Source organism: Pan troglodytes, chromosome 13 (genome assembly GCF_028858775.2).
Source record: "Pan troglodytes isolate AG18354 chromosome 13, NHGRI_mPanTro3-v2.0_pri, whole genome shotgun sequence".
Classification (NCBI taxonomy): domain Eukaryota; kingdom Metazoa; phylum Chordata; class Mammalia; order Primates; family Hominidae; genus Pan; species Pan troglodytes.
The window spans coordinates 132,952,430-133,096,608 of NC_072411.2; the positions used below are offsets into that span (position 1 = coordinate 132,952,430).

General features: G+C 42.5%; 2 protein-coding genes and 1 non-coding gene across 6 annotated transcripts; 2 read left to right on the forward strand and 1 right to left on the reverse strand.

The window, feature by feature from the left end:
* The first annotated feature begins 8,620 nt into the window (after window positions 1-8,620).
* CAB39 (calcium binding protein 39) lies at window positions 8,621-117,223 on the forward strand. Of its 4 annotated transcripts, XM_054680174.2 has the most exons (10): window positions 8,668-9,029; window positions 35,329-35,580; window positions 55,760-55,916; window positions 87,043-87,207; window positions 89,385-89,503; window positions 94,909-95,077; window positions 106,409-106,468; window positions 110,194-110,259; window positions 113,899-114,042; window positions 114,659-117,223. In XM_054680174.2, exons 3-10 carry the CDS (start codon window positions 55,803-55,805, stop codon window positions 114,845-114,847), a joined length of 1,026 nt encoding a protein of 341 aa, XP_054536149.1. In that variant the 5' UTR covers window positions 8,668-9,029; window positions 35,329-35,580; window positions 55,760-55,802; the 3' UTR covers window positions 114,848-117,223. The 4 variants fall into 4 exon arrangements, with proteins under 4 accessions (XP_016806167.1, XP_054536149.1, XP_054536150.1 ...); XM_016950678.4 differs by lacking the exon at window positions 35,329-35,580 and having other exon boundaries at window positions 8,621-9,029; XM_054680175.2 differs by lacking the exons at window positions 8,668-9,029; window positions 35,329-35,580 and adding an exon at window positions 9,044-9,059.
* Window positions 20,827-21,281, reverse strand: LOC107966250 (barrier-to-autointegration factor-like). Its single transcript, XM_054680177.2, has one exon. It carries the CDS (start codon window positions 21,208-21,210, stop codon window positions 20,941-20,943), a length of 270 nt encoding a protein of 89 aa, XP_054536152.1. The 5' UTR covers window positions 21,211-21,281; the 3' UTR covers window positions 20,827-20,940.
* On the forward strand, window positions 47,911-48,017 carry LOC112208554 (U6 spliceosomal RNA). The gene has a single exon (XR_002943014.1). It is a non-coding gene; the product is annotated as a U6 spliceosomal RNA (small nuclear RNA).
* Window positions 117,224-144,179: the final 26,956 nt, after the last annotated feature.

The window sequence follows — 144,179 nt, forward strand, 5'->3', positions numbered from 1 at the left end:
CATGTCTATATTAGGGGGCACCCCAAACCCAGCAATACTGCAACTCATGTAGACTCATAGAGGTACCGCCTTGGTGGTCTTGGATAAGAGCTGGAAGAATTATCTGATTACCAGGCAGAGAATCTTGTTCTCTTCCTTTTCTTTCTCTCTTTCTCCCTTTCTCTCTTTCTGTCTTTCTTCTTTTTTTTTTTTTTTTCCAGACAGAGTCTCACTCTGTTGCCCAGGCTGGAGTGCACCAGGTGCTATAATCTCTCGCTTGATTTTTGGTTCTCAGGAAGGTGCTTTTTTGTGGGGATAGTTGCTCAGTTTGGTGTTTATGCAGGGAGGACGATCACTGGAAGCTTCTTTTTTTTTTTTTTTTTTTGAGACAGAGTCTTGTTCTGTCTTCAGGCTGGAGTACAGTGGTGAGATCTCAGCTCACTGCAACATCCGCCTCCCGAGTTCAAGCGATTCTCCTGCCTCAGCTTCCCAAGTAGCTGGGACTACAGGCATGCGCCACCACGCCCAGCTAGTTTTTTTATTTTTCATAGGGATGGGGCTTTACCATGTTGGCCTGGATGGTCTCAATCTTCTGACCTCATGATTCGCCCGCCTCGGCCGCCCAAAGTGCTGGACTACAGGCATGAGCCACTGCGCCTGGCCTGGTTTTCCTTTTTTTCTTTCTTTATTTTTTTTAGACAGAGTTTCAATCTTGTTGCCCAGGCTGGAGTGCAACAGTGTGATCTCGGCTCACTGCAACCTCTGGCTCCTGGGTTCAAGTGATTCTCCTGCCTCAGCCTCCCAAGTAGCTGGGATTACAGGCACATGCCACCACACGTGGCTAATTTTGTATTTTTAGTAGAGAGGGGGTTTCACCATGTTGATCAGGCTGGTCTCAAACTCCTGACCTCAGGTGATCCACCTGCCTCAGCCTCCCAAAGTGCTGGGATTGCAGGCGTGAGCCACTGTGCCTGGCAAAGCCTGGTTTTCATCCTAGACTTTTTTTCTTTTTTTTTGAGAAGGAGTCTCACTCTGTTGCCCAGGCTGGAATGCAATGGCATGATCTTGGCTCACTGTAACCTCTGCCTCCCGGGTTCAACCAATTCTCCCGCCTCAGCCTCCCAAGTAGCTGGTATGACAGGCTCATGCCACCACACCCAGCAAATTTTTGTATTTTTAGTAGAGACGGGGTTTCACTACGTTGGTTGGCCATGTTGGTTGGCCATGTTGGGCTCGAACTCCTGACCTCACATCCTAGACTTCTACATCCATCAGAACACCAAGTAGTTACCTTCTAAATATTTTTTTTCTAATGGATTCACTTTTACCTATGCCCATTGCTGCAATCCTAGCTCAGGCCCTCATTACCCCTTCCCAGAATGAGAACAGCTCCCTGCTGGTCTCACGGCCTTCAATCTGGCCTTCCTCTCAGCCACAGCACACACCAGGATCAGAGTGGTGTTTCCAAATCTATAGTACACATTTGAGTGTGTCACTTAATGGCTTAAAGGTTCAATGCCCACCTACCTAACCCACCCCCACTATCTTCATGTTGAAATCCAATCTCCTTAATATGGATGATAGGGCTGTTCAAGACTGGCCCTTTGCTTATCGCTCCAACTTTATCGGTGCCAATTCCCTTCCTCAAACTCTAAGCTCTGTATAATTAACTACTCATATGAAGTTCCCTAAGTTCACCATGATTTTGGTGTTATTTGCATGATTTTCCTTGAACATTTAACCCCATCTTCACTTGACTAAATCTTATTCATGTTTCTTATCTCACTCTTTTGTAGTTGCCTATTTTCTTGTGTGTCTTTCCTGGACTATAAGCTCACTGAGAGCAAGGACCACACAGTGTTCAATGTCTCATTCTCACTGTTTGTGCTCAGTAATTTTTACTCTCAATAAGTATTTGTTGAATAAACAAAGTTTCATTGAGATTTACAGCAGGTTTGGTGAGTCTGAGGGTGTGGGTAGGGTGGAAGGATGGGAGGCGAAAGAGATAACTAGAGTTCATGCTTCAAAGGTAGAGTCCTTCTGGTGCAGTATCCAGGGTGGGGCTAAACAAGTGGTTTTTGAAGTGGAGTGGAATTGAAGGTCACTGGAGCAGAGAATACAAGGCAACTATGACCCCATAGATGGGATGAGTGGCACTTGTGTTGCCCAGGAGAAGTCAGGTCAGGCACCAGGTGGGGTGGGGAGGGAAGCTGTGAGTCAGGCTCCAAAGTCCTTTCATAGATGGTCTGATTAAGGCAGGGAGGTGCCTTCATCCTAATTCCAAGCTGCACGGGGAGAGGAAGGGAAATGAAAGTGATGGAAGATACACAGAGAGCCAGCAGTGACTCAACGAGAATCATGGCACTGCCTTATAACCCTGAGATCTGTGGGCCCTCATTAGAGAATGAAGGGCCTCTGTTCAAAAGGATTTCATGATGAACAGGTGGGAGAATTTTCTAGAAAGTGGTTGTGTCTACAGAGAAGCATTTTAATAGAAAGGTCTTCCCAGAGAGCCCAATAGAAGGGTTTAGAAGATGTCTCCCAGTGTACCTTCAAGTGGTCAAATGACATGATTTCTTCCAGTTTGGTTTCAGAATTTGTTACAAACCCCTGTATCAGAAATGTCTACTGTCTTACTGCTACAATTCTCAGCTGTTTCTCCCAGTTAAGACATTAATCTGGAATCTTACTCTGATCCTTAAAGCAAAGCAATTAAAACCCTGTATATGGGATTATCCACCCCTGTGCATTCTTTTTTTCTGTGGGAAATTGGGTCCACACTTGTTTTTGTGAAATGTCAGCACAATAAAAGCCTCTCTTTGGGACAACAGTTACAAAGAACTCTCATCTTAAAAAAAAAAAGTCCTAATGAACAAAGTTTCAAAATTCGACATCACTTGCAGTCTGACCTGTGAGGGCTGGTCACCTTCCTTCCACCCTTTCACGTTTAGCAAAGAGGAACCAAGGGACATCGGCAAACTTGCACCTCCTCACTTCCAGGGCTGCAGGATGTTTCCTCAGCTGATTTCTCTCTGAGTCCAGCCCCACAGCCCCTGTAGGCCTCCTTCTCGGCGTAACGGCTGGTTTTTTTAACAGCGTCCAATATGCTTGAGATGAACTGTGCTTGGTTGGGATGGACTTTAAACGTGCTGACATTTTCCTTACATTTCATATTTTGTAGTTAAGTTTTCCATCTATCTGCCTGTCTAGGTTCATGAGCAAGGTTAGTCTAGTTTTCTTTTTTGTGTGTTGCATTTATTGAGGTTTTGGTATCATGCCAATAATCAGAATAACATCAGTATCTGGCAGGATGCAGTGGCTCACGCCTGTAATCCCAGCACTTTGGGAGACCGAGGTGGGTGGATCACCTGAAGTCAGGAGTTCGAGATCAGCCTGGCCAACATGGTGAAGCCCCATCTCTACTAAAAATACAAAGATTAGCCTGGCGTGGTGGCAGGCGCCTGTAATTCCAGCTACTTGGGAGGCTGAGGGAGGACAATTGCTTGAACCTGACAGGCAGAGGTTGTAGTGAGCTGAGATCGCACCACTGCACTCCAGCCTGGGTGACACAGAGAGACTCCGTTTCAAACAAACAAACAAACAAAAAATCAGTATCTTCCTCCACCCCTTCCCATCTCGGCTTGTTTGAAATGCAGAATCAGAGGTCTACTCCAGACCACTAAAACCATTATCTACATTTCTTCAAGAGCCCCTGGAAATGCACATTATAAATTCACATAGTTTGAGAAGTTGCCCTAGGCCTTATCATTCCTGAAAACCACTCCTTCCATAATCTCGGGAGCAAGCGACCTGGCTCTCCAACCAGCACGTTCTTCCTTCCAGCTCACTCCCTTACCGTGCTGATTCCAACCATCCGTTGATCCTGCCACTTCTACATGGGCCTCTCTCCCCCCACTGCCCACAACCCTTCCTCATTCCCTCCTGGACAGGTGTGGATTTAACAGTCCACCATAATTATTACTTCCTTTCCCCTGTTTCCCTCCATGGAATTATCTAGCAAAAACAACCCTGGTGGAATAGATTCCCCACCTTCCCAGCAAAATGTGGCCGCTGAGAAACATGGAATAAGCCTGCCAACTGGTCCTTTACACCTGCTCCTCTTCCCTGGAACTTCCAACACCTCCTCCCTCTCTGCACTGAGCGAATGAATGACTGTTCTTCCTGTTTCCCTGAGGAAATCGAAGCCCTCAGAAGGGACTGTCCACAAGTTCCAGGAACCTCGTCTACCTGGCTCTCTGCCTCGTGCCCACATTCTACCTGCCCTCTTGGAACCGTGACCTCACCTGCCTTGCTCCTATTCAAGGCCAGACCTTCCAGTGCACTCTGCGTCTTTCCCTTCTCACTCAATCAGGGACAGCTCTCCAGAAAACACCCCCCAACCCTCATCATCACATTTTCCCTTACGACTGAATCATTCCCACCAGCATTTAAGCACATTGGAAGAGCTCCCAATCTAAAAACAAAACAAAATGAAATAAAACGAAACATTTGCTCGGACCCCACATTCCCCTCCAGCCATCACCCCATTTCTCTGCTCCTCATTAGAAACAAAACTTCATGAAAATGTTGTCTAAACCAATGGTTTCTTTCCAGGGCCCCCATTCTTTCTAGGGACTCCCCTCCCCGCCCCTTCCTTCTCCTCCTCTCCTGCTTTTGAGACGGAGTTTTGCTCTTGTTGCCCAGGCTGGAGTGCAATGCCGCGATCTCGGCTCACGGCAACCTCCACCTCCTGGGTTCAAGTGATTCTCCTGCCTCAGCCTTCCAAGTAGCTGGGATTACAGGCACATGCCACCATGCCCGGCTAATTTTGTATTTTTAGTAGAGATGGGGTTTCTCCATGTTGGTCAGGATGGTCTTGAACTCCCGACCTCAGGTGATCCACCCGCCTTGGCTTCTCAAAGTGCTGGGATTACAGGCGTGAGCCACCGTGCCCGGCTTTTTTTTTTTTTTTTTTTTTGAGACAGAGTCTCACTCTTGTTGCCCAGGCTGGAGTGCAATGGCACAATCTCGGCTCACTGCAACTTCCAACTCCCAGGTTCAAGCGATTCTCCTGCCTCAGCCTCCCAAGTAGCTGGGATTATAGGCATGTGCCACCACGCCTGGCTAATTTTTTGTATTTAGTAGAGATCACCTGAGTGGATCACCTGAGATCTTCTTTCCTTCTCTTTCTTTTTTTTTTTTCTTTTTTTTTTTTTTTAACATAGTCTCCCTCTGTCACCCAGGCTGGACGGCAGTGGTGTGATCTCAGCTCACTGAAACCTCCATCTCCTGGGTTCAAGCAATTCTCCTGCCTCACTCTCCGGAATAGCTGGGATTACAGCCATGCAACACCACGCCCTGCTAATTTTTGTATTTTTGGTAGAGATGGGGTTTCACCATGTTGGCCAGACTAGTTTCGACCTCCTGGCCTCAAGTGATCCGCCTGCCTCTGCCTCTCAAGGTGCCAGGATTATAGGCATGAGCCCCCTCACCTGGCCAGATTTTCCTGGATCTCTTCCTACCAAACTGGCTCCTCCCTCTCAGGGTTCTTTGCTGGTTCCTTACCATTCCCTGACCTGTCATTGTTGGGGGACTGGGCTTAGTAGTAACACTCACATCCTAAAGGATCTCACTGAATTCAGAGGTTTTACCTACTCTGAGAACCACCTAAATTCTGTCTCTGGCCCAGACTTCTCCTCTGAAGTCTTTTTTTTTTTTTTTTTTTTTTGAGCCGAGTCTCGCTCTGTCACCCAGACTGGAGTGCAGTGGCGCAATCTCAGCTCAATGCAACCTCTGCCTCCCAGGTTCAAGCAATTCTCCTGCTTCAGTCTCTGGAGTAGCTCGGACCACTGGCGCACGCCGCCACACCCGGCTAATTTTTGTATTTTTATTAGAGACGGGGTTTCACCATGTTAGTCAGGCTGGTCTCCAACTCCTGACCACAGGTGATCCGCCCGCCTCAGCCTCCCAAAGTGCTAGGATTACAGGCGTGAGCCACCGCGCCAGGACTTCTCCTCTGAACTCTTAAGTCCAACTTCCAACTTGGGTGTCCAACAGGCAGCTCAAACTTTGTATGTCCCTAAATAAATTTCCAAGTTCCTCCCTTCACATCTGTTTCTGCTTAAATTTTCCCCATATCACCAAATTGTATTTTCTAGTTGCTTGAGAAAAAAAAAATTAGAAATCAGGAAAATCCTTTTAGCTTCACCCTTTATTTATTTATTTTTTTTTTCTTGAGTCAGGGTCTCACTCTGTGGCCCAGGCTGGAGTGACAGTGGCACAGTCACAGCTCACCGTAGCCCCGACTCTCCAGGCTTAAGTGATCCTCCCACCTCAGCCTCTGGAGTAGCTGGGACTACGGGCACATGCTACCACGCCTGGCTAATTTTTTTTTTCTAGAGACAGGAGTCTCACTATGTTGCCCAGACTGGTCTCCAACTCCTGGCCTCAAGTGATCCTTCCTCCTCTGCCTCCCAAAGTGGTGGGATTACAAGCGTGAGCCACCTTATATTATTATTATTGAGACTGAGTACTGCTCTATTGCCCAGGCTGGAGTGCAGTGGCACAATCTTGGCTCATTGCAATCTCCCCTTACTGCAACCTTTGCCTCCCGGGTTAAGCGATTCTCCTGTCTCAGCCTCCCGAATAGCTGGGATTACAGGTGCCCGCCACCATGCCCAGCTAATTTTTGTGTTTTTAGTAGAGACAGGGTTTCACCATGTTGGGCATGGTGATCTCGAACTGACCTCAAATGATCCTCCCACCTTGGACTCGCAAAGTGTTGGGATTCCAGGCGTGAGCCACCTTTTAAACGTGTCTACAGGTGATCATTTTACTCTTCTACTGCCACCACCCTGGACAGAGCCTTATCTTTTTTTTTTTTTTTTTGAGATGGAGTCTCCCTCTATCGCCCAGGCTGGAGTGCAGTGGCGCGATTTCGGCTCACTGCAACCTCCGCCTCCCGGGTTCGAGCAATTCTCCAGCCTCAGCCTCCCAAGTAGCTGGGGTTATTTTTGTATTTGTAGTAGAGACGGGGTTTCAACATACTGGTCAGGCTGGTCTCGAACTCCTGACCTCAGGTGATCCCCCTGCTTCGGCCTTCCAAAGTGCTGGGGTTACAGGTGGGAGCCACCACGCCCGGCCGGACAGTCTTATCTTTTGGCTGGCTGATTTCAACAGGCTTCTCGCTGGTCCCCCGGCTGAAACCCTCAGGGCTTTCAGTCTGGTCCTCATACCACAGCCACAGGGATCCTCCTGAAATGTCATTCCACGTCCTTTCTCTGCTCACAACCCTTCAAATTGCTTCCCATCTCCTTGAGAGTAAAAACAGGAAGTCCTAACTTCGGTTGGTAGGGCCGCACTCCTTCCTCATCTCTTCCCCTATCTGGGGCCGCTTTCAAGCCAGCACATTCTCGCCTCAGGGCCTTGGTCCTGCTATTCCCTCTGCCTTTCCATACAGAAAGCTCCCAGGCTCTCTCTCTCCAGGAAGCTGCTCCCTGAATGAACACTGTAAATAACAACACCCTGCTTTCCCTCCCCTCCTCACCCAGTGGTGTTTTTAACTGTCCAGTATTTGTTTTTTTGTTGTTGTTTTTTGTTTGTTTTGTTTTTGTTTTTTTTGAGATAGTCTCGCTGCGTCGCCCAGGCTGGAGTGCAGTGGCCCGATCTCGGCTCACCGTAACCTCCGCCTCCCGGGTTCAAGCGATTCTCCTGCCTCAGCCTCCTAAGTACCTGGGAATACAGACGCCCGGCTAATTGTTTTTTGTATTTTTAGTAGAGATGGGGTTTCACGGTGTTGGCCAGGCTGGTCTTGAACTCCTGACCTCGTGATCCGCCCACCTCGGCCTCCCAAAGTGCTGGGATTACAGGCGTGAGCCACCGCGCCTGGCCCAATTGTCCAGTATTATACATACCTGTAGGTTTATTAGTCAATTATTTGTCAACTGTTTGTGCTAGGAGCATGGACTGTTTCGCTCACTGCCCCATCCCTGGCGTACAGGAGGTGCTTAAAAAGTAGTTCAGTTACACATTAAAAACAAAGAAACAAAAATACACACATATGGCATTTGTATGTGCCAGGCTCCGTTGTCAGAGCTTTGCAATGCACTGTCCCGTTCATCCTCAGAAGCCCGTGGCTGGTACCACTATATTATTACACACTTTTTTTTTTTTAATGTGTGAGGAAATCCAGGCACAGGGACGTGAAACAGCCCATAGATAGCAAATGGTGGAGCAGGATTTAAATCCAGGTTGCTGATTTAAATAGGAATATTCCCAGTAATCTGGAACGTTCTGGCACTTGTCCCCCTGGATGCTAAAATGAAGTGATCTGCTCCAAGAAAGTAAGAATCGGTCTGCACAAAGTGGGATCCCGGCCTCTCGCAGAATTAAGCTTGAAGAGTTGAGGAAGTGGTCGTTGAAAGTGGGCGTGCGATTCCCGCAGTAAGAGCGCTCAGGCGGAGGAGAAGGGGCTGAGCCCCGCCTTGGAAGCTGTGGCGGAGGAAGAGGAACTGCGGGGCTTGGCTTCTGCTTTTCTCTGCGGCCCCTCCCGCTCGGGCCTCGCGCCTACTTGCGGCGCCCTGAGTCCGCCGGCCGCTCGGGGGCGCCCGAGGCGGAAGGGGGCGTTGCGGCGCCGCCCGACGTCGCGTCCTCGGCGGCTGCGCAGTGCGCACGCCAAAGCCGGGCTCGGGCCGCAAGCGGGGCGCGGGGATCGGGGAGCGGCGCGGCCTGGGAGACACAGAGCCTTCAGGCGCCGGGGCGGGGGCACAGGCGAAGACTAAGGCGGCGCCGGGCCCCACAGCAGCAGCCGCAGCCCAAGCGAGCGCAGCAGCGCGGCGGCAGCCGCGGGAGCCCCTGGGCAGCCGTCCGCCCGCGCAGCCGCCGCCGCCGCGGGAGCCCGTCGCCGGGAGCAGGACCGGGCGGAAGACAACGGAGGGGCCGAGCGTCCGAGCCACTCCGCGGGGACCGAACGAGCAGCCCGAAGCGGCGGCGGCCGAGGACGGGGACAGCGACGACGCGGAGGCAGAGAAGGGAACGCCCGGCCCAGCCCCGTGAGTGACCCCCGGCCGGCCCTGCTCCTGGTGCGGACGCCTGCCCGGCTTCCGCCTGCCCCGCTGGGCCCTCACCGGCCCCGGGGCTGCCTCCATTTTCCTGGGTGGCGGCGGCCCCGGCCCAGCTTGTCCCCGGAGCCCCCGGGAGCAGCCGGGCCCAGCCTGCCCTCTCCGCCCGGCTCGGCTCCGGTCCCTCGCTGAGACGCTCCCTTTGCCTTCGCCGGCGTGGGGCGCCCGGGGGCCTGCAGTCCAGGCGCTCCTGCCTCTCCCTCCGTGGTTCTCTGGCGGGGCTGGCGGCGCGGGGTGGTCCGGGCCGGAGTCGGGAGGGCGGGGAAGTGCGGGCCGGGTCAACTGTCACCGGCTGCACCCGGGCTTCAGCGCCTCGCTCCCGCCCCTGGTAAACTTCCTGTTGTCGGGAGGCAGATACCAGCTTTGTGACCAATTCAGGAAAATGCCTAACTGATTTCTGGTTAGGAATTGGGCGGTCGGAGCGTTCTGGAGTTCAATGGAACCACCCCAAGCGCAGACTGCGTGCAGGCGCCGTAGTCGGCCCGCACCGGAGGGATTCAAAGGTGAAGCGGGCCCCGGTCCCCTCCCCCGAGGAGCTTAGGCTCTGGTGTGAGAGATAAGACGAGAACACAAATAACTGCGATACCGGGAAGGAGGTGATAAGTCCTGTGAAAGAACGACGGAGTGCTAGAAGGGCACCCGGAAAAACCGAACCGATCACTTCTGCCTAGCAGAAACCTGGAAGGCTTCCTGGGCGGGGGATGCTGAGCAGTCTTGAAGGCCTGATGGGATTTAGGAGAGGAGGATTGCAGAAGAGGTGTGTGGAAGGGGTAGCAAAAGCGAGAAGACAAAGCCTAGAAATCATGGATAATTCCGTTTGTTGGCGTGGTGCAGGGGGCGGGGGGTATTGGGCTAAAGAGGTATTTTGGGGCCAGATCCTTGAATGCTGTAGAGGAGCTATTTGAGCAGCATTCTAAGAGAAACTTAGAGCTCATTTCTCAGTGACTCATGAGCCCGGAAATGTAGGCTAGGGGATATTAAAGGCGCTCTTGTGAAAGGAGAGAGAAGGAGGCCCAGTCAGGAGTTGACATTCTGTGCCTTGAATATAATGCAGTTTCAGATCGATTTTGACAGCTTCCCAGATAATCAAATAAATCCATGCCCAGGCTAAGCAAAGTACCTTTGCAGAAAGCTTCATTAGATATCAAGCTCTTAAGAGGTAATGGAAAGGTGTCTATAAAATAAGCTCATCTGCACACAGAAGGTGTTTCTATTTGTGCGTTCGCTACAGTGCATAAAAACTTCTTGCACTTTGTATTAGGCGTATGTACTTTGGAATTACTAAGCTAAACCTACATTCTTTGAGGTGGCATTTGTGTAAAGTAACAAATTGATGATTTTTTAAAAATGCTTAGTAATATTCTGCTGTAGAAAGCCAGACGTAGACCTTTTACAGAAAGGTAAAACTTTGTTTTTATATTTTATTTTATTATGAAATCTTTATAGTAGAGCCAGAAGTGAAAGTGTTTAGCTTTATTTTGTAGTTTGTTCAAATCGTTAGGAAGTAATTAGCAGCTGTATTCGAAATCTAGAATATACGATCTGTGAAAGCAGCTTAGGGCCTAAGTTTTGTAAGCATGCACTTGTTTGCGTGTATGACAAGTGAATGCCACCTTTTTGCAGTTTAAAAATTTTCTCCTTTTCAAAATAATACATGATCTTTGTCAAAGCTTCCAAAATTCAGGGAGTGCTAGAAAATCTTTAAAACATTTTCTATAATCTTACCACTTAGATTTGGTTAATGTTAACATTTTTGCGTATTTTCTTTCCAGTCTTTTTCTGTGTATTTTTTCTCTGCATAATGAAATATATTGTATGCATATGTATACACACACACATCTCTTATTAAGCTTTTCTTGTCATTAAATATCTTCATATAAAAAACTTTTTACTCAACAATGGAAGTCTTCTAAGCATGTTATGTTTTCCTGACAAGGTTGTATTATTTACCTCAGATGAAATGCAGTAGTTAGGCTTAATAACTACTAGTGTGGACAGAACTTTTTCTGAAAGTTTCTTGTTTGAAGTATGTTTCTTTCTCTGTAAGACTTGGATCCTCTTGCTTGTTGAATAAAGTTTTTCTTGGCAGGATGTGTGTTGTCATGAGGTGTGGAAGAGGAAGAAAGCACACAGATCTCTGCTATAGGAGTGAATGGACTTTTAAAGGGATGTTGTCAAAAGATTACTGTCATGGCTGGTATACCATCCCCCACAGACGGCGATGCAGTGTCCCTTCCCACTCCCCACTTCGCTCCTGAAAAATAGTCTCTACACTAGGGCCATCCATATAGGTTAACTATGTTTTGAACATGACATCACGAAGACTCAGGCTGGATATAAGCATAGAATATTTCATGAAATGGTTTGCTACTATAACAAATGGGTGGTATTTGCTTTTTTGGTTTTGTTTTGTTTTTTGAGACAGGTTCTCACTCGGTCGCTCAGGCTGGAGTGCAGTGGTGCGAACATGGCTCACTGCAACCTCAACCTCCTGGGCTCAAGCCATTCTCTCACCTCAGCCTCCCGTAGACGGGACCACAGGCTCGTACCATCACATCCGGCTAATTTTTGTATTTTTATAGAGACAGGGTCTTGCCATGTTTCCCAGGCTGGTCTTGAACTGCTGGGCTCAAGTAATCTCGCCTTGTCCTCCCAAAGTGCAGGGATTACAGGCGTGAGCCACCACGCCTGCCTGGATATCTGTTTTTTTATTTCAAGGCAGCTTACTTCCCTTCATTAGCATTTTCTACTTCACGTTCTTGTACTAGGTCAGTTTTTTCCCATGTATTTTACATTCTAAGGTGTATTAATAAGATCTCTGTTTCTGTTTCATCACGTATGAAGTAAGATGCTGAGTAAGGCTGTGTACGTTTCCTAAAGTTAATGTAGAAGAACTGCTAAGAAAGTCCAGTATAAGTATGGGGTTTGGTAACTTGATTTTATTTGAATGTTTGTATATTGCAAATACGTATGCCACACAGGGTCTTTATTACCTTGGAATATTTACTAAAGTTTTCTGTTTTGATCAACTTTTGTGGGATTACAGATTTCTTTAGTTATTGCCATACTTTCCCAAGAGCTTTTTTTCCAGATTGATGACTAATCACTCACAGTTTAGCCATCTGCCATGAAAATACACAAATCCAACCTCCCCAACCCCCAAAAATAAAATTCAGTAGTAGGACGAATTTTGTTTCAGGTATTGTCTTTTGTTTACCTTTCTGGCATTGTTTCTATTCCAGCTCTATTTTATTTTTTAATTTAAAAAATGTTTTAATTAAAAGAGATGGTGTCTCATTCTGTTGCCCAGGCTGGTCTTGAACTCCTGGGCTTATGCCATCCTCCTGCCCCGGCCTCCCAAAGCACTGGGATTATAGGCCTGACCACACTGGCCTCCAGCCCTATTTTAAAAGGTCAGGCCGAGCGGGGTAGCTCACTCCTATAATCCCAGTGCTTTGGGAGGCCAAGGTGGGAGGATTGCTTGAGCCCAAGAGTTGGAGGCCGATCTGAGCAACATAGCAAGACCCTATATCCACAAAAATAAAAAATTAGCTGGGCATGGTGGTGTGTGTGTGCCTGTTGTCCTAGCTACTCAAGAGGCTGAGGCAGGAGGGATTGCCTGAGCCCAGGAATTTGCAGCCTCAGTGAATTTTGATCACTGCATTGCAGCCTGAGGTGACAGAGTGATACCCTATCTCAAAAAATGTATATATAAAATAAAAATAATAAAAATAAAAATTCATTTTCCTCTTTTTCATTGCTCCTTTTAATTGGGCATTTGATTTTATGAATGTCTTTACATGTTACAGAAATGGGACTGTGGAAGGTGGATTAATTTGGATAACAGAAAAACTGGTAAACATTTTTTTTTACACACTTTGATAAAATTGTGGGGAAAAATATCAAATCTGAATCTCTGGGTTAAATTACTTGTGACTTGTTATTACTGAGGTGTAAAGATCTGGCATTATTATGAAGTCAGGTAATCTAAATTTGCATAGCAATTTAGTCATCAGTATCTTTTGGCCATTGTAAGAAGACTTGTATTAGAGCCTTCTTTAATTACAGAAGGAATTGAGCTGTGTGAGAGTTCGTACGTTCTGTGCCCTTAGTGACTTTCTGACCGGATCCCAACCACTACTTTTTAAAAAATTCTCCTGCAAGGGTGTCTTGCAGTGAGAAAGAGAGACTGGACTCAACTCCCCTCATCTCTACAGTCCGGAATATGGGGGCAGAGCAAAGTGAAGCAAATATTTCTGCCGTCACCATTTGTAGAGTAGACCAGTCTGTGAATAAAATGATCAGTGTTCTGCCTCTGTTTCTCAGGCCCTCCGAGGATTATGAGAAGAGTTACTACAGGCCTAGGTGGCAGATCATAGACTGGTGGTGATGAAATCAGGTTAACAGCTAGTTGCCATCTGCATTTTTGGGGGGTGTTGTGCCATTTCTGTCTCACTGAGCTTCCCAGTCCCACTGTGCTTTTAACTTTTAAAACAGAAGGGGTGAGGGGACAGCAGAATTGTGGTTTATAGCAGCTGTGATGTTAAGCCTGCAGAGGAAGGCAGAATGGCATGCAGAGAATTGCAGGAGGTCATTCGGGTGTGAAGTGGCTCCAAAGGAGGGAGGTAAATCCTGCCTTGGCCCTTTATGTTGACCATATCCAGTGCATACCTATTTGTATGATCTTTAATGGCTTTTGTCTTGGTACTCAGAATATAGTGTTTAAGTTATAGATTGTGTTTGCTTGTTTATGTGTGTATTCATATGCATGTTTCAAAGACGGGGAAAATCTAGCCATTATTTAGTGGCAGTTTGTTTTTATATGGTAATTATTCTTTGGGAGCATTATCCAGCAAAAATTGTTGAGGACCACGGAAGTATGATACTGTTAAAAGATCACACACTTTATTTGGTAATACATTTGAGAAACAAAACATACATTGTGTATCTTGATCTTAATTAAGTTCCTACTTTGTGATCTTGTCTCATGAACTGTAACTTGCTCTTTACAGTGTACTGACTATTAACATGCTAGTCACTGTTGTCTCCCTCCACAGTAGATTATATATCAGCTGTATTGAGGCACTAGGAAGAAATACTTGGACAGGTTTCTGTTTACATGTCTGTAGTTAAGGCCCGCTCTTAGGTTTATAGAATTTGGAGAGGTAGTGTTAGCTAGTGGTTAAAAGCGCAGGTGCAGCCAGACTGCCTAGATTTTGAACCCTCATTCCTCTGCTGTGGGCTCTATAACCTTAAGTTCCTTCTGTCTAGCTTGAATTCCTTGGATGGTAATAATAGACCATATCTGAGAGGGTTGTAGGACGATTAAATGAGTTGCTACATCTGATGTGCTGCCGTGTATCAGATGCCTAGACATAAGTTTTGTGATGCTTGATGATAGGCTTTTCCAGGGGGGAGAAACTTTAGAACTTCAGAAACAACCTAGGCAGAATGGTTCTTTCTGCAGGTGGGAACACTGAGGCCCACCGTAACTAGAGCAGAGTTTAGTTCACTTTGAGCAGTAACAGGTGTAGCTTTCTGCAAAGTGAAGTCTCTTTTCTAGGGTTTTATGGCTTATTAGCCACAGGACTGAATCTGGAGCCTGGTTTTCTTCATTCTTTGTCCAGTTTACTTGAATTAAGTATCATACTTTATGCAGTAATGTCTTCTTTTGGACCTTTTCACTAACATTTACAAAGGTTGTATTCAAAATATATTAAATGTTCTTTGTCATATAATTCTTTTTTAAGGTTTAATATACTAATATTCATAATATTTGTGATGTAGCTGGCAAGTGATTTGGGAGGCGTGTATGAAGTTAGAAGTCGAAATAGACAAAGAATCAAGGAAAATTAACAAAAATTAGTTAGCTTGGGGGAACAAATTACCGTTTAGGTCCACTAAATGTTGGGCAAACCTCTTAGGTAGTATTGTCCCCAACATCATTGATGGGAAACCAAAGTGGAGGGTTTGTCCAGGATAACACAAACATTGCACAGTTGAGCCAGAATTTGAACTCAGGTCTGCCTTACTTCAAAATATGTGCTCCCTGAAATAGGGTATGACTCCCTCATGAAGTAATTTTATTTTCCTTGCTGAGCAGTTTTGAATTAGTATTTTAGAATGAAGGTTTATAAATAGATCCGAATTTGGATTTTAATAGGTTTCCAAGCAGTAACCACATTACAATCTAAAAGAGATGGTTTATTATAAATGCTTTAGTTGTATAGTCGTAATTTGATTAGTGGCTTATAGTTTAGTTAGGCCAGTAGATAGTATTTAATTTCTACATTATTCTTGTAGAGAAGATGGGAGGCCTGTGTTACAGTGGGAAACACAGAAGCCTGGGAATCGAAAGATCTGGGCTGGGTCCTGACTCCATGGCTAATTATGTTGTCACTCTGTACAAGTAACTCCATCTCTCTGGGCTTCAGTCATCCCATTATTATACCAAGGGCCCCAGATTGAAAACCCCTTAAATTCTCTTACCCTTATCTTCAATGATTTGTATGTAGGCTTCTGACTTGCCTTTTTCTCCTGCACTGGTTCCCTCCCCTTTTGCTGGTGGTCTTGCAGTCTGTCTGAGTACTTTATGGCATGTGACTGTGCTTTAACCTTTTCTCTCCCAGTTGGTCAGATGGTAGTGTTATTTCACAGTACTGAAGTTCTCTGCTTAGGGTAATGAGAATAACATCAAAATGTGTATTTTCAAATGTTCTACCTTTGTGCTTATGAATAAATAGTTAAGAACTAAATGTTTTATGGTTGTAAAGTACAAGCTTAGTAAGTCAGTCTATTTATTAACAAGTCCTCAAGCCTCACATCAGTTTCGTTGTCACAATTGTGTTGTAAAGTTGGGCGAGTTGTGTGTTTTAGGGGAAGGAAAAACATTAACAAAAGGCAATGAGAGTGGGAAAGAAAGAACCAAAAATGTAGAATTAAATTTGGGAATGTAAAGAACATGCTTTGGCTGTGGTTGGTATTAATCCCCTACCTATGTAAAGGTGGCATCCTGGCTTAGATCACAGGGTTCTTTGCAGCTCGGGATTCTGTCACTGGTAAGAGATAAGGGTGATATTCACCACCCATTAGCATTCATACATCCTCAAATGTCTATTATTAATTTGGTCCACAAGTTGTTTGTTTGTTTCTCAGGACGGAGTCTCCCTCTGTCGCCCAGGCTGGAGTGCAGTGGCGTGATCTCGGCTCACTGCAACCTCCGCCTCCCGGGTTCAAGCAATTCTCCCACCTCAGCTTCCCGAGTAGCTGGGATTACAGGTGCGCGCCACCATGCATGGCTAATTTTAGACGGGGTTTCACCATGTTGGCCAGGCTGGTCTTGAACTCCTGACCTTGTGATCCGCCCACCTCGGCCTCCCAAAGTGCTGGGGTTACAGGCGTGAGCCACCGCGCCAGGCTTAAGCAGTTTTTAATGCCCCTTATGCTAGGTACTAAAGGCCAGGCCTCAAGGAGCTCAGTAAACAAGTTTTTTCCTGCTTTGATGGCGTATCATCAGCCAGCCAGTTCATTTACTTTTAGATTCTATAGCAGGGAGACAGAAACTCAGGCCGTTAACATGACCCATGTAGATACTCTTTTGGCTCCCATCTCTCTAGTTACAGTATGGTTTCATCGCTGTTCAGCATTGGTGAGTTATAAGTTTTTCCTATGTATGTAAGTTTCGTGTCTCTAGATTGTAATTTATTTGGATAGAGGATTTTTGTTTTTTACCTTTTAAAATTTATCTTCCCTCCCCTCTTCCCCACCTCATGTTTTCAGAGTATAATAATACGTTCTTTCTATAAATATTAAATGATACAGCTGTGTGGTAGTATAAGAAAACTTTTGCAGCCAGCATGGTGGCTCGTGACTGTAATCCCAGCACTTTGGGAGACCAAGGTGGGCAGATCACTTAAGGTCAGGAGTTCAAGACCTGCCTGGCCAACATGGCGAAACCATGTCTCTACTAAAAATACAAAAATTAGCTGGGCATGGTGTCAGGTGCCTGTAATCCCAGCTACTTAGAAGGCCGAGGCAGGAGAATCGCTTGAGCCCTGGGGGTGGAGGTTGCAGTGAGCCAAGATCGTGCCACTGCACTCCAGCCTGGGCAACAGAGGGAAACTCCATCTCAAAAAAAAAAAAAGAAAAAAGAAAAAGCAAACTTGCTTAGCAGAGATGAAATACTTAACCAAAATACAATTTTTTCTGTTTATCTTTTTATCTCAGCTATATTTGTGCTTATTTGAAAGTGATTTACTTACCATGATAATTGAAGGTTATGAGGATCCCCTTTTGGCAGATAAGTTCCACGTAAAGCCGTGTTTCCCAAATTGTGTTTTGTAGACTGCCAGTCTTAGATTAGTTGTTTGTAGGAGAGGTTGCAGGGTGAGATTTCAACTTGGGAAAACACTGGGTTAAACATAGTTAAACAGAGTTTTATTTTTGATGGTGATTGTGTTACTGTTTTTCTGCAGAGCTTGTCAGAGTTTTTAGTAGTGTGTATTGGCAAATTGAGAAATACTGCGCATTATATTTCCTTCCTTCAAGTTTATTTGGTTAAAAGAACACACCCTCCCCCCCAGGAAATACACACAAACATCTTGAAGAAAGGTTCTACTGGAACACAGGTTAGGAAACCCTCTTATTTGCATACTTACTAGTATGGCATTCAAAGCATTTACTTACTAATTCGGATGATAATTTTTTGTCAGTTGGAATTCAACTAAGATTGTAGTGGCTTTCACCAAGCCTTTTTTTTTTTTTAATTTCAGCCTGCAGTGAGAAATTATATTTTTGACCAGTGACCCAACACATACACACACTCTCAAAACTGAAAAAGAAATTTCATGAAACAGTACTTAGGTCTTACTACATAGAATGCATTCTAATACTTTCTATTTTATTTCTTAATGCTTTTTATGAACTACTAAAATCAGCATGCAGTTTGAGAGACACTACAAGGTTACATGAATTTATAAACTTAGAGTGAGAATATACCATACAAACTTTCATTTTTCTATTTAAAAAATATTTTTTGTAGAGACGGGGTCTCACTATATTGCCCAGGCTGGCCTCAAACTCCTGGGCTCAAGCGATCCTCCTGCCTCAGCATCCCAGAATGCTGGGATTACAGGCTTGAGCCACCTTGCCCAGCTCCAAACTGTTTTATAAGTGAGAAAACTAAAGCTCAGTGTAGAGATGAGATGGGAGGGACTCTGGCCATAAATTCTGGATTGAAACCTTGGTTGTGTGTTGTTGGGCAGGGTGTTTAATGCCTCTTTTTCCTCAGCTTTCTCATTTGTAACATAGCAATAATAGAACCTATACATAAAGTAGTTGTGAGGATTCAGTAAGAATGCCATGCATAGCGTGTCTGATAGTGTGCTGTAAGTGTCCAATACATTTTAGCTTTTATGATGGTTGAAGTCTCAAATTCTTTCTGCTGTACTATACGTACTTTGAAAAATATTTTAAGACTTTAGAAGTGTTTAAGCAACCTCCAAGTAAAGCTAGACTCTTGATCTCTAGTTGGATGTATCATTTGTTGTGATCTCAGCCCTCTGAAATAGTAAGTTTTAAAAATAGCGAAAAGGAGCCACTTAAAGTTGTTTTGTCTCAGTTGCAAATTGACTCTCGGTTGCCGAGCTTTATGCTATATTATTATATAGTTTTAAAACTATTCCTTTTTAACTTTCTTAATTTTCAATTTTGTTAAAAGAATGAATACTTTAGCAGCTTTCAAGCCTTTTTAAAAAATCTTTATAAGCATGTAATTAAATACAAATATGTTCATACCTGTAACCTATTAATTTAGCTTTCTTGTAGTTTTAATTCATTAAAATAAAAAAAGTTACTGTTTCCTGTTTTATCCACGTTTCTGCAGGTTTGGTGAGTTTGCCCATCCTCAATATTTTATATTGCCATTGGGGGTTTAATTTTGTGTCCTGACCTAAGAAAAGGGACATTTACAGGGGATTTACGATAGTGGGAGCCTGATTTCCCATTATCTTTTTTTTTTCTTTCTGGTTTAAACACTTCATTTTAATTTCTCTGCTGTGGGCTTCCTGAACCCACCCCACTTAAATTTTAAGGTTGAACCTCCCCCAAACACAGGAAGACAAGCAAGTCTCTGATTCAACATTCTTGGGAGAGTAAGTTTTACTCTCCAAAGCCACATCAGAGAAATCTTGCTGCCCCTTCTGCAGTAGGTGTGTCTTCATCTCTACGTTCCTGCAGTGTGTTGCCTTTGAGCTGATCCTCCAGTTGTCTCACCTCCCAGACCCTTTTGCTCCTTTTAGTGCCCCACACTGTCCTTGAAGGACCATACTGTCACCATGGCACCCAGAACCCCCTGCCTGCTGGTTGGGCTTTGGTTGGGTTTAGCCCTGGCAGAAGATTAGAGAGGGTAGGAGGAGAAAGAACTCAGCGTATGTCTTGCCCTGCCCTCTCCATGCCCTGGTGCATTGTTTGGCCAAGGGTTCCCATTATCTCAAACATAGCTGGCTACTTCATATATTAATGTCACTACTGAGGCAATTTGAGGTGTTTCTCAGTTTGTTTCTTTTATTCCCCAGTTTGTCTTCAGTGTGACCTGAAGTTGCTGAAATAAGAGGTTTCAATCAGCATCACCGCCACATACCAATTCAGTATGCAAATAGCATAAAGAGGGTCTGGCGTGGTGGCTCGCACCTGTAATTCCAGCACTTTGGGAGGCTGAGGTTGGTGGATCCCTTGAGGCCTTTAGGAGTTTGAGACCAGCCTGGGCAACATGGTGAAACCCTGTCTCTGCTAAAAATACAAAAATTAGCTGAGTGTGGTGACGCACACCTGTAATGCTAGCTACTTGGGAGGCTGAGGCATAAGAATCGCTTGAACCCGGGAGGTGGAGGTTGCAGTGAGCCGAGATTGCGCCACTGCACTCCAGCCTGGGTGACAGACCAAGACTGTCTCAAAAAAAAAAAAAAAAAGAAGATAGCATAAAGGCATAAAGATTCTGTACTTGTGTGAACAGGAGGCATGTGGTAAAAAGTAAATAATTGCTAACATAGCACAGGTATGTTTTAGCACAGGTATGTTAGCTGCTGATACATTGTTTAAGACCTCTATGGGCTGGGCACGGTGGCTCGCCCCTGTAATCCCAGCACTTTGGGAGGCCGAGGTGGGCGGATCACCTGAGGTCAGGAGTTCGAGACCAGCCTGACCAACATGGAGAAATCCCACCTCCACTAAAAATACAAAATTAGCCAGGCATGGTGGCACATGCCTATAATCCCAGCTACTTGGGAGGCTGAGGCAGGAGAATCACTTGAACCCTGGAGGCGGAGGTTGCAGTGAGCCAAGATCGCGCCATTGCACTCCAGCCTGGGCAACAAAGAGTGAAACTCCATCTAAAAAAACACACACACACTCACCAAAAAAAAAAAAAAACCTCTATGAGTAGTTTACCTCGTTTAATCTTTTTTTTTTTTTGAAAGCCACTGACTTTATTGATCTAAAAAACTTTACAAGGACAGTGACTATTGTGCCAAAAAAGGAGCCAAATGGTATCAAACGGATTGAAAGTGAGGGTGGGGGTGAGGGATGGGGCCGGGAATCCATTCAGGAAAGCTGGTAACTGTCACCAGGGAACTGGCAAGGGAAAAAGGACGGGGGAGGCATGCAAGAGCGAGAATCCAAAAAAAAGTTGAAATGGTTAGGGGAGAAAACTCCCAAAAGACCCCGGAGTACGTCGGAGGTGAGTACAACAATAGCAATCTTTTCCTTCGTAGAGGACAGGGGAGGAGTCCCTACTCGGCTGCAAACTCTGGTTGAGGGCTGGGGATTGAGAGCTTCCCAGAGAGCATCACAAGAAGGCGTCGCACCACTCTCGAAGGCATCCGAAGCGGTCCCGGGACTGCTTGGCGCTGGCGCCACAAGTGTCTTTCAGCCATTCCCGGAAGAGGTCTTCATCTTTCTTTAGCACCAGAAACTGGCCAAGGACAACATAGGCCTTGTCAAAGCCCCTTTCCTCCAGCTTCTTGCCCAGGACTTCACCAATCCCAGCCAGGCTCCCCACTGGCTTCTCCCCCATGGGCTCTGCCACGAAGTCTCGGTGCTTTTGGGAGGTTGTCATCTTGATCAGGCTTAATCCGCAACTTCAGTTCCCGTAACGGTTCCTCCCGCCACCCGGCCGCTCCTGCGGATACCTCCCGTTTAATCTTTTAACAGCCCTTTTTAATATCAAATTTTGTCCTCATATTTTTAGGTAAGTAATGGAGAAAACCAAGCAAATTGTGTAATTGGCCCGAAGTTATACATGTAGAAAGGGGTCCTAGATTTGAAACCCAGGTCACAGAGCTTGAACTTGCAACCTACCATGCTGCCTCTACCACAGGATACTGGAATGTAGAATCATCCTGGAACATAGGACATTTCTGATACAGAAACAGATGAGGTCAAGTCTCCTGGTCAGGATGTTTGATGTCTCAGGACACAGAGAACTTTCATTTCTCTTTACTGAGTTGCTGTCAGTGATCTTTGAGGAGCTGTGATGAAATGGAGCCATGCAAGAAAATTAGGAAAGTTAAAAGTACAGTTTTTCCATAAAAGGAAAAGATGGAATCTACAAATCATCAGACTGCACTTGATGTTGATTGCCAGAATACCTAGCTAAGTGTTGATTTCTAGAAGCTACATCCATTTATTTATTAACTATTTCCTTTTTTAGTAGGATTCTATTAAATGTCTGAGATAAGGATGGGGCAGGATAGGATTGCTGAAAGAATGCATAGTTCTTCCATATTTGAGATTATCTGAAAATATTAAATTGCACAATTTAAATTGGAATATTTTCTAGGACTTGAAAGTCATTTTTATGTTTTTGCTTTTTAATTTAATTAATTTTTTTTTTTAGACGGAGTCTCTCTCTGTTACCTAGGCTGGAGTGCAGTGGCATGATCTCGGCTCACTGCAACCTCTGCCTCCTGGATTCAAGCAATTCTCGTGCCTTAGCCTCCTGAGTAGCTGGGATTACAGGTGCATGCTACCATGCCCGGCTAATTTTTTGTATTTTTTTTTTTTCCAGTAGAGATGGGGTTTTGCTGTGTTGGCCAGGCTGGTCTTGAACTCCTGGCCTCAAGTGAGCTGCCCACTTCGGACTCCCAAAGTGCTGGGATTACGGGCATGAGCCACTGCACCTGGTCTCATTTTGATGTTTTTATAGGATCCTTTTACTTGTGTTCATTATAGCTATCTAATATGCTTTGGCACATAAGTCACATATGGCACATTAGTCACAGGTACAGTGGCCTGCATCCCTGTGCCTTAACCTTCCCATGTAGGCAGGAAGGAACTAGGAACTGTTAGCATCTTCCTGTATGTAAACACAGCAAAGTGTAAATACCTTCTGTTTTTATATTGTTAAAATCATCCATTTCTGTTCTTTAAGATTGTTGCTAACCTATTCATTTACTCAAAGGCTAGTCTTGGTCTTGTTCACATAGTGATTGGAAACTGAGTTGATGGAAAGAGGGCAACCCTTCCCCACAGAAGCTGAAAGGGAGGGGCGGGGAATGTTTTTTCTTTTTTAATCTTATGGAAGCTCCCGGACTTTTTAAATATAGTGAAAGGAAGACAGAAGGAATCAGTGTGCTTAGCATACGAGATTGTATGCTGATGCCCTTTGGTGTTTGAAAAGGTCAAAAGACTGTCTTTTATGGAGGCTTTTGTTATCATTGAGAAGAGGAAGGAATAATAAGAAATACGGAGAGGGAAGAGGAACAAGACATAGGAGTATATCCAGAAGAAAGTGACCAAGTAACTTTAGACACTGGGACTAAATTTGTGTGTCATGCACAACTTTGGAAGAGCTAATCATGAAGGTGGAACTGATTGCTTTTCAGAATTGTCTTAAGAAGTAGAACACTTGAATAGATTGTTAACCATATTTAATAATATATGTAAATATTTAAATATATATAAATTGGAAGAGGGTACCCTTATGGAAGCTAAAAGGGAGGGGCGGGGGATATTTTAAATGTGTGTAAGTATTTAAATAAGTATGTATTTAAGAAGTAGAGCACTTGAATAGATTGTTAACCGTGTGTGTGTGTGTGTGTGCGCGCACGCACGCGTGTGTGTGTGTATTTTTTTCTTTTTCTTTTTTTTTTTTTTTGAGACAGGGTCTTGCTCTATCACCCACGCTGGAGTGCGGTGGCGCAGTCTTGGCTCACTGTAGCCTCAACCTTCTGGGCTTGAGTGATCCTCCCTCCTCAGCTTCCTGAGTGGCTGGGACTACAGGTGTGCACCACCATACCCAACTAATTTTTTTGTATTTTTTGTAGAGATGGGGTTTTGCTATGTTGCCTAGGCTGGTCCAGAACTGGGCTCCAGTGATCCATTTGCCTTGGCCTCCCTAAAGTGCTGCGATTACAGGTGTAAGCCTCTGTGCCTGGCCTTAACTCATGGAATATATTAAATATATATTAAAGGCCATGCCCTCGCAACCAGCTAGGGGAAGGAGTGCTCCAGACCCAGTTAGCATAGAAATTATATACTCTTATATAAATGATCCTAACATAAATACCCATATATAAATTATATGTTCTCTTTAAAAGTTTCAAAAAACATAAACTAGATTTATTCTAGATCCTAGAATACCAAAAGATACCAAATTCATGTTACAAAACTAGCCCAGGCCAGGTGTGGTGGCTCACGCCTGGAATCCCAGCACTTTGGGAGGCCGAGGCAGGAAGATCACCTGAGGTCAGGAGTTCAAGACCAGCCTGGTCAACATGGTCAAACCCAGTCTCTACTAAAAATACAAAAATTAGCTGGGTGTGGTGGTGCACGCCTGTAGTCCCAGCTACTCGGCGGCTGAGACAGGAGAATTGCTTGAACCTGGGAAGCGGAGGTTGCAGTGAGCTGAAATCACACCACTGCACTCCAGCATGGGCGATAGAGTGAGACTCCGTCTCAAGAATAAATAAATAAATAAAAACTAGCCTAAACTCTTAAAAACCTAATAAAATACAAAATATAAGAACAGCAACCTGGTAAGACATTACAAAGGATGGAAACTATATTCCAAATTTATCTTTTTTTTTTTTTTCCTGCTCACTGCAACTCTTCCACCCAAGTTCAAGTGATTCTCCAGCCTCAGCCTCCCAAGTAGCTGGGATTACAGGGGTGAGCCACCATGCCCAGCTAATTTTTGTAGAAATGGTGTTTTGCCATGTTGTCCAGGCTGGTCTTGAACGCCTGAGCTCAAAGCAGTCCACCTGCCTCAGCTTCCCAAAGTGCTGGGATTATAGGCATGAGCCGTCGCACCCTGCCCCAATTTATCTTTTATATGTTTTTTTGAGACAGGGTCTTGCTTTATCACCCATTCTGGAGTGCAGTGGCGCAATCATAGTTTACTGTAGCCCCGAACCCCTAGGCTTAAGCAATCCTCCTGCCTCGGCCTCCTGAGTAGCTAGGGCTACAGGCATGTGCCACCACACCCAGCTATAATTTTTTAAATTTTTTGTGGAGACGGGATCTCATTTTGTTTCCTAGATTGGTCTCGAACTCCTGGGCTCAAGCAGTCCTCCTGCCTTGTCCTCCCAAAATGCTGGAATTACAGGCATGAAGCATTGCACCCGGCCCCAGATGCACATACAGAAGCCAAGAACATTCTAAGTAAAACACCAGCAAAACTAATTAAATATGAAATTGTCAAAGAAGACAAAACCTGGTATTTACTGTGTGCCAAGTAAGTGTTTTAAGCACTTACATTATCTCAATTAATCCCCTCAGCCTGAAGAAAGAGATTATGCTTATTTTACACATTATGAAATATAGGCCAAAAGGTTAAATAGTCTGCCCAAAGATTAGTTGCAAATTAGCCACAGAGCCTGGTTTTGAACCCTTGGGCGGTTTGCAGCAGCTAGTATTTAACCTCTGGCTATATCATCCCAATATGTGCCAAGATAGCAGTGTTAAACAGTTCTCCTTGTTTTATGAACACTTGAAATCAGAAAACAAAACAAAGATGCCCAGTAACACTGATGTTTGATAATGTCTTGGCCAGCGCAAGAATACATCAAATAAAAGACTTAACTATTGGAAACAATGGTGGAATATAGCAGTATTTGCAGACAGTCACAATTTTAAACCTGGGAAAACCAAGAGAATCAAATCAAGAGTTAAAAATAAGAGTTTAGTGCCCGGCGCGGTGGCTCACGCCTGTAATCCCCAGCACTTTGGGTGGATCACCTGAGGTCAGGAGTTCAAACCAGCCTGGCCAACATGGTGAAACCCCATCCCTACTAAAAATACAAAAAAATCAGCTGGGCGTGGTGGCATGTGCCTGTAATCCCAGCTACTCAGGAGGCTGAGGCAGGAGAACAGCTTGAACCCGGGAGGTGGAGGTTGCAGTTAGCCAAGATCTCCAGCTTGGACAACAAGAATGAAACTGTCTTAAGGGAAAAAAAAAAAAAAAAAAGTTTAGTAAGATGGTTTTATACCACATAAAGATATTTAATAATTGGTAGCACTTGGCTATGAAAAATCTTGAGCGAAAACCTCATTCATTATAGCAATAAAAAATGAAATGCCCAGGGTGAGGAAATCTATAAATATTTGAGATTTTTACAAAGAAAACTATAAATTTAAGTGAAAAAAGACTTAAATAAACAAATGAGAAAATTTTTCCAGGTTGAATCAGTGTAGTATTGGCCAGAGAATACTGTCAGATTTTTTAAAAAGTTGACTTATGGAACACAGTAAAAGATACATATGAGCCTGCTACATAAGCAACATCACACATTAGTGGAGAAAAAGGATTATTTAGAAAACAAATTTTTCTTATAATTTTAGACAGAATCTTGCCCTGTCACCCAGGCTAGAGTTCAGTGGCACGATCATGGTTCACTTCAGCCTCGACCTCCTGGGCTCAAGTGATCTCTCACCTCAGCCTCTCGAGTAGCTGGGACTGCAGGTGCACACCACCACACCGAGTTAATTTTTGTAGTTTTTGCAGGGTTTCACCATGTTGCCCAGGCTAGAGCAAAATATTTTTAAATGATTGGTTATTCTTTGGGAAAATGAATTGTGATAATTAAGCTACCCTTTATATGAAAATATATCTGTTGGGAGAATGACTAAAAACTATACATTAGAAGAAAACTTTTTTTTTTTTTTTTTTTTTGAGACCAAGTCTCGCTCTTGTGCCCCAGGCTGTAGTGCAGTGGTGCGACCTCGGCTCACTGCAACCTCCGCCTCCTGGGTTCAAGTGATTTCCTGCCTCAGCCTCCTGAGTAGCTGGGATAGTAGGCGCCTGCCACCACACCCGGCTAATTTTTGTATTTTTAGTAGAGACAGGGTTCCATCATGTTGGCCAGGCAGGTCTCGAACTGCTGACCTCAGGTGATCCACCCGCCTCGGCCTCCCAAAGTGCTGGGATTACAGGCATGAGCCACTGTGCCCGGCCAAGAAAACTTATATGAATATCCATTGGATGAAAAAGCAGGTTTATTTTCATTGCTGTCGAGTGATAGAAGAAAAGAACTAAGAAAAATGTGTGAAAAAAATCTGTGCGACAATGGCCGAAGTGTTGACATTTACCTCAGTATAGTAAAAGCTTATACAAACTGATAACTGCCATTTATTAGTAAGCTCCTTTTATGTTTCAAATGCTGCCCTAGGCATTTTATTCATGTTAAAATTTTAACAATCATTTTATAACTAATTGAGATACAAAAGGTCAATGTTTTATCCCCAGATTTTGGTTCATACCTCTACTAAACAGTAGAGCTGGGATTTAAACTGGTGTCTGATAAGAGATGGTCTTAATCCTTAAAGCATGCTGCCTTTCAAGCAAGTTAAAGGCTAAAACACTGGCCAAGTGAACAGCCAGATCAGATAGTGGCTAAATAAAGTAAATGTAAATAAAACAATGGGGGGTGCTACTAGAGATTTTAACAAGTAGTAATGCTTAATGCAAGTAGGGTTGCATTGAGATGCATAAGGCAAGACGATCTCATATACTGCTGGTAGGGCCTTTCTGGGAAAGAGTTTGGTCCCGTATATAGCCAGGTTGTTAAGATACTCATGTAAACCAGGAAAAAAATAAAATTCCTTTTTCATTCTTACTACAAGTGATCTTCGGTGTCTTAAAAAAATCTAGCTGTTTTATTGATTGTGGTGGTGATTGCTTAACTCTGAATATACTGAAAATTATTGGATTTTATGCTTCAAAACACTTTTTTTGAGACAAAGTCTCACTGTCACCGAGGCTGTGAGTGCATTAGTGTCATCATAGCTCACTGTAGCCTCAAACGTCAGGGCTCAAGTAATCGTCCCTCCTCAGCCTCTCAAGTAGCTAGGACTACAGACGAGCACCTGCACACCTAATTTTTAAATTTGTTGTAGACACGGGGTCTTGCTATGTTGCCTAGCCTAGTCTTGAACTGGCCTTAGGCAATTCTCCTGCCTAGGCCTCCCAAAGTGCTGGGATTATGATGTGAGCCACCATGCCCAGCTGAATTGTATGCTGAATTGTATGATGTGTGAATTTTATCTCAATAAAGCTAATATTTAAAACATCTAGCTATTTTAGCTATTGAGTGAAGAAGAAAATAGTTAGCTTTTTCGAACTTCGTGTTGTTAAAAATGTTCCAACAAGTCCATTTTATCCTGCACTGATTTTATTGGTACACCCCATTTAATGGAGTATCCTAAATCTACAGAAAGTAGAATTAGTTCTAAGACTGTCTTAGTGAGTGGTCAAAGGAGAGAGAGCTGAGAGCTTGGTGAAATTATCTCTCTCTTTTTTTTTTGGGGGGGGGGGGGAACTGTCTCACTCTCACCCAAGCTGGAGGGCAGTGGCGCTATCTCGGCTCACTGCAAGCTCCGCCTCCCGGGTCCACGCCATTCTCCTGCCTCAGCCTCCCAAGTAGCTGGGACTACAGGCGCCTGCCACCACGCCCGGCTAATTTTTTGTATTTTTTAGTAGAGACGGTGTTTCACTGTGTTAGCCAGGATGGTCTCAATCTCCTGACCTCGTGATCCACCCACCTTGGCCTCCCAAAGTGCTGGGATTACCAGCGTGAGCCACCGCGCCCGGCCGAAATTATCTCTTAACAGGAGAACTCAGTTTCAGGTTTATCAGTCAGTTTTAAGACCCCTTACTTGGGTTTTAGGAAACATCTTCTACCTCATCTTTGTTTAAAACTAATGTGTGCCTACAAACATAATCTGTTATTTTCAGTTGTATCGCACCTTGTGAGGAGTACGTGAAGATGGCCCTTGCTGTCTAGGGTCATGTATGTAAATGCATTTATTGTTAATTTTCAAATATAGGGGTGCATGAATCAGGGTAAAATCGCTCAAAGATTCAGTAGGGAGAAAAAACTCATGTTTAGATTCTTGCCGCTGGGGGAATGAGATCAGTTAGATCAGCCTGTTCTGATTATTCAGCAATGAGAGCAGGATGGGATAAATGATGATGATAATGAAGTGTGTGCCTGTAGGAGAAATGGCAACTAGTTGCCCACCTGGCCTGGGTCAGTGTGGTTAGTGGGAGGTTGAAAAGTTATTTATTTCATGACATAGGCATAATCCCCAATAAATCTTGAGAATTGTAGATATTTACTGATTTTGAAGTATTAAATACTGCCAAGAGAGACTTCTTTACGTTATCACTGACAATTAAAAAAAATTTTAAATATGGAATTTTTTTCAACCAGGACTAACAAATATTTATGTGCAGGTTACCCTGTTGCACCCTACTTTAAGTAGAGGGTGCTCTGTCTTTGCTAGATTGAGAAATGGACATGCACAGGAAAGTTGGCTAGTCATAGGGGAATCAAAATAGTCACAGATTAGTAGGGGTGACCAAGTGTCGTGACTTCCCAGACAGCACACATTTATGCCTGTTGTCCTGATGTATTTATTCATCGTGCCCCCCTTCATTCTCCAATTTGCCCTAGTTTGGATGATAAATTGTCATCTTACCATTCAGCAGTTGCAAGACTAGCTGTTTTTTGACCCCCTCCTCTCATTTTTTTGGTGTTAAGGATGTCGTATCAGGTCCTCGGATGTCCCCCCACATACCCGCAAGGTAGTTTGATTCTCAGGTGTTGCTTCTGGAGCTGTAGCATTCCTTCCTTGAAACTAAAAGGGTTTTCAGTAGATTGCCTTGACTTTTCTTCCTTCTCAATGAGAGCTATATGCTGTTAGCACTTCTGGCTCTAAAGTATTCGACTTTGTTTGAAAGGAGATTCTAAATGTAAACACTGTTTTTGCCCAGATTCTCTCTTCCTTCACTCTCCCATAAGTAGCTTCTCAGGAACTATTGAAAGAGAAATTGGGGAGTTGCAGATTTTAAATGGTCGTTACTGGATGCCTTATAACTCTAAAAAAGGACTGTTTAAGGAGACAGTGTAGCAGTATTCCTATACTTACATATTTATATAATGTTTAATTCTTTATTTTCCATATCCCTTCCAAGTTTTAGAGCAAATGTTTCCAAGGGAAATACCAGGAGTTTCACAAGATCGTTTTGGGAGTTGAGTTTAGGATGGCCAGGGGAAAAATTACATTTAATTTGCATTTGCTTATATAATCTTGAACTTTGTTCTCAATTTGTGAAAATAGACATACTGTTTTTACACTTTAATTTTTTTCTTTGTTTCTTCCCCTGTTAATGACACATTTCAGATCTCCATCCCCAAAAGTAGATATGCAGAGTATATGGAAGAATAAGACATTGCCACTCGCAGCCCCCACTAGGCCAGTTTGGCCCTCTAAAAGGTGAAGAGGAGAAAGATCTGACCCCTGCCCTTAGAGGTGGCCCCTTGTATTAATTGGAACTCGTTTTTTCCAACAAAACAAAGATTTAGTAAAATTTTATTTTGGGGAAAAGGAAGAGGTGCATCTGGGTCTCAAAAGCTGGAACCAAGAATACAGGCATCTTTAAGACTGTTTCCTACTGCATTTCCTTGCTTATTCGCCCCTTGATCTCTGTGCAGACTAGTTTTTTCCACCTGATAGAAAATCTGGCCACCTGCATTTCCTAAATATGTATCATGGAACTTCAGCCTTTGGATAGACTGACTTCCTGTTCAGTGTCTAGCTTGCCCCTCCCTAACCTCTCGGTTAGGTTGTTGAGGCCAGCAGGGATGTGGTCAGGTAAGGCCATAGTACCACCCACTGGAGCTATGTGAGTGGTATGTGTGAATGGGGGAGTTGCCAGAAAGAAATGGTTCTGGGGGTGATATAGAATGACCCTATGACCCTTCCGAGGATTGGTGGAGTCTGTCGTCTTCCCCTCTCGTTTGTTTAGGTGTCCAAAATCAAACATCCTTAGACTTCTTGGTTATTTGACCCAGACCACATCTTCATTCCTGTTATTTTGTCCTTTAGCCCTCATGTTAGTCTTAAATGTAGGCCCTGCTTTAGGGCTTTTGGCCACAGGTATCATGAAGGCCTGAGGGAGTCTAAAGAGCTGGCCCACAGGATCCCAGAGGCATTCCACCCCTGACGAAGGAGTCACTGCACTTACATTCTCTCAACTGTGGAGGGAGGAACTGGAATATGTGCCCCACCCGGGTGGAACACTGTTCTGCATTATTAGTCTTCTGGTCTAAACCACCAATATTTGGTGGCGGTGGTGGGGTTGTGTTTTCTGTTGAATCATAGGAAAGCATCAAGTGACCAATACTTGTTGATTGGGTAGCATTTTGGCTTATCTCATCGGCTTGTTTTTCATTTACATTGTGCTCTTTGCTGGTCGCCTGCCCTGATACCCCTTGAATTCTTGTTGTTTTCCTTAATTTCCTTAGAGAGTTTGGAGTAGAATGTGGAATCGCAGTTTACAAGTAGAGCTCAGCCATTATTTTATTTATTTTTTTATTTTTGAGAGAGAGTTGTCGCTCTGTCACCCAGGCTGGAGTGCAGTGGTGCAGTCTCGGCTCACTGCAACCTCTGCCTCCCGGGTTCAAGCAATTCTCCTGCCTCAGCCTCCTGAGCAGCTGGGATTACAGGCACTTGCCACCACGCCTGGCTTATTTTTGTATTTTTAGTAGAGATGGGGTTTCACCATGTTGGCCAGGCTGGTCTTGAACTCCTGGCCTCAAGTGATCCGCCCGCCTCGGCCTCCCAAAGTGCTGGGATTATAGGCATGAGCCACTGCTCCCAGCTCAGCCATTATTTTAATTTATGAATGGTTTGTATACCTAGTTAAAAAATAATTTGGGGGGGGATGGGGGGGACAGAGTCTCCTTCTGTCACCCAGGCTGGAGTGCAGTGGTGCAGTCATGGCTCACTGCAGCCTTGACCTCACTGGCTCAAGCAGTCCTCCTACCCCAGGCTCCCAAGTAGCTGGAACCCTAGGTGCACATCACCACACTCAGCTAAGTTTTAAATTTTTTTATAGAGACCAGGTCTCACTGTGGTGCCCAGGCTGGTCTTGAACTCCTGTGCTTAACCAGTCCACCTACCTCAGCCTCCCAAAGTGCTGGGATTACAGGCATGAGCTACCATGCCCAACAACAAAAAAAATATTTTTATATAAAGACCATTTAGACTTTAATATCTGTAATGGCTTGCATGTAATAGGGGCTTGAAAAGTATGTTGAAGAAACTTGGAAGTATTTTCATTCATCTTTACTTACCAGAAAGGAGAATGACACGAACTAAGCAGTTATTGCACACTGCATAGGGGCTCTTTGAGAGATGGAAGAGTTATGCCGACCATCTCTCATGTTCACATGGGCTGGTATGCTGTTACTCATGGATAGAAAGTATTTGACTCTCAAGAAAAATGGTGGAAGTCTCCTCTTTTGCTGCACATTGTACATGTTGATGGCTTTACCACATTTTCTCTGTTTGACTTAATGTAGTAATCTCTTCCCAGACAGGATGTCCCTGTAACATTGTTACCTATTTCTACAGCAGTGAGAATATTGACATGCTAGATCTTACAGTATTTAACAAATTTAGCATGGTGGTAAGGATAAAAGCTACACCCTTGTGCTAAAATTAGATTTTTTCATGTCCTTTGCCTGTCATTTTAGGGAAATGGAGAAAATTAGGGATATGTTTCCTTCTCTCTTTTTTTCTTCTCCCCTTCTGTCTCATCTTCCACGTCACCCCAAAGAGTTAGATAAAAAGCAATGGAAAAAGTGGAGAGATGAAATTATTCTCAGGACAAGGTTAGTATCAAATGCATGTCTTTTACACTAGCTACACATTTGGCTTTGAGTTTTGAGTAGCCAGAACAAAGAAAGAAAGAGCAAATCCAAGACAGTTTATGAGATAAAAAGAAAGCCAACCACTTAGGAGAAGCATAATTTTCTGTAATCGAGACCCTGTGGATCCTTTATTAATGCGAGCTCTGGGTCCTTCATATACTTCTCAAATCTCGGTCAGGAGGAGGGGAAGGAGGGGAGTCAAAAAATCTCAAAAATTTGACCCTTCTCTGATCTCAACAGTGTCTGTAAAAATGAAGTACCTGAGTTCAAGTTTAAGGTATCTTAGTACAAGACATAAAAGACATAGTATTAGGCCAGAGTGCAGTTTAATTAAATCATTTTTCTGATGCTCTGGAGCTGTGGAAGTGGCCCTTTATAATGATTCATGCTGCCAACCTTTTAATTAAAATTGAGTACCAGAGAGGTCCAAGGTTAGAGTGTCTGGTAGCTGCTCTGGCTTTAACAGTTGGCTCAAATGGCAACCAACACTAATATCTGCCTTTCAAAACTTAACCAGGACTTGATTTCAAATCTAGTTACATAAGTTGACTTGGAGTCCAGGTTAGTGTTTTCCTCAGAAACTAGTTCTGCACCCAACATGCAGACATTTTTAATAGACACAGTTTTAAAGTAATTTTTAGAAAAAATTTTTTAAATTGATGACACTGAAACCCAATATGTAAAACTGCTAAGAGTGAGGTGTTTGGGCTGAAGAGAAGATAGACCCTCACCTGCTGCAGATCTTAGAATGGGCTTAAAAGCCACTATCAGAATCATGGCTACTGTCATTTTAGTTTGACAAAACTTCAGTGCCTGGATTGCTGTTCTCCCACTGTTATGGAACAAGCTCACCCTGTCTCCCCGCTACCCTCTCAGGACACCTGCAGAAAATCTAATTTTAAACAATGTAACTTCCTTTTCAAGCCACTATGAGTCTGAGAGATTGGCCGTATGGTTAACAATAACCCCAGCATTTGGGGAGATAGAAAAATCCAAAGGATAGATTTTTGAGGCCTGCACGAAAATGATCATCTCTGTTTGTTAGAGGTTACAGAGCGCTGTCACAAATATTTTGTTTAGTCCTCACATTGACTTGTGTTAGTAATATTCTTCTGCCAAAATAGTAAAGGAAAAATAAAATCCCATGTTCAAAATTTTTGTAGAGGAAAATAAGTTTTTAATGTAAGTAAATGTATCCATTGTACCTCTTCCTGAATGGTTTTAGGCCTCTCACTAAAACTTAAATTTTTATGTTCCCTCGGATATAAGATGCTTTTGTTGTGCATTTTAGATACTGCTTTGAGATTAAAAAGCAAGTTTTCCAGTTTGACTATATTATGATGTCAACACTTACCTGGAAAGCACTACTCCATAAAGTGTGGAATGTTCTTTGAGCAATAAAAGAAGGTATGTGGTTATTCTGTAAACAGCACTTGGGTTTTTCACCTTCTGCCTGCTTTTTCACCCGATACTTTATTACCCATCAGAGCCTGACGAAATTACAAAGTCATTTTTCTCGCCTTATCATGCTTCAGACTGTTGCATAAAGTCTTCCAGTGAAACATTTTCTGACCCTTATCCAAATTTTTCATTCTACACAAGGCAGTTCAAGAAACGTCTCCGCTGAAGTCTGGGACCTTCAGCACACAGTGCCCTGTCTGTACCTATTAGTCTTCCATGGATTTAAGTCTTCTGTATTTGTGCCTTTCTCCCCAGCTGTATTCTAAGTCCTGAAACACCTAGCGAATATGTACCACTTATCATTCATGCCATTTAGTTCTCATCTTTTGGTTTATGAGCTGAGTTTAGGCTGTATGATTGGGAACTTTTTTCCTCCAAAAACACAAGCAAGAGCTTTTATATTTGATCATACCAGTCAGTTGGCAAATGAGGTTTGGTTACTTCCTCTGAAGTTCAGTGTTGTTTAGCCTCATTATTTCATCAGGATCAAGGCTTCATATGCCAGTTAGTGTGTTGATGTGGAGGAGTGGAGTGGAAAGAATATGTTGATTGGTTAGGAAAATTCTCAACAGAAATTATCCTTGGGTAGAATGTTCTATGTGATCATCTACAGGGCTGTGTACTTGTGCATTCTGTGACTAAATACTGCTGCTGGAAAAAGTCTGTTTACACTAAATACCACCATACGACAGCCTTTGAGCAGTTTAAAAAGAAACCTTCCAATCTCCTACTATGGTGGTTTAGCTCAGGCTGGTTTTGTGGCATGTTTGTGCTTTTGTGGGCATTTGGCCAGAACAGAAATAGCAATGCTTAGACCTTGAAGGAGAGTGATTTTCCAGGTTTACATCTGATGCTGTAGAAATAAGTTTAAGGTTATAAATTTTGCAAATAAAACTTTTTTTCAAAATAGTTATTCATTGGAATGACTAAAAGGAAAAACTAAAAATCATTTCACCACTCTCAGGTATGACTTTAGAACCATAGCATTTCCAATCTACCTTAATTCTTTGACACAAAAATAATTTTATGGAAGGCCTTTTCCCCATACTTGAACTTTCAAGTTTTCTCATTTGTTTAGGTATTCTTTTAAAGGAATTATCTCTATAAAAGAGCAGGATTCACTGTTTGCTTTTCTTATTTACCAAAATGTGGGTGAGGCTGTGATGTTTGCCCATGATCATATGGACTATGTTTACACAGCCTTGTAGCAAGTGAGAGTAAATTTAACCAGAAGGAAAATAGATATTTTTAAAATGTGGACATTGATTAACCTTTTGTATTTTAAAATACAGTGCTAATTTGTCTAGAAATAGCTGAAGTTCCCGTTTTCTGAAACTAGTTCTAAAGATATGATAATTTAACTCTTAATTTGTTAGGGTATCTGTGAATAAATCATTGTAGGTAAAACTAAAGATGGCAGATCTATATTGATAAAAGACCTTTAACATATTCAGAGAAATCAGTCATGTATTACAGATGTTTCTAAATAAATAATGCTTTGTAGTATGAAACTATAATTTGAAGTCTTTTTTTTTTTTTTTTTTTTTTTGAGACAGAGTTTCGCCCTGTTGCCCAGGCTGGAGTGGAATGGCGCGATCTCTGCTCACCACAACCTCCGCCTCCCGGGTTCAAGCGATTCTCCTGCTTCAGCCTCCCGAGTGGCTAGGATTACAGGCATGCGCCACCACGCCCAGCTAATTTTGTATTTTTAGTAGAGACGGGGTTTCTGCATGTTGGTCAGGCTGGTCTTGAACTCCCGACCTCGGGTGATCCGCCCACCTCGGCCTCCCAAAGTGCTGGGATTACAGGTATGAGCCACCACCTCCAGCCTCTAATTTGAAGTCTTAAATCATGATAAAGTCTTTGTGCTTTGCCGTAATTGGAGAAGTTCAGCATTGTGAATATGGTTGCTATCATTAGTATAAAAGAGCTATTCAGATTGATTTTAAATCTTCTACTAACTGCAAGTTCGATCTTATCAGTGGGTTATAAAATCCCCTTAGTGGGTTATGACTAGCATTTACAAGGAAGGGAAGGAGTAGGGCTAGGATAGAACAAAATAGAATAAAGAATGTCAGTATAATTTTACATAGTAAGTATAAGTGCTATTTGGTGACTCTTGTTTTCTTTGTATGAATATGTGTGCATCATGGGTCATGAGGTCAAAGTAGTCTGTACGCCACCAGTGATACTATAATGCAGTTAGGTGGCCCGGTGGCCTCGTGGTTATTTAATGACTGTACACAAAATACAGATTGAGGAGAGGCTTTATTGGAAAGCTCCAGTACTCTCTTCCCTGACCTATTCATACTTTTAACAGGAAGTAAAGGAAAACCTGTGTGACTTGCTAATCAGATTTGTAGTTGACAGGAATCTGGTAGGGGAAGCTGATGTATACTGGATAACAGCATTAAGATCCAAGTAAAAAAATTTAAATGCCATACTACATACTGAGTCTAAATCAGAAGGAATTGAATAGGAATAATTGTTCAGTCCTGCTGGCACGTCCCAAAATGCAGTAATACAGCAGACCCCAACCTTTTTGGCATGAGGGACCAGTTTCGTGGAAGACAGTTTTTCCACGGACTAGGGCTGGTGGGGCATGCAGGGCAGGGGATGGTTTCAGGATGAAACTGTGCCACCTCAGATCATCAAGCATTAGGTTCTCATAAGGAGTGGACAACCTAGATCCCTCGAATGCGCAGTTCGCAATAGGGTTCATGCTCCTGTGAGATCCAATGCTGCTGCTGATCTGACAGTAGGCAGAGCTCAGGCAGTAATGCTCTCTCACCCACTGCTCACCTCCTCTGTTACTAGCAGGCCACTGGACCCGTACCACTCCACAGCCCGGGGGCTGGGGACCCCTGCAGTAGTATACAATGGTTGAAGATGGGGCTTCCTATGCAACAGGTACAAAAGACTTGGGTCAATTAAATTGCTCAGTAGAAAGTGTTTTAGCTGTGTGGTGTGACTATTAAAACTTAACATAATTTAAGATCACATTTATGAAATATATGGAAAGGTAGTCTGCCTGGTTAGCTGACACATGGGGAGTATGGGATCCAGTTTGGAGCACCACACTCTGAGAGGAGCAGTGACAAATAGGAATGCCTGGAGAATAATTCAGGCGGTCCCCTGATTAATTCCCCCAAGGTTTATCTCCCTCTGACAAAACCACAGCTGGATAAATTTTATAGGAATTTGGTTGCTGACTATGGTAATTGTGGTGCAGATTCAATGTGAATATATGGTTCTCGTTCCCAGACACCACACAGGTTAGTGTGGAGATGGTTATTTACATATTAACATGTCTTATTAGACTGTTGAAAATGCTTTCAGCTCTTTCTTCATGACATCTCTTTCATTTTATCCCAATCCTGGATGCCTCCATGCTTAAGACACAAGGATACAGGTCTACTTCAGAATATTCCTACCTGATACCCATGGAAATGGTTGCTCAGATTTGATACTTCGTCAGTTTACTTCTAGTATTTGCCCCTGGCTTGGCTTGGACTGGGATAAGGTCTAGGAATGGGAATTTATTTTCTCCTTTTTCTTAAAAGATGGAGTCTCACTTTTTTTGCCTAGGCTGGTCTCTAATTCCTAGCCTCAAGCAGTCCTCCTGCCTCAGCCTCCTGAGTAGCTGGGATTACAGGCACCCATGCCCAACTCTAGGAATGGGAATTTGATCACATCGTAAGTTGGAATCCAATTCTAAAGGCACGTGTATACATTCAGTTTTTAAAATATCCTCAAATCTTAGAGCTATAATTTTGAACAATATATCAAATTTAAATAAGTTTATGTAATGTTATACTTATTCAACGTGTATTTAGATATAGTTACCATATAAAGAATATATTATGCCTCCCCCAAAATAACTTAATTAGTTGCTGGCTAACTGGAGAAAAGTCACAAATTCTTACAGTGGATTTGTTTGTTTATTTTTTTGTCTATAACTAAGCAGTGCTATAATGAAAGCAGCCATCCTTTCTCAAACTGGATAGTAGTGAGATTCATTAAATGAGATTCTACTAGAATGGCTTATTTCAGAAAGATACCATTGCTTGACCATAAATGTTAGATATCTATAAATATGAAATTTTGGATTCATACTCAGCATGCAGTTCCAAGCCTAGCAGGAAATCCAAAATTCCTAAATAAAAAGATTTACAGATAAGTCTTTCTTGTTTTGTTTTGTTTGTTTGTTTGTTTGTTTTTTGAGATGGAGTCTTGCTCTGTCGCCCAGGCTGGAGTGCAGTGGCGCAATCTCGGCTCACTGCAAGCTCCGTCTCCCGGGTTCACGCCATTCTCCTGCCACAGCCTCCCGAGTAGCTGGGACTGCAGGCACCCGCCACCACACCCGGCTAATTTTTTTGTATTTTTAGTAGAGACGGGGTTTCACCGTGTTAGCCAGGATGGTCTCGATCTCCTGACCTCGTGATTCGCCCGCCTCGGCCTCCCACAGTGCTGGGATTACAGGCGTGAGCCCCCACGCCTGGCCGATAAATCTTGTAAGAAAATGAAAACTTCTTATATTAAGTGACAAAGTTGAAATGCAAATGGCAAACTAGGAGAACATATTTGCAAAAAAAAAAATCTAAACAGCCAAAGGGATAATGTTCATAATTATTCAATATCCTACAAGTCAATAAGAAAAGGACTCCAAAGCCAGCTGGCTAATGGGCAATAGAGATGTACAATTTCAGTAAGAAAATACAAATGGAAGTATGTTCATTGTCATTAATGATTGGCAATTCAAATTAAAATAATTGATCAGAGGGGTGGAAAGAAGAGGAAGGCAAGAAGACAGCATTTTTAATCTGGCAAATCGAAAAGGTTAATAGGTCCTAGTGTTGATTAGCTGGCAAAGAAATGGCTGCCTTCATGGACTTTAGATTCAAGACTGTGTAAATTGGCCTAAGTTTTTGGTATGAGTTAAGAATCTTTGTGTTTTGACTCTCAGACTGCTGCTGCCTTATCAGAGTCACTCAGAATCTTCCTTGGCTGCATTTTACTCTCATATGTGGTATACATAACTGCACAGAACATTGTGTGGTCTCTTTGTGGCCGGGTCAGCCATTTGTTTAGCCGTTCCTTATGAATAGCTTTCTAAGGTGGGCAGGAGAGGTCTAATTACCTCAAGTTTTATAAAGATGAGGAAACTGGCATTTAAGCTCGTTGACTGTCCTAGTTCTGGTTAGTAGAGAAGAAGACAAGGAGTTGCAGTTTCTTTCCCTTCACTCACTCTGTATGACTTCCACAGACAACTAGGCTGGAACTCTACGACAAAGTAAGGCCGGCTATGTCTGCACAGAAAGGAAGGGACAGATAGAGTAACTCATTAAAAATAAGACCCCCAAAGACGAGTCTTTTTGCTGAAATAGTTACAAAGCAATCTGTCCATTGGAAAAATGCTGTGATGACCCCCTACTGACTCCAGAAAGAGTTGTGTTAGTCTGACAGTTTCAAGTGTGAAGAAAATACGTATTTACTTTTATAATTAATCTAAAGGACATTATTAAAGATAGTTTTGTGTGGAGTTATTGATAAAAATATTGAAAGTTTTGCCAAGCTACATTAATATAGAAAATTTAAACATAAGGATGTAGACCTTAATTTTTAAACTTGACTTTATTTATGATGTTATTAAGCTAATTTAGAACTTGATATTCAGTCACAACTAGAAGAAACTCATTTAGAAGAGTACTTGCTTTGATGGCAGCTTGTTTCAGTACTGAGCAAACTACCTTTCTTGTAAACAACAAAAGACATTTGAAAACTGCTGATTGGGGCCAGTATTAAATTAGGGCAAAAAACAAATATTAATATAAAGAAAGAAACCTTTTGTCTGCAGAAATCAGGTAAGTATGTGTATGTGTGTGTATATATATGGTTATTAGAACTTAAAAGAATAAAGACACAGAGCTCTGATACATGATACTTTTTTTTTTTTTTTTTTTTTTAAGACGGAGTCTCGCTCTGTCACCCCGGCTGGAGTGCAATGGCACGATCTCAGCTCACTGCAAACTTTGCCTCCTGGGTTCAAGTGATTCTCCTGCCTCAGCCTCCCTAGTTGCTGGGATTACAGGCATCTGCCACCATGCGCGGCTAATTTTTTAAATTTTTAGTAGAAACGGGTTCACCATTTTGGCCAGGCTGCTCTGGAACTCCTGACCTCAAGTGATCCACCTGCCTTGGCCTCCCAAAGTGCTGGGATTACAGGCGTGAGCCACCGTGCCCAGCCCCATGATACATTCTTAACTTCGAAGAGCTACTTAGTTATGGTCAGTTTGGTTAAAACACTTCCAGCCATATATACATATTTTTTCTTTTTTTTGGAGACAAAGTCTTACTCTGTTGCCCAGGCTGGAGTGCAGTGGCACGATCTCGGCTCACTGCAGCCTCCACCTCCCAGGTTCAAGCAGTCCTCCTGCCTCAGCCTCCTGGGTAACTGGGAATACAAGCACGTGACACCATGCCCAGCTAATTTTTGTATTTTTAGTAAAGACGGGGTTTCACCGTGTTGGCCAGGCTGGTCTTGATCTCTTGACCTCGTGATCCGCTCACCTTGGCCTCCCAAAGTGCTGGGATTACAGGCGTGAGCCACCACGCCTGGCCTCCAACCATATTTTGAAGTATATTCTATAACTGTGTTTAGATGTTACAGTGGTTGTTTATACATGTCCTACCTTGTTCCAGAAAGAATTTAAGGGAGCTTGAAATAGTCTGTTGTGTTTATCATAACTTTAGTTTTTGAAATCTATAACAACTGCATGGTACACTGAAATCACCACAGTAAAATTTGACAATAGTAGTATGAGTCTCTCAATAAGTATTTGAGGTTTAACATGAAGTTCCTGTTTGTAAAATTAACACATAGCTTTCTGCAAGAGCTGTTGCTACTTTGTAAAGTGACTTTTCTCTAAAAAATCAGCTACTAAAGCAAAGCCCACTCTTTTCTCTAAGCAAATATATTTTGTTGCTCCAATGAAGAATGAACCTTAGCATTACAGCATATTTCATAAACATTCATAATTTGACATTTCTCATTTACTATAAAGAAAAATTTTAAGGATTAACAGAAAGCCTTTTTTAAGAGGAACATAAGTGTTTTTAAACAATACATTCACTAAGCCCATTTCATTAAGTACTCATTGTTTAATTCATTCATTCATTAAAGATAGGTTAGCACAAGAATTATTTAATACTTTAGATTACCAAAATGGAATTAATGGTCTACTTGACATATGTAATAGGTATATCTAGTTTTAGGATCGTGGAGAATGTTCCGCTAACAATGGTCTACCTTTACCTTTGCCTCTCTATTCTGGAAAGGTTAAAAAAATTTGAAGTCTTTGAAAAATCTTTTTTTGTAAGTGTTCTGAGAAAAATGTAGACATGTGCCTAAAGAACTTTGTTTTAGTTAAGATGCTATTTTCCCAAAGGATGATGAGTCCTCAGAGGAGCTCATGGTCCTCAGACCTATGCTTGCACTCCGGAGACTTGGTTGGGACTGGGAGGTACTCTCTATGCCGCATATATCTGAGATTTAATAGAAAAGGAACTTTATCAATGATGAGCAATAATCCTCTTAAAAGCAGATGAAGCTGGGGTATGGACCAAGCTTTTAAAAATTTTTTTCTTTTTTCTTTTTTTTTGCAGGGGAGGCGGGGCCAGAGTTTCGCGCTTGTTGCCCAGGCTGGAGTGCAGTGGTGCCATCTCAGCTCACGGCAACCTCCACCTCCCGGGTTAAAGCGATTCTCCTGCCACAGCCTCCAGAGTAGCTGGACTACAGGCACATACCACCACGCCCAGCTAATTTTTGTACTTTTACTAGAGACGGGGTTTTACCATGTTGGCCAAGATGTTCTTGATCCCCTGACATTGTGATCTGCCTGCTTCGGCCTCCCAAAGTGCTGGGATTACAGGCATGAGCCACCGCGCCTGGCCAAAATCTTTAAATTAAAAAAAAAATTTTTTTAAGGATGGGGCATTCAGGGGTATCCTTTTCATGTTTATTTGACTCATAATCTTAGAAATTGCCCTTTGCCTATTTGGTCGGGATTTAACAAAGTCACTCAGCAACATTTATTTGTGATTACTGTGTTTAAAATTACATTTTTATGTTTTACATTTTTTTGTAATACTTGATTTATGTGTAAGATGACAGAACAAGTAAGTACGAAAAGTAGAATCTGGAATCAGAAGACTTGCCTTGAATCCTGACACCTACATTCAGTGTGTAATGTCACGGCTAGCCTTTTATGTGACTTTAAAGAAATACAGGAATTAGTTACCATGGGAGCTAGAGAAAGGGTGCAGGGTGGTTTCATGGATGGAAAGTGTTCGCAGACATTGGGTTAGGGAGTACACATCACAGTATGTAACACGCCTTAATCAATGACTCATTCCAGTTTAACACTGATAAAAACAGTCAATCCCAAAAAGCTGTGACGCTGCATAACAGGATGGCTCTATAAATAGTGTTGCACTCTTAGGAACCCAGATCAACCCTTTGAATATTCCATCTTGGGTATTACGTGAAGCCATCACACTTTAGTCACAATATTGCCAGGTTTATATTCATGGTATTAACAGTATTCAGACAGACAAATTAAGAGTTGCTCAGCAAAGGTGTGAGTCCAGCTTTGTGTGTAGCAATAGAGAAATTATAGGCACTTTGCTAGATTTCCTGCTCACTTACCCTCCAAGAGCATCTTGGTTCTGGCCTCTGGCTCCTTTCTGCATGGGTTTCAGGTGAAAATTTTCTAGTCAACTCTTGGTTATTTATGTATCATTTCTGTAGGATTTTTTTTGTTGGTGTGATTTTTGTTTTCAGAAATGTTCTTCAGTCCCACTTGGCAAATGTATCTGGGGTCTTATGCAAAGCAGCATGCCAAATGTTATAAGAATATAAAATGACTGTTAATATACAACTTTGCTATCAAGAGGCCTCCAGATTAGTTGGGAGTGATACATACATACATAATAACACATTATAATCAAGATTTTAAAAATCTTACGGGTACAAGGAGGGTCTTACACTTTGACTGTGGAGATCTTTATGGAGAAGCTGGTGTTTGAAAGTGGTCTAGAGGCCTGGCGTGGTAGCCCATGCCTGTAATGCCAGCACTTTGGGGAGGCCGAGGCAGGTGCAGGAGAATCGCTTAAACCTGGGAGGCAGAAGTTGCAGTGAGCTGAGATTACATCACTGCGCTCCAGCCTGGGCAACAGAGTGAGACTCCTTCTCAAAAAGAAAAAGAAAAAAGTGGTCTAGAGATGGGCAGCATTTTGACAAGTAGAGGAGTGAGGGCATTTCTGAGGAGGGGTTACCCCCATTGGCATTGCTGTAGTTTCCAAAAATTATTTCACGGAGAGAAGGGGAGAGGAGCACTATGAACCACTTGTTGACGGCATTGCCCATGGAACTGTTTCCTCTGTAGATATTCTTCCTCTTACCTGCCATCAACAAGGTGAGTTTAATTGAATTACAGTGGACAAAATGAAAACACATGTAGATCGGAACAGTTAAGTAAGAGAGCTTTGAGACTCTGTAGAAGGAAAAGGTAGTGTTTATGTCTGAAACATGGATTACAGTGGTCACAGTGGTCATTTTGCAGTTATGCATAAATCTAACTTTGAACTTGTTGGCAAATAAGGGGAAAAATTAGCACAAAATATAATGGGTTATATAGTTCACCTTCCAGTGATCTGAGACATACCAGTTCTTCAAATAGAAACTTTTGCCATATTACTATGTTTTAAATTATGAAATATATAAGTGTATACACATAGGCTGTAGTGTAATGAATTTCCAGCTTCAACAGTTAATACTTTGCTAGCTATTTCATCTGTCCCCCACCTTGTTCTCTGAGAGAGGTGGAACTAAAGTATTTTAAAGGAAATCCCATATCACTCATACTTCCACATGTATGTCTAACTGATCAGGATATTTTTTACATACGTCATAATACCTAACAGAATTAACAGTAATTCCTTGTCATACCCAGTATATAATTTCCCTGATTGCCAAAATATCTTTTTTTCAGTTGTTTATTTGAATCAGGATCCAGAGAGGGCCCATGCATTGTATTTGACTATATGAGGCTCTTATTATTTAAGTCTCTGCTGTCTTTTTTTTTTTCCTTTTTCTTATGTTGTTTGGTTTTTTGGAGAAGCCTGACATCTGTCCTGTGAAGTGTCCATTTTCTGGGTTTGATTTACTGCTTCCCTATGGTGATGTTAAACTTGTTCCTCCCTCTTGTTGCCTGTAGACCAACTGCTAGATCTAGAAGCTTGATTTGATTCAGAATTGTAGTTGGGCGGGGTGGGCAAGGGAGAGTCAAATTTTGATAGATGATGCTTTGTACTTCCTATTGTGTTGTATCATGAGTCACACTGGTGTGTGGTTGTCCTAATAGATTAGTGTTGTCCATGTAGTTAGCCTGTGTATCCTCTATGAAATTCCCCATCAGCCTTTCACCTAATGGTTAAGGCCATTGGTGATTGTTGCCTAGTTCCATTATTTCATTAAGAATTACAAAATGGGTTGGGTGCGGTGGCTCATGCCTGTAATCCCAGCACTTTGGGAGACCAAGGCGGGTCAATCACTTGAGGCCAGGAGTTCGAGACCATCCTGGCCAGCATGGTGAAACCCCATCTCTACTAAAAATACAAAAATTAGCTGGGTGTGGTGGCACCCACCTGTAGTCCCAGCTACATAGGGAGGCTGAGGCACAAGAATGGTTTGAACCTGGGAGGCAGAGTTTGCAGTGAGCTGAGATCATGCCACTGCGCTCCAGCCTGGGCAATAGAGTGAGATTCTATTTCCAAAAAGAAAAAAAAAAAATATATATATATATATATATATATAACAAAATGGTAATTTTTTCCTATCTACACTTATTAGCTATGAATCTCCTATAAAGAACTTTCCCTTGTCATCTATATGGTTATCCTGAAATATAGTCTGTACAGAAAAAGGCAGGATAAATGTGCGCCCCCTGCCCCCGTGTTTTTTTTTTAAACCAATTGTTGGAGTGTTGCATTGTTGCCTTCACAACCTCCAAGGTAACCAAAGAAAATTATTTTTAGTATTATTATAATTTTAATGGGCGCTAATGTTTTACATATATTCTTATATATACATATGTTACTATTAAATATACAATACTTTAATGTATGCAGATGCTTGATTTCCATGTTAATGCATTGTAATCATTATTTTTTATGCTCAAATTCTACCATCTTAGGCCTTTGCAGCACTTTTCAACTTAGCTCCTGTGCCTTTTTTAGCATGACCTCATAAGTACAGTATTTGCTTTCTGGAGTAACACGTCCCTGGCTCATCTTGGGTATTTCCTACTCTTTCATGAAGTCTTGGTTTCTTTTAGTAGGAAATGATCATGTATTGATTTTTTTAAAATACACTTTTTATATTTAGAAAAAAAGTATTATATGAACTTTGTAAATACTTAACCTTAGAAAAATATAAATATCAATTCATGTTCTCACTACCCATTATTAACCTTTGCTATTTTTTCTCTTAGCAAATCGCTCTGCATGTATAGATAAAGATGGGATTATATGTATGCAAACATATTTAAATATAAGTGTTTTCACTTAAGAGGAGTTGTAGACATTTTTTCATATCGGTAGAAATCCTCAGAAGCATTGATTTTAAATGACTTCTGAATGTTCAGTTCTATTTGCTGAGAATTCTGGTTGGTTTTCCTTTTCCTACTGTATTAAATAACTATTCAGTGGCCATCTTTGTATGTAAATCTTAGAGAAGCAATAGATTATGAGGATACACTCGTAGAAGTGTAATTGCGGGCTTAGAAACATTTTTAAGTTTACTGATACATATGAATATATTGATTGTAGTATGAAAGATACTGGACAACCTGATAGACACTGCATAAGAGTTGCTAAAAACCTGCTTTGAAGTCCCAGCTTTTTCGCTTTACTAGCTAGTTTCATGATATTTGAACAAGCTAGCCAATAATTTTGAGCCTTAGTTTACTCATCTATAGAATAGAAATAGAACTTCTTGTAGGAACGAACAAATGGAGAATCCTGCTGTTACTTTGAGGATCAAAATAAATAATAGTTCATTCTACAAATATTCTACAAATATGTGCCATCTGTGGTTTGAATGTTGTTTATTTCCATCAAAACTTATACTGAGGCTTGGCCCCTAATGTGGCAGTGTTGGGAGGAGATATCTTTAAGAGGTGATTAGGTCGTTAAGAGGGATTAGTGCCTTTCTCCCAGGATTGAGTTCTCACTGTTTTGGGACTGGATTAGTTAATGCCAAAGCAGGCTTTTATAAAGTGAGGGCACCTCTGCTGTTTGGTCTCTTTACATATGTCCACCTCCTCTTCACCATGTTAAGATATAGCACAAAACCCTCACCAGAAGCTGACCAGACGCTGCCACCTGATCTTGTACCTCTCAGCCTCCAGAATCGTGAGCTAAATAAACCTCTTCCCTTTATAAATTACCCCAAATTTCAACTGCTTCTTAAAGCTACTCTTGATTTATTTTAATGGAACCTAAGTTACCACCTTTTATTTTTTTTTACTTCTCCATATGTAGTTCTCAATTTTGTTTTTATTTTAAAAATTTTTAGTTATCACAACTTAGTTGCAGCTAAGAAAATCTTGCTTCCCATTTATCCAAAAGCTGAATCAAGACTTTAGATGTAGGCTTAAATAGAACAATAAGGTCATTCATTTTATTCCATTTTATATTGCTATCCAGTTTATATAATAGATATGCAGATACAGTGCTAAGCACTTTTTAATTCTTATACCATAGCGTGAAGTAGCTATTGCTTTTCCCATTTTAGAGATAAGGAAAAGAGTGTTTAGAAATGTCTAAGTCAGTTGAGGCATAACAAAGTCAGGATTTGAACCCAGGCTATCTTTAAAACCCGTGTAATTAACTATTGTGCTTTACATAATTGTTCTGTACTACCAGACAGATAGTCTAGCACTTAACACAGTATCTGTAAATAGTTACTGTTTTAATTAAGTAACATTAACACTGGAAGCAAGGGATTAAGTCTTAGAGCCAGTTATCTAAAAAGAATGTGTTCATGCATGTACTACATTTCACACTCCATGACTGCTTAAGAACCTTAATAATCCTTGTAGGCAACTATCTTATGATGTGTGGGGTTTTTTCTTTGTTTGTGCTTTTTGTATTTGACCATGAAGTTCGTGAGTCAGATCTAACACATATGTTAGTGTAGAGTCTTGTGAGCTCAGCTGTCTAGGAATGTGTTGTCATTCAGCAGCTTTTCATTATTGTCTCTAAACACATACGCCCACATCCATACACACCAGAATGTTGTCTTGAGAGCAGGCACTCTTGATGCCTTAAGTTTGTGACATATAGTAAACACAGTTAGAAATGGAGTGAATGAATATTCTGCTGACTGGCTTATGGACCTTTTGACTTATGGACCTTTTGAGTTCTTTTCAGTATTTGTCAATACATAGGTGAAGAGGAGTGTGTCACATAACGCAAAAGCAGTCAGATCTCCAAAGATGGGCAGTACCTAACAGGCTTAACTTAAATGGTGTGGGCTTTTATTTTCCTAATGGGTATCCTGTATATTCTCTAGCACTTTCTTGGGATGTTGCTTTGTACTCTTGAAAATATTTTTGAGAATATTAATGTAATAGAGCAGTAATTTGATGTCTTTGTTCTTTGTAAGATAGAAGTGGCCATTTCTAGTGTCATCTGGTCTCCATCTGTTTTGGAGAAGTGAGTAGACTTCAGTACCAAAACCCCCCACAAATACAAAGCAAGTAATAAAAAGGAGAATATATGCCAAACTACTAATAATGACTGTCTCTTACAGGCTTTTCAGGTGACTTTCACTTTTCTACCTTATGTAATCCTTTAATGTTTGAATTTTGCATAATGAACAGTATAACCGTTTTTTAAAAGCTCGAATTTTAACTCTCTGTGATGGACTTAGATGCAGGAGTAGATGGAAAGACTTTCATATTCTGACCACCCCCCCACATACACACCCCCAACCTCAAAGGATATAGAAACTAGCAGAAGGATATGCTTATGTGCTTTTAAAAAGCAATGCCTTTTTTAAAGTGATGATTTTGGTGCTCGCTTTGGCAGCACGTACCCTAAAACTGGAATGATACAGAGAAGATTAGCATGGCCCCTGCACAAGGATGACACACAAACTTGTGAAACGTTACATATTTACAAAAAAAAAAAATTTCAATGGTCAGTAAATGTCCCAATCATAGACAACCAGATCTCACACAACATCTCTGTCTTAGTCCATTTGTGCTGCTATAACAAAATATACGAGTCTGGGTAATTTATAAAAAACAAATTTATTTCTCACAGTTCTGAAGACTAAGTCCCAGATCAGGTGCTGGCATTCGGATTCTGAGGAGGGCTGCATCTCACATGGTGAAAGGTGGAAGGTCAAAATAGGGACAAATGCCATGTCTTCACAATGGCAGAAGAGAGCAATCCACTCCTGTAAGTCCTCGTTATAGTGACAGGAGGGCAGAGTCCTCATGACCTAAAAACCTCCCATTAGTTTCCACTTCCCAACACTTGCATTGGGAATTAAATTTCCAACCCATGGATTTTAAGGTATATTCAGACCATAGAAATACCCTAGAGGTGATAGTGACCCCATTGACAACTCCTGGCCTTTGTGGAGAATGGTGAGGGTCTACCCTTAATGTCTGTAAAGATAGATTTAGAAAACAGAATTGACTGAAATCGTGAACTGAATATACATGGAAGAGTTGAGTAAAGTTTGCTGTGACAACCAAGTTTAGTGATGGAGTGAACAATGGATCCATTCACTGGGAAGGGGAACATTGAAAAAGAAGCAGGACTTAGAGGAAATTTGGATTGCCTGGAGGACATCTATAGGGAGCAGCAGTTGGAAAGGTAGGCCATTGGTCGGGCCAGAAATGGATTTCAGATTGTTGAAACCATAGATGAGATCACCCAGAGGGAATATAGGGTGAGGTGACAGCCAAGAGTGGAACCTTGAAGGACATCAACATTGGAGTAGAGTCATTGAATTAAATGCAGAAAGGAAAATAAATAAATAAATAGATGCAGGAAAGGAAAGGGCATTGGGAGAGAGAAGAAAACAACTAGCGGAGAGCAGTGCATGAATGCGAAAGGGGGAAGCTAAATGTCCATGCGGATTCAGCTTGCAGTGTTGTAACTGTTCATTTTATATGAAAGTAATATGTTAACAGCCCCCCACATACCACCACTTTGGGATTCAAGTATACACCAATAATTACCATCAGAAGGAAGCCTGTCCCCATAGCAGGTATGGATTGCCACAACCCACTTTAGAATCCTGTCACTGTCTGGCTTTGTCCCAGTCACATTAATACTTTTGGCTTAGCCCAAGGAATCCTGCTGAGGTTTATTATAAACCATTTTTTGGCCAGGCGTGGTGGCTCACACCTGTAATCCCAGCACTTTGGGAGGCCAAGGTGGGTAGATCACGAGGTCAGGAGTTCAAGACCAGCCTGGCCAACATGGTGAAACCCCGTCTCTACAACAAAAATTAGCCAGGCATGGTGGTACGTGCCTCTAGTCCCAGCTACTGGGGAGGCTGAGGCAGAATTGCTTGAACTCAGGAGGTGGAGGTTATAGCAAGCTGAGATCGCACCACTGCACTCCATCCTGGGTGACAGAGCAAGACTCCATCTCAAAAAAAAAAAAAAGAAAAAAACCATTTTTTAATGGACAAGGGAATTGTATTTGAAAGCCAAATGAATTATTTTATTAAAATATCTATTTCTGTTCATTTTCTTCGTGAACTTCAGTTATGTCCAAAACATAGTTAAGGCTGTTTTAAAACAATATTAAGAAAAACTTAGAACATACAGAAAAGTTAACTAACAATGAAAACCCACACACCCACCAACCATCTAAATTTTAAAATTACAATTTTACCATATTTGCAAATGTGATAATCTGGCTTAGAAGTAGTTTGGGGAGCAGAAAGGACATCAGTGTGTCTGGACCTCTAGGATCAAGGCCAGAGGCTGTGCTGTGAGTTGGAGATAGGTAAAACCTAGAGGGCCATGGTAAGGAATTTGGATTTTATTTATTTTTAAAATTTTTTCCCATAGGTTATTGGGATACAGGTAGTATCTGGTTACATAAGTTCTTTAGTGGTTTGTGAGGTTTTGGTGCACCCATCACCCAGGCAGTATAGACTGTATGTACCATATTTGTAGTCTTCTTTTTTCTTTCTTCTTTCTTCTTTCTTCTTTCTTCTTTCTTCCTTCTTCCTTCTTCCTTCTTCTTCCTTCCTCTTCTTCCGTCCCCTTCTTCCGTCCCCTTCCCCTCCTTCTTCCCCTTCCCCTCCTTCTTCCCCTTCCCCTCCTTCTTCCCCTTCCCCTCCTTCTTCCCCTTTCCCTCCTTCTTCCCCTTTCCCTCCTTCTTCCCCTCCTACTCCTTCCGCTCCTCTTCCTCCTCCTCCTCCTCCTCGTCCCTCCTCCTTCTCCTCCTCTTCCCCCCTCCTCTTCTTCGTCTTGCTCTGTTGCTCAGGCTGGAGTGCAGTGGCACGATCTCAGCTCACTGCAACCTCCGCCTCCCAGGTTTAAGCAGTCCTCCTGCCTCAGTCCCCCTAGTAGCTGGGATTACAGGCACAAACCACCATGCACAGCTAATTTTTGTATTTTTAGTAGAGACAGGGTTTTGCCATGTTGGCCAGGCTGGTCTCAAACTCCTGATCTCAGGTGATACACCTGCCTTGGCCTCCCAAAATGGTGGGATTACAGGCATGAGCCACTGCGCCCGGCCTATTTGTAGTCTTCTATCGCTCGCCCCCTTCCCCACAAGTCCCCAAAGTCCATTGTATCATTCTTATGCCTTTGCGTCCTCAAAGCTTAGCTCCCACATGTCAGTGAGAACATTATGATGTTTGGTTTTCCATTCTTGAGTTACTTCACTTAGAATAATAGTCTCCAGTCTCATACAGGTTGCTGCAAATGCTGTTCATTCCTTTTTATGGCTGAGTAGTAGTCCATCATATATATACATACATACACACACACACTCAACAGTTTCTTTATCCACTCGTTGATTGATGGGCATTTGGATTGGTTCCATGATTTTCCTCTGGGTAGATACCCAGTAGTGGGATTGCTGGATTAAATGGTAGTTCTACTTTTAGTTCTTTAAGGAATCACCACATTGTTTTCCATAGTGGCTGTACTAGTTTACATTCCCACCAGGAGTGTAGAAGTGTTCTCTGATTACCGCATCCATTCCAATATATACTGTTTATTGATTTTTTAATTATGGCCGTTCTTGCAGGAGTAAGGTGGATATTGCACTGTAGTTTTGGTTTGCATTTCCCTGATCATTAGTGATGCTGAGCATTTTTTTCATATGTTCATTGGCCATTTGTATATCTTCTTTTGAGAATTGTCTGTTTATGTCCTTAGCCCACTTTTTGATGGGATTGTTGGTTTTTTTCTTACTGATTTGTTTGAGTTTGTTGTAGATTCTGGGTGTTAGTCCTTTGTCAGATGTATAGATTGTGAAGATTTTCTCCCACTCTGTGGGTTGTCTGTTTACTCTGCTAACTGTTCTTTTGCCATGCAAAAGCACTTTAATTAAGCCCCAGCTCTTTATCTTTGCTTTTATTACATTTGCTTTTGGGTTTTTGGTCAAGGAATTTGGGTTTTATTCTAAGGGCAGTGAAAAATTATTGAAGACCTTAACCAGTGAATTTGTGTTATTCCCTTAAATTCCTCCAAATATGTATAAAAGGAAATACTGCTGATGATAAAGGGGAGATGAGAAAGGTAGGTGGATTGTTATGGTGAAATATATCTTTAAACCACTGGAACCCTTCTCGAACCATTGCTACTTCCAACTTGGGCATCTCCATACTCTAGGGATTGTCAGTTTCAAAACTCAGACATGTGCCCATGTGCTGCACGTCCTTCAAGGTCACAGAGCACTCTGAATGGCTTGATGGTGGACCAGGCCCTTTGGAAGGCAGCGTCCCCCCCGGGAGAAAGCAGTACCAGCTGAAGAGTCCACTCTTAAAGGTGCCTTTGCTATCACTTGAGCATTGTCTGAAGGTCACACATGATCCTGTGAAGGAATTAACTCCTGTGTTGCTTAACAACTGGGATGGATTCTGAGAAATGCATCAGGCAGTTTTGTCATTGTGCAAACATCATAGAGTGTACAGTACTTACACAAACCTAGATAGTATAGTCAACTACATAGTAATCTATGTGATATAGCCTATTGCTCCTAGGCTATAAACCTGTACAGTGTGTTACTGTGTTGAATACAGTAGGTATTTGTAACACAAAGCACTAAGTGATAGGAATTTTTCAGCTGTTATGGGACCACTGTCATATAATGCAGTCAATCATTGACTGAAACCTCATCAGGCAGCTACATGACTGTGTAAGATATTTAAGCTTAATGCTTAGCAAACCTGAACATAAGAAACAAATTCTGTAATGCAGAAGTTTTGGGGAGTGTTATTTCCTTGTTTTTGCCTACCAAAATCTTGGGTAATTGTATTAAGAGTTGATGAGCCTAAGAACATAAATGATTTTTGAGAATTATTACACTCATACTTTAAAAATAGAGGATAGTTTCTAACATTTATTTATTTATTTATTTATTTATTTATTTATTTATTTTTGAGACGGAGTTTCGCTCTGTCGCCCAGGCTGGAGTGCAGTGGCGTGATCTTAGCTCACTGCAACCTCCCCGTCCCGGGTTCAAGCCATTCTCCTGCCTCAGCCTCCTGAGTAGCTGGGATTACAGGCACACGCCACCACGCCCAGCTGATTTTTGTATTTTTAGTAGAGATGGGGTTTCACCATGTTGGTCAGGCTGGTCTGGAACTCCTGACCTCGTGATTTGCTGGCCTCGTCCTCCCAAAGTGCTGGGATTACAGGCGTGAGCCACCATGCCCAGCCTTTAACTGTATTTTTAAAACTAAATCATGAATAATGATTTATTAACTTTACCAATGTGTTTGGATCCTACTGAGGAATGTCACTTCTTGTTTTGGGTAGTTGTTACTGTGTTTCTTTTCCTCCTTATTTAAATTTAAGTCAGGGCCTTACTCTGTCACTCAGGCTGGAGTGCAGTGGTACAGTCACCACCTCTTAGGCTCAAGTGATGCTCCAGCCTCAGCCTTCCAAGTAGCTGGCTGGGACCACAGGCATGCATCACCATGCCCACCTAATTTTTAAATTTTTTGTAGAGACAGGGTCTCCCTATGTTGCCGAGGCTGGTCTCAAACTCCTGACCTCAAGCAATTCACCCCACCTTAGACTCCCAAAGTGCTGAGATTACAGACGTGAGCTGCCTCACCTGGCCTGTATTTCTGTAGAATACAGTCTTACTAGTTCATATGTTCTGTAAAATCTTAGCTGGCTGGTATATTAATTAACAGAAATGATTATGTCATGCCTCCCCTTGCCCACACAGAAGTATTTTATATATGTGTTCTTTTTGGTGGCTGTACTCTTTCTGCTGTAACCAACTTGTGGTGTGTGGTAGGACTTGTAAACCTCTGTTACTCTGGAAAGTCACATCTTTCACCATTGAGCCAGAGCTGAAAATATCTCTGTTGCATAGCACCGTAACACTTCCTGCAAAATACCATTAAACATTCCCACCCTCCACATCACTGCTATTATTTGCAGAGTTACAGATAGGAAAGATAATGTTTTCAGAGGACATATTGTGAGTGTGATACACTGTTTATGGAGAAGCAACTTGCATGCTTCCCCCCCACCCCCTGCCGCCCACTCCCCTGCCCAAAGGAAAAAGTAATGATCCAGGAAAAGGAAAAGAATGATCCAGGCTTTGTGTCCCATCTGGCTTGTAGAGCAATCATATGACAGCTAGTTAAGAGTGACTCCCCTAACGTCAGTTCAAACTTTTAGGCATAGAAAAGTTATTTAGAAGTGGACTTAAAGATCCTTGGATTTTATGGCTGGGCATGGTGGCTCACACCTGTAATCTCAGCACTTTGGGAGGCCGAGGTGGGTGGCTCCCTTGAGGCCAGGAGTTGAGACCAGCCTAGCCAACATGGTGAAAACCCATCTCTACTAAAAATACAAAAATTAGCTGGGTTGGTGGTGCACACCTATAGTCCCAGCTACTTGGGAGGCTAACGCTGAGGCACAAGAATCACTTGAACCTGGGAGGTGGAGGTTACAGTGAGCCAAGATTGCGCTGCTGCACTCCAACCTGGGTGACACAGCGAGACTCCAAAAAAAAAATAAAAATAAATAAATCCTTGGATATTTAAGAACCTATGACAAAGGATATGCATTAAACTATTTCTCTTTGGTTAATGAAAATGTGGTTTTAATTTTGTCAAAAAAGGATTTACAAGGTGACAGAAGGTAAGATAGGCAATATTTGGGGTTAGAGATTGGTTGGAACAGTTCACATCAGAACATGTTGAGAAATAACATACTTGTTTATGATTTAGTTGCAGGCTTGACATTAGCATTCATTTGCATGTTTTAAACATTCTTTATAAACAAATATGTAAGTCACTCTATTTCAAACTTAAGGGAAAAACACTCAAGTTTGTTCATCAAATCTTAGGTAAAGCTCAAAAGAAGTGTTATGATACTATGCAATGGATGTATTTTTGTGTTTATATAGAAGGGAAAACAAAGTGGGGTTGGGGTGTCTGAGAGCCACCTTTTCTTACGTGGGTGTGTGTGGGGAGCACCTTGGGCAATTAAATATAGGATGTTGAAACTTACAGTCAGAAAACCACTGATCTAAGTGATCCATAAGGTTTTTCTAAAAAGTGTCATCTTTCGGTGTCTGATAGGAGACTGTTTAGTGCCTGTGAATTTAACTACTTCTAGTTTTTTTACTGAAAAATGGTAACTTCCAACATGTTCCCAAGTCACTTCCATTGTTTGTCTTGTTAACTTTGTTTCTTCATAGTGCCTTCTTGGAATAGTTGCATGTTCTCCTTTTGGATGATGTAATACTGTGGTTTATGTGGTTGAAATGTTGTTTTCTACTACCCACAAAAAATTAAGAACTTCTAGAAGTTCATCATCCTCAGGGTTTTATCCAGCGAGTTCTTTCATAGGAGATGGTCAAATCCAGGCAAAAATAATACATCTTGACAACTGTCACATAGGGGATTAGAGGATCTAATGGGAGATTTTTTTCCCCTGTCCAGGCTTCTCTCTAGCTCTGAGACCCTGTGACTGCCTGAATAAGAGGATGGGTGTCCCGAGGAAGTGTGTGCCATATTCAGGGCAGCCCACTGGGGTGCTTAGGAGGAGCAGCGTGAACACCGGGAAAAGAGCATCTGGAGAGACCTAGATAGTAGGCTGTTGCTAGTGCTGTTTGGCTAAACACCCTACCTAACTTTTTGCCTCAGTTGCCTCAGCTGTAAAATAGATACTATCAATTTGATGTACAGTGTGGTGATTAAGGACGCTTTGGATCAAGACAGATCTGAGCTTGTTTGACCACTTAGTGCCTTGAGCCTGACGCTCAACCTTGCTAAACTTCACCAGTAAATAGGAGCAGGAGATTGTTAGAAAGGGTTTCATGAAATGTTGAATTCTAGTGCTCAGCATCAGGCCTGGCAGTAGCAGTTGCCCCGTGAGTGGGAGCTGCTGCTCTCTACCTCAGCAGCATCAGTCAGCATGTTCGTCCCCATTTGCGTGGTTAGGAGAGCAATTGATTTGAAGGAAAGAAAAACAAAGTGTTTTGAAAAATACAGTGTTCTGTAATTCTAAGACATCTGTGTATTATCATTTCTTGCATATATTTGTGGATTTCCCTGTTCCTACTGATTTTGAAAGTTATGTAAAATGACTTGCCTAAACACGGGTTTTCTTCCCAGATTAGGATTTAGAAAGTCTGTCTTCCATTGATCCCAGTGTTTGCTCACATGAACCTTGTGCTGTGTTCTAGGTAGCACAGGCGGAGTGCAGCGGAGGCCCCTGCCGCTGCCGTCATGCCGTTCCCGTTTGGGAAGTCTCACAAATCTCCAGCAGACATTGTGAAGAATCTGAAGGAGAGCATGGCTGTTCTGGAAAAGCAAGACATTTCTGATAAAAAAGCAGAAAAGGTATGGATTTGGCTTTATTTATATTTGAAATATCTTAATTAGCAAATGCAAGATACCTTATGTGAGGAATCAGTAAGTCCCAATTTGGGTTTATTTTGGATTTTAAAAATAACATCCAAAAGCAACATATGCTGCTATTGCAACATACTTTTTCTTCTGTATTTTCGTCTAACAAATAGATTTCTAACTGTTCTGTCAGGTTTTCGAGTTTATTTAAATTGTGTTTATTTCATCTTGAAGTGTTTGATTCTAATTTATTTATTTATTATTACTAATTATTTTTGTAGAGACAGGGTTGTGCTATGTTGCCCAGGCTAGTCTCAAACGCCAAGCCTCAAGCGATCTTTCCGCCTCTGCCTCCCAAAGTGCTAGGATTACAGTTATCAGTTATCTGCTTGGTTGGTTTGTTTGTAAAAGTTTTAGAGCAAGAACAAAAGGAAGTAAAGTATACTTGAAAGAAGGCCAAGCAGGCAACTTGAGAGCTATAAGTGCCACAGTTACCTGATTCTTGAAATCGGTTCTTCCCCCACAATCTTCCTGGGAGGACACCCCTCCTGGTTTTCTTCCTGTATTCAGTGTATCCGTGCCAAATGCCTCCATCTACCCAGTCACCACAGTCCAAAACCCAACTTTCATCCCACTTGTGACTTGCCCTCTCTTCCCTAAAATATAATTTTTCACTAAATCTTGTTCAACTCCCTAAATTGTTTATGATTCAGTTCTGACTTCCATTCCTTCTTGAAGAAGTTGTTCGTACTCTTTGTGATTTTAGCAGTAGCCTTCTTACTGCACTTTCTAAAAATCTCTGCTTTACATTTTCAGTGTAGATTCTTCTTGTAACACACAGGATCTTCGTGATCTGATCTTTATTTCTCTAAGTAAATTGTAGAGGTTTAGTGTCACTTATCCAAAATGCTTGGGATCAGAAGTGTTTCAGAGTTTGGATTTTTTTTTTTTTTTACTTTGGAATATTTGCATGTACATAATGAGATCTTAGGGATGGGACCCATGTCTAAATATGAAATTCATTTATGTTTTATATACACCTTGTATACATAGACTGAAGGTAATTTTATACAATATTTTAAATTTGCATTAAATGAAGTTTGTGTACATTGAAGTATCAAAAGGCAAAGATGTTGCTATCTCAGCCACCAATGTCATAGTCTCTGGTTCTGTGGCATCATCATCATTCCTGACTCTGAATTTATATGCTACCGATAAGCAGTCATTTTCTTACACTTATTCACATGTAAGTACTTAACTGTAAAAAATATGACATACCATTAATAATACCAGGCTGGAGTGTGATGGTACTGGAACTAAGGTGGTATCTTAGTTCAGGGTAACTAAGCAGCATAGTTGTTGTATCACTTGTATCTGTTGTAACCTCTTAAAATGTCATAATCATTATTATTTGATTTGGGATTTCTGTCATAAGAATTATACTGCAGTGTAGTATGGATGCTTTCAGGTCAGTTTGAGGAGTATACAACTAATTATTCCTACTCTAAATGGTCCTGGCTTCGGTACCTATGAGTTATCATTTCTGTTCTGTCTGTATTTTCCTTTATTGCTTATTATCTTTTGGTATGTGCTGCTGGCTGATCTTAAGCTTACCCAGCTTCCTTGCATTTTCTCATTCTGTTCAATGTTTCTAATGCCCTTTGGACTGGGAAACTAGATTAATTGAAACAATTTATAATAAGAGAATATAGATTCTAAGAGAACTTCCTTGGGTAAGGTAAGTGATACTGTTTTTTGTTTGTTTTTTAGTTGTTGTTGTTGTTGTTGTTGTTGTTTTGAGATGGAGTCTCGCTCAGTTAGCCAGGCTGGAGTGTAGTGGCACGATCTCAGCTCACTGTAACCTCTACGTTCCATGTTCGAGCAGTTCTCCTGTCTCAGACTCCAGAGTAGCTGGGACTATAGGTGCGTACCACCATGTCCGGCTAATTTTTGTAGTTTTAGTAGAGACGGGGTTTCACTATATTGGTCAGGCTGGTCTCGAACTCCGCACCTCAGGTGATCCACCAGCCTCAGCCTCCCAAAGTGCTGGGATTACAGGTGTGAACCACCGTGCCCGGCTGGTAAGTGGTATTGTAAACACAGGATTCAAGTACATTTCTCATTTTATTGGTCAATGGGGATATAAAAATATGAAAAGTTTAGCTCCAGAAACTAGAAACAAAGTGACCTCAAGAAGTTAGAGGGGACTTTTGACTGAACCACATTAACATCTACTAACTCAGAAGGTAATAGCACATAACTTGACCTCCCTCTCACAGTTGGACATCTTCAACTTTAGGAAGCACTCAGCAGTCCTGATAGCCCTACAGGCTTTGCACCAGGTGGAGGCAGCTAATAGCCAGCAAAGAGCAGAGGTACCCAAGACTGGCCTCTAGAGGCAGTCGGGAGAGAGCAGACCCCACAGAGTAGACATGATACATGTCTGCTGGAACTGCCCTCAGTGGCTATTCCTTAATCCTTATCTTAAAACTGCAAATTGATGAAAGGATAATGTGTATGTCCCATAAATTAAAAATGGTTCATCTTTTGTCTGTGGCTAAATATGTTGTCTACTCATTACATTCATTCTATTCATCAGAATCGTACTGAACACCTAAATGCTGGGTCAGATTTTAGGCACTGGGGATATAATACTCAATAAGATGAACAAGGTCTCTGCTATTTCGTAGCTTCCGTTCTAATTAAGAAAGCTGGACAGTAAATAAGTAAACATAGCTGAAAAAGAATTTCAGTTGGCAGCAAGTGCCACAAAAGCAATAGAATGTACTGATGTGATGATAGAGCACATTTCTTAAACTTTTGGGTTTCAAGACCCCTTTTATACTCTTAAATTATTGAGGACTCAAAAGAGATTCATGTAAGTATAGGTGTGTTATCTATTGATGCTACCCTATTATAAATTAAAACTGAAAATTTTAACAATATTTATTTTTTTTTTTTTTTTTTTTTTTTTTTTGAGACGGAGTCTCGCTCTGTCGCCCAGGCTGGAGTGCAGTGGCGCGATCTCGGCTCACTGCAAGCTCCGCCTCCCGGGTTCACGCCATTCTCCTGCCTCAGCCTCCCGAGTAGCTGGGACTACAGGCGCCCGCTACCACGCCCGGCTAATTTTTTGTATTTTTAGTAGAGACGGGGTTTCACCGTGTTAGCCAGGATGGTCTCGATCTCCTGACCTCGTGATCCGCCCGCCTCGGCCTCCCAAAGTGCTGGGATTACAGGCGTGAGCCACCGCGCCCGGCCAACAATATTTATTAATACATTTAAAAGTAATAAACTCATTACAAGTTATAAATAATGTGTTTTAATGAAAAATAACCATATTGTCCAAAACAAAAAATTTAGTGAGAAGTGTAGCATTGTTTTAAGTTTTGAAAATCTCAGTGTCTGGCTTAATAGAAAACAGCTGGCTTATCTTAGCTATGTTTGTAATCAAACTGCTCAAACATTATTTTGCTTTAAGTATATAAAGAAAATGTATACTTAAAGTTGGGAGTGGTGGCTCACGCCTGTAATTCTGACACCCTGGGAGGCCGCGGTGGGTGGATCACTTGAGGCCAGGAGTTCGAGACCAGCCTGGCCAACATGGCAAAACCCTTTCTCTGCTAGAAATACAAAAATTAGCCAGGCACGGTGGCACACGCCTGTAGTCCCAGCTACTCAAAGAGACTGAGGCACAAGAACTGCTTAAACCTGGGAGGCAGAGGTTGCAGTGAGCCGAGATGGTGCCACTGCACTCCAGCCTGGGTGACAAGCGAGATTCTGTCTCAAAAAAAAAAAACAAAGACAAGAAAAAGAAAACCTGGTCTCACAGCTGTGTAATTAGAAAAAAGAGCAGTATTTTAATAGCCTTTCAGATAATGTAAAATATTTAATACCATGCAATTGGTGGTTTCTTGATTGCATTACTGAACATTAAACTACATGAATGAACTTTTTATACTCTGTACTTTGAACGAAACTTTTACCAGTACATGATTTTATAACATGTTTTGGTTGTTCAGAAAGTACAAATGGTGGCTGGGCATGGTGGCTCACACCTGTAATCCCAGCACTTTGGGAGGCCTAGTCGAGCGGATCACTTGAGTTCAGGAGTTCGAGACTAGCATGACCAACATAGTGAAACCTTGTCTCTACTAAAAATACAAAAATTAGCCGGGTGTGGTGGCATGCACCTATAGTCCCAGCTACTCAGGAGGCTGAGGCAGGAGAATTGCTTGAACGGAGGAGGCAGAGGTTGCAGGGAGCCAAGATTGTGCCTCTGTACTCCAGCGTGGGTGACAGAGTAAGACTGTCTCAAAAACAAAAAAAAAAAACAAAGAAAGTACAAATGGTCCCCGACTTAAGATTTTTCAACTTTGCAATGTTGCAAAATAGGTATACATTCAGTAGAAACCATACTTTGAGTACCCATACAACCATTCTGTTTTTCACTTTTGTAACAATATTCAATAAATTACATGAGATATTCCACACTTTATTATAAAATAGGCTTTGGGTAAGAGGATTTTGCCCATGATAGGCTATTGTGTTCCAAGCACATTTTAGGTAAGCCATGCTAAGCTGTGATGTTCTGTGAGTTGGGTGTGTAGTACATGCACTTTTGACTTAACAATATTTTCAACTTTTGATGGGTGTATCTGCATGTAGCTCCATCATCAGTTTATGAGGAGCATCTGTGTTGGATCACTGACATATACAGATCTCCCAGATGTTGACACATTATACAGATTATAAAAATTAACATTTTTAAATAACACCACTGATCTCATTAGAAGAGTCTTAAGTATTGGGATGTGGTCAGGCTTATTCATGATCTGTTCAAATTTCAGAATTCAGATTTGGCAACAAATATAGTTGGTCGTTTTCCTTGAAGTGACAGGTTCATTTTATTCATTTTAGAGAAAATAACTGCCAGATAATTCAAGTCTGAATAGTGTGTCTGTCTGTCTTCCAATAACAAAAGCAGTTAGTTGAACTTATAGCTGAAATAATCACACAAGGGCTTTTCTTTAAGATAACCATTCTATAAGGAGCCAAAGGTACTTTATATGTACATCCCATTTGTTAACTCCAAGTGTTAAAAATATTGTATGTATATTCAAAGGTCAAGATTTAATAAAATTAAATTTTTACTGCTTCAGGAACATTCTTAAGTTGGACCTTTTTTTTTCCTTTTTTGAGACGGAGTCTCGCTCTGTCGCCAGGCTGGAGTGCAGTGGCGCAGTCTTGGCTTACTGCAACCTCTGCCTCCTGGGTTCAAGAGATTGTCCTGCCTCAGCCTCCCAAGTAGCTGGGACTACAGGCATGCACCACCATACTCAGCTAATTTTTTTTTGTATTTTTAGTAGAGAACAGGGTTTCACCATATTGGCCAGGATGGTCTCGATCTCCTGACCTCGTGATCCGCCCGCCTTGGCCTCCCAATGGACTGACTTTTTTTAACTGAGTGCACGGTGATGAAGACTGCAATAACTGCTATTAAAGTTTGGCGTCACTGCCTTTGTTCATGCTTGGTTCATGATGGTGTCAGCACCATCAGTATAAATAGCAATACAGAGGGAGGAAGCGCATGTCTTATGAAAACAGCCTTGACCTTACAGACGCTTTGAAAGGGTCTTGAGGACCTCAAGGGTCCGCACTTTGAAAGGTACTATGATAGTTAAAAGACTGTGTATGAGAGTGGCTGCAGGTAGGGAGAGTGTCCTAATTTAAGTGGGTTATGTAGGGAAAGTCTTGTTGAGAAGGTGACATTGAAAATGAGTCTTGAATGATAGAAGGCAAGTTTAGTCTCTGATGGAATCCATATCATCTGCTTGACTAAATGAGTGATTTTCAACCAGGGGCAATTTTGCCCTGAAGGGGACACTTGTAATGTCAGGAGACATTACAGGTTGGAACACTAGGGGAATACTACTACTGGCATCTAGTTAGTACAGGCTAGAGATGCTGTTAAACAGGGAATGAATAGCTCCCCACAACAAAGGGTTATCTAGCCAAAAAAATGTTAACAATGCTGAGATTGAGAACTCCTGCCCTAAACCAGCATTGAACAAGAATAGACTTTTCGCTATTAGGATAAACAAAACAAAGAAAAACATTTGAATTTATTAAAAATAAATTTTAGTTCAAAGGAAGGAGGCATTTCTGAAGAGCAGTCCATGCAAATTACTTATGCTGAAATAGTTTAAGACTAGGAGGGAAAATCCCTGGAATTTCCAGTTCACTTTCTTATCAGGATTCAAAAGGAAGTAGCAACTAATGCAAATAACGAAGAGAGTACTGAGACCTGAAAACAATGGAAAGATGAAAATCCATTACTAATTGAAAACAGTGAAAAACAACTGATGTCATACTGAAAATCTGATGACTATAAACCCAGGTGCTTGCGACCTATTGAGCATTGTTCTGGAAATTCTAATCAATGCATAAAGAAGTGGTTTAGAAATAAAGAATATACCTATTGCAAGTAAAGAGGGGAAATTATTGTAGAGGTATTTATAAACATTTACAAAATACAAGATAATTAATGGGAAAAATGAGAGTTTATTAGGAGAGAGAGAGACTAGAAAGTACTACAGTCTTTAAAACAACCAGATCTCGCATGAACTCACAGTGATACTCTGTCATTACCATGGGGAGAGCACCAAGCCATTCATGAGGGATCCACCTCCATGATCCAAACACCTCCCACCAGGCCCTACCTCCAGCACTAGGGTTATGTGTTTTCTTGGGACAGGGTCTCACTCTGTCACTTAGGCTGGAGTGCAGTGGCACGATCATCGCTTGCTGCAGCTTCCACCTCCCGGGCTCAGTCAGTCCTCAGCCTGCCAAGTAGCTGGGACTACAAGCATGTGCCACCATGTTTGGCAAATTTTTCTATTTTTTGTAGAGACTGAGTCTCACAATGTTGCCCAGGCTGGCCTTGAACTCCCGGGCTTAAGCTTCATCCCAGTTGGCCTCCCAAATTGCTGGGATTGCAGGTATGAGCTGCCATGCCTGGCCTGGGGGTTACATTTCAGCATGAGATTTGGAGGGAACAGATATCCCAATCATATCACCAACCATATCTAGAAAATGTAATTTTACAAGAAAGTAGCTCATTCACTATAGCAGCAAAAAAATAAGTATAAGATGTCCAGGAACATTTTCATCAGGAAGTACGCTGAACCTGTATGAAGAAAGCTCAAGGATGTTGTTCAGAGGTACAAGAATTACCTGGCCTATGTTATTAGACATAAATATGGAATATAGTTAAAATGCCATTTTTTCCCAAATCATGCTTAAAGCAATTCTATTCAGATCACAGCAGGATAATTTTGAAGCTTTACAGATAGAAGTTCTACTCTGTTTTGAAGCAAAATGCATACTTCAAAACCTGTTCCACTCACATTCTTCATGCTCATCATTAGCATAACTCTATCCTTTCCGTTTTTCAGGCCAAAAGTCTTAAGGGTCACCCATGACTATTTTCTCACTCCCCAAATCTATCCACTTTATCTGGAGAAAAAAAAAAGTCCAAAATCTAATCCCTTCTCCCCATTTTCCTTGTTCCCACTGAGCTGTCCTTTTCTCTGCCCTGGATTACTGTAGTGTCCTGCTCACTGCTTCACTGGTCTCCCTTGGTTTCCCTACAACCATAGTGATTCTTTCAAAACATGAGTCAAATAATATATTCCTTAGAGTAAAAGTCAAAGTCCTAACAGGGGCCTAAAGTAAGTTCTGCAGACAAATCCTGTAAGGCCTATTTTTATCAATCTCGTGAGCTAAGAATGGTTTTTACATTTACAGAGTTGGTTAAAAAAGCAAAGTATATGAGGCAGAGACCTTATATGGCCTGCAAAGTCTAAAATATTTACTGTCTGTTCCTTTACAGAAGAATAAATGCCAACTCCTGCCCTGAGCAATGAGGCCCATGACTTTATGATCTTGTCTCCTAATACTCTTCACCACTTTGGTCTCCTTTCCTCATGCACTCCAGTCATACTCCTGCCTGTTGGAGACCTTTGCATTTGGCTTTTTCCTTTGCCTGGAAGGTTCTTTCCCTAGTGCTCTATTTGGCTTACCTCCTATATTTTTCAAGTCTTTGCTCAAGTGCCATTTTTCACCCAATCCTCTATTTAAAATGCAACCCTACCGTGTGGCATTCCTCTTCCCCCTTATCTTGCTCTAGTTTCCTGTGCACTATACATAATGATATATGCTTGCTATTTTCCCCTTGTTAGACCATCAGCCTTTCAAAGATGGAGCTCAACAAATAGTTGTATTTATTGAAAATGGAATCAAAAACAGAGTTACTAATAACATGAAACACAGTCATCTTGGTCTCTTCTGAATTCTTAATCTTATCTGAATTAGTTAAAACAGATATTGCTAAGACTTATAAGAGTTTATATATTGAATTTGTGACTGAGGAGAGAGTACCATAGCTAGGTATGTTCTCTGGATTCTGTGATGGTGGCCAACTACTGTATTATATTTCTTTTCAGTGCTACTGCCCACAGAAGTAGTAAGATAAATGTCCTTTCTCAAGAGATACTTACTGGTGGTCCTGGTATTGTCCATACAGGTTTATGTTCATCATCTTCCCTGTAGTTAAGGGTGATCAGGGGACATTTTTCCCTATTAGATAAATAATCATAACTAATGGATGTGATGATTGAATCACTGTGAGCTTGTTGGCAGGGTTTTGGTGATCTAGGACAGTTCTCAAGTCTAAGCTGACATTCATTGTGATTAAGTTATATGAAGAGAATTAAAGGGTTTAATTAGCCAAGTTTGTGAAAGACAAAAATTGGAGGAGAATAGCACATTCTATGGGTGACTAAATTAGGCACCAAAAACGGGTCAATTAGGTGGAGGTGGTGGGTCAGTGGTTAGAGGGAATGGTTAATATTAATTGACAAAACACAGTACAAATAAAAGTATGACTCTGTATGTAAAAAAACAGACCATGTGTCAAAAAGAAACCAGAATCATTAAAAACACTTGATTAATTTAAAAAGGCAGAAAAGGGATGAAGGGAATTAAATAACAGATGTGGTATAGAAAACAAATAGTAAGATGATAGACTCAGATGTACTGTATCAGTAATCACATTGAATATAAATGGTCTGAATAACCCATTTAAAAAACAGAGATTGTCAGATTGGATGAAAGAATCCCTACTATATGGTGCCTATTAAAAAATGTACTTTACAGTTAGCAACTTAAATAGGTTAAAAGTAAGAAGAATGGAAAAAGGTAAACTTTGTTAACACTCATAAAGAGAAAGCTGGAGGGGCTGTACTAATAGCAGACAAAATAGACTTCAGAGCAAAGAATATTACCAAGGGTAAAGGAAGTCATTTTATGATAAAGTAGGGGTGAAATGTTCCAACAGATATAATAATTCTAAACATTTATGCACTTAATAACAGAGTTTCAAATTAAAGCAAAATAAAACCTGATAGAACTGCAAGAAGTAGTCAAATACACAATTAATAGTTGGAGATTTCAGTACCCCACTATCAATAATTGATAGAACAAGCAAGCAGAAAATCAGCAAGGATTTTCTAGGTAGACCAGAATGGTACTGTCAACCAACTTGACCTGATTGACATTTATAGAACACTCAACAACTGTGGAACACACCTACACATTCTTTTGAAGTTTACATGGAAGATCTACCAAGGTAGACCATATTTTGGGTCAAAGAAAAAGGTCTCAGTACATTTTAAAGGATAAAGTTATACAATGGATGTTCCAAGACTGCAATAGAATTAAATTAGAAATGAATAACAGAAAAATCCTTAGAAAATCCCAAAATATTTAGGAACTAAATATTGTACTTCTAGATAACTCATGGATCAAAGAAGATATTAGAAAGTAGTTTGAGGCTGGACATAGTGGCTCATGCCTGTAATCTTAGCACTTTGGGAGACTGAGGCAGGCAAATCACTTGAGCTCAGGAGTTGGAGACCAGCCTGGCCAATGTGGCAAAACCCTGTCTCTACTAAAAATACAAAAAAAAAAAAAAAGGGGCCGGGACTCGGGAGGCTGAGGTGGGAGGATCGCTTGAGCCCAGGAGTGGAGGCTGCAGTGAGCTGAGATCACACCACTTCACTCCAGCCTGGCTGACAGAGTGAGACCCTGTCTCAAAAAAAAGAAAGTAGTTTGAGTGGAATAAAAGCAAAAATACATCTCAGAATTAGTGGGATGCTGCTAAGCTTTACTCAGGGAAATTTCTAGCACTAAATATCTATGTTAAAATATATTTAAAAAGAAGAAAGGTCTGAGTTTCTACCCTAAAAACTAGAAAAACAAGAGCAAATTAAATACAAAGTAACCAGGAGAAAGGAAATAGCTATCAAAACAAATCAGTTAAATAGAAAAAAAAAATTAAAAGATCAAGAAAATTGATAAACTCTAGCTAAGACTGACCAGGAGGAAGAAAACACAAATTCCCATTATCTGGAGTGAGAGATTCCTGTAGTGACATTACCACAGATTGTACAAGTTAGTAGGGAATATATGAACAACTGCATGCCATTAAACTCAACAGCTTAGATGAAATGGACAAACTCCAAAGACACAAATTGCCAAAGCTAACTCAAGAAAAAATAGATAACCTGATAGCCCTATGTAGTTAATACCCTTCCTTATCACAGTGAAGACTCTAGGCCCAGATGGCGTTGTTAGAGATTTCTACCAAATGTTTAAGGAAGAAATAATACAATTTCTATGTAAACCTTTCCAGAAAATTTAAGAGAAATCATTCTTAACTCATTCTGTGAGGTCAGAATTATAATCATCGCCAAATCAGACAAAGGTATTACAATAAAATAAAACCTACAGACTAATATGTCTCACGAACATAGATGCAGAATTTCTCTATTTTAGCAAATTGAATAATAGACCAAGTGGGATTTATTCCTAGAATGCAGAGCTAGTATAACATTACAAAGTTAATCAGTATAATTCACTATATTGAAAAAGTACATGTCAATTGATGAAAAGGGGAAAAAAACCAGCATCTATTCCTGATAAAAAAAAAATAATCTCAGCAAACTAGAAATAGAGGAAGGGAATTTTCTCAAGCTGATAAAGGGCATCTGCAAAAATCCTACAGCTAGCATTATACATATGGTGAAAGGCTAAGTCATGTTATCTCTGAGATCAAGAAGACGACAGGGATATCTACTTTCACCACAACTATTCAACTTCGTACTTGGAGGTTCTAGCCTATGCAGTCAGGCAATAAAAATAAATTAAAGGCATTCAGATTGAAAAGAAAGCAGTAAAACTTTTAATTTGTAAATGACATGATCATCTACATAGAAAAACTGAAGGAATCTACACAACTAGTAGACTAGTAAATAAGTTTAGCGAGTCACAGGTTATAAGGTCAATATACAGAAATCAGTTGTATTTCTGTATAGTAGCAATGAACAGTCCAAAATTGAAATTTAAAAATACCTTGTATTCAAGAGTGTTAGGTGTAATTGGGAAAAAAGAATGGAAAAAAAGAAAAAGAAAAAAACTAGCATTTAGAATAGCATCAAAAAATATGAAATGCTAAAAATACCATTTAGAATAGCATAAAAACATGAAATAGGGATGGAAGTGAAAGAGTTGTACACTGAAACCTGCAAGATACTGCTAAGAGAAATTAGCCCAAATAAGCAGGAGATACATGTTGTTCATGGGTTGGGAAACTCAATATTGTTAAAATGTCACTTCTCTCCAAATGTATCTAGAGATTCTGTGCAATTCCAGCAGGATTTTTAAATCAAAGAGTTTGTTCTAAAATTTGAATGGAAGTGCAAAAGACCTGGAGTAATCAAAATAACTAATTAAAACAAAGTTGGAGGGCTCACACTGTCTGATTTCTAGACTTAAAAAGCTATGGTTGTTAAAACAGTGTGGTGTCGGTGCAAAGATAGACAGATATATTAATGGAACAGATTGGGGTGCAGAAATAGACCTACACATGTATGGAACATTGATTTTTGACAAAGGCATAAATGTAGTTGTGCAGAAAGAAGGTAGTTGTTTCAACAATTGGTGCTGAAACTATTTAGTAGGCAGAAAGATAGGACTCAGACCTCATACCATATTTAAAAATTAACTCAAAATGGATCACATAGCCAAATGTAAGACCTAAAATTATAAAGTTGCCAGAAGAAAATCTTTGTGACCTTGGGTTAGGCAAATAATTTTTGGATGTTATGCAAAAAGCACAATTCATTTTTAAAAAAATGATAAATGGAATTCATAAAAATTAAAACCTGCTCTTCAGAAGACACTGTTAGAAGAATGAAAAAGACAAACCACAAACTGGAAGAAAGTCTGCAAAGCATATATCTGATAAAAGACTGCATCTAGAATATATAAAGAATTCTCAGAATTTAACAGTTAGAAACAATCCAGTTAAGAGTGGGCAAGATATTCATATATGCATTTCACCAAAGGAGATATGCAGATGTCAAATAAGCCCTTGAAAAGATGTTAATCATTAGGAAATTGTGTAGTAAAACCATAAGGAGATTCCACTACACAGCTATTAGAGTGGCTAAAATGGAAAATATTGACTATACCAAATGTTGGCAAGGATACAGAGCAGCTGGAACTGCTTGTGGGAATATAAGATGGTATGACTACTTTGGAAAATAGTTTGGCAGGTTTTTTTTTTTTTTTTTGAGATGAAGTCTCACTCTGTTGCCCAGGCTGGAGTGCAGTGGCACAGTCTCGGCTCACTGCAAGCTCCACCTCCCTGGTTCACACCATTCTCCTGCCTCAGCCTCCCAAGTAGCTGGGACTACAGGTGCCCACCACGACGCCTGGCTAATTTTTTGTATTTTTTAGTAGAGACGGGGTTTCACCGTGTTAGCCAGGATGGTGTCGATCTCCTGACCTCGTGATCTGCCTGCCTCGGCCTCCCAAAGTGCTGGGATTACAGGCGTGAGACACCACGCCTGGCCTAGTTTGGCAGCTTTTTAAACCAAACTCGAACCAACCATATGATCTAGCCATTTAAGTATTTACCCAAGAGAACAAGAAATATATGTTCATGAAAAGACTTTTGCCTAAATGTTCATAGCGGCCTTATTTGTAAATAGCCCAGACATGTGGATAAACCAACTGTAGTACATCCATGTAACAGAGTACTACTCAGCAATTAAAAAAAAAAATATTGCTGTACACAACAGCATGGATGAATCTCAAAGTGATTATGTTGAACAAAAGAAGCCAGACTATAAAGAGCACATAGTATATGATTCTATTTGCACAAAACTCTAGAAAACAAAGCTAATCCATAATTACAGAAAGCAGATCAGTGGTTGCTTTAGCTTTGATAAAGATGTGTAGGGGAAGGGTTGCATGGTAGAGGGAGGGAACCACAAAGGGGCATGAAGCTTTTGGTGGTTACGGTTTTGGTGGTTACAGATGTGTTCACTATCTTGATGGTTTCATGGGTGTATATATATATATATATGTGTGTGTGTGTGTGTGTGTTACATTAGGTACTTTAAATATGTGGAGTTCATTGTATGTCATTTATAACTCAGTAGTGAATAAAAAAAGACTGTTCATGTACCAACTGGGGCAGATGTGGCTTAGAAACCATAAAGCACCCAGAAAGGCCATTGGAAGGCTAGATTGCAATACTTGAAATACACTATTGAAATTCAGCGATTATCTTCTACTCTGTATAGGCAAGTCCACACTTGAGGATGTAGAGAAACTGCAGTGTGCCGAGAGAGGAGTGACCAAGCTGACATAGAAATTGAAAACTCTACTGTGAGGAACAGTTGAATGACCTCAAGATGTGAGGTACAGCCTAGGGAGAAGATTTGAGCAGAGTAATGTTGTAGGGCAGAGTAGCTCTTAGTAAAATGTATTTGGGAGACCATATAATGTAACAAAAGGATTCGAACTGATCGTGGCAGGAGGTAGAATTCAGACCCATGAGTGGAAATAAAACAAGAAGTCCAATTTTGTCTTGATATTAGGAAAAACAGTAAGTGGAAGCTGACTTTTTCAGAAGACAGCAAGTTTTCTGTTTCTGAAGAGGTATTGGCATTGACTAGGTGACCACTTAGTTAAGTATTCTAGAAGGAATTCAAGCTTTGCACTGTTGACATATCCTTACATCGATATACCACCATACTTTGCAAGGTGCCTTTGTATAGAGTCCCCCATCTTATTTTGAGATAGAATTGATTCTGGTTTCCCGTGATCCAGATGAAGAAAGCTGTTATTTACTAGGCTTATTACTTTGACTCATTATATTAGAGTCAAAGACGGAATTCACACCTAGCTCTGCCAAATCCATGGTAAAATTATGCCTTTTTCCACTTTATTCATTATGTCCCTGGGCTTTTTACATCCATTTCTTGTGATCTCACAGACAAAATGATAAATATAACATTTGAGTGTTTATTCCTTTATTTGTTATATGTTGGTATTTGTATTTGTTTTATATGGTACATAGTTACCACGTTAAGAATTGTGTATGATACAAATAGATTAGTCTCTTAGGAGACTAATTCTTTTAAAAGAATTCATACAAAACTAATTTTCTTACATTTTAAAAAAGCGGTTAATGTTACCATCCTTATTTTTAGGTAACTGGGGGCAGGGGTGGGGTGGGACTTAGTCTTTCACTGCCAACAACCAAACAGATGTGGTGTGTGGGGGGACTATTTACACACTCTTCGCCCACCACATGCTGTATAAAGGAGGTATGGCTGCCTTGCTCAGCTTATAGGTGGTTCCCTTCCTTACGATGAATGCTTGTGTTCACAGGGTTGAAGAGCTATATTCACTCATTTCATGAGAGGAGTAAGTTTGCTGACATATTTTAAGAGGGGGGAAAGGGAGTAGCCTCTTCATAGCATGGCCATTTAACAGTGACTCATGGTTACTAAACTTGTTTACAGTAATCTTGGACACCAGAAGGTTATTAATAGACTTTCCTTAGTCCATGATCATTCAGCTTAGACTATGCAGACATTTTCTTTAGTAAAGAGGTGGGGGTTGGGGGAGGTAGAAAGCATTTATCACTGGAATTAATGTGATAATAGAATTGTTCTTATTATCAAATACTTGGCACCAACAGTATCTGTCAGTTCACTTTTAGATTCCATTTCACATCTTGGTCTTCATTTACTTTGATATAGAACTTTCTTTTTTCAACAAGGTCATTTAATCTCTTCTTGTAGAATGAATTGATATTTCAGGCAGTAAATATAAATGGGTAAATATTTAGAGGACTCTTGTTTAAAATGATTCTTTTGTTAAAGATTGGGTTTAAAGAAACTCAAAAAAACAAAAAATAATAATTTAAGCCTCATCATTCCCCCCAAATCTGAGCTCTTTAAGGCATTTCTTTTTTTTTTTTTTTTTTTTTTTTTTTTTGAGACAGACTCTAGCTCTGTTGCGAGGCTGGAGTGTAGTGGTGTGATCTCGGCTCACCGCAACCTCCGCCTCCCGGGTTCAACTGGTTCTCCTGCCTCAGCCTCCTGAGTTGCTGGGATTACAGGCATGCATTGCCATGCCCAGCTAATTTTTGTGTTTTTAGTAGAGACATGGTTTCCCCATGTTGACCAGAATGGTCTTGATCTCCTGACCTGGTGATCCTCCCACTGTGGCCTCCCAAAGTGCTGGGATTACAGGCATGAGCCACCACACCTGGCCTCTTTGAGGCATTTCTTAACAATAACTAGTTATATGTAAGTTAGAATCAATTCAGTTATGTAAACTAATGAACACAGGTATGGAAAATTTTGCTAAATAGATCCTTTCAAAATTATTTCTAAAAAGATGACTTAACAGTGGTGCGCATTGGAGTTAACGTTTTCCTCATGCATGGTTGCCTTTGTTGTTGTCTACTGTCTTTACTTTTGCATCATTATCTCTTGCAAGAGATCCCCAGTTTGATTGAATCCACAGACATTTTAGTGCCTCTCTGTGTGGGCAGGTAGGCATAGGAGTCAAACCTTGTCCCCGTTCTTAAAAAAGTATATAATCCAGTAGAGGAGATACACATGTAAATAATATAATATAGAGGGACTTGGGGGCGCAGATAAAATTCTGTGGGAACCAAGAGGATAAAGCAGTTCCTACGTCTGTCAGAGACAGATACAGAGATGACAGGTTTGAAGTGACATTTAAGCTGGTTTTTAAGGTTTTTGGCAGGCAAAGTGTGAAAGGGAACAGAATTTGAAACAACCTATGGCATGTTCAGAAAACAGTGACAAGTTCAGTGTGACTTTAAGAGGTGGAGATAAAGAGGAATGGTAGGAAGTAAGACTAGAGAAACAAGCTTTGGTAGAATGAAAAGGGCCTTATAGACAACCTAAGGGTATACTGAGGGGGAGTGCAAGAGGTCTTACGCTATAGAAGTCTTATGTTGCCTTACTTTGTTTTGTTTATTTTGAAATTAATTAATTCACAGAAAGTTGCTGAAATGAGTTCAGGAGAACCCATGTACCTTTCACCCATATCCCCAGTGGTAACCTCTCACATAACTATATACAATATCAAAACCAGAGCATTGACATTGGTATAATCCACAGGGCTTGTTCAGATTTCACCAGTTTTACAGTTTGTGTGGATATGCATATAGCTCTATGCAATTGCATCACACTTTTGTAGCCACCGTTAGCACTCATGATATAGAATTGTTTCATCACCACCTCTCTTGCTACCCCTCTATAGCCAGACCCATCTCCCCTATTCGTAACCCCTGCTGGCAACCACTAATCTGTTCTCCAAGTCTATACATTTTATTACTTCAAGAATGTTAAATAAATAGAATCATATAGTGTGTAAACTTTTGAGATGGGCTTTCTTCCACTCAGCATCATTCCCATGAGATCCACACAAGTGGTTGTGAGTGTCACTAGTTCATTGCTCTGGAGAAACAAGTAGGTCATGGTTCCAGGTGCTCTGTCTCACTTCATCCACTTTTTTTTTCCCCCCGAGATGGAGTCTCGCTCTGTCACCCAGGCTGGCATGCGGTGGCACGATCTCGGCTCACTGCAAGCTCCACCTCCTGGGTTCATGCCATTCTACTGCCTCAGCCTCCCCAGTAGCTGGGACTACAGGCGCCTGCCACGCCCAGCTAATTTTTTGTATTTTTAGTTGAGACGGGGTTTCACCGTATTAGCCAGGATGGTCTCGATCTCCTGACCTCGTGATCCGCCCGCCTCGGCCTCTTAAAGTGCTGAGATTACAGGCTTGAGCCACCGCACCTGGCCTTTCATCCACTTTTTTAGTTTTACTTTATTCTAACTAGTATATTGGAATTCTACATTGTGTAGTAGGGAAGTGTGTATGAGTGCGTGCGAGAAAGATCTTTGTTTCCTTCATAGATTCTAATTTATTTCTGTATCTACACAAAGTCATGTTCTAATGATGTATGTTCATTCCCCCAAAAAGCAGAAAATACAAGACTATAAAGAAAAAAATAAAGTTTATCCTTAATTCAGTACCACATGAAATGACTACTGTTAACTTGGTGGGGATTCTCATTCATATTCTAGCTTGTTTTCTCCCTCTCTCTGGGGCAGATAAGTAAATGAGTATGGGGTCATGCTGCTCTGTAACCTGTTGGTGTTTTTTTTTTTTTTTTTTTTTTTAATTTTAAATTTTAACATCTTTTCGTGTGCATATAGATCTCAATTTTGTTTTTTTTTTTAAATACGGAGTCTTGCTCTGTCACCCAGGCTGGAGTGCAGTGGCATAATCTCAGCTCACTGCAACTTCTGCCTCCCAGGTTCAAGCAATTCTTGTGCCTCAGCCTCCCAAGTAGCTGGGATTACAGGTACCTGGCTGATTTTCATATTTTTAATAGAGATGGGGTTTCACCATGTTGGCCAGGCTGGTCTTGAACTCCTGACCTCAAGTGATCGCCACCTTGACCACCTCCCAAAGTGCTGGGATTACAGGTGTGAGCCACCACCCCTGGCCCTCAGTTATTTTTAAAGCCTGCCGTGGTTCTTCCATTTTATGGGTACATAATGATTAAACTAGTTCAGTGGGATAACTTTTACTTCTAATTCTTTGCTGTTGTAAGTAACACTGCATGTACTTACCTTTGTGTACTTGTCTGTTTCCATAGGGTAAATTCCTGAAAGTATAATTCACAGAAAGTTGCAGAAATGAGTCAGAGGCCTTGCACCTTTTAAAACTCTTCAATAACATTTTGCCAAATTGCCCTCCAGTAAAGTTGTACCAATTTATTTTCCTACCAGCGGTGTATCTAAAAGCCTTTGCCTCTGATAAGAAGGAAGAATATTTTATCCTTTTAAGATTGTTACTATTACTATGAAATAGAATCTTTTGTAAGGTTTTTAATGTCTGACTTAGCCATTTCTATACTTCAGCATGTTACTATGTTTGTCTTTAAGTGTGCTTTCTATATTGAGGTTAGAATTGCTACTAACTACTAAAAATTGGGGACAGTGAAGAGGGCAGCCCAGTCTTGTATCTCACCAAGTAAAGTCCTGTCCCTTCATGTGGAAGTAGCCTTCTTGTCACCTTGTTTCCTAACGTAAGGCCGGTTTGGATCTACTGAGTGCTTGAGTCCAGAGGAGGAGTGTTGGTAAGGGCTGTGAGTACTTCAAGGACATGGCATAGAAGCACTAATGGGTATGTGAGCTGTCTTCTCGAGTCTTCTGAAATTGTACTTTTGTATCACTACTTTTTATCAGCAGTTGCCTCTAGTGACAGTAAAATAGTGCACTGATAGGTACCGTGGGAATATTGGATTTAAGTCAAGAGAGTTAATACGAAACCTCCTGAGGTTTTGGTGATCTCTGAAAAGGCCATTTGTACTAATGTTTAGCTTACTAATTGCTTATTTTCCCACCCTGTTTTATTTTTTAATGGGAAAGCAGGCAGTGAAAAATCTCATAGCCTTAGTGCTACTTGAAGAGGTTATTATGGACTCTATCCTTAAAAATTTGAAGTCCTGTTACACGTTGCTTAACAACAGGGATACCTTCCAAAAAATGCATCATTAGGCGATTTCTTCCAGCCTGTTGCTCCTAGGCTACAAATCTGTGTAGCATGTTACTATAGCGAATACTGTAGGCAGTTGGAACACAATGGCAAGTATTTGTTTATCTAAACATAGAAAAGGTACAGCAAAAATATGGTATTGTATCTGTGGGACCACAGTTGTCTCTGTGGTCTGCTGTTGACCAAGACATTATGTGGTGCCTGACTATAGTTACCTATGTCCTCACCCTGGGAGGGAAAGGAGTTTAGTTTCTGATACTGTTATTAGTGAGGTGAGCAGTAGGTGTGAACTTTGGGATATTGGTTACTACTTAAGTTGATCCTAACACTTAAATATTTTAACTTTAAAAAATTATTAAATGTAATTAAAGATGAAGTTGTTATCATTTGACCATATGTGGAAGTCAGGCTCCATAGTTTAGAATTAATATGCCTGGCCCCATGGGACATAGGGACTTCACCTCTCAACTCAGAGCCTTGATCTGAGAAGCTGTGCCAAGCCCCAGACCCTTTCCTCTGTGCTGTGCTCTTTTGGAGCCTCCACACTCCCACCACATACGGCTGCTCTGTACAGCCACACAGGATGAAGCACTTCTCAGAAGCCATAAGGAAACAGCTAAGAACTGAAACAAAACTCTGTACCTCCCTCCCAGACGAGTCAGCAGTAAGGGATGATCCGCATCTCTTTCTAGGCAAGTGAGTGGGCTTGTTGTAAAGGGGGGCTGTTCTCTTACGCCTTTCTTCTTGACCATGATCTATAAAACAGTTGGCTACTTTTAATAAAGCAGTCTGCCCATGAAAAGTAATATGAGGCTAACTGGTACATAGAAATGTAGCATCTGTGTCTTGGAACACCATGTTCAACTGAGGAAACTTCCCAGACAATTCAGTCAGTTAACAAAATCATCAGGTCATTCCATGTGTAAATTGCCATCATAAGCGCTTTCCAAAGCCCTTGAATGTGTTAGGGAGATGAGAGGTATGTGTGAAAGGTTATAGCACTTACAAGGTCAGCAACTGAAATAAGGTCACAGCTGCTGTAGGCATCAGAGGAGGAGAGAGTCATGGGAGGGAGGAGAGTCTTCCTGGATGCAGGAGCTCTTAAGAGTGGAAAGAAGGAGTGTGAGCATTCAGGCTTTTATGTTAGCTTGAGTAGAGACAGAGATGTCCAGGGTGAGAGAAGGAATGTAGATGACAGGGCAAAAGAGAATTGAAGACCTTTATTTGGAATTTGAGATCTTAAAGAAATGGAATGGGTCTTAGGGGTCATCTGGTCCAGTTCCCTTAATTATCAGATGGTCCAGTAAGACCCAACAGGTTTCCATGAGGCCACAGAACTGGCACAATTGCACAGGGGGTACCTGAGTCAAAGCTAACCTCCTTTTTGTTTGGGAGCCCTTTCTCCAGTGCACAGAGAGAGCCATCAGCCTTGGAACTAAGTAGGATGCCCCTTACCTGTGAAGAAAAGGCAAAAAGATTATTGATGAACTTATCAGACTTACAGAATGGTTTAGAAGAGTGCCTTTCACCCAGCCTCCCTAAATGTTAACGTCTTTTATAACCACAGGGCAATGATCAAAATCCAAAAAATAACATTGGTATAATACTATTAACTAATGCACAGGCCTTTTTCAAGTTTCATCAGTTGTCCTACTCATGTCCTTTTTCTGAACCAAAATCTAATTCAGGATCACACGTTACATGTAAGGAGTCGTAACATCTCCCTAGGTCTCCTTTAATCTGAAACAGTTCCTCAGTCTTTCTTATGACTTTTATGACCTTGGTACTTCTGAGAAATACTAGTCAGCTATTTTATAGAGTGTCCCTTGATTTAGGTTTGCCTGATGTTTCTTCATGATTCAATGTCGATTATGCATTTGCAAGAATACCACAGAAGTGAAGTACCCTTTTCATTGCATCAGTTCAGGAGGCAGTGATGTCAATAGTCTCATTACTGATGATGGTCAGTAACATCATTTGGTTAAGGTGGTGTCTACTGGAAAATTACTGTTTTTCCTTTTGTCATTAATAAGTATCTTGGAGCCAGGCTCAGTGGCTCATGCCTGTAATCCCAACACTTTGAGAGGCTGAGGTGGGCTGATAACTCGAGCTCAGGAGTTTGAGACCAGCCTGACCAACATAATGAGACCCCATTGCTACAGAAAATTTAAAACGTGGTCAGACATGGTGGTGTGTACCTGTAGTCCCAGCTACTCGGGAGGCTGAGGTGGGAGGATCACTTGAGCCTGGGAGGTCAAGGCTGCAGTGAGACATAATTGCACCACGGCATTCCACCTGGGCAACAGAGCTGGACCCGATCTCAAAAAAAAAAAAAAAATTATCTCGGGGGAACTGAGCATCTCTTCTAAAAGTTTCTCAGGTGATTCTGAGTGTGTTGACAAGTTTGAGATAGGATGCAGAAATACATGAAGATGTAGTGAAGAAGTTGAGAATGTTTTAATTAGAAAGTCTTATGTTAATATAGGAGGAGTGAAGCTAGATGTTCAGATAAAGGAGTAAAGAGAGACTAATGGCTCTTGAGGAAAGTGGAGCCGTCTTGAAATATGTGCTGCTGGGAGTTACTGGTTGGAAATCAGCCTGGTTTAAAGGATTGTTTCTGAGCTGCTTTGAAGTCGAATGGCATGGTGTATTGGTGAACCGAATGTGCACAAGTTCCATCACTTTTTCTACAGTGCTCAGAAATTTGGGAGCTCAAGTAGAGAAAGATTTGAATAAAGCACATTTAAGATTATGTAGGGGAGCCAAGAGACCTTGAGCTGCTCGCATGAGTGGCACTGAAATGTGCAGGCTTGGCAGGACCTGGAATGTGGTCATTAAGGGTTCCGTGGATTAGGTGACATGATGATTCAGCAGCTTGAAAAGGATACAGTGTTTGGAGGAGCTGTAAGTGTGAATACCTTACTCAGTAGGTGTGAGGGGACCGATGGCGTGGTAGGAGATGAGAAGGATGTGGTTACAAGGGCAGAGAATATATTGACACAATACCTGCAGGCCAGAGGTGGGGCCCTAGGCATAGTCCCTAATGCAAGCTGCTATGAAGGGAACCAAGTCAAAACTAAACAAGAACAACCAAGGTTTTGTGTTTTGTTTTGTTTTTTTCCTTCTTGAAACACAGTCTCGCTCTGTCACCCAGGCTGGAGTGCAGTGGCTCAATCTCGGCTCACTGCAACCTCTGTCTCCAAGGTTCAAGATAGTCTCCTGACTCAGCCTCCCAAGTAGCCAGGGGACAGGCTCATGCCACTGCACCCAGCTAATTTTTGCATTTTTTAGTAGAGACGGGGTTTCGCCAAGTTGGCCAGGTTGGTCTCGAACTCCTGACCTCAGGTGGTCCGCCCAGCTCGGCCTCTGAAAGTGCTAGGATTACAGGCATGAGCCACCACTCCCGGCCACAACCAAGTTTATTTGTTGTGTGTGTGTCATCTTCAGTTAGTAAATACTTGCTAAATTGCCTTCTCTTGTGAAACACTTATTAAAATTTTCTGATCATCTTTTGGTAGTATTTGGATATATTTTTCAAGCTTTTTGTTTAATCAGCTTATAATTGTCCATGGTTATTTGGTTATTTGTTAGAAATCTTTAAAATGTGGGAGGGGGGATGTCTCGTGGGGAGGGCTGAAAAAGGAGAAATGGAAGAAGAAATCAATGAGTACCAACATAATGATCATTTTGATCTATATAATTTACCTCATCTTTTTTTTTCTTTTTTAAATGAAAGTAGAATGTGAATTGTGAGAAAAAATATTCAAGCAAGTCTGAAATGGAGCAAATACTCTTCTTACTCCACCCCACAGGTAGACGACCATACTGAGTTTGATGTGTATTCTCCCAGAGTATTTTCTCTGTGAGACCATAGGGAATTACGTTGTAAATTGAGCACAAGGCAAATCACAACCAAACTTACCTTTGAAAACCCTTTAATTGTCCATACAGAGCAGTAAACAGTGTGGCCGTACTGTGACTCAAGATTTCCAACACCGCAAGTATTTCCTCCAACATTGAAACAGACTGCTGTTTCTTTCTTTCTTTCTTTCTTTCTTTCTTTCTTTCTTTCTTTCTTTTTTTTGAGAGGAAGGGAGTCTCCCTCTGTCGCCCAGGCTGGAGTGCAGTGGTGGCTCACTGCAAGCTCCGCCTCCCGGGTTCACGCCATTCTCCTGCCTCAGCCTCCTGAGTAGCTGGGACTACAGGCGCTGACCACCACGCCTGGCTAATTTTTTGTTTTTGTTTTTGTTTTTTTTAGTAGAGACGGGGTTTCACTGTGTTAGCCAGGATGGTCTCGATCTCCTGACCTTGTGATTCGCCCGCCTCGGCCTCCAAGGTGTTGGGATTACAGGCGTGAGCCACTGCGCCCGGCCCAGACTGCTCTTTCTTTAGTGGAGCACCAGATGCAGTAGTTGGCTTTCATTGGGCTCAGCCTGGGGACTTGTCCACACTATGAGCTGTGCGTGCACACTGAGACCCAAGCTCTGGACATATGCTCATTAAGTGAAATGGCCAGCATTGAATCACTCAGCCAGTCTCTTTCCTTGTTCACTGCTGTAACTCTTTGTTAGGAAGACATCTGCTTGTAATTCTTTAGCTGGCTCCCTTCCTTTGAACTGCAGTTATTTTTTCACATCTCAGGTGATTTATTTCGTTGCCCGTTCTTAGAGGGAAGTCTGTTCTTGTCCAGTTTTGTTTTGTTTTGTTTTGTTTGTTTTGAGACAGGGTCTTGCTCTCGCTCTGCCATCCAGGCAGTGGATGAAGTGCAGTGGCACCATCTCGGCTCAGTTCAACCTCTGCACCACTCCCCACCCCCACCCCCCAGGCTCAAGCAATCCTCCCACCTCAGCCTCCCAAGTAGCTGGGACCATAGGCATGCACCACTATGCCCAGCTAATTTTTTGTATTTTTAGTAGAGATAGGGTCTCTCACCATGTTTTCCAGGCTGGTTTCGAACTCCTGAGCTCAAGCCATCCATCCGCCTTGGCCTCCCAAAGTGCTGGGATTACAGGCATGAGCCACTGTGGCCTGCCTCAATTAAACACTTTTAAGGAATCCCTTGACTTCATGGTATGATAACATCACATTTCTCTACATCCATTTGTAATCTGAATTTTAAACCCTGTGATCAGGAATGCTGATTTTCAGCCATTCATCAATAATGTATGAAGCATTTTAAGCAACGGCAATGTCTTAGTCATATTTATGTTATGAAAAGATAATTCTAGGTGTGATTTGGAGAATGCATCCCCATTAGGCCCCCTGCAATCCAAAGAAACCAGTCGGTACACGATATATTAATCTAGGCAAGAGTTATGGGAACTTTGATTTGGGTGGTGATGGTAGACGGGGATAAATGGATGGATTTGGGAGTCAGTGATGAGTTAGCTATTGGGGCGAGGTGAAGAGGGGAGAGTTGAAGATGACTCCTAAATTTCTGACGTGTAGTAACACCATCAGTGGTATCATTACATGAAACGGAACAAGGCAGGATATCAGGCACTAGGGCGAGATCTTGAGTTCTATTTTAGATGTATTCGATTTGAGGTACCTTGAGACATTACAAGTGGAGACATTTTGAGAAGGCTGCCCAGTGGTACTGATAAGGCCTGGGAGAAAAGGACTGGATTAGAGATAGGAATCTATGAGGCATCTGCATTTAACTGTTAATTAAAGCAGTGGGTGTGGATGAGATCACTTAAGAGTCTAGAGAATAAGAAGAGGAAGCCCTAGTACCCTGCCTTGCGGGATTCCCTGTGTTTAAATGGCCTAGCCAAGGTGAATGAGGCAAAAAGGAGACAGAGAAGGAGCAACCAGAGAGTTAGGAGGGAAAATAAGGATGGTGGTGAGTCACGGAGGACCAGAAGAATGGTTTTCAGAGGCGGGTGTAATCAGCAATTCCGAATCCTGTGGAAAGTTCAGGTGTAATTGTTGGGAATGAAGTTTTTGGTGTCGGGAAAAAGAGAAAAAAAGAATTAACGCGGGAAGAAATGATCTCTCAGCAAAGAGAGCTTTACTTTCTGCAGAAAGGGTGCTACTCAATAGTTGTCTGGCCACGAGAGCACACCGAACAAAGGAGACAGAGTTATTTATAACCTGACGTGTTTACCCTACTGCTGTGTCCAGTTTCCATTGGCTGGGATAGGACCTCACACTTTACACTTTATCCTATTGGCTATTAGTTTAAAACTTTCTTAAATACGTAAGGGGAACAGAACAAAGAAAAGGAAGTTGTCCAGGACTAGTTAAGGAAGCATCTCCAAATAAGGAATGGCATGCACTGTGGGCTCCGGTGTGCCTAATTCTGTCCAGGCATGCTGGAGCAAGCTAGGAGAGCTGATTTGGAATACATACATATACACACTAATAGTGCACAGCAATCTTACAGTAAGAAATTGTGACTTTTCATAATCTTTGAAAAAGAACTTTCCCATTTCTCACAGTAATAAAGACACACAATTGTATTTAATGACATGCAGGTCAGTGACTAGCCAAAAGGATTGGGCTGAAGAGTGAGTGAGGAAAAAGACTTGGACTATGGTAAATACAGGCAAATGTTTTGAGAGGTTTAATTATGAGGTGTGGGTAGTAGCTGGGCAGGGGCGCGGGGGCGGGGGGCAGGGGGGCAGGGGGCGGTTGTGGAATCTAAGGAAGGCCTATTCGATTTTGTCAAATGGAGTCTTAATCAGGTTTAAAACTGATAGGAAGAAATTAGGTGAGGGGAGATTGACTCTGTGAGGAGGAGGTGAGGTAACAGGCAGGGTGAGTTCCTAAGAAGGCATGGGGGTGGGGAGATCCAAAAGCAGATGAGGATTAATGTAGGTGGCGGGTGCAGTATCAGCTGGTGAGGGAATTCCTTCTGAAGGAGAAGGGGGCTTTATACAGAGTCCACAATGCCATTCAATTCAGAAGTAACAACAAATAGCTTTCTCTCTCTTTTTTTTGAGACAGGGTCTCGCTCTGTCACCCAAGCTGGAGTGCAATGGTGCAATCATAGCTCACTGCAGCCTCAACCTCCTGATCTCAGCCTCAGCCTCCTGAGTAGCTGAGACTATAGGTGCATGCCACCACAGTCAGCTAACTTTTGTGTTTTTTTTTTAAGAGATGGAGTCTTGGCTGGGCGCGGTGGCTCACACCTGTAATCCCAGCACTTTGGGAGGCCGAGGCAGGCGGATCACAAGGTCAGGAGAGCGAGACCATCCTGGCTAACACGGTGAAACCCCGTCTCTACTAAAAGTACAAAAAATTAGCCGGGTGTTGTGGCGGGCACCTGTAGTCCCAGCTACTGGGGAGGCTGAGGCAGGAGAATGGCATGAACCTGGGAGGTGGAACTTGCAGTGAGCCGAGATTGCGCCACTGCACTCCAGCCTGGGTGACAGAGCAAGACTCTGTCCCAAAAAAAAAAAAAAAAAAAAGAGATGGAGTCTCACCATGTTGCCCAGGCTGGTCTCAAACTCCTAGGCTCAAGTGATCTATCTGCTGCAGCCTCCCAGAGTGCTAGGATCACAGGCGTGAGCCACCACACCCAGCCATAAATAGCTTTCTAATTAGGTTCCTGTCTCTCTCTTTCCTTCCTTTTTTTGGGGGGTGGGGTGGAGATGAGGGGAACAGCTTTATTGAGATATAATTTACATGCCGTATAGTTCACCCATTTGAAGGGTACAATTCAGTGGTTTTTAATTTATTCACAAATATGTGTAACCATAACCACAGTTAATTTTAGGACATTTTGTCACCTCACAAACCTGTACCCTTTAGCTATTCACCTCCCTTCTTTCTTACTCATCTTTTGCTGTCAAAATAGAATATGGTCTGAATTCAAATTTGAAAATCATATAATGATTTCAAAGAGAAGTATAAACTGAGGTACATGAAGAATTGTTAAGAGCTTTAAAACTTTGATCTAACCAGAGAAGCAAAGGAGGCTGAGGCCTCCTACTTAGGGTCACTGGTGTAGAATCAATAGATAATGCATTCACAAAACCTATTAGGTATCAGATTCTTCCTGTCAAAGAGAATTATCTGAAGAATAGACATAGTAAAATGGAGTAGAAAACCCAGTACATGCAGATACATTGTAAGAGAACACCTACTATTGCTAAATGATTTTCTCTTGGCCCAGAAAAATTACATTCTGGGTTACTGAATTTGCATATGGGATGATGAACTACCATCAGATCTCCAAGGCGTTACTGATAATGAAGTAGTAACAGCAGGCTGGAAAAGGTAGACTCGGCTTAGCATTGATACTGAGGGGGATTATTAGGAGGATGACTTACAAGCATTTAGAAAAGAATGTCGTAGTCAGTAGATATTAGTGTAGGTATAGTAAAAAGGTCAGACCAAATAACTTCATTTTCTCATGGTCAGGAAATAGGGAAGAAATAGTATAATTTAATTTTATCAAGGTATTTGACCAAAAAAACCTTTCGAATATAACTTGGAAATAGTTGCATATATACATGACTGAGCAGCCCTGCTCCAAGATTTGTAGTAGATCATTACTGAAAGGAGCATGATGATTCAAAGATATGATGGGCTCTATTCATGCATCATTCCTTTCCAGCATTTTAGTCAATGATTGAGGCAGGTCATGGGAGACATACATATGAGATTTTCATATGTATGTGAGAGCGTTTAGCTAATACATTGGATGTCCATCAGAATCCAGAGTTACTGCCATAATCTTGAATGATGGGCTGATGAGATTAAATTAAATAGAAAAATTAAAGTCTTCATTGCAGTGTCATTCGCCCCAGTTTAAGAATAACATTTGGAAAGACCTGTCTTTACCAAGCAGTACCTGTGAAAGCCAAAGACATTTTGTTCACTGTAAGCTCTCTCTGACTCAATTATACAATATAATTGCAAAAATTCTTAGAAGGTAGCCTTGGGCTGCACTAACATTTGTAATGGAGGAGTGGTGGTCTGGTGTCTTCTGCATTGTACCATTCTGGATAGGGCTGAATGTTAGCTCTGCCTTTCTTAGGAGGTTAATCAAAGAACCTGAGGGGAGGTTTTCTGGAGAAGATGACAATTTAGGGAAGATAGGCAGGCTGCCCTCAAGAGATTTATGTGGAAGAGAAGTTAAAATATTGCCTGATCTGCAGTACAAACCCAGGGCCAGTAGACAGTGTAGTGAAGCAATGTTTGTCTCGTAAATTTGTCTAACAACTATCTGATTCTGAATTCAGCTCATCCTGCATTACTGGACACTGGAAATATTTAAGGTAAAGTCATGTGATTTGATAGGAAGCTTAGAAGGTTACATAACTGAATACCATGAGACTACATGATCCTCTAAGTACTGCTTAACGCTGAGGTTTTGTGAATCTGTGCAAAGTAATCTTGAAGTATATTTCTGATCATAAATGCTTCACTTTATATAAGTTTTTATAGCCTTTATGTTATGTCTCTTTAATACTCTACTTGGGTCTCCTTTGTTGGTTTATTAGCTATAAATCTTTGATTTTGTTTTTCGGTTTTTTTTTTTTAAGTGGTTGCTTTAGGGCTTATAGTATACACCTTTAACTTACTATAGTCTATCTTCAGGAAATATACTACTTCAGTTATTATAAGAACCTGACAACATTATACCTATGTACCTCCATTACACCTCTTTGAGCTATTGTTGCTGTATTTTTTGTTCTACATATGTTATAACCCCAGAATACATTGTTATTTTTGCTTTAAAGAGCCAATTCTCTTTTAAATAAAAGGGAAAATTTTGTTTAATACTGTCTTCATTGCTTTTCATTTCTTTGTGAAGAATCATTTTTCTTCAGCCAGTAGGACTTCCTTAAATATTTCACGAAGTACAAGTCTTCTGGTGATGAAATATTTCTACTTTTCTGTGTCTCAAAAACTCTATTCCGCCTTTGTTTTTCAAAGGTATTTTTGCTGTGGTATAAAATTTTAGAATGACAATTTGGTTGTGTTTTTCAGTATTTTAACAATGTTCCTCCACTATCTTTTGACTTGCATCATTCCTGTCAAGAAGTCTGTTGTCATTCTTTGATTCTTTGTCCATAGTATTTTTTCCCTCTGGCTACTTTTAGGATTCTTTATCACTGAATTTAAGCAATTTGATTATTCTGTGCCTTGGTATTGTCTTCTTGTTTCTCATGCTTGGGATTTTTCAATGTTTTGGCTCTATGGAATTACAATTTTTATTAAATTTGGATAACATTCGTCCATTATGTCTTCAAATAGTTTGTCTGCCCTTCCACCTCTTTTGGGGGCTGCAGTTACACATCTGTGAGGTTGCTTAAAGTTATCCCCTAGCTCACTAATGAGATGTCCCTTTTTTCCCCCTAAGTTTCATTTTAGATAGTTTTTAGGCTCTCTCTTTGTGTTTACTAACCTATTCTTATCTACTATCTAATCTGCTGTTAATCCCATCTGGTATAATTTTTATCTTAGACCTTGTAGTTTTATTTCTAAGTGTTTCATTCAGGTGTTTTTTATGCCTTTCATTCGTCTACTTAACATGGTACATGTTAGTGATAGATAACTATTTGTAGTTGTAGTAACTATTTTAATGTCCTTATTGAGTAACTATTTTAATGTCCTTGTTGAGTAATTCTGCCATCTGTGCCATTTCCACAGCTGTTTCTGTTGATGAGTTCTTCTTCTTATTAGTCGTGTTTTCCGATTTTGGTCCTTTCCAGGATTGCTGTTAAGCTTTGTTGGGCAGGACCAGATCAGAGTTTGGCCTAGGATTAATTTTGTATGCCTACTGAGGCAAAACCCCCTGAGTACTTTGCTTGATGACTAGTGAATATGAGGTTTTCCATTAGGCTGGTAGGAAACAGGAGCTATTTCCAGCCCCATGTGAGCTCCAAGGTTCTGGTTCCTAGCCTTGGCTACTTTCTTTACCCACGTGTGGTTATCAGTACTCAGTTGAAGACATGAGTGGGCTCTGCAGGTCTCTGCCATGCTCTTTCTGGGCAGCTCTTTCCTCTCTGCCACTCTGCCCTGTTGTAAACTCTAGTCTTCTTGGCCTCCCTGGGTTGCCAGGTCTGCCTCTTCAACTAATGGAGAACACCTCTTCTGGCTGGCTCCCCCGTCCTGGTGCTGTGACCTAGCAAGAAGGTAGGGTAATTATGAAGTTTCCCTCATTTGTTTCCTTCTCTCAGGGATCACTGTCCTGTACTGCCTGAAGTCCACTGTTTAAAAGTCATTGTTTTGGCCAGGCACGGTGGCTCACACCTGTAATCCCAGCACAAGTTGGGCAGATCGCTTGAGCCCAGGAGTTTGAGACCAGCCTGAGCAAGATGGCAAAACCCCATCTCTACTAAAAATATAAAAATCGGCCTGGCATGGTGGCACACACCTGTGGGAAACCCAGCTACCCAGGAGGCTAAGGCAGGAGGATCGATTAAATCCAGGAAGTTGAGTCTGCAGTGAGCTGTGATCCCACCACTGCACTCCAGGCCTGGGCGACAGCACGAGACCCTGTCTCAAAAAAAAAAAAAAGTCGTTTTATGTATCTTATCCTACTCATTAGTCTTTTTCATGGGGAAAGGTAAATCTGGCCCTTCTCTATCTTGAGCAGAAGTAGAAGCTCTTTAGTGACTTTATATCTATCACTAACACCTTAGCTTTGCACTCACCCATTTTCTGCTCTCTTCCCTTATTTCCTCCACACCTTTTCTGTGATAAGACTTGTACTTTCCCTTCTCCCTCATCCCTAGCTCATGCCATTCCTTATCCTCCGTACTTGCTTGTCAGAATCTCTTCATTCTTAGGGATCAGCCCAGTTGCCTCTTTGGTGATGTTTCCCTCCCACTTGAGGAAGTGAACCTTTCTCCCTGTTTTGTTTCTGCCATAGATAAACATGGTTTTCAGTGTTTGGGTGTCTGTGTTGTGCACATGCTGGCCTTCCTGTGGTGTATGCATGTTGGTCCCCATGTGCACGCATACATAGCGCCCAGCTCCTGAGGGCAAGGATGGAGCTTGCCCACTTTGCTTCTTGTTCATAGGTCCATGGGTCTGTAATATAGAGAGGTGATTTGACAAATTTTGACGTGTTATATGTTTGTTAAAATGAATTGTTTTTTCTCCTCTCCCCAACTCCTCTCTCTAAAATTAGGCTACAGAAGAAGTTTCCAAAAATCTGGTTGCCATGAAAGAAATTCTGTATGGCACAAATGAAAAAGAGCCTCAGACAGAAGCAGTAGCTCAACTTGCTCAAGAACTCTATAATAGTGGGCTCCTTAGCACCCTGGTAGCTGATTTACAGCTCATTGACTTTGAGGTAAGAAATCAATTTCTTATTTTTAAAAAACAGTACCCTGTGCATAATTCTTTTCTATACGTTCTCTCTTTTGGAACATCGTAAGATTCCTTTTGGGCTCTTGGCTCAGGTTTACTGACCTCTGTCAGCATGCCTGGGCTGCCTGCCCTGATTAGCAGAGCAAAGGCAGGAACCCAGGGGTGTTTCAGGCTTGGGACAGGGTTCTTCCCTGTTTCATCACATTGGACATGGAGTTTCTTAGATATTCATTATGCCATTTCATTTAGGTTGTTTTAAAAAACAACTGCTCATTAGAGCACTCTAGTACTCTAATAATTCACTGGCCCTTGACTTTCAAGGAATAAACAATCTAAAGACAGCTATAGAATGTTAGAATTTCAGAGGAAGATACAATCTTAAGAGAACATCCAGTTATGTCTTCGTTACCTGTTAATTCATTACAACCAGAGACCATATGTGTTTTGTTTGCTTAGCACTGCTTTTAAATTTTAAATTAGTGTAACATTTAAGTGACAGGACATTTATACACGGTCTGAATTTCTGGCTTCTCTTGAAAAGCTTGATTCTAGCAATATTGGGTATATAGTCCTACTTGGCCCTTCAGCTAGAGCAGAGTAGCATCACAGGGCGTCTACACCTGGGTTTGCTGTAGGTGGCACAGCTTGCTCCTCCTGTCTCAGGGCCCATTTGCATCTCCTGCCCAGCCCTGGTAGGCATTTGACATTGTTGCCCGAGTTAATACAGTTGGATCATGCTATGTTAAATATTTAGTGGATTTAACAGTGAGAATAATGATCCTGGATACCATCTGAATATTTGCGATGCATATATGGTAATGAAGCTAATGAAGCGCTGTGGCATGGCCATGCCTCTTTAACTCTTTGTCATCAGCGTGCTTTGTTTTAAGCCCCAGTGTTTGTCAGCCTGAGTGAATGGATGTCTGTACAGGTGCTTGAAAGACAGGTACATGTTCCAGAGGAGAAAATGACAGACGTATAGCCAGATTAAATTTTGGAAAAGGATAAGAGGGTATGGTTCATAAGTTGAGTATAATACTGTTAATAAAATAAAGTAAAATTTTATTTCTGTCCTACTGTAGAGCAGATAGAACTGCAATGTTTTCATTTCATAGCTGATTTCATGTATTTTTAATAATGTATCAAATTCCAACAGCAACAATTTGTATTTCCTCTGCAAAGTTGGGGATGTAGTGGAACATCTAGGTTCCTTCTCCTTTGTCTGCCTCCACCCGACCTGGACACTGAATTTAATATTTATGTGGAACTTTAAAGACATCAACTTAAAAGAAAAGTGTGCCCTTAAGGCTGGTTCTTAGAGATTGCCATTTCTGCTCCTGAGCTAGTGCGGGGCCCAGGATGATCTCTCTGTCTGTGGTTTAGGTATACCCTGGAAAGCTAGCATTTCACTCCCTCTCCTATGGGCGTGTTAGCCTTGTAACAAGTGGCTGTTCAGAAATGCCACTTGGAGTCCAGTTCTCCATTTGTTGATTTCTTGTGCAGCTTTCTGATTGTAAGATTCACTGGAAAGATCCGTCTGTTTTGTACAGTAGTGTAATGAAGTTCTGATCTCTGAACTACTGTATCATGTAATACTTAGTACCTTCATTATTAATCTATATAAAGTCTTCCCTAAACAGGCCTAGTTTAATTGGAAGATAGGTCTACTTTCCATTAAAGCCCAGCTTCATACAGAATTATTCCATTTTTAATATAGCAGCAGAGTATATTTTCCTCTCCTTCCATCACTATGAAAGGAAAGCACATATAGTGTTCCCAACGTAAGCATCTTATTTGAAGCTGCTTGTTCCATTTGGGTGGAATTCAGATCCCTTAGATTGTTAACATATTGCAGGGTTTTGTTTCTCATATCAGAGTCAGCGTGATCCTGAGACTTAGAAATGGTGGAAATTATATGTGGAATATAGTCAACCCATTGTTGCTTTTGTCAACACATTGTTCATGTTAAAAATAGTACACTAGTAAACTTACAATTTGGAATTACAAATGAAGAGATAATTTAATGTCTATGAATGTGTTAAAGTCAGATATTCAGTCATAACAATAAGTACAATGGCCTTATTCGAGTTCATTTGGGAGGGTGAATGAGCATTTTGATGTTTAGTCAGGAAAATATGTTAATGATTGTATTCCTAATAGGGCAAAAAAGACGTGGCTCAAATTTTCAACAATATTCTCAGAAGACAAATTGGTACGAGAACTCCTACTGTTGAATACATCTGCACCCAACAGAATATTTTGTTCATGTTATTGAAAGGGTATGTACAATGTAATAAAATTTGTATTCTCAGTTGAACATAAAGGAAGGATTGCCTTGGGAAAAAAAACAGGATGCTGAATGTGGGAAGCATTTTCTCTGTAGTTAGATAATTTTTCCATAGATTTTGAACACATTTCCCTCCTTGAAATTCAACCTGTGAGCTAAATTGAATTTGAAAATGCCCTACAGGTGGGAATTTAAAATTAGGTGAATTCTGAGCTTTTAAATTCACAAATCCAGCATGACTGAAGGAAAAAATAATAATTCTCTGTGGTCTTATTTCTGTTCTCTAGGATTTAAAAAAGTTGAATTTCATTGAAGTATCAGTTAAGTTATATATTGAAAGACATCTCCTTTGGACATAGTACGCACGCTGTAAGGCAGTAAAAGCTGCCTCTTAAATGGAGCATGGATTCTCTACAGCTTTACTTTGTTGAGTCAGCAAAGTACATGTTTATGAAGTAGTGTCCTTTGATTTTTACCTCTCTGTGTCCACTTACTAATCCATATAATTTGGTAATTCACAGTGCATCTTCCTGAAATTACTACTGGTCTAAGCAGGCATTAATGTTTGGGTAGTCTTGTCAGTTTAAAAAAGCCTGAAAACCGAACCATAGAACCAAATGCCCTTCTCCCTCATCCCTGAGCCTCATTGACTGTCAAGGTAACCTCCTGCTGTTTCACACCAGAGTTGTGTGCCAGCCCCGGGTATGGTGTGCATCTGTTTGTCCCAGCATTGGTGGTGGTCTGTTCTATTAAGTTGGCGGGCAGGCATGTTCCTGGCATGACTGTTGGTGTGAATCAGCTTGCTCTACTCCTCCCGGCTTTATAGCTTGCCTCAGTCTGATTCACGTCTCTGCGGTTTAACACTTCCCCCAAGTTCAAGCTTGTTTAGACAAAGTGTGAGTCAGTGCCTGTGTTGCACGCCAGCGTTCCGTTTCCCTCTTTCTATTTCTAACCATCTGTGTTACTTCTTCAGATTTTGGGATACAGAACTTTTGGCATCTAATTTTTTGTTGTATCAATTCAGAGTTGTATGTAAAAACATGTAGTGAGCAGTGTGAAATTGTGGTGATCTTAGAGCAGCTTTCAGGTGCCTTTGTGTGTTTTTAAAGCCCATATTTCCTTTTCCATAGAAACCAAGGATTATTAAAATCAATACATTAGTTAACTCTGCTGACATTTTTCACTTCAGAGTAATCAGAGGCATGATATGAATGTTGTTAAATGGCATGTAAAGAAAGACTTTTGAGATACAATTTACAGTTTAGAGCTCTCACCTGTGCTGGCCAGAGCAGACACTTCCAGCCAGGAAGTAGCATGGAGAATGCAACTGGTGGGCCCACCAGAAGCCCCGCCCACCTCCTTTGTTGTGAAAAATATACGTACAACTAGAGGGAATATGTAACATACCGGTTCCTACCCTAAACCCAGCTTCAACAGTTACGAATGTTCTGTCATTCTTGTTCCTCTAGTCCTTGCCCCCTTTTTCCTCTGACACATGACATCACCTCAGTATGCATCCCTAGTACACATTACAAAACACAGTATAACACAGTTACGATACCATTTGCAAACCTAATGTCTAATGCCCAATCTACAGATTTCCTCAATTTTCACAAAAATGGCATTTTACAGTTCGTTTATTTAATATTACTTCCAGGCCGGACATGGTGGCTCACACCTGTAATACCAGCATTTGGGAGGCCAAGGCGGGTGGATCACTTGAGTCCAGGAGTTTGAGACCAGCCTGGGCAATATGGTGAAACCCCGCCTCTACTAAAAATACAAAAATTAGCCGGGTGTGGTGGCACACACCTGTAATCCCAGCTATTCGGGAGGCTGAGGCACAAGAATAGCTTGAACCCAGGAGATGGAGGTTGCAGTGAGCCAAGATTGCGCCACTGCACTTTAGCCTGGGTGACAGAGCAAGACTTGATTTCCAAAAAAAAAAAAGTTCCAAACAAGGCCCACAAACCCACAAACTGAATTTGGTTAATACTCTGAGCTCTCTTTTAATCTGTAATAGTTAATATTATGCCATCTCTTTGTTGAAGCCTGGATTGTTTGTTTTGTAGAAAAATCATATATTTTAGACTTGGCCTTCCTGTTGCTTCTGTAACATGTTCCACTATCCGCTAGTGATTTAACTGGTGGATAGTTAGATCTGGCTTTTTTTTATTAGATTCAGATTCACTTTGAGGGGGGCAAAAGTTCATGGATGGTGCTGTGTGCTTCATATTGGGTGGCACTGGTTATCCCATTTCTGGTGATGTTCGGATTGACCGGTGGATGCAGGTGTCCTCAGTCTGTAATCTGTCCATTACAAAATTCTCATTGACCTTTCACCTCCTGGTTTTAGTTTCCATTGAGAATCATTGCCTAGATTCAGAATGACAGTTTCCTGATTCTGTTATTTCTTCTTCATATAATTAAATTGTTTCTATAAAGAAGAACCCTTCTTCCTTGATGACTTAGTTATCCCAAAATAGTCTCATTTTTTAGTATAATCAGGTATTTTTTTTTAGTATAATCAGTTGGTGACCTGACCACTTCCTTAGATAAGTATTGAGTTGTTTTAAGGATCATTATAAACTCACGTTTTTGTCTTTTTAAAAATTATATTTGATATGTCTCAATCCATTCCAGTCATTACTTTCTTGTGTCCAAGTTGCCCCATCTTTGGCCCTTGGGAACTCCTTCAAGTTGCCTTCTGTGTTCTTTTGGCAAGACCCCATCAGTCTGTGATTGCTTCCTTGCTTTCTGGCGTAGGATGACCATCTTGCTCATTTTGTACGAGTCCTGCCAGACCTGGAAACAGCTGTTTCTTGAAGGAGCGCTGTGAATTGCATTTTAAGATTTTTGTACTTTTGTTAATTAATTTAGACTGCTTCCATACAGTGTGATTATCTTCTTAGGCTGTGAGTACTTCTATGTTAGATATTTATTTGCGGGGCCATGCTGCTAATATTAGCATGCATTTGAAGTCGTATTGCTAGTGTTAGACTACATTTGGAGGCGATTTTTTTTTTACTGGCAATTTACATGTTAGTATGCTGTTCACTCTAGTGCTCACAGGTTATACAGCATAACTGTTTGCCTTGTATTTACTGGTTTATGGTTTAATCGTTTAGACAAGCTTGACAAGCCTCCATCAAAACCTGTTCAACTCGTACCAAACTGTCTTACCCTTGTCTTTCCTGCCTACTAAAGCTCAGCAAAGATGAATTGTATGATCAGCCATTTTGTGAGCAGATATTTCCATCAAGTAAGAGCCGGTCAGCATTCTAGTTGCATGCCTCCACTGATGCCAAGAAGTGTGGTTTTATCTTTTTGAGGATCTGTGATGTGTAAGAGGACACCACTACTAGATAACAAATGAGTACTACAGGATTTCAGAGGATAAAATGTGGTTTGGGTTAATAAGGCAAGGGTTGATAAAAGGAATAGGACTTAAGATGGGAGTTCCTAGTAGTTTAGAATTTACACAGGCAGAAAAGAGAGAAGGCATCCTAATGGCATATGACTGGGAACAAAGGCACAGGGGCAGGAATGAACATAACATGATTGGCAGCAATAAGGAGAGAATTTGAAAGTTGTGTGGCAGGTTGGGAGGTGACATTGTGCTAGAACAGGAGATCTAATAAGAGGAAGACTGGATAGTTAAGTCCAGAAGTTTGTCTTTATTTGATTAGCTAGAAGAAATCATTTTAAGCTCCCAAGCTGGAAATGCTGTTGATACACTTGTGTGTTGGGTAGATTTATTATGACAGAGCTTGAACAAAGGTGCTGGCTAGGAATCATTTCCAATTGTCCAGGTATGAATTAATGTAGCAGTGGGAATGGATAAAAGGAAATGAAACTAAGATAATCAGAAAAATATTTTTTAAAGCCTTTGAAGGCTTTTAAAGCCTGACATTGAAGTTGGGAAGATTTGCAGTAAAGAAGGAAAGGTTTAGAACTGGGCTGTCCAATATAGTAGCTACTAACCACATGTAATTAATTGAAATTAAATAATATTTACGATTCAACCCCACAGTCACACTAGACAAATTTCAGGTGCTCAGTAGCTACATGTGGCCAATCTCACCATAATGAACAGCACAGATACAGAACATGGAAATTTCTGTTAGACCTGGTTTAGAACTGGGTAACTGAAACAAAATAATGATGCCAAATTATAGAAATGAGGAAGCAGGGGGGTGGGGGTGATTTTATGGAGGGGGATGAGATTTGATTTGAGACACGTTGAGTTTATGGTAGCCCTTTAACGGAAGTTGTCCAGAGGCAACAGAAAATGCCTAACTAATTCAGGAGTAGACATGGAGGTGGGGTTAGTAGTCATGGTGGGAGCCATGAGATTGTATGGGCTTTCATTAGCAGGCTGTAGGCAACAGGTGAAGACCTCAGCCAGGCAAGAAATGGGAACAGTCAGAGAGATAGAAAGGAGAACATGAAAGGTTTTATTTTGGTTTTTTACAGCACTGTCAGGACACTTGAGTAGAAGACTCTATTTAGCCAAGAGGGAATCTTTGCTGGCCCGTTATTTCACTAGTGTGTTGGGAAATGGAATATGACTAGAGGAGAATGTGAGGTGGAAAGAAAGCCAGTGCATGCAGCTTGAGAGGAAGTAGAAGAGAGCGATGTGTTTGAGGGGGCGGAAGAGTCCAGTCAGAGGGCTTGTGCACATCTGAAGGGGAAATGCCTCTTGCTTGGCTGAGAGGTGTCTCTCTAATGGCGGGGAAGGAAGAAGCCAGAGACATGGAGATGAGCATAGGGAAGGCTGTGTGCAGAGAGCTGATGAGGGGGGTCTGCCTGCTCCTTGGCCCCTGGGCTCTCTGATGGGGACACTTTGTAAAGTCCTCAGGAGGAGGCTTATCAGCTTGGTAGTGTTTACATGTGGCTGAGAGTCTCCAAGTACTATCTTGAGTATTGAATTGAAACAACAAGGTATAAATTCTATATATTTGTAGACCTATTTAGATATTCTGAATTTGGGGAAATATTTTGTTTTCTGTTTTTTGATTTAGCTTTTGGTTTTTCTGAGTGTCAAGAGCACCATCTGTAAAAGCTAACCCCTGTATGGAGTGGTATGACCCGAAATACTTCTCTTGAAATCTTTCAGCTTAAATAATGAACCTTTAGTCACACAGTCACTCGTATGGCTATTTTTCTTTGGTTTAAGGCGGTCATCACCAACCAGTGTGTGTTTGCACTCTGGAGTCAGTTTACCTGAGCACATGCTCTGCTCCGACAGAAATACCTTCTGTAATCTGCGATGGTCATTTAGTTAGGATACATGTCTGAAAACTTTCTTTGCCCTGAAAGTTTGAACTGTTCAGTGTTGGAGTTTTGAAAAAGCAATCATGTTTGGTTTTTTTGTTTGGTTTTTTGTTTTTGCAGGTATGAATCTCCAGAAATAGCTCTAAATTGTGGAATAATGTTAAGAGAATGCATCAGACATGAACCACTTGCAAAAATCATTTTGTGGTCGGAACAGTTTTATGATTTCTTCAGATATGTCGAAATGTCAACATTTGACATAGCTTCAGATGCATTTGCCACATTCAAGGTAACAAAAACTGTAGAATTCTAAATATCCTTGAAAGTCAGAGGTGTGCTGTTTTTCTAAACCTTCATTGCCCTCCTAAATCTACACGTGGCTGCCCTCTAGTAGGAAGAGAAAGATACATTTTGTATGTGTTTGTGTGATAGAGGTATATGCAGTAAAGTCACAGCTTTAAAAGGGTGGAAAAGTTAGATTCTAAAGTCTATCTGAAAGACAAAAGTCCTGTGTGGTCAAAATTCTACTTTGCTGTTAAATTATAATTAAGTATGGTATACTGTACAGCATATGTAACAACCAGGTTTTCTCCTGTGTTGAAACATTGTGTAGCAGTTTCTTTGGTTAAGCACCAGATGAAGTAGTTGGCTTCTGTTCAGGTTTATGTTAATTTGGAATATACACTTCATGAAATATTAGGACCACATTCAGGACAGAGATACTCACATTGTGGACAGGCCTGAGGAAACAGTGGATTCACCTCTCCCATCTCTGCTCACACTGGATCATGTCGATTAAATGTAGAGCGTGGACAGAATCACCCACACTATTCAAATCATAATGTATCTTCCCCGCTCCCCCATCTACCTTTCCTCCCTTGGTGTATATTTGTATAAATTAAATACATACATGATGTGACAGCACTGTACAACATGCAGATTCTTGTTTTGAGTTACAAGGTTCTATGCTGTTTACAATCTATGAATAAAGCAGGAGTCTTTTACAATGAGAGCAAGCCTTTGTAGGTTACATTCCCTTATATAAATTGCCTAACCTTATGAGTAAATATTTAGAACTGTTTTAATATAAACCAATACTTGCCAGGCGCAGTGGCTCGTGCCTGTAATCCCAGCACTTTAGGAGGCTGAGGCGGGCGGATGACCTGAGGTCGGGAGTTCGAGACCAGCCTGACCAACATGGAGAAACCCCGTCTCTACTAAAAATATAAAATCAGCCGGGCGTAGTGGCGCATGCCTGTAATCACAGCTACTCGGGAGGCTGAGGCAGGAGAATCGCTTGAACCCAGGAGACGGAGGTTGTGGTGACCCGAGAATCACACCATTGCACTCCAGCCTGGGCAACAAAAGCGAAACTCCATCTCAAAAAAAAAAAAATGTATACACGCACACACACACACACCCCAAAGAATATATATATATACACACCAGTATTTAGCATACTGATATGCAGACGACCATGCTCAGAAACCATGAACACTATCACAGTGAGAAGTGGCCACCTTTCTTGTGAGGGTCCATTTTCATGATTATGAAAAGCCCCTGAAATAATGAGCACACACTTTGGTCTCTGGGTGAAATATGTCCCACCTCAGAGTGAATGAATGCCCTAAAGATAGGATGAAACCTGGGGACCTGATCATTAGGGTTTTACCTTGAATGAGAATCAGGTCATAAGGCCCCCAGGGATTTATTGAATGAGAATCAGGTCATAGTATGAGAGCTCCCCAGGAATTTATTTCCCAAAACTCTTAAAGAGGGAGTTGAAAGCCTCAGGTGAGGCCCCAGATATTTATATGTAGGTGTACAAAGCAAAACAAAATGAATTTGAGATTATAACATAGAGTGGTCAATATGATGTCTTAGGTGTCACCACAGTTGGTGGGCTAGGACTCATGCTTATAATGCATCGGTGGAAGGGTATGTCCCATTCAGAAGTAGCAGACCTGCCATGAAGGGCGGTGTAGCAGCACCATGTGTCAAGGAGAGATTCCCCTGTGTGGAAGGACAGCCAGGAGCCTGAGGGTGGCAGTACTCTGGCCACATGAGGGTGAAGGAAGAGGATTGAGCAGCAGTGGTGTGGGAGAATGCAGCAAGACCCCTGACCCCGTCAGGATGTGGTTGACATGCTTCTGGCACAGATGGCAAAGGTGGCTCAGAGGTGAGAGAGATGTACTGACTATGTGCTGGAAATGGGATTTGCAGTGAGTCTCATCTGGCCTGGCTGATAATTTCATTTCAGTTAGGGTTACTTCTTTTGATAATTCTCACCAAGGAGAAAATGTCAGTGATGGATCGCTATGGGTAAAGCAGCCCTATCAGGTCATGGTGGCCAGAGAGGGAGACTGGGCAGCCAGGCAGGTCACCCCTACTTGATAAAGAGGAAGCTTCATAAAACAAGGTAGTGTCCTAAGGGTGAGCTCTGGAAGAGAGAGCCCTGGGGAGCTGGCCTGGAGTGTGCATCTCAGGTGCTCCTTATTGCATGGAAAGGAAGGAGCTGAGAGGAGAGGTCCCCCAAAAGAGGGTTCTCCAAGAAACAAAATTAAGCAGAGTCTACAGCCAAGACAACACGTGAAAGAGAGGACAGACCTCCCATCATAATCTCAGGGTGGCTAAACTAGCAGACAGGTGGAAGTCACCTTCCTACTCCTCCCTGAAAGAAACTCCAGTCAGGGAAGAAAGGAAGACCAGCAGGAACAGCCTTACAGCTGCACACCAGAGGCGCTGACAAGGAGGGACACGTTGCTGCTCCTCTCCTGTCTTGCTGCTAGTCTCCTGTTTGCAGAGCATATTCTTATAATGGAAAAGAAGAATAGATCTATGGTTCATGCTTTCCTTTGAGAATGTGGCAAGAGCGCCCTCCCAGAAAACGTGCTCTACACACAAAAATTTCCAAACACGTGGCTCATCCATAGCCCTGGAAAAGGTGCTGAGTCTTTAAAGGAAATTAGAACTGCTCTAGGCCAGGCATAGTGGCTCACGCCTGTAATCCCACCACTTTGGGAGGCTGAGGTGGGTGGATCACCTGAGGTCAGGAGTTTGAGACCAGCCTGGCCAACATGATGAAACCCCGTCTCTACTGAAAATACAAAAAATTAGTTGTGGTGACATGTGCATATAGTCTCAGCTACTCAGGAGGCTGAGGCATAAGAATCCCTTGAACCTGGGAGGCAGAGGTTGCAGTGAGCCGAGATCACGCCACTGCACTCCACCCTGGGCGACGGAGTGGGACTCTGTTTAAAAAAAAAAAATGTTCTAAATATGTCCAAAATTCATAGCTTGAATAAATGGATGCTCAGATAGTAAACCAGATGGCCAAATATTTGTAAATTTTTTTTTCTTTTTTGAGGAATTAAGGAGATGGAGAGGGGCATTAGAAAGCCAAAAATATGTTTCCAATGTTCTAGAATAAAAGAAGGTAGCCTCACCAGACTGTGCCTGTGTAAGGTTCTAGAAAGTATGTCTGAAGAGATGGTTTCTGCCACTCAAAACCACACAACTACATGGAAACTGAACAACCTGCTCCTGAATGACTACTGGGTAAATAACGAAATGAAGGCAGAAATAAATACGTTCTTTGAAACCAATGAGAACAAAGACACAACCTACCGCAATCTCTGGGACACATTTAAAGCAGTGTGTAGAGGGAAATTTATAGCACTAAATGCCCACAAGAGAAAGCAGGAAAGATCTAAAATTGACACCCTAATATCACAAAAGAACTAGAGAAGCAAGAGCAAACACATCCAGAAGCTAGCAGAAGGCAAGAAATAACTAAGATCAGAGCAGAACTGAAGGAGATAGAGACACAGAAAACTTTTCAAAAAATCAGTGAATCCAGGAGCTGGTTTTTTGAAAAGATCAACAAAATTGATAGACCGCTAGCAAGACTAATAAGAGAGAAGAATCAAATAGACGCAATAAAAAATGATAAAGGGGAGACCGCCACCGATCCCACAGAAATACAAACTACCATCAGAGAATACCATAAACACCTCTATGCAAATAAACTAGAAAATCTAGAAGAAATGGATAAATTCCTGGACACATACACCCTCCCAAGACTAAACCAGGAAGAAGTTAAATCACTGAATAGACCAATAACAGGCTCTGAAATTGAGGCAATCATTAATAGACTGTCAACCAAAAAAACTCCAGGACCAGACGGATTCACAGCCAAATTCTGCCAGAGGTACAAGGAGAAGCTGGTACCATTCCTTCTGAAACTATTCCAATCAACAGAAAAAGAGGGAATCTTGCCTAACTCATTTTATGAGGCCAGCATCATCCTGATACCAAAGCCTGGTAGAGACACAACAAAAAAAAACTTTAGACCAATATCCCTGATGAACATCGATGCGAAAATCCTCAATGAAATACTGGCGAACTGAATCCAGCAGCACATCAAAAAGAGTATCCACCATGATCAAATGGGCTTCATCCCTTCGATGCAAGGCTGGTTCAACATATGAAAATCAATAAACGTAATCCGTCACATAAACAGAACCAAAGACAAAAACCATGTGATTATCTCAATAGATGCAGAAAAGGCCTTTGACAAAATTCAACAGCCTTTCATGCTAAAAACTCTCAATAAACTAGGTATTGATGGAACGTATCTCAAAATAATCAGAGCTATTTATGACCAACCCACAGCCAATATCATACTGAATGGGCAAAAACCGGAAGCATTCCCTTTGAAAAGTTGCACAAGACAGGGATGCCCTCTCTCACCACTCCTATTCAACATAGTGTTGGAAGTTCTGGCCAGGGCAATCAGGCAAGAGAAAGAAATAAAGGATATTCAATTAGGAAAAGAGGAAGTTAAATTGTCCCTGTTTGCAGATGACATGATTGTATATTTAGAAAACCCCATCATCTCAGCCCAAAATCTCCTTAAGCTGATAAGCAACTTCAGCAGAGTCTCAGGATACAAAATCAAGGTGCAAAAATCACAAGTATTCTTATATACCAATAACAGAGAGCCAAATCATGAGTGAATTCCCATTCACAATTGCTACAAAGAGAATAAAATACCTAGGAATGCAACTTGCAAGGGATGTGAAGGACCTCTTCAAGGAGAACTACAAACCACTGCTCAACGAAATAAAAGAGGACACAAACGGAAGAACATTCCATGCTCATGGATAGGAAGAATCAATATCATGAAAATGGCCATACTGCCCAAGGTAATTTATAGATTCAATGCCATTCCCATCAAGCTACCACTGACTTTCTTCACAGAATTGGAAAAATCTACTTTAAAGTTCATATGGAACCAAAAAAGAGCCCGCATTGCCAAGACAATCCTAAGCACAAAGAACAAAGCTGGAGGCATCACACTACCTGACTTCAAACTCTACTACAAGGCTACAGTAACCAAAACAGCATGGCACTGGTACCAAAACAGAGATATAGACCAATGGAACAGAACAGAGGCCTCGGAAATAACACCGCACACCTACAACCATCTGATCTTTGACAAACCTGACAAAAACAAATGGGGGAAAGGATTCCCTATTTAATAAATGGTGCTGGGAAAACTGGCTAGCCATATGTAGAAAGCTGAAACTGGACACCTTCCTTACACCTTATACACAAGTTAATTCAAGATGGATTAAAGACTTAAATGTTAGACCTAAAACCATAAAAACCCTAGAAGACAACCTAGGCACTACCATTCAGGACATAGGCATGGGCAAGGACTTCATGACTAAAATACCAAAAGCAATGGCAACAAAAGCCAAAATAGATAAATGGGATCTAAATAAAGAGCTTCTGCACAGCAAAAGAAACTACCATCAGAGTGAACAGGCAACCTACAGAATGGGAGAAAATGTTTGCAATCTACCCATCTGACAAAGGGCTAATATCCAGAATCTACAAAGAACTTAAACAAATTTACAAGAAAAAAATCAAACAACCCCATCAAAAAGTGGGCAAATGATATGAACAGACACTTTTCAAAAGAAGACATTTATGCAGCCAACAGACACATGAAAAAATGCTCATCATCTCTGGTCATCAGAGAACTGCAAATCAAAACCACAATGAGATACCATCTCACACCAGTTAGAATGGCGATCATTAAAAAGTCAGGAAACAACAGGTGCTGGAGAGGATGTGGAGAAATAGGGACACTTTTACACTGTTGGTGGGTGTGTAAACTAGTTCAACCATTGTGGAAGACAGTGTGGCGATTCCTGAAGGCTCTAGAAATAGAAATACCATTTGACCCAGTGATCCCATTACTGGGTATATCCCCAAAGGATTACAAATCATACTACTATGAAGACACATGCACACGTATATTTATTGTTGCACTATTCACAATAGCAAAGACTTGGAACCAACCCAAATGTCCATCAGTGACAGACTGGATTGAGAAAATGTGGCACATATACACCATGGAATACTATGCAGCCTTAAAAAAGGATGCATTCGTGTCCTTTGTAGCGACATGGATGAAGCTTGAAACCATTCTGAGCAAACTGTTGCAAGGACAGAAAACCAAACACCGCATGTTCTCACTCATAGGTGCGAATTGAACAATGAGAACCCTTGGACACAGGGCGGGGAACATCAAACACCGGGGCCTGTCATGGGGTGGTGGGGTGGGGGAGGGATAGCATTAAGAGAAATACCTAATGTAAATGATGGGTTAATGGGTGCAGTAAACCAACATGGCACATGTATACATATGTAACAAACCTGCAGGTTGTGTACATGTACCCTAGAACTTAAAGTATAATTTAAAAAAAAATACAAAAAAAAATGGCTTCTGAGCAGTTTGGAAACTGTACCCACAGCCATCATGGATTCACTAAGAGGAAGTTCAGTCATATTGATCTCATAGGTACTGGTGGATTGGGGGAGTAAAAGGGCATGGCTGCCTAGGTTCACACCAGCTCTGCTGCTGATCTAACCTCCAGTCTCTTCATCTGTTCAGATTCAGGTAATAACATGACCATATCAGTTGTGCCTTCACACAGTGTCTATGAAGTAAACATTAGCTGTTAGAATTACTCCTTCATCACAACAAGGATATGCTAGATGTTGTATAATTCTACAAATCTGTTTTCATGGAAACAGTAAAACTGAGCTAGATGGAGTTTCAGTATAGTAATTCACAACCAGTTGTATGTTATATCCATATGCTATTGGCACGTAAATTGCCGTCACCCTGCAGAGAAACTTCTAGCGAATTTCCACGGGGCTTTCCCCACCCAGCTGAACGTTTTTATTAGTGACTGAAATAAAAGGTGACAAGGCATACTTATCGAATGTGTAGATGTTAGCCATGAAGGGAAGGACAGCAGATAACAGAGGATCCTAAAACTTAGAAAGGTCAGAGAGACCAGAATATAGCAGGATGAAGTTAAATACAGATAACTGAGGTCTTCCACTTGAGGACCCAACTGTATAAAATATGGGATGGAGGAATAACACAATAATAATAAATACAAAATGAGATACTAAGTATAATAATTACTAGAATGTAGATAATTTCATATCATACTCAACCCTAGGAAGGCAGTGTTGTTATTACTGACTTTACAGATGAAGAAAGTGAAGCCTAGAGATTTTGATTGAAATCAGACAATAAATGGGGAAGTCAGACTGTGGACCCAGGCAGGCAGGCTACCAGAGCCCACTTTGAGTAAACAATTTTGAATACCCCCAATACAATTAAGCAGTATGATAATGTGTTCCCCAGAGCTCCATGTGACCACGTAGTATGTAACCTAAGGAGCTGATAGTCTCACTCCACTATGAGCTTATCAGGTAACAACACATAAATGTGTTCCATTCCAGGTGCTACACTTTAAGAGGCACATAGACAAATAGATGACTTTCAGAAGACAGTAGATGGTGAGGGGGACTCAGAACCCTGTCATTCGAGGAGTGGTTAAAGGAACTGGACGTATTTAGCCTGGAGAAGAGAAGCCTCGGTAGGGACCTGCCATGAGAGCACTACTTGTATTTGAAGTGGGGTCCCATAGAAAATGGACAAAACATGGATCTGTCAGCTCTGATGGTTCCTGGGATAGTATTTGGGGATAGGTCTGACCCTAGCACAGGGAGAACTTTCTCACTGTAAGAACTCCAGAGGTGAACCACACAACTGGAAAAATTGAGTTTCTTGTCCTTAGACATAATCAAACATCAAGTAGGAAATGGGGCCAACTGGTTTGCCAAGATGAATGTGAAAATAAGCCCCCTGGGTTAGCAGGATTTCTTCAGGGATCCCAGGGCTGTCTTAGTCACATGATGTTTCAGCCCAAACTCAAGCTTTTAGGAAGCTTTTAAATTCAGCCTACCCTAAAAGTTGGCTGCTTAGTCTGCTGGACTTGGGAAATGATCCCTAGTCTTTCTTCCATTATATGAGGGCCTGGCATAGACTGGAATTCAGATAGATGGAAGATGAGGAATCCTTTTATTCTCCCCTCTGCTGACTGACCTAGCAACTCTGCTGGTCTGGGGTCACATGCACCCTAAACTTTGCAGGTCTGCATGCCCTTTGCCCATTATGTTCTATTCTGTTGGTCTACACACACCCCCCTCCCACCCACACTCACCCCAGTTTGAGCTGTCCGAAGTTTTTGGCTGCAGTCACTAGGCTAAGGTTCCTTCTCATCTCTCAGTAGATAGAGGCTCTGCTGATTGTCCTCATCTCCTCCTTTTCCCAGCTTAGTATTCACCTTTTTCTCTGAGCTGGCTCTTAACAGTTGCTCTTTTCCTACTAGTGTTTTACCCCCCCAGCCGCCCACCCCAGGCCTTTGAATGACCCTTTTTAACAAAGGGTTTTCATCCTGTTATGTACTGGGTCCACCTGCTCCTTGGGCAAACTCTGAGTGCCCCTTTCAATCGCTCTTACCCCAAAGCCATTGAGATTTGATTTCTGGTTGGCAGCAGTTTCCTGAGTTTCCAGATGGTAACACATAGAATCTCCCCTACATGGGAAGATGTTAGAGGTCCCCCTTTGTGTGGCCCATCTGTGAGCCTCTGGCTGCTTTTGAGATACCTTACAGAGTGAATACTCGCTTCTCTCAAACCTTCAGTAAAAATCTGTTGTGCAACATGTTAACACCTAGAGGGCCTTTGCTTTATAGAGTAGATACTTTCTTCCTGCCTGTTCCTAAGAATCCAACCCCAGTTGAGAGCCAGTGTCTCTCAGGACCCTCCTGCTTGGCACTCTCTTCGTGAGGTTATGACAGAACAGTGAGCAGCAGGTTCCTTCTGCTGTACTTCCTCACACTGGCCTCCAGAATGATTTAGTCGCAAAAAGTTAGAAGCAACACTGTCTGACAGGGATCCTGACACTTGAATTCCTAAGTTAACATATTCATTTGTTATTCACCAAGATTGTCAGTGCCTGCTCTGTGCCAGGCACTTTTTTTCTTTTCTTTTCTTTTCTTTTCTTTTTTTTAAATTTTTTTTATTTTTGAGATGAAGTTTCACTATCGTTGCCCAGGCTGGAGTGCAGTGGTGGGATTTCGGCTCAGTGCAACTTCCACCTCCTGGGTTCAAGCGATTCTCCTGCCTCAGCCTCCTGAGTAGCTGGGATTACAGGCATGCATCACCACACCCAGCTAGGTTTTTGTATTTAGTAGAGACAGGGTTTCACCATGTTAGACTGGTCTCGAACTCCTGACCTCAGGTGATCCACCCACCTCGGCCAGGCACTATTCTTTAGGGGTGGGGGATTCAGCAGTGAACCCTACAGACAAACCTTGCCCTGTGGCACCTCCATAGCAGGACATCAGCCATAAACACACCACAATAGCATGTTAAATGGTGCTGTCCATACTTGATACATTCCACTTCAGGTCCTCATGTTCCTCTCTCTTAATCTGTGACCCCATGGACCACGGTACGAAGATAATGGAAATTCTCTTACCACTTTCTTCTTCTCCTTCCCCTGAAGGGGAAACGTTGTAGCACTTCTTGCCAAACTCTTGAGTGTACTCAGAATAAACTTCAGGTTTTTAATATGGCCTGTTGAATCCTCAAGGAGGATTTGGGAAAAATTGGGTAGGTCCTTCCTGGCCATCCCTGTTATAATCAGGAAATATAACACATACCCTATCCAGCAGTTTGAACAACTGTAAATCTTTGGGGTGGGGTTAGAAACCTTCTCAAAAGCATACTTTGAAGATTGCTGAATGTGATGTTTTTCCAGACATGTTCCCTGATTTTATTGGTTCATTCATTGATTTATTAAATATTAAGCGCTTACTATGCACTGGGCACTGCATAGGTGCTGGGGATTCAAAGGTTAATGAAAACAGACACGATCCTGGTATTTATGGAACTTACAGTGTAGCATAAGAGAGACTTGAATCAAATAATCGCACAAACCAGTGTAGAGTCACAGCTATGTCCAGTGCTTTTGTGCTGGTGACCAATCAGGAGGAGTTGAGGTCCGAAAGACGAACAGTAGGTAACCACGCAGTGGGGAAAGCCTGTACAGAGGCCCTTTCGGGAAGGGCTTTCACAGAAAGTAGGTGACAAAAGAGCTCCCTGTGCAGTCTAGGACCTGACATCTGGAGTGAGCTGTGGCACTTCCCTCGTTTGCTTGACCATGGGACATTTCTTAAAGTGTTTCTCAGAACCAGTGTTTCATTTCAGCATACTTCAAGAAACACTAGTTCTTTGTAACCTGGGCAACCTTCAAACGTAAACAGGAACGAAAACTAGGAAAGGTGGTTGGGAGAAAGGCGATGATTGGCACTATCTTCTTTAGCAGTGGTACGAAGGACCTCAATCCATTAGTTTACCAGCTACTGGCCAGGCCTTCCTGCTGTCACTTGTTCTCATTCTCTTTCCCACCCAGTGAGACCAAGGCTAGTCCTTTGCTAACTTCTAGGTCCTTGAAGCCAGGGATCATATCTTTTTGTCTTTGAAGCCCTAGCACCTAGAGTTTTACCTGGCACTTAGTAAATATTTCTGAATGAATGATCCTTGGGAAAGCTATAGGGTGAGGCATAGGGTTCTGTTTCATGGTAATACAAAATCAGACTGGAGGTTCATAGTCATTGTTAATTCTACGTTATCGTACCAACATTCTGCTTACCTAAAACACACTCTACCTCTAAAAAATTTGCGTTAGCTATGAACCTGAATGTGATTGAACTTAGGAGGAAGAAAATAGAGCCTCTAATCCTTTTTCTAATAAAAGAAATTTCCTCTTTCTCCACCAGGAGCGCTAAGTGGGCGTGGAATTGACAGTTTACCACTACTGTTAGCTTTGTTTTTGTGTTTTTGTTTTTAAATAACCAGCCCACTTGGGGAGTGTTAACTTTAATTTCACTACAATTCCTTATTCTTTTTCTTTAGTTTATATTTCCATTGCCTTTATCATTTTTTCTAAGAGCTGTAGATCCATGACTCATCATAATCATTAAAATTGCAGTTCCAAATAATTAATGATTTTATTTTGCTCTTATAGAATCAGTGTTTTTAATACAATTCATGCTAAAATGTTAAGTATGGTGATTTTTAACAACAGTTTTTATTAGGTAAAATGGTGTGGAATTTAGGATTCGCTTTTTTGAAAACTTGGAGAACAACTGTTAACAATTTTTTTTTCTTTTTGTAGGATTTACTTACAAGACATAAATTGCTCAGTGCAGAATTTTTGGAACAGCATTATGATAGAGTAAGTATATGAAATACTATTTTTAAATAATAAATTGTAACTTTTGTTACCAGAAATGAAAGACTTACATTAGGTTTTTGTACTAGAATATTTGTTTTGCATATGTAATGTTTATAAATGGTGCCGTAGTTATTTCTCTACTTAAACAACTTATAGAATATTACTTGGTCAGAAGTAGATCTTTTTGATTGACATACTGCCCTTTGAAGCTTTTATTGCTTTAAAAGAGGAAAATAGAGCATTTTGCTGCTAAAATGATAGTAAAGATAGTAGGAAAATTATCTGACTTTTTAACTTTTCCTTCCTTTTCCATCAGTTGCCCCACATTTCTGCTGCATACAAATAGAGAGAAAGGGAGGCAGCAGCTGATAGGATGAGAGCAGCACTGGCCAGAGGGGACGGGAGCCCGGCTCTGCTCCTGCTCTACTGCTCACTCCTTTGTGGCCATGGCCAAGGCAGTTAACCGCTTGGGGACTTAGAAGTCCGTCCTTATTGTAAAATGAGGACATTGGACTAGCTTGTCGGTAAGGTCCCTTCCAGCACTGAGTCAATGTCAGATGTTCCTGGTAATAGTGTCCCCCAGAGATTTGTCAATGATTTCCAGAGTACTTGATAGCTTGATTTCCCTAGACCCGCACAACTGCCTCTAGGGCTGCCATGTGAAATGATCTCTTCCACCACTGCCAGTTCTGCCAGCCTCAGGAGGATCTTCCATAATACCCACAAGCACTGTTGTGATGTACTGGTTTAACTATACATCGTCGAAGATTCTGATAGGTACCCGTAAAGAGGTTAGAAGAATGACAATCCACTTAAAATTCCTGTCTATCCTGCAAGATTTGGTTTAGATTTTAATTTTTCCACTACTTATTTAAATTTTTGAAATCCTGAGTATTATTAATACTTCATTATTCACTTTGCTGTTCAAATACATTCTGAGATTCTTAGAGGCAAAAATCTATGCTTTCTTGTTCTTTTGTGTTTTTTTTTTTTCCCTGTCTTTTCCCCCTGCCCTCCACTCCCAGTAAGAACATAACACAACACTGAGCACACAAGTCCTTCATAAGTAGCCTCATAAATGGCTTAAAAATTGCTGGTCCTTTATTTTTATTTCAGCTCATGTGTATTTGGATATGGGTGCGTTTCTTGTATGTTCATTGCTTTAAAATGGCAGTTCTGTCATCATCAGGGCCTTTTTACAGTAGATAGAAGCATGGACTTGAGCCTTGGACTGCCTGGATTCTGGCTGCAAGTCTCAGCCCTACCATGGGCTGGTAGGACTTCAGCAACTGCCTTCATGCACCCTCTGTGCCTTCAGGATCTTCCACCCTGAAGAAGGCTCTTCATATAGTACCTGTCTACTGGGATCATCATGAGGATTAGATAAGAACGTGTATGTGACGTGCATGGCACAGTGCCTGGAACACAGGAAGCATTTAATAAACGTTAGTTCATTTATCATCACCACAAAGATTTTTCAACATACTAGTAATTTAAGGCCTACCAAAGACACAGACTAGCTGATTTCCAAGACATTTGCTACAGTGAAATCTATTTAATCTTGCAGTAAAATAGTTTCCTACATGTTGTTAATAGATGACATCAGTTAACAGGATTTTAGAAGAACATAGGTGAGGCAACAAATCTATAGAAAGCAGTCAGATCTTATAGAGGGAGAAGCAGTGGGGGATGTGGGTAATTTAAAGCCACAGGTGAGGTTATTACACCAAAATACATGCTCTAAATTCTGGTCCAGTTTGGCTCTGAGCTTTCTAATAACCAAAGCATAGAAAGAAAGAAAAGCAATTAAAAGATGACAGTATTTGTAGAGTAAAATTCATGCTGGCTGCTCAAAAGAAACGTAGCCTTTCCTAGCACTGGGACCTGAAACCGGTTTCTCTCCTTGGCATTCTTAAAGGAGAGTCAAGTTACAGTATCATGTAGTGGACAGTCATTGCCGTGGCATTGCAGTAAATAAAATGCTCAACTCCGATGCAGTTCCCTGAAAGCAAGTCTTTGAGGAACCCAGAAGTGGGTGGGAGGACAGGTATCTAGGTTTGTTACTTACTCTTTGTCTGTCCTAATACAGAGGAGAAAAAATCGTAACATAACCTGAAGGAAACAGGGGCCACATAAATACTTTTCAGGCAGTTCTCCATGAAAAGTTTCTTGCAACCAAGCTTATCCAAAGATGCAGCAGAAAATCTTAACTTGCATTTTCTGTATATATAAGAACCTGAGATGTATATATTTTGTTACTGATTAAAAGCAGGTCCAGTTGTTTTGATCATCAGTTTGATGATAATTTGAGAAGGTAGACTTAACAGCTTTTTCTGAAAAGAGAGAAATCTAACTCAAATACTTACCAAATAGATGGCCAGCTCACCTCTGCCAAGAGGCAGGCAAAAGAAATAATGTATAATTCTGTGTTAGCTCTAAACCAAGAAGGCCAGAAAGCAAATTTTTGAGGCTTTGTAAGCCATGTGGTCTCTGTTGACTCTCCTGTCTGTTGTTCTATGAAAGCAGCTGTAAATAATACATAAACTTTTCAGTGAATTCATGTTCAGTAAACAAACGAGCATGGGATGTGTTCCAGAAAAACTTTTCACAGACAGGCAGCAGGCCATAGTTTGCCATCCCCTGCTCTAGACCACAGATGAATGGCTAATGAGGACCCATCATAAAGCATGGACACCAGTAGTTCTCTCATGGACAGATGACAAAGCAGGCATCCATCCCCTGGCACTCGCGATGACCAAAGGAAAGTCTCAGGAAAGCACCAAGATCCAACAGTCATACTAGTGCTGCAGACTTTCAGAATGTTTTAAACCTATCTGTGGTTTAAACAGACAGACAAAAAATAAAATCTTAAGGCTAACTGGCCTTGTCTACTAGGTTTTTGAAGGATAGCCTTGGCCCCCAAGTGCCTGTCATTTCGGTTTTGTAACTCTCTGCTTTAATGGGCTTCTAGCCTTCACCATCCAGCAGTGCCACTCTTGTCAGTGACCGCTGTTTTGAAGGTCTAGTGGACCTGTCAGTTCTTAAATTTGTGGCATTTTGTTCTCCCCGGGGCTTCATTCATACTATGTCCTTCCTTTTTTATCTGCCCAGATTCTCTTTTCTCCCCTCCATTTCTGAGTGAAATCCCTCCCATCCGCCAGGTCTGAGACTAAGCCCCACCTTCGTTGTCGGCCTGGTTAACACAATGCTGAATTTCTCCTCTCTTAATTTCTATTCCAAATTACTTTTTCTCTTTGCCTGATACATTGAAAGAGCAGATAACTTTTCTCTTTGTGGTTGTGCTTTGAACAAATTGAATTCTTGTTTATATAAAATACGAGTTTTTCAATCTAACATCAAGATATGAGAGCAGACTCAACAAGCAAAAGTGTGGGGGGTAAGGGAGTTAGGTTTTGTGCATAGGGAGCTTGGGGTGACAGAGAGGCCTGGATTTAAGCTCTGTCTGCAGGCCTGGCTGGAACTGGGAAGGGGCTCAGTCCCAGGAGCCCTCTTCATGGAAGGGATTGGTGGGATCACCTGAGAGTCTCAGAGCAAACATGTCAGAGGAAGACATGAAAGAGAGTGGCAGGGGAGCCAGGGCAGCTGTTGGCCTTCATGGTGTGAGAAGTGTGTCCTTAAGCTAATTTACAATGTTACCTACCAGTCTTTTTTTTTTTTTTTTTTTTTTTTGCAATAACCCTGATTTATGTTCTCTTATCTTTTAGTTTTTCAGTGAATATGAGAAGTTACTTCATTCAGAAAATTATGTGACAAAAAGACAGTCACTGAAGGTATGACAGACCATTTTGTATAGCTTATTTCTCTGTACCTTGTGTTTGAAATGTGGATTTGGGGAAAGGGAGATGTGCAGGATGGGTCATAGACCTTTGGGGGAAATAAATACCTTTGCCGAGGGTCAAGATTTTTGCGGAAAGGAATGGAGTTGGACAGTGATCCATGTGGAGCACTTTCCTGCTTCCTAGTAAGGTGGAGACACAGAAAGGGAATGAACGGGAGTTTGAAGAAGACTTCATCTCCTAGCAGTGCATTCTTTGCGATTTTGAGCCATAGTCATATCAGCTAGATGAAGGCACTCCAGGTGCCGTGCTCCTGGGCTGTGGCCTGGGTGGCACAGGCAGGTGTGTGAGGGTGGAGGGAGGCGATGTGCGTGTGAGGCTGTGGACCATAGACAGGCTTGGCTGCTTTGTATCAAAGCAGGATATCCTTCGCAAGTTAGAATGTTAAATTTAAGATTTAAACTGTAGAACAAGGGTTGGCAAACTACAACCCATGGGCCAAATCCAGCCAGCTGCCTGTGTTTGTAAGTAAAGTTTTACTGGAATAAAGACGTGCTCATTTATTTACATCTTGTCTGTGGCTGTTTTGAGCTCCAGCAGCAGAATTAAGTAGATGCCTCAGAGACCCTATGTTCTGCAAAGTCTAAAATATTTACTGTTTGGCCCTTGATAGTTTGCTGACCCCTGCTGTAGAAAGTTCTTATAGCAGTTAAGAAGTGCATACCCTCCACTCTGTCAGTAAGCAGTCCCAACAGGAAATATAGATGAAATCACAAAGGATTTGAGGGGAAAATCATAATTCCATTCAGTTTTTTGTCAGGTCCATTTAAAATTTGACTCTGCCCAGAGTTCTTCCCCTCATGGGTGTCTGGACCGATAATGACCAAGATGCCATCCACTCATCCCCTTCCTACCGTGGGGAAATCTCCCTTGAAGACCTTATCTTTCTGTGGAAAAGACTAAAGGACACTAGGAGCATCTGGAATACTTTGTGTCCTTTGATAGGAACACTCCACCGTCCACATTTTCAATCAGCACTTTCTTTCAGAACAGCATATGCCTTTTTTCCGTGTAAGGCTGTAATTCCTGCAGCAGGGCATCCGTGACAGCCGCAGCTGGGGAACAGGCACAGTCCAGCCAGGCCCCTTGCTTTCCATTCATTGCTGTTGCTTGGGCCCCACCTTCCCTGGCTAGAGGATCATTTGCTGTCCTTTCATCTTTGGGGGGTTGGACAGAACTTCCTGGCAGCTGTGGGAGGAGTTTCTCCTCCCTGGACATCAGTGTGTGAGAGAGTGGAGGTTCCTGGGGCCTCTCCTGCTCTGTGATCCTCAAAGGGCTGAGGTATACTACTCTTGCCAGCAGTTATACAGATGCACACAGCTCTTCTAAGGAGTCAGTATCTTCTAAGGCCACAAAGGCCAGACAGGATAGCCTAGGTTAGTAGCTTCTAGGGCCATTGTGGGAGGAAGCGGGGGCCGGGGGTGCAGGGTGGAGGTTATTGGCAAATCCATAAACTTTGACCAAATGTTGGATTCTTGGGCTGTTTGGATAAGGAGAAAGGCCTTCAAGACCCTTCTGCCATTCAGAATTACCAACATGAAAAGAAAGGCTGAGACCACCATTTCCAAGCCCTTAGGAATGGATATAAAGCAAGTTGCTGGCTCCTGCAGTTTATGTTAGCGGTGGGCCTGTGAGTGCCCCATGAACACATGGAGCGGCTTCAGCACCAGCCGTACTTTAAAGATGGATTTTAATTTGTACTCTCTTTTTTGTAGCCACACTGGCATTTATTTATTCCCATATTTATGTCGCCAGCAAATTTATATTCCCTATGCAAGACTCCAAGTTTTTTAGTAAAGGATTACATGTTTGGGCTGAGTACGGTGGCTCACACCTGTAATCCCAGCACTTTGGGAGGCCAAGGTGGGTGGATGGATGGAGGTCAGGAGTTCGAGACCAGCCTGGCCAACATGGTGAAACCCTGTCTCTAGCCCCCAAAATTAATTAGCCAGGTGTGGTGGCACAAGCCTGTAGTCCCAGCTACTTGGGAGGCTGAGGCACGAGAATCACTTGAGCTCGGGAGGTGGAGGTTGCAATGAGCCAAGATTGTGCCACTGCACTCCAGCCTTTGTGACAGAGTGAGACTATTTCAAAAAATAAAAAAGGAATTACATATTTGAAGTCATCTTCCTTCAGATTTTCTTTGGTTTCTGTGATAGAAAAAGAACACGAAAGCTGTAAATCACATAATACTAACTTTTCAGTCTTTGTAAGATACTGGTTGCTTGTCACCGTAAGAATAGATTTTGTGATTCACATTGATATGAAGCCTACTCCTTCCAGTTCTTCCTATGAGTTCCTTATAAAGCCTAAGTAAAATAGATTTGTTTTCTTGTACATCAGCTCATTTTTTATTTAATATGATGACAAGTTACTTATTCAGAGATCAGTTACCTGGAAACTTCAAGTATCTAGAACATAGCCAGAAACCCAGAAAGGAAGCAACAAAAGCAATTAAAGCAAAGCCACAGAGCCGCTATTCGCGCCTTTTCTTCCCTTAGCCCTCACTCACTCACATCTCTGCAGATGCAGGCCTGATATGTGCTTTGCACACTGATGCTCGTTTCTCACTGCACTCTCCTGAGAGAGAGGCACTGTTCCATTATACAGATGATGGAACCGAGACACAGAGGAGTTCAGTAACGTGCTCAAGATTACAGAGCTCACAAGAAGTAGGGAGCCAGGATTGGAACCCAGGCAGGCTGGCACCAGGGACCAAGCTCTCCACAGCTCTGCCACCGCCCACAAGGACCGCAGCTTGGCACCTGCCCCACTGCCGGCTCTGCACACTCAGCCTTGGCCAGGTTGTTGGCATGTTGACGACCTGAAGAAGTGACTGCTGGTTTTAGGAAAGAGTAAGCAGTGACAGTTTAAAAGTTATCAGTTTATATGATATAACCAACTCTCTAGAAATTAGTAAACCCTGAAGTAAACAGATGTTTTTTAGCATTAATTGGTATAATTAGTGATGGTGAGGGGTCAGTAAGAAAACACTGGATTATCTTCAGGAGACCTAAGAAGGAGCAGAAAAATACTCACTTGTGTAAACCTTTCTGAATTAGCTATGATAAAACGATAACTGTGGCATGTGCAGGGTACACAAATGGAAAACTTTGGACACAAAACCCTTTATCTTGGAAAGTCCCGCTAAATAAAATTTAAAAATAGTTGTTTTAAATTAAGCTAAGGTTTGTGGTTAGTTAACAGGAATAATCAATAACTTTTGACCATTTTCTTGAATAGTTTCTTTTTAGTGAGCTAACACAAATGCACGCTTAAAGGGGAGGCTTTGAGAGTCTCCCACTGGGGGCCAAGGGGGCATCTTGAACATCCTCTGCAGAGAGAAGCGTCAGGCCTCCCGTAGATTTCATCTCTCAGGGAAAGGGAGGAAGGCATTCAGGTGGCAGAGAGAAAGCCCTTCGTAGCTTTTAGGTTGTAATTCAGTTCAGTTCTTCGGTCTTTTGAGTGCCTACTAATACTCTATACTTGATGATTATAAAATAAATTGTTTTTTTAAACTTTGATTTTTCTTTAAGTTTTAATAACAAGGTAATTGTTTAAATGTCTTCTCAGCTTCTCGGTGAACTACTACTAGATAGACACAACTTCACAATTATGACAAAATACATCAGTAAACCCGAGAACCTCAAATTAATGATGAACCTGCTGCGAGACAAAAGTCGCAACATCCAGTTTGAGGCCTTTCACGTTTTTAAGGTAGAGTACTAGAAGCATCAGTGATACTGTCCACTGGAATTGTTCGTCTTCTTTCATTCGCAAATAACGGAAATTATTAGCCTCACTTTGGTAATCCAGGTGACTTAATTAAATTCAGTCACTTTTCATATTTGTGTGCTATGACTTTTAAACAGAAAGGTAGACCTGGAAACGGGTTACTGTTTGGATCTGGGAACGAGAAGGTTTGTTCATAGAAGAGTGTCATTTATCTTTGGCCTAGAAGATTAGTAACTGCAAAACAGAAGCATTTCTTAATGCTTTCTGTGGAGGTTTCATTCTTAAAATCCCATCTGACCTCTTGTGCTGAGAAATAATTTCTGCCCATTTTATTCTAAAATCAAAGTCTGTATTTAATACTAAACACTGTGTTGCAGGGCTGGCAGAATGAGTTTATCAGTCGTATTTGTGTTAAAACATGTAATTATTATTTTTTTCCAAATTGTAAAATAACGCCTTCTAAAGCAAAACCTAATGACCCTGACTTCAGCGCCATCCCAGGAGAGCACAGCTCTGCTTTTCTGCGCTGTGGCCGCAGCTCAGGTGTGGCTGCGTTTTGTCCTTTCTCTGTGCCTCATGTGCGTTTCTCTCCACGCAGGTGTTTGTAGCCAATCCTAACAAGACGCAGCCCATCCTAGACATCCTCCTCAAGAACCAGGCCAAACTCATAGAGTTCCTCAGCAAGTTTCAGAACGACAGGACGGAGGATGAGCAGTTTAACGACGAGAAGACCTATTTAGTTAAACAGATCAGGGATTTGAAGAGACCAGCTCAGCAAGAAGCTTAATCTCCAATAAACATCTATGTTAAATCCAAATTCAGCATTTGCTGTTAGCTATTCAGCATCAGGCACTCTTATTGATTCATGAGGAACATTACTGCTAATCTGCTGTTAAGTGAACGGTTTTTCATTTTACCCTTTTGTTTTTCAGTCCAGGTTGGAGATCGTAGCTGCTGCTGCTTGCACACTAGGGCACATGTGGGCTTTCTCTTGATCTTTGTGTCATTTCAGAATTCAAAGACTGTGTGCTACGGGAGTTCTGAACATGGCTGGGTTCATGAAGGCAAATGTATGGATGAGAGTGTGGTTTAGGAAAGAGGGCACTGATATCAGATTAGACCTATGTGTTTGCACCCATCTTTGTTGGCGATCTGAGTGCAGTGTGGCAAGTGCACACCTGGCATCCCTGCGTCAGATCGCGCACCTTCAGGTCGCGCACCTTCGCTGAAGGAAGATGACTCAGAGCTTTATCTGAAATCAGAGGGGAACTATCCAAAATGGGAGTTTGGGGGCAGATAAAGTTGACATGCGAATAAATTGATACTGAAACTTAGCAACTTCTTAAAAGTGTAAAGAAGCCTCATAAGATCATAAGGAAAATGTATATATGCTTTTCACAGCTTTCTAGAATTTTTTGACATTTGATTTTCTTGAGACTTGTAAACCTGGATATGTTGAAGGGTATTTGTTAATTTTACTTTTCAAAGATACTTTAAAACAGTAGAGCTAGCAATGACACCTTGCATTTCATTTCAACACTGCTTCAAGGTTTCTTTTGTATATAATTCTTAGAATGCTCATTTCTTTTAAATGGTTTAATTTGTACAGCAGAGGAATGTTATTGTAGTAGTATGTAACTATTACCTAATACTGAGTTTTTGCAAAAAACAATGAATGCTCATATGTAATTGAAATACTTCAGATCACATGAAAATGCTGATTTAACATTTAAGTATCACAGCATTAAAAGACAAAGAAAGTAAACCAGTCCTTTGTATTCAGTTACCTAATGGGGTGCCATCAATAAGCTGCGATACAGCCCTGGAGCTCAGTCAGCCACACCTTCCTGCATCCTATTGGCCTTATTCATTTTAAATGAGTTAATGAATCTGCCAGATCTGTGAATGATAGAGATTATGCTAAATTAATGCTGATTCTTTGTGTGTGTGGGAAATCTCTGTAGAGCACCTTTTCTTTCTTAGACTAAGTAACCCAGTACAATAGTTGTGAACTGAATAATTAAAACTTTGGCTTCTCTTAGGAAAAGACGACTTCCTAGTCATAGGTGTCCTATGGGGAAATTTATTTTTTTTAATGTCCTGTTCCTTAATGCTGCAAATTATCAGTATTTATAAAGTAACTGATTTTGCACCACTTTTTGTTACTGTGACCACGGCAGAACAATGTCTTCTAGACTGTATCTATGTAAGGTTATTAGAATGGTATCTGTTCATTTTAGTGATATGAAGATCACAACTAACAACTGACAAATCAGAGTTTGCCAGTTCAAATTCAGCATGGCTGCAGCTGATTAAGAAATTGAGATGATTATTCTTTGCTAGCCTCTCTTACTAATGGAATTATATACTGGCCAGTAAAATGGGCCTCCCAATTGCTGTTTCAGCAGGTTTTAAACCTTCAGGAACACCAGTTAGGAAAATAGCTCCAGAAAATATAGATATATTTTATTTTTATTAAAATGGCAGTCTACATCATAATTGGCATTTCTCAAGACTGTCTTTACCAGAATCTGTGTGAAATAAGGCAATCTAGTCTCCTTGAAAAGAAAATCTCTTGGATGTTTAGGAAGGAAGACTTGGCCGTGATGTGGTGTCCTGGCTTTGTGGTGTAGTGCTGTGTGTATGGAGTTAGTGTAAAAACATGGATTACACCAAGTGGAAGAAACGTCTTCTTGCCAAGCTCATTCTTAGAACTTACACATCTAGAACAGCTTCCACTTTGGCAGTGAGGTCGTAGCCTTTTAGGTGGAAGAAGTGAGGGTGCAGCGTGTCAGACACAACATTCATGTTACTCTTACATTGGAATCTGAAGGTAGTTCAGACTTCGTGGGTTTTGTTTTTAAGCAAAACAATGTGAAAACATTTAAGTTTGAAATGTTGCATTTGAAGTTATGATCATTTAATATATTCATATTACCAAGACTATTATACTGGAAGTGGTTTCTTTTTGTGTTATAAAGGTTTAATTTTACATAAGGCAGTTACTTAATGTGATTTTTAACCCTTAAAAAAGTGGAGATGTATACATTTGTTAACAATGCCATGAAAGCATTTTCTTTCTCCTAAGGAAAAGTGAATTTCTTATCAGAATATCTGGCTGGCCCTGTAATTTAAATTAAAATAAAATTTTGGAGAAACAGCATTGTCTGTCTTTATGATGTGTTATAGACAGTTGCATTTGTGTTACTGTGAACAGCTTCATCAGGAGACACACAAGCCCGAATTTTATCACCAACTGAAAGTGGAGGGACAGTCAACACCCATTCCTGTCTGCCTTTTTCCCTGTTCAGGGGCTTCACTTCCCCCCCACCGCCCCCGTGCTCATGTTTTCCTTACGCTTCCTGAGTAGAATCACACCTTTTAATGGCACCATTTCTTAGACCCTAACGTTTGAGGAGCAGATCCTCTCTTGCGCTGTTAGCAACACCGCGAGGCTAAACTAGAGCACTCGGCCCGGAGTAGTCACAGGTTGCTGATGTGAAATGATCATGAAGGCGAGGGGACCGTGGAAACAGGCACAAGAACTCTGGCACCGTAAAGAATGTCCCTCGTCTGCCTTCCAGGGTGCCTCGTAATCCATAGTTCACAACCCTGCCCTCGACTTTAACCCCTGTCAGTAAATGAAATCTTATTCTCTGGAGTGAAGGCAAGGGACATGCTCTTGCCAAAAACACTTCATCCGAATAACCATGTCCTATTTGTTATTTCTGTCAAGTAGTTCCCCAAAGGTGACAAGGGCCCATTAAGTCATAACTTGTGACTTGGCCACTTCTAAGGATCACCAGGCTGAGGACTGGATTCACGCTTCAGCTCAAATTCCACTTCCTACCACAATCACCCATCAAATGCCCTCCTCCCCTTGCCAAAGAAGCTCCAGAACGTTGCACTTCAGGCAGCTCAGGAGTAGTGCAGTTCTCACCCAGCCTTCCTAGTTAGGCTCCAACAAGGTCCTGATCGGGAAGTGCTCTGAGGCTGCAGTCAGTGCCCAATACCTTGTTCATGCTGGAGGTTAGAGCCACTCACGGTCATGAGAAAGCCCACCTGCCAATGTGCCAAAGTTGTCCTTTAGGGGAAGAGCGGGCAGCCCAGCACACACCGCCCTTCAGGTACTCCCGGATGTGTCAGGAATCTTCTCCCTGGCCATGGCTGTGTCCTCACTGACCATCTGGTTTCCAGAAGACATGAAGGACAGGGTAAGATTCTCCCCAGTCAGCAATCTCAGTCCTGCAGAAAGACCCACTGGAGCTTTTCTCTACGAATACCATCCGCTTTCACCCGTTGAGAGTCTGCTTGCGGTCAACCAGCACACCTCCGCCACCGAGCACTTTAGACCCAAGAAGTGCCTAATAAGGATCTTAAGCTTTCGAACCTCCAGGAATCCTGCCACCAGCATTCACGCTGACTGAAGAGGATGGTGGTGGTTGCACAAGGCTGTGTCACTGCACAGCTATATGAGGCCTTCATGTTGTGTGTGCCCTTACAGTGTCCTCTAAAACCTTGCTCATGTCTGAGAACTGGCAGCCAAGTGTCCGTCCCCACTGTGGCTGGAAGGTGGGGTAGGTTCCACCTGAGGGCACGTCCGCCGGGAGCTAAATCTCCAAGGACCGTGACCCCCTGGTTTCTTTTTTTTTTTTCTTCTTTTTCTTTTTCTCTTTCTTTTTTTTTTTTTTTTTTTTTTTGAGACGGAATCTTGCTCTGTCACCCAGGCTGGAGTGCAGTGGCGCGATCTCAGCTCACTGCAAGCTCCACCTCGGGTTCACACCATTCTCCTACCTCAGCCCCCTGAGTAGCTGGGACTACAGGTGCCTGCTAATTTTTTGTATTTTTTAATAGAGACAGGGTTTCACCGTGTTAGCCAGGCTGGTCTCGATCTCCTGACCTCGTGATCTGCCCGCCTCGGCCTCCCAAAGTGCTGGGATTACAGGCATGAGCCACCACCCCCAGCCAGACCCCCTGGTTTCTATGCAGAAGATTTCATCCTTTGCAATTTGTTAAATTTTTATTATTTTTTCTAGGTAGCACTTCAGTAGTAAGACAGACCCCAGAGATTTCTGGAAAAGAGTGACATTTTTTCAACATTCTGCACAAGATTGACAGGTTTTACAGATGAGCTTTAGCTCACAAGAGCCCCTTTCCCTTGGTAATAATTTATTATCACCTAAATATTGGTGTTCTGTGGAAACAGCATGGTCTAGCACTAAGTTTTGGTAGCTGAGTCTTGTTTCTTTGAGATGCAACTGGCGTGCAAAGGCAGGAAGAGCCGCAGGCCAGCTGGGGAGGCTTCTGCCCAGAGGAAGTTTCCAGGCAAGACTGCACCCCTGATGGCTCCCTCTTTCTTCCCCATGAACTGCAGCATGAAGACCTCAAGTCCTCTCTAGCCCAAACCAATCCCAGGGAGCAAATACCCCTCCCCAGAAACACTGCTCACACACATTCATGGGGACCTTTGCATATATCCCATCATCTTAAAGTCCTCACCTGTGTGGAGAAAAAGGAGGTGAGGGTCCCTCTGCACCAAGTCCCCTCCTAACCCAAGGGGCACCTTTTCACGCTTAGCTGAATCTCTGTGTGGTCCTGGGCTCTCCCTAAGCCATTGAGGACCTGCTGGTTTCTGGGAACTCACTTCTTTGAAGATCCGGGGCGTGAGGTAGGGTTAGGTGCCAACCTGTGTCATCCAAACACATTAAGAGGGCCCTGTCGGTGCCCCACACCCTGTCCTTGACACCCGCTTCTGCTTATTGTGAATACCTGTGACTCTGCCTCGGCACTCTCCTCTGGCCCCAAATGCAGGAATGACTGTCCGCAGAAGCAGCCCTCAGCTGCCAGTGTCCTTGGCCCTCAGCTGGGACAGCTGCACTCCTGCCTTCCAGAGCCCGCAGCAGGGCTGAGCTCCGATGCCCACTGCATTAACCAGCTTGCTAGGAACCTTTTGTCAGATTATTTCCATCCCCGGCTCACATCCCGTTCTGTAGTATCTCCTGGGATCAAGTCCCAAATAAATAACCAACACTGGAACCCTTATCTGAGGGTGTGCTTCTGGGGTAACCCAAACTAAGACATGCTCATTTTGTTTCTTCTAACTCACAGCCATGCCCGTGATCAGCCAGATGAGAGGGCTCTCTCCTGAAAGAGGAGGCCAGTGAGACAGCAAACAGGGCTGCCTGCCCTTCTGGAAGCATCCTTCCTGTCTCTTTTGCCTCAATATTTAAGAGAGGCTGGCCCCCGAGTATGCATCAAAGCCTGACACCAGGTAGGGAGAAGCCCAGCTCAGCAGAGCCGCTCTTGACCACAGCTCCTACTGCCTAAAGAAGCTGTTCTGAGACCCCCGACACAGGCTTGCTGTCCCCCAGTCAGCCAGTGCCCCCTGACTCTTATCCTTTCAAAAGCAGCTGGATAGGACACACTATCTGCTCCCAAATAGTTCTTCATGGTCATCAAACATGCTAGCAAAACTGGAAAACTCCAGATTTTCTCATGTTCTGCCCCCTTTAAAAAAAAAGACTTGAAAGGTATAGTCTAGCCCAACAAAATGATTGCACAATCGGGAATTGGAGCCAGAATTTTAGGAAACGTCCAGGTTGAGAAAAGAATTTGGATGGGGACAGTGGAGAGAGGGCCAGGGTCTATGTGAAGGCAGAGCCCGCCCAATGGTGCTAAGGCAGCTCAAAGACGCCTGAAGGGGCCTCTCTGCCTTGCGGGGTCCCCACAAGCTTTCCCTGCAGTCAACTTGCTTTCATTTTTTAAAAATGTCCACTGGGTGGCAGTAGAGCTCCTTGTTTTCAGCAGGCGCTGAGCTGGAGGGAATGGAGCGTTCCTAGGGCAAATCTGGGCAACAACAGAGAACCTGGGGTGTCGTGGACCCAAATGCCCTGAGCTTCCTGGACGCCTTTTTGAGCAAAAAGGCAGGGACAGTCTAAGGGGGTTATGAAAAGAATGACAGAGGCCGGGCGCGGTGGTTCAAGCCTGTAATCCCAGCACTTTGAGAGGGAGAGGCGGGCGTATCACCTGAGGTCGGGAGTTCAAGACCAGCCTGACCAACATGGAGAAACCCTGTCTCTACTAAAAATACAAAAAATTAGCCGGGCGTGGTGGCGCAAGCCTGTAATCCCAGCTACTCAGGAGGCTGAGGCAAGAGAAACGCTTGAACCCAGGAGGCGGAGGTTGTGGTGAGCCAAGATGGTGCCATTGCACTCCAGCCTGGGTAACAAGAGCAAAACTCCATCTCAAAAAAAAAAAGAAAAAGAAAAAGAAAAGAAAAGAGTGACAGAGGGCGGGACAGATGCACGAGAGTAACATGTGAAAGGTAGAGTTTAGGTGGTAGGTATATGGTTGTCTTGGTTGCTAAGAAACTTTATTTTTTGGAAGAGTTCTAGATTTACAGAAAACGTTGCAAAGATGACACAGAGAGATCCCATATACTCTGCACCCCATCTTCCCTGTTATTAACATCTCACATCACTGTGTTATATTAGTTAAAATTAAGGAACCAATATGGATACACTATTATTAGGTAAAGTCCATACTTTATTCTGAGTTCCTTGTTTTCCCTGATGTCTCTTTCCTGTTCCCAGATCCCATCCAGGATCCTATGTTCTATTTAGTTGAGAGTTTCTCAGACTTTGGTTTTTGCTGACAGTTTCAAAAAGTACTCATCAGGTATTTGTGGAATCTCCCTCAACTGGGATTTGTCTGCCTTTTTTCTCATGATTAGGATGAGATTATGGGGTTTGGGAGGAAGACCATACAGATTAAGTGCTTTTTTTTCTTTTTCTTTCTTTTTTTTTTTCTTTTTTTTCTTTCTTTTTTTTTTTTTTTGAGATGGGGCCTCACTCTGTCACCCAAGCTGGAATGCAGTGGTGCGATCTCAGCTCACTGCAACCTCCACCTCCCAGGCTCAAGCAATCCTCCCACCTCAGCCTCTCGAGTAGCTAGGACCACAGACATGTGCCACCACGCCAGACTGATTTGTACTTTTGGTAGAGACAGGGTTTCGCCATGTTGCCCAGACTGGTCTCAAACTCCTGAGCTCAAGCAATCCACCCGCCTCGGTTTCCCAAAGTGCTGTACAGGCGTGAGCCACCGCGCCCAGCCTAAAGTGTTGTTTTCATCACGTCATATCAAGGGTACACACTATGGACATGACTGCTACCTGTTGATGTTGACCTTGATCGCCCGGCTGAGGTTGTGTTTGTCAGGTTTCTCCACAATTGCTTTTTATTTTCCCTCTTTCAGTTCTGTACTCTGAGGAAGTCACTATACGCAGCCCACACCTACCAAGTAGGGAGTTATGCTCCACCTTCCTGAGAATGGAGTATCTACATACATTATTTACCATTTTTCTGCATGAAGATTTGTCTCTTTTCCATTACATGTTTTTTTTCCTGTAAAATTCTTTCAATTTTCTGTATGCTTGAAATATTTCATAATGAAAAGGTGGGAAAAAATGGCTGGGGTGGGGACGATGATATACATCCTGCACATGCTACCAAGTACAAGGGCACGGGGGTTTCAGGGGCGTCTGGGGATGCAGCAGCACACGCAGCACCTTCTCCAGAATTCACTTTCCCACTGTCATGGTTTGGCTGTGTCCTTACCCAAATCTCATCTCGAATTGTAGCTTCCATAATTCCCACATGTTGTGGGAGGGACCTTGTGTGAGGTAATTGAATCATGGGGGTGGGTCTTTCCCATGCTGTTCTCACGAGATCTGATGGTTTTATAAAGGGGAGTTCCCCTACACAAGTTCTCTCTCGTCTGCCGCCATGTAAGACGTGCCTTTTGCCTTTTGCCATGATTGTCAGGCCTCCCCAGCCATGTAGGACTGGGGAGTGAGTCCACTAAATCTCTTTTCGTTTATAAATTACCCAGTCTCAGGTATGTCTTTATTAGCAGCATGAGAACAGACTAATACACCAACTGCCCAGCGGCTGCAGCACACAGAGGTCAACAACAATCTCACCTGCACTGTGTCCAAATCAGAACTAGATGGAGGCCCACCAATCAGGACCCCAAAGCTCAGAATGCCACTGCCTCCTGGTTTCTTAAGCTAGCAATGTGGGAATCACCCTTGCCTGGCCTCCTCCCCCATCTAATCGAAAGCAAATCATGTTCTGCCTTAAAACGCTTTAGTTTCAAGGTTGCAAGTCAAACATCCTTGAAACTATTAGAGCAAGCCTTCTAAAATTACAAGAAAGTTCGTTTCCCTTCTTAGGAAACAGAAATGCAATTTTATGAGGAAGCCATGCAGAATACATACAGATTTCATTTAAGTGTTCTAGTAACTGATAGGTAAATCATTGCTAACCTTGTCCTTACTCATCTGAGAAACCCAACTACATCTTCCTAAAGCACCCATGACAGCAGATTCCCCATTCATTCGAGTTCTTCATTAACAGCCAACAATCCTCATTAATGCTTGGTGAGTGATTACCAAGGGCTTCGCGAGGGATAATTCACTCAGTCCTCAGGCCACTCAGAAGCACAGGTTACTCTATTCTGATTTTGCAGAGGAGGAAACAGAGAGATTAAGCCAAGACCAAACAGCAGTAGGTAGCAGAGAGGTGGCTGCGACATCTCTTTTCTTTCTCTTTCTTTTTCTTCCTTTCTCTCTCCCCTCCCCTCCCCTTCTCTTTTCTTTTCTTTTTTTGAGACAGAGTTTTGCTCTTGTTGCCCAGGCTGGAGTGCAATGGCGCGATCTCAGCTCACCACAACATCCGCCTCCTGGGTTCACTCCTGCCTCAGCCTCCCGAGTAGCTGGGATTACAGGCGTACATCACCACGCCCGCCTAATTTTGTATTTTTAGTAGAGATGGGGTTTCTCCACGTTGGCCAGGCTGGTCTCGACTCCCTACCTCAGATGATCCGCCCCCCTGGGCCTCCCAAAGTGCTAGGATTACCGACGTGCGCCACCGCGCCCAGCTGACATTTCTTTTCATTAGTCCAGCCCTCTGCGCCCTCTTCCAAATGCCTGGCTTCCTCCAGAACCTCCAGAGCACATTGTTGGGGCCTGAGGAGCAGTGCCAAGGGTCCCGGAATCCCATCTGCTCTGATCAACAGTCACAGGACCGCCGACGAGGAAAGAGGATTTGCCACCGTCCCCTGACAGGTTAGAACCAGAACGTTCCGCCCTGCTGGGCCCAGGGCCAGGCTCGGAGCAGGCTTCTCAAACTGCAGTGTCCACGCCACCCATCGGGGGTCTGGCGGTCTAGGGTGGGGCCCGAGACTCCAAACTAAGCTGCCGTGAGGACCACACCGGGAGGCGCCGTGGGGGGCGGGCGACCTCAGCCGCGGGGCGGAGAAGGGCCAGGCGCGCGCTCCTGCAGGTACGGGGCGCGCAGCCCCGAGGTGTGCCCGGGCCGAGGTGGGCGTCTCCCGGGCGCGCCCGGGCGTATGGCGGCGTCGCTGGGATGCCACATCCCAGGGAGCTCACCGAGGCCACGCCGATGGCCACCCGGGTGGAGCCTGGGCTGTGGGCTTCGCCTGCGTCCCCGCGGCCTGTCCACGCGTCCGGCACCCGGAGCTAGGGCGTGGCCAGGTCGGAAGCCGGCTTAGCGCGCCTTTCACCCCTGGCCCCACCCAGGGCTCAGCCCAGCGCCGCGGCGGGCCCGGGCTCCCAGGTCTGCGGCTTTCACTGGGCCGCGTCCCTGCAGAGGGCCCCGGCGACTGGGGAGGAGGCCGCCCTTTCCTTCCGGCCCGCGACCGCCCCGGGCTGTCCCTACCCAAGGGAGACCCCCAGCGGCCCGGAGCCTCAGACTCTCCGGGAGCCAGGCGGCGGCGCCCCAGGGCTGGGGCCTTGGAGCCTGGGAAAGCAACCGGGTATCTCTGGGGAGTCCTGAGCGCAGGCGCCCGCCCACGGCCAAGACCGTGGCCCAGCCCTCCTCAGACCTCCCAAGGGGGCCTGCCTGTCCCTGCGGCCTGAGAGCCTGTCCCTGCTGCCCCGACGTCCAGTCCCTACTGCCCCAAGGTCCTGTCCCTGCGGCCCTGCCCTTAGAGCCTGTCCCTGCTGCCCCAGAGCCTGTCCCTGCTGTGTCGAAGGCCTGTGCAGGACTCGAGGCCGTCTCCCACTCAGAGGGCCTGTCCTTGCTGCCCCAAGGGACTGTCCCTGACGCAGGGCCTAGGCCTGGAAAGTGGACACTCAAGAGTCCCCAGGTGATGTTTGGGGTCCGTCTGTCAGAAAGCTGTTCTGCTCCGATGGCGGCAGCAGCCTCTGCCTCCCCCACTGAGTGCAGGACTCAGCTCTTCCTGGCTTGGGGTGCAGTGCAGAAGGGGACCCTCCTTGAGCCCTGGCAAGCACGGGAGGCGCTTCTGCAAGAGGCAGCTGCTGGCTGAGCCTGGTGCCCAGGGAGGTGGTGACGAGGACGCACTCCTTCCAGTTCACTGGGCGACTCTAAGGGACACCAGTACAGGGAATGGTGGGCCGGCCCCCCGAGAGAGTCAAGGGAAGAAGCAATACACATGGTGTATTGCTCAGCCATACATGGTGTATGGCCCTGCTCAGTCCACCCCAGACCACCACCAGCCAGGCGTGGAGACAGGACCAGAAGGACAACTGCTGGGCTCTGGGGGTGCTGAGCAGGGGTGAAAGCGTCCTAGAGGCTTGGTGCCGACCTGGACACGGCCCGGCCCAGGCGTGGACTCCCCACTTGGGAGCGTTTGTGAAGTGAGGAGAACCCCATGCCACTGCCACATGGCTTCTGTCACCTGCATCCAGTCACAGTTCCTGAGGAAAGGGTCCCCGAGATCCCCGTTGGCCACGCTAGGTGCGAGGGAGGAAGCCTGGGCCAGTGGCTGTCCCTATGGACACCGCGGGTGGTTTCTCGTTGACATACATGGGAACGTCGCTGAGGCCAGGAAGACGGCAAATCCTTTATTCCTCGTGTAAGAGGTGGGCCTTTGACCCAGACCTGCAGTTATGAAGGACAAAGTGTTAAAAAGTGTCTCAGTGAAAGATCCTGTCAGTTTAAATATTACTACATTTTGAAAATGTGAGAGATGAAATGTCAAGTTCATGCAGGCATTGAAGCCAAGTGCAATGGCAGGACATGTGCTTCCCCTCTCCCCAGCCTGCTTTCCTCAGCTCTGTGCAGGCCGGAGAGAGTAAGAGCTACCTCCTAGGTCTTCTGTGAGCACTAAATAAGCCAGGGTTTGTGAGGACCTCGGAGAGTGCCCGGCTTAACACATGCTTGCTTGGAAAAACCACTGGGTGTCACGTGTGTAGCGTGACCTTCAGGACACTGCTTGCCTTGACTCATCACCCCTGTTTGATGGATGAAAGCACAGCCGCTCACTGGCATTTACTGTGCCAGAAACATCCCGGTGCCTTCCCTGCTTGGGCCACCGTGTTTTGTAGCCACTGTTACAGCTAGTGCGTGCTGAACCCTGCTGCCAGCCCAGGCGGTGCTGAGTGTGGCTCTGTCTCGGTCCTTCCACCCTCACACAGTGAGGTCAGGACTGCCAGGACAGTGAAGCACACTGGGTAGGAGTCCAGCAGGTTCAGCCTGTCCACTGCCTAGTCAGAGCCGATTTACCAAGACAGGGGAATTGCAACAGAGAAATTCACACAAAGCCAGAGTTGTATTATTACTCAAATCGGTATCCCCGAGCATTCTGGGATCAGAATTTTAAAGGATAATTTGGTGGGTGGGGAGTTAGTGAGTCAGGATTGCTGATTGGTTGGGTCAGAGATGAAATCATAGGGAGTCGAAGCTGTCCTCTTGCCCTGAGTCAGTTCCTGGGTGGTGGCCACAAGATCAGATGAGCCAGCTTATGCATCAGCTTATCCATCAGCTGTGTGGTGCCAGCTGATCCATCAAGTGCAGGGTCTGCAAGATATCTCAAGCACTGATCTTAGGTTTTGCAATAGTGATGTTATCCCCAGGAGCGATTTGGGGAGGGTCAGAATCTTGTAGCCTCCAGCTGCATAACGCCTAAACCATAATTTCTATTCTTTTGGCTAATTTGTTAATCCTACAAAGGCAGTCTAGTCCCCAGGCAAGAAAGGGGTTTGTTGGGAAAGGGCTGTTATCATCTTGGTTTTAAACTATAAACTATAAACTAAGTTCCTCCCAAAGTTAGTTCCACCTACACCCAGGAATGAACAAGGACAGCTTGGAGGTTAGAAGCAAGATGGAGGTGGTCAGGTCAGATCTCTTTCAGTGTCTCAGTTATAATTTTGCAATGGTGATTTCAAGAACAGTCACCCTGAAGTTCAGGACACACAAGAAAGCGCTCCCGATTTGGCCTCTGCTCCCAGCTAGGATTTAGGTCACAAGAGACTTCAGTCTTGTGGTAACAAGAAGAAAACAAGTAAAATAAGAAACAGCGTGCTTCCTATGAAGCTAGCAAAAAGTGGTAGCAACAAGGAACCTGGAAGAAGTAAATTCCGGAGCATTCTGAGGTTGTTGTAGGTGAATGGGAAGCTGAGGCAGCTTCCATACGGGGAGGTGATGCCTCATCTGGGTGAGAGCAGTTCTGCCCAGGATGGAGAGACTTTTAGGGGAAATCAGTCAGATCTTGAAAAACAGGGCTGTGGGGCAGACTGGAGTCTGGACGAGCCTCAAACACAAGAACAGATCACTTGGCCCAGAAATATCCTCCTCTGGTTTTGCTAAGAAAACAGCAATAGGGCAAAGGATGATAACTAGAAAGAAACTGTGTAATCCGAAACATTCTTGCAGTGATTGGATCCTGGGGCTCTGCCAGCGTTGAATCCAAAGGTGAACCAAAAATAGCTGAAATTGAAGACAATCAGCTCCCTGTCTATAAGATCAAAAGGCAGTGGCTCAGGAGATTGGGGACTGGGCTCCCCATAGAGAATGCCCCTGATTAAAGCTGCAGCCCAGTCAAACTCATCTTGTTCTAGAAGGAATCTGAAAGATCCATCCCTGCACCAGATGGAGGGAAAGGCTTACCATCAACTATGATTGTTTGTGAAATAACATCATCCCACACATCCAAGAAACTCAACGAACCCCAAGTATGATCAATGAAAAGAGATCCACATGGTAGGTCCTCAAATATGTTGAACCTACCAAGAGTTGTTGTTGTTGTTGTTGTTGTTCTTGTTCTTGTTGTTTTTTGAGACAGAGTTTTGCTCTTGTTGCCCAGGCTGGAGTGCAATGGCACGATCTTGGCTCACTGCAACCTCCCTCTCCCAGGTTTAAGCGATTCTCCTGCCTCAGCCTCACAAGTAGCTGGGATTACAGACATGTGCCACCATGCCCGGCTAATTCTCGTATTTTTAGTAGAGACAGGGTTTCACCATGTTGGCCAGGCTGGTCTTGAACTCCTGACCTCGTGATCCACCTGCCTCAGCCTCCGAAAGTGCTGGGATTACAGGCGTGGGCCACCGCGCCCGGCCATACCAAGAGTTGTTAAAGCAAACTAACTATGGCCTGAGAAGGACTCCATACTTCCATGTTTGAGTCCTTGTGGATGAACTGCAACCTAACTTAATAGGTAGACAAGATTGAAAACCTAACTTAGGAGTATGCACCTGTAACAATAGCTGAGTCTTGGCCAATCCTAGTGGCCCTACTTCAACCACTTATACACGGCTGTGTTCAGACTGTGTTGAAATAAGGCAAATGCTGAGCTGTAACCAGTCCAGTTGTTTCTGTACCCCACTTCCGATTTCTGTATGTCACTTGACTTTCTTTTTGGTCTATAAATTTGTTCTGACCACGAGACACTCCTGGAGTCCCTCTGAATCTGCTGTGATTCTGGGGGCTGCCCAATTCATGAATCATTCATTGTTCAATTAAACTCCTTTCAGTTTAATTCGGCCGAAGTTTTTCTTTTAACAGAGGAAATCTTGAAAGCAGTAAGAGAAAAACACCCATCCATCAGGGGAACAACAATACAATTACTGGCTGGCTTCTCTCATCTGCAACTATAGAAGCCAGAAGGCAGTGGAATGGCATATTTTGAGTGCTAAGGAAAAAACTGTCAGTCAACTATTCTATATCCAGCAAAACTGCACTTCAAAAATGCAGGCTGAATAAAGATATTTTCAGATAAATGAAGACTGAGAGACTTGATTGCTAGCTGGTCTGACTCAAAAGAAATACTGGAGAAAGTCCTTTAGGGTGAAAGGAGAGGATACCAGATGTTTTAAGCTGAATCCACAGGGTAAATCCAAGTAAATAGTACCAGAAATCATACATATATACATTTATATAACAGATAAACATGTTTTGCTTTTATTTCTTCTTTTAACTTCCAAAAGATGTAAGTTTGTATAAAGCAACAAGTATAGCTGTAGTGTTATATCTATAATATATAGATTTACTATGATAATAATAGCACCGGGCGCAGTGGCTCATGCCTGTAATCCCAGCACTTTGGGAGGCCGAGGCAGGTGGATCACAGGTCAAGAGTTCGAGACCAGCTTGGCCAACATGGTGAAACCCCATCTTTACTAAAAATACAAAAAAATCAGCTGGGCGTGGTGGCATGCACCTGTAGTCCCAGCTACTCGGGAGGCTGAGGCAGAAGAATTGCTTGAACCCGGGAGGTGGAGGCTGCAGTGAGCCAAGATCTTGCCACTGCATTCCATCATGGTGACAAAGTGAGACTCTGTCCCAAAAAACAAAACAAAGCAAAACAACCCCCCAAAAAAACTTACGGTATGACCTAGCCATTCCCTTCTAAGGAATATTCCCAAGAAAAGTGAAAACTTATGCCACACAGAGCCAGTACCTGAATGTTCAGAGCAGTGTTATTTATTCATAATAACTATAACCTTGAAACCATCCAATGTCCAACAGTTAATGAATGTATAAACAAAGTCTGATAGATTCATACAGTGGAATACTATTCAACAATGAAAAGGAAGAGACTACTGGTCCACACTACAACATGGATGAACCTGAAAAACATTATGCCAACTGAAAGAATCCAGGCACGAAAGACTTCCTATTATATGATCCCATTTATATGAACAGTCCCAAGTTTATGAGAACAGAAAGCAGATCTGTGGTCGTTTAGGGCTGAGGATGGGGCAAAAACTAATTGCAAATGGACATGAGGGAACACTTTGGGGTGACTAAAATGTTCTAACACTGGATTATAAAGATAGTTGCTCAATTCCATAAATTTACTAAAAATCATTGAATTGAAAAAAGTAGCAATTAACCAAAATAATGAAAAAGTAGCAATTAACCAAAATGATGAAAAAAGTATCATTTAACCAAAAAATGATATTTGACAATGTTTTATTTCTATCCAGCTATATATTTTTTTTTTTTTTTGAGATGGAGTCTGGCTTTGTTGCCCAGGCTGGAGTGCAGTGGTGCCGTCTCAGCTTGCTGCAACCTCTGCCTCCCAGATTCAAGCGATTCTCCTGCCTCAGCCTCCCAGGTAGCTGGGACTACCGGTGCATGCCATTCCCGGCTAATTTTTGTATTTTTAGTAGAGACAGCGTTTCACTTTATGTTGCCCAGGCTGGTCTCAAACTCCTGGCCTCAAGTGATCCGCCTGCCTCGCCCTCCCAAAGTGCTGGGATTATAGGCATGAGCCACCATGCCTGGCCCCAGCTATCTTAAAGTTCAGAGACACTTTATTGTTAAAAAAAAAAGTTGGTGTTTTTTTATTGAATAAATATGATCTATTGATAAATTAATAATTGCTAATACATTTTTCTTAGTACAAAGTAGTGGTAAAATATCATTATAATATGGAAATAAATAATAATTTCCAGGCTGGACACAGTAGCCCATTCCTGTAATCCCAGCATGTTGGGAGGCCAAAGCAAGTGGATCGTTTGAGCCTAGGAGTTTGAGACCCGCCTGGGCAACATGGCAAAACCCCATCTCACTAAAAATACAAAAAAATTAGCTAGGCATAGTGGCGCGTGTCTATAGTCCCAGCTACTTGGGAGGCTGAGGTGGTAAAATCACCACCTGAGCCTGGGAGGTCGAGGCTGCAGTGAGCCATGATCACACCACTGCACTCTAGCCTGGGCCATGGGAATGAGATGCTGCAAAAAAAAAAAAAAAAAAGAATAATTTCCATCATACTAAAGTTTAAAAAAAATTTTCAGTTGAAGGTGAAATAAAGACACTTCTGAAGAAATTGCAGCTGAGAGAATTCATAGCCTATAGACTCACCAGACAAGAGATGCTACAGGGAGCTCATTAGCTGAAGAGAAATGATACAGATGAAAACAGGAAGGTATAAAGAGAGCCAGAAATACAAATTTATGGGTAAATATAAAAGACAATTTTTATCTCTTGTCTTCATTTCTTTAAAAGGCAAAAAAATAATATGGAGTTTATTATAACAAATGTGAAGCAAAATCTATTACACGGATAGATCAAAGACAACAGAGGAATAATTATACTAATGTAATGTTCTTGTATTATACAGAAGTGGTTTAATATTAATTCAATGTACACTGTGATAAATTAAGGATACATGTTTTATTGACTGCCTGAAGCAACCACTTAAAAAAAATCAAATAAATGGAAACAAAGATGTATATCTGAAAAACCAACAGAGGAGATAAGATAAAATACCACAACGTACCTGATTAATTCTCAACAAGACAGAAAAACAGAAGCCACAAACAAATAACAGATAGGATAAATTGAAAACAAATAGCAAAATGATGAACTGAAACCTCAACCATATCAATACGTACGTTAAATGTAAACAGGGTAACCACTCCATTTCGAAGACAACAACTGTTAAGATGACAGCAAGAATGAGAGAAGAAAACAAAAAACATGGTTGAACTGAATAAAAAACAAGCCCCAACTACATACTGTTTACAATAAATGTACTTTAAATATAAAGATACAGATACAAAGATAAAAAGTAAAAGGATTAAGAAGAACATGCAAACACTAATCACAAGAAAGCTGGCGTAACCATATTAATATCAATAGACTTTGAGGCAAGAGGCATTACCAAAGATAAAGAGACATAGTTCTTAATGATAATCGAGTTAATTTATCAAGAAGATAACAACCCTAAATGTGTCTGTATCTAATGACAGTTTGAAAATACATGAAACAAAAATTGACAGAACTAAATGGAGAAATAGATGAATCTGCAATCATTGTCACATTGTCTCCAAAGATGGCCATCAAAAATGTCACCATCATCCAACCACGTACTACACCTCCCAACAAGAGTTATTTTCCTACTCTTTATTTATTTAATTTATTTTTATTATTTTCTTTTTTGAGACAGAGTCTCACTCTGTCACCCAGGCTGGAGTGCAGTGGTGTGATCTCAGTTCACTGCAACCTCTACCTCCTGGGTTCAAGGGATTCTCCTGCCTCAGCCTCCTGAGTAGCTGGGACTACAGGCATGCACCACCACACTTGGCTAATTTCTATATTTTCAGTAGAGACGGGGTTTCACTACATTGGCCAGGGTGGTCTCGAACTCCTGACCTCAAGTGATCCATTCCTCTTGGCCTCCCAAAGTGTTGGGATTACAGGCGTGAGCCACCACGCCCGGCTGTATTTTCCTACTCTTTAAATCAGTATGGTCCTTATGACTTGCTTTGACTAACACAATGTAGCAGAAATGATTCTGGGCCAGTTCCAGCCTGGCCCTTAAGAGGCTGGAAGATTCTCTTTCACTTTTTGGAAGCCAGTTGCCATGTAGAATACCTTGGACTAGACTATTGAGAATTGGGAGATCACATGGAATCAGAGAATCCACATGGACTAGAACTGATGCATTCTAGCCAAGGCCGCAACACATAAGTGAAGCTAGCAGTAGCTGAGCTTCTGGATGGTTGCAGCTGTTTAAATGATACCAGCTGAGACCTCAGCAAACTGAATGATCCAGTGGACCCACAGACTCATGGGGAATAATGAGTTGTTTTAAGCCATGAAGTTTTGGGGTGGTTTGCTATGCAGCAGTCTATCAATGAAACATGCCTTTCTCTGTCATTAATGGAATAAGCAGACAAAATCCAGTGAAGACAGCAGCTTCCTCTGGATACCCCCCTGCACTTTGCTGCCACTGCCCAGCCCAAGGGAGTCAGTCACGGAAGTCCCCAAGGAGCAGAAGGGCCAGTGGCCCTCAGAGGTGGAAATGAGAGATGAAAAGCAAAATGCCAAGTTGACTGAGATTTTGGAGCTCTTGGTTGCAGCTGTTCTTCCAGACCAAGAATTAAAAGCTCATGGCCTTTGAACAAGGCCATAGGAGAAATGACTTGGTGCATCCATATGACATGGATTCTGGCTTATTCTTTCATGAAAACCCTACAGAGGTCGAAACTTAGCTCCATCAGCTCTGCCAAGCATGCACTGTCCACACTTAATGGGGCCCTACCAGACTTGAGATTTTCTCCATACATTTTCTATTATTCAGTGGCTGGTGAGGTAAAGCGAGCCATAGAAACAAAATAAGCAACGGGTGACTACACCTGCTCCTATTCTATATCCTGCTTTTGGAAACCTACAGCCTTCCTGACAAGGATGACTTCAGGAAGAGAAAGGAAAACGGTCATCAAAACAATCGCTGACGTCTCCAAGGAAAGACACACGTGGGGCAGGGCCGAGCACCCCACTAAGCCCAGCCTACATCAACAGACACTCAGCCAACCCTGAGGCACAGGAGCGCGCCCAGCCAAGATCACCAATGTCCCCCACAGCCCAGTCTCAGAATTGGTCAACCCCCAGCAGCCCCTGAGACATATAAGCAAGTCAGGCAGAGGGCTGTCAAGCTTAGCCAACTTTCAGCTGAACCTGAGACACCGGAGTGAGCTCAGCTGAGGTCAGCAGAACTTCCCAGCCATGCCCAGCCCAAATCAGCCAACCTCCAGCTGACCTGCAGCCTCATCATCAACAACACCTGGCTGCTCATTAAGCTAGACAAGGCTGGTCTCCCCCATAGCCCAGGGACCAGATTCTACATTGCAGAAGTGCTCAGGTGGCCCAAACCTCCTGTCACACATTCTATCCAGCATCTAATTCCTTCTAAGGGCTTCTGACTCATCAAACACTTCACTCCTATAAGAAGAGTTGAATGTCGTGTCTTCCTTGTTCATGTTGGCCGGCTTATTTCTTGAACTATTGAAACCACCTTTGCAAAATTATGACTGAGACAGTGAAAGAGATCTGACTTCATAGACTCCATCTTGCTTCTAACCTCCAAGCTATCCTTGTTCATTCCTGGGTGTAGGCTGAACTAACTTTGGGAGAAACTTAATTCATTGTTTATAGCTTAAAACAAAGATGATAACAGCCCTTTCCCAAAGTAGACCTCCTTCTTGCCTGGGGACTAAATTGCCTTGTAGGACTAATATTAGCCACAAGATTAGAAATTATGGTTTGGGAGTCATGCAGCTGGAGGCGGCAAGATTCTGACCCTCCCTAAACTGCTCCTAAGATCAGTGCTTGAGATATTTTGCAGACCCTGCACTTGATGGACCAGCTGGCACCACCCAGACTGATAAACTGATTCATCTGATCTTGCAGCCCCCACCTGGGAACTGACTCTGCGCAAGAAGACAGCTCAGACTCCCTATGATTTCGTCTCTGACCAATCAGCACTCCTGGCTCACTGGCTTCTCCCCACCCACCAAGTTGTCCTTAAAAACTCTGCTCCCCGAATGCTGGGGGAAACTGATTTGAGTAATGATAAAACTCTGGTCTCCTGCACAGCCAGCTCTATGTGAATCACCCTTTCTCTGCTGCAATCCCCCTGTCTTGATAAATTGGCTCTGTCTAGGCAGCAGGCAAGGTGAACCCCTTGGGCGGCTATACTATTACGACAAAAAAATCCCACTTACTTCCTCCTCCTTGTTTAAAGATGAAGTTAGTGAAGTAAGCCAAACCTCATTGCAGGACCCCCAGTAACCCCTCCTGAACCCCTCCCTACACACATTCAAGGGTGGCCAGACCCAGACCAAGGAGGGACTGAGCATCAGGAGTTTTGTGTAACTTTTTATGGGTAAGATGAAGCCTTCAGGGCCTCAGAATGAAAAGTTTACGAGAAGAAAGAACTTTAGCCAGGTCTACTAACTTGTCCCCTGCCCCACCTCCACTGGAGTCTGCGCTGGTTGCCAAGGCTGGTTTGGTTCAGTCTTTGTGTTTTTCTCAGTTTGTTGTAACTGGCAGGGTCCTGACAACCTGAGGGACTTCACAGTGGCGTCAGGGCCATGTAGGGTCTGCTATGGCCATGATGCTCTGTGTCACACTGGTCCTAGAGATCCCACGCCAGGCAGTGGGAGCAATGCCCAGGACCAGGCCCAGCTCCCCAAGGACTGTTGGGCAAGAGGGTGGTTTTGGTCATAGTCAGAGTTTAGTTGAGAGCCTACTTTATGCAAGTAGAGACAGACTGGCCACTGCCATTTCTATCCTTCTAGGGGGAATACATCACATTTTTGGAAACTCAGCCACATGGAAATATAAAAACTGGAGGCCATTAATCAAGAGTTGGAAAGTGCCAACTCTTTATTTGGGCTTAAAATACAGGCTTTTTAGAAGAGGACGTAAAGAGAAATCTAAACATTCAGAACAAGTTGAGTTGACGGCTGGCGTTGCAAGAAACATTCAGTCTTTAGAAGATGCACCAAAATATATCCGATATCAAGTATCTGCAACCAAAACAGCCTTCAAAATACATCAAAGGAAACAGAGTACCTTTAGACAGCATGAAGCATGACCTGGATGACCATGGTGGTATTCAGGGGTGTGTGAGGCTGCTTTCGCAAGAAACCAGAGAAGGAAGAGTGAGTGAGCATATTAAGCAGAATGAAATATAGAAAACTCTGAAGGAGATCAGATCAAGCCTCTAGGTGGCCACTTGCTTAAAGAGGAGTGATTGGGCGGCCTTCCTGGGAGAAGGCAGCATGGATGGCGGGAGCTCAGAACTGGGTAGAACAACTGCATTCGAAAACCAGCGGCTCCTAGATTATTCAAAAGGAGTTTGAAGAAGTGAATGCAACTCAAAGAATTCTTATAAAACACTTTATTTATTTATTTATTTTTGTTTATTTATTTATTTATTTTTTGAGACAGGGTTGCCCAGGCTGCAGTGCAGTGCCACAGACATGGCTCACTGAAGCCTGGACGGACCTCCTGGGCTCGAGCAATCCTCCCACCTCAGCCTCCCAAGTAGCTGGGACTACAGGTGCACACCACCACACCCGGCTAATTTTGTGTTTTTTGTAGAGACAGGGTCTTTTTAGCTTGCCCATGCTGGTCTCCAACTCCTGGGCTCAAGTAATCCACTCGCCTCAGCCTCCCAAAGTGTTGGGATTACAGCAATGAGCCACTGAGCCCAGCTAAAACACCTTAAAAGAAATCAAATGTACACTAAATTAGCTGAAGGAGATGAAATGATCGATGCCCTCATATTTAAAATCTACAAACTGAGACAGCCTCACTGAAGTCAGACAAACACAGAAAGGGGAGTTAATAGCTCCAGCAAAAGGGGAGGTAACAGCTCCAGCAGGAACTCCAAGTCCTTCCTGAATTGCATCAAGAAAAAGAAATCAGTGTGCACCAAATAGCCAATTTAGAGAGAATTTGCCCTTTAATAATAGAGGAGACTATTTCCGAAGCAGATGGCAAGATCAAGCATGCTGGAGACTTATAAAGTACAAGCCCAAATTCTGTCAGAAAAATGCAGAAGGATCATAAGCTGTTACTCAAGCTAGCCTATTTCCTGTAAGAGAAAAAACCCACGATAATAGGCTGAGAGCTCTGTTGGCTGAAAAAAAAAAAAAACCTTAGAAACTTAAGAAAAATTGTACTTTAGTAAAAATTATTGGAGAAGAATGTTAATGCTTTTAAGAGTATGCCTGCAACCCTGATGTTCCAAATGGGTATTTGGCCAAGGCCAAGAGAACCACCAAGCAGGGCTGCCACATTAAACACAGGACACCCAGCTAAATTTGACAGACTCATACTACACAAATTATCATTATTTTATTCTTTGAGACAGGGTCTCATTCTGTCACCCAGGCCGGAGTGCTGTGGTGCGATCACAGCTCACTGCAGCCTCAACTTCCTGGGCTCAAGCCATCCTCCTGCCTCAGCCTCCTGAGTAGCTGGGACTACAGGCGGGCACCACCACGCTCAGCTAATTTTTAAATTTTTTTTGTAGAGATGGGGTCTCGCTTTGTGGTACAGGCTGGTGTTGAACTCCTGGGCTCAAGCGATCCTCCTGCCTCAGCCTCCCAAAGTGCTGGGGTTACAGGTGTGAGCCATTGCACTGGGCTATTTCTGATCTTTATTGAAAAAAATCTAACGATCTTTTAAAGCTGTCTTTAAAGACTTATTTATCCATATTTGGATTTTAGTTATCTCTGCCCAACTTTCATTGTTTCTTTCTTTCTTTCTTTTTTTTTTTTTTTTTTGAGAGGGCGTTTCACTCTTGTTGCCCAGGCTGGAGTGCAATGGAAGGATCTCAGCTCACCACAACCTCCGCCTCCCAGGTTCAAGCGATTCTTCTGCCTCAGCCTCCCGAGTAGTTGGGATTACAGGCATGCGCCACCACGCCCAGCTAAATATATATATAATTTTTTTTTATTTTTTAGTAGAGCTGGGGTTTCTCCATGCTGGTCAGGCTGGTCTCGAACTCCCGACTTCAGGTGATCCACCCGCCTCGGCCTCCCAAAGTGCTGGGATTACAGGCTTGAGCCACCGTGCCCGGCCATCTCTGCCCAACTTTCTACCTCCCTTCACTCTAATTGTCCTCCACAGCTCCTTTCCCACAGTCTTCGCCTGCACAGTAAGAGCTCCAGGCTATGCATCCAGACAGACTGATCTACTAAATGTGTGACCTCAAGCAAGTACCTTAACCGTGTGTGTGTGTGTGTGTGTGTGTGTGTGTGTGTGTGTGTGTGTTTGAGACACAGTATCACTCTGTCACCCAGGCTAGAGTGCAGTGGCGTGATCTCAGCTCAACACAACCTCTACCTCCTGGGTTCAAGTGATTCTCATGCCTCAGCCTCCCAAGTAGCTGGGACTACAGGTGCACAGCACCATGCCCCGCTAATTTTTGTATTTTTAGTAGAGATGGGGTTTCGCCATGTTGGCCAGGCTGGTCTCAAACTCCTGACCTCAGGTGATCCACCTGCCTTGGCCTCCCAAAGTACTGGGATTATAGGCGTGAGCCAATTTGCCCAGCCACCTTAACCTTTTGTATGTCAGTTTCCTTGTCTGTAAAACCAGGATAAAAGTGGTACCTTTACATAAGGGATATGTTCAAATTAAGAGAAATAATATGTCAAACACTTGGAAGTATTTTTATACTTGCTGTATAAAACTTGCTGTATATAACTGTTTTATTCAACTGAATTTAGTAAGCACTAAAGATGATAAAGCACAATAACCTACTATTAGCAGTTAGTGAACAACTGTTTCTTGAGTTAGGCATTGTAACAACCACTGGGTGTATGAAGATAATGAAGACAAAGTTGCTGTCACTGGGGTCTCTACATGCAGAAAGGAAGATGAGAAAACAATAAGCAATGGGATGGAATGGAACATCGTATCATAAAGTAAGAGTTCATCAGCAACTGCTCTCCCCAGGGCCCAGTAAGGGACCCCTGACCCAGTCATTCATGAAGAGAAGGAGGCCATTACAGCAGAAGTAACAGAGGAAAGACAGGCTCAATTTTCCAACAAGCCAGATGCCCGTAGAACTGAAGCTTGAGAAACTTCCATTTGTACAGTGAGTCACACCTGCTGCCTGTTGACCAGCTCCTCTTCTTCACCCCTCCCTAACTCCTGTTCTCCTGCACGTGGTTATGAGACAGATGCTAGACCCCTCATCTAACCACCTGCTGAGCAACTCTTCTTCCTTGCCCCACCTGTTTTCCTTCCCCTGCTATAATCTAAACCCCTAACTTTAGTTGGCGAGAGAAAGACATATTTGAGGCTTGCCTCCCATCCCTCCAGCTGACGTCACCTGTAATAAAGCCATTTTCTCTGGCAATACTCACTGTCTCAGTGACTGGCTCTCTGTGTGGCAAGCAGCAGGACCTAGGCTGAACCCCTAGCAATCGGTAACAGGCATTGCTGTTTTAAAGGCTCCAAGTCACTAAAGGAGATGAGGTTGAGAATATAGACAGCAGAACAGACAAATCATTAAAGATGCTGATGGTAGACAGTACAGATTCTGGAGGTGGCCTGCTTGGGTTCAAATCCTTGTTCTACCACTTAGCAGCTTTGTGACTTTGCGAAAATTAAATGCCTCAGTTTCCAGGTCTATAAAATGGGGACAATAGTAATGGTAGTAATAACTACCTCATAGAGATGGGAGAAATTAAGTAATGGACATAAAGTGCTTAGCACTATGCCTGTATTGAAAGTAGTAAATGCTCAATACATGTTAGCGGCTGCTGCTTTTAATACAGATCTAGATCTCTATCTTCCAAGATGACATAGGTATAGATATATGAATAACTATAGATACCTCAGGGGAACCGCCTTCCTCACCATGTCCGCCCAGTTTTATGCTGGGAAACCGAATCATCTTAAGTCATTTCCTGGTAGACTTTGTTCACAACAGTTCTGTCCTAGCTGCTGAGAGGAAAGCATGAGTAGATTTTCTGTGCCTACCCTGTTCCCACCCACTAATTATTCTGGACTCCTCAACCCTCCTTTCCAGATACCTGTCCCTGTCCAATCTCCTAAGTAACCAAGTCAATTAATATATAAAGGTTTAGCACTGAAGAACTGCCAGGAGCAGAGGGTCCCTGGTGGCTAAGCAGACTGTATTCTACCTCCCAGGTTTCTTCCTCCTTCCCTTGGAGGGTCTCTAGTTTCTATTGCCCTTGTCATCCTCACCCATCCATCCATCCATCCAGCCAGCCAGCCAGCCATCCATCCATTCATTCAGCCATCCATGTGGCCATCCAAACATCTATCAACCAGGGGCAATTTTGCAAGGAACTTCCAGCAATGCCTAGAGATAGATATTCTTTGGTTATCACAATTGGTGGTGAGGAGCAGGGTGCTTCTGGCATCCAGTAGTTGGAGACCAGGGATGTTACTAATGCAGAGGACAGCCCATACAACCGAGAGTTTTTCAGCCTAAAATAACAATGGTCCCAAGGTTGTGAAACTCTGTATCCAGCCAGCCATCCTACCATCCAGGCATATCTTTATCTATTTATTCCTTCTGTATTTACCTTAACGACTATGTGGTTCATCCTGGAAAGACTACAGGTAAGGTTTGCTCATAGGCCCCCATCCCAATCTTTAATGGTGTTTTATACCTTCCCATTCATGTCTGAGAAGATAATTTAGTTATTCAAAGACAGAAAATACCTTAACAATGTACTTTGGTCTCTGGATATGTCTACTGGCACTGGCAGGTGGGGGGCTGTCTAGACAGACACCCAGAAACATTCCCCACTTCTTGAGCAGGAATCCCAGTGACCAGGGACTCACCGATACTAGGGAATCTCACGAGGTGATCAGTTTGCAGTGCAGAGTGGCACCATCCCCACAGATCTCTCCCTGTGGCTGCCAGGCAGGACACCCAAGACTTCCAGTCTCTGTCTTCGTCTTACCCTGCTTCTCTGCAGCATGTGACACAGTTGACTACACCTTCCCTGTTAGAGCATGATCCTCCCTTGGCTTCTGTGCACCACACATTCCTGATAGAAGGAGGCCTCCTTGTCACCGTGCTGGTTTCTTCCCCTCTTCTGCTCAACCTCTAAATGTGCACAAGCCCCAAGGCTTCATCCTGGCCTTTGGCTGCTCCTTCTATGGGTTATTCCCAGGTATTCTCATTCAGCCTCATGACTTTCAATTCCCTGTAAGCTGAATCCCAAATCTGTATCTCCAGCCCAGCCTCCTCCCAGGATCCATGTATCAAACTGCTACTTAATGTCTCCTGGATGCTTAAAGGACATCTGAAACCCAACACAACTGAGATAATTCTCCCCCATTCCCCTCTCCATGGGCTTCCATTTCACAACCATCTACCCTGTTCTTTAGACCAAAAGCCTGGGAGTCATCCTGGAGTCCTCTCTTTCCTTCCTACCTCCCCACACATCCAATTCTTCTCCATGTTCTTCTGACTCTATTTACAAACATAGTGCAACTCCACCCACTTCTCTCTATATCCCAGAATATAAAGCCTCCCTAAAAGCAGGGACCTGGTCAATCCCTCACTGTTATTTCCAGTGCCTGGCACACAGTAGGTGCTCATTAAATGAAACTTCAGGTGGGTGGTGAACACCCTTCTCCTAAGTCAAGCGAAATTAGAAACCAAAAGGTTGTCTAGTAGGCATCCGACAGGGCAGCAGGCAGCACAGTGGAGGGGGTGTCTCAAGGACTATTTCAGCAGATGATGGAAATACCCAATGACTTTCACCAGACCTGCAGACTCGATTTGTTGTTTAGTTCGCTCTGAACTTCATGTGTCCCTTCCTTGGGCTTGATTCACCTCCACCCCTTAGCAAGCAGCTGGTGCTTATTACACTGTTGGTTAAATGAATGAGTTTTTGAAAGCTTTCAAGTCCCTATCCTTTGAGCTCCCTGTTCCACCTCCTCTGAACACATTCTTTCCTCACACCAGGTACAGCATGACTACTTAGGCCTCAGCTTGCCTAAGGCCTATTTACAAATAATGTCTTAGAGTGGGTCATTCCTTTCAACCATTATACTTTGATTTTTCTTAATTTCATTCTAAGGATCACATTATCTAAGTGTGTTAGTTTGCTAAGGTTGCCGTAACAAAGTACCGCGGACTGGGTGGCTGGAAGTCCAAGACCAAGGTGTCTGCAGGGTTGGTTTCTCCAGAGGCCTCTCTCCCTGGCTTGTAGATGCCATCTTCTCCCAAGGGGTCTCGTGGTCCCCCTTTTGTGTGTGTCTGTGTCCGAATCTCCTCTTCTTATAAGGACAGTGATGTAAAAGGAATGAAGGGAGGGGGGTGGCCAGGACTGGATTAGGACCGACTCTAATGACCTCATTTTAATTTAATTACCTCTTTAAAGACCCTATCTCCAAATACAGTCCCATTCTGAGGTACTGGAGATTAAGACTTCAACATATGAATTGAGGATAGGGGTACAATTTAGCCCATTAAACTGTCACCAATTCCTAGACTTAACTTTTTTATTGACAACAATAATTACAGATGAAAAAATGTCCTTAAGCATAGCCCGAAAGACAGCTCAAGTTCTAAAAAGAAATGCCTCCCATACCCAGGCCAAAGAGGTCCACACTCCCTAAACAAGTACAAACTGCTAGGGGGACCCACATGCCCTTATCCCTGTGGATGAACCTGAACTTTAATCTTGTGGGTGAAACACAACTGCGCTGTGAAACATGAATATGAAAGAACAGACAAGGCAACCAGATGCACGTGCTACCGTTTTTCCTGATTGAATTTCCACTTCTACAACAAATAGACTCTGGATTTGACAAGAGTGGGTTATCTCTAGTAGACCCATCTTGCCCCGGCTGACTCCTGTTCATCAGCTCATCACTTCAACGATGCCTCCCCAGAAAAGCCCACCCTGACTACCCTAGCCAATGCTGGCCACCCCTCACCCTTCATTCCTCTTACATCACTGTTTTATTTTCTTCAAAGCACTTACTCTTGGAAATAATCACACTTATTTACTTGCTTATTGCCTGTCTCCTTTCGTTAGAACATAGACGAAAGGGAATAGTAGGGCCCTTGTCTATCTTGGTTCAAGCCTGAATCCCCACAGCCTGGTGCATGAGACACCTCGCTCAATCAATAGGCATTGAATGAATGAATAAGACGCTGCTGCACTTTTAAGAGTAAGTGTGACTTTCAGGTGACTTTTTTTTTTTTTTTTTTGGAGACAGGGTCTTACTCCGCCACCCAGGCTGGAGCGCAGTGGTGAGATCTCAGCTCATTGCAACCTCTGCCTCCCAGGTTTGAGTGACCCTCTCACCTCAGCCTCCTGAGTAGCCGGGATTACAGGCATGCACCACCATACCCGGCTAATTTTTGTATTTTTAGTGGAGACGAGGTTTCACCATGTTGGCCAGGCTGGTCTCGAACTGCTGACCTCAAGTGATCCACCCGCCTCAGCCTCCCAAAGTGCTGGGATTACCTCCTAGAGTGCTGAGCCACCGCGCCCGGCCTCAAGTGACTTTTTCATATTCACCCTCCAAACTGTATTTGTTTTTTTCTGAGTCTAAAGTGGTTAAAAATCATTTGCCTTCCTTCTGGGCGGTGACTCAAACTTGTAGCCGGGAAGGAAGGCGGAGGAGGGGAGTTCGGGGTGGAACTCAACAGTAGCAGAAGCGCGGCCCTGCAGACTGCCACAAGGGGGCGCCGCCGGAACCCAGTTTCTCTCCAGGTCTTCGCCCGGAGCGAGGCCCGGCGGGGACTCCCGGAGGCCTCAAGGGCCCTCAGCTAGGCGCCACCACCTCCAGGCCTGCGGTCCGCGAACGTGCCTCTTGCCCTCTGCAGGTTCTCCCAACCGCGGGAAGAGAGGCCCGGCCCGCGACGGCGTTCCCAGGAAGAAGGCTGGCTGCAAAAACATTCCCTTCGCAGCAACTACAAATACAGAATTCCTCGGAAGAAATTTATAATTACCTAAAGAAAGGCACAAAGCTTTACTACGGACCATAAAGCTTAAAGTAAATGGAGAGACAAACCATATTCTTGGATGGGAAGATTATGAAAATGCTGATTCTCCCCAAAATTAAAGCAAATCCAATTTAAATCCCAACAGGTTTTTGCAAACAAGTAGCAAACCATTCTAAAATTTGTCTTGAAAAGCCAACACATTGCAATAGTCAAGATCATTAAAAAAAAAAAAAGTAGTGATGACCAACAATTTTGATGTTTGTTTATGTGTGTCTATCAGTGCTGGAAGGAAATATTGGTGACTATATAAGGAGGAGAGGAACTTTCTGCGTGCACAAGCAAGGAATAAACCATAATAGAAAAGTTTGATAGATTTATGTATCAAAAGAGCCTATGAATGCAATAAAGAGGCAGATGTCAAAATGGAAAAATACCAGTAACTTCTGATGGACACAGGTAATATTCTTAATATACAGAGGGGTCTTCTCTGTTTTTTATGAAGATCAACAGACAAATAGAAAACTGGGAAAGGACACAGGCAGACTATTCAGAAAGAACTATTTGACCAATAAACACATAGGAAAATATTCTAGACC

What these genes read in the sequence shown, in the direction of transcription:
- LOC107966250 (XM_054680177.2), bottom strand. Translation starts at nt 21,210, where the DNA reads ATGACAACCTCCCAAAAGCACCGAGACTTCGTGGCAGAGCCCATGGGG.
- CAB39 (XM_016950678.4), top strand. Translation starts at nt 55,803, where the DNA reads ATGCCGTTCCCGTTTGGGAAGTCTCACAAATCTCCAGCAGACATTGTG. An exon ending in ATGCATTTGCCACATTCAAG is followed by an intron (nt 95,078 to 106,408) that starts GTAACAAAAACT and finishes TTCTTTTTGTAG; the next exon opens with GATTTACTTACAAGACATAA. An exon ending in TGGAACAGCATTATGATAGA is followed by an intron (nt 106,469 to 110,193) that starts GTAAGTATATGA and finishes CTTATCTTTTAG; the next exon opens with TTTTTCAGTGAATATGAGAA.